The 144,179-nt window shown below is 45.5% G+C and overlaps 1 protein-coding gene across 1 annotated transcript; it reads right to left on the bottom strand.

Moving 5' to 3' along the window:
• Positions 1 to 53,455: 53,455 nt before the first annotated feature.
• PLEKHO1 (pleckstrin homology domain containing O1) lies at positions 53,456 to 135,875 on the bottom strand. The gene is made up of 6 exons (XM_040333824.1): positions 135,562 to 135,875; positions 120,886 to 121,032; positions 64,906 to 65,046; positions 64,594 to 64,698; positions 63,674 to 63,775; positions 53,456 to 55,285 (listed from the first exon to the last, which is right to left on the bottom strand). The coding sequence occupies exons 1-6, from the start codon at positions 135,586 to 135,588 to the stop codon at positions 54,599 to 54,601; spliced, it is 1,209 nt and encodes a 402-aa protein (XP_040189758.1). The 5' UTR covers positions 135,589 to 135,875; the 3' UTR covers positions 53,456 to 54,598.
• Between the last annotated feature and the right edge of the window lie 8,304 nt (positions 135,876 to 144,179).

Below are 144,179 nucleotides of genomic sequence, written 5' to 3'. Positions count from 1 at the left end.
TACTAGGATTGATACAGCCACCACCTGTCGGTAAAGGCTCCATTCACACCTAGGCGTTTTAACGCCTGAAGCGCGACGCTACAATACGCCGGAGGGTCGAAATTACATTATTCTCTATGGAGACTGTTCACATCTCAACGCCGATCGCGTGAAGCTTAAACAAGTCCCGGACCCTTTTTTGTCACGTGAATCGCGCGATTTCGGCGTATTTAAGCGTTTTTTTTTCCATAGAAAGTAATGGAAAACGCCCGATTTGAGCGTATAGCGCGACAACAAGCGTTTTTTTCGCCTATTCTGCTCAATTGAAATACAGGAAATGACATAAAAATGACATTATTTACAGGAAGTTCAAAAATCACCATTCATACATGATAAAAGTGCAGGAACATGGAGGCTGAACTGGATAAAACAGTGACTCTATTGGACCAGGAGAAGTTTATAAGGATGGTGAAGCAGCACCCCTGTCTTTATGACACGAGGGATCCGGGGTATAAGCTGCGAACCAACCGGAGGAGGGCATAGAATCAAATTGGGAGTGAAGTCTACACCAACTGGGCAGACATACAGGACAAGGATAGCAATGGTAAACTCCAGCAAACATAACTAAACTGCAAAATGACCATAGGGAAATAATAGGATGATTGTTTTTTTATTACATTAACCACTTAAGGACCGGACCAATATGCTGCTAAATGACCCAAGGGGTTTTTAGAATTCGGCACTGCGTCGCTCTAACAGACAATTGCTTGGTCGTGCGATGTGGCTCCCAAACAAAATTTGCATCCTCATCTTCCCACAAATAGAGCTTTCTTTTGGTGGTATTTGATCGCCTCTGCGATTTTTATTTTTTGCGCTATAAACAAAAATAGAGCGACATTTTTGAAAAAAAAAAAAAATTTTTTACTTTTTGTTATAGGGAAAATCAAATAAACTAAATTTTAGTCAAAGATTTAGGCCAAAATATATTCAGCCACATGTCTTTATTAAAAAAAATCGCAATAAAAAAAAAATAGCTACCTAGCGGGAACAGCGACACTAATACAGCGATCAGAAAAATGATCACTTATTAGTGACACTGGCAATAGGGAGTGAAAGGGTTAACTAGGGCAGTGATCAAGGGGTTAAAACTTTATTAGGGGGGGGCGGGGGCTACCCTGGACCTAACACTTACTGCCTGTCACACTGACACTAAATGCAGTGATCAGTACATATATGATCACTGCATTCAGTGACACTGTGACAGGGGGGTGGGGGGGGGGGATCGCAAGGGGTTAAATGTGCCTGCGTGTACTGGTGTCAGTGTAGTGTTGTGCAGACTTACTGTGTGATGTGATCTCTCCTCAGCGGCGGTTGAAAATACTGCAGAGAGGAGAGATCACATCACTTCCCTCTTCCTGTGTTTACACAGGAGGAGGAAGTGACACGCAGGGGGAGCGCGCGGATTGGCTGAGAGCGATCCGGAGGAGGCGGACAAAAACGAACAGCCGCCCCCTCATCCCGGATCGCTCGGACAGCCACGGGAACCGCCGCATTTACCGGGGGGGGGGGGTCCCGATCGGACCCACGTCTAGGCAGGCACGTACAGGTACGTTGATGTGCCTGTCCGTGCCATTCTGCCGACGTATATGTACATGCGGCGGTCCGGAAGTGGTTAAGGTTGTAAACCCACTTTTTTGACTATTGCCTACAGGTAAGCCTGTAATAAGGCTTACTTGTAGGTATAAAGAATATCTCCTAAACCTGTACCTGTAGGAGATATTCCCCTCATGCGACTTGTACACACAAATTGCATGTGTGTAGGAATGTGAACATGATTAAATAACGTATCTATTGCCACCACCTTTTGTAAGCACCTAATGCTGCGGCCCGAGGGCCAGATTTGGCCCTTTGCTAGCCTTTATCCGGCCCTTGGGCACAATACCTTCCAATGTCATGAGACACAATTCCCCCCATTTTTACAAACAATGGGGCACTATACTGTATTACCAATGATGGGATAGTATTCCTCCTACTAATAGGGGGAATACTCCTCTTCCTAGTAACCACCAACCCTGATGTTCCCACTGATGCAGGGCCCGTGAGATTTTCATTCCCTTGCTGGCCCCAATCCGTCCCTGAAGGGCAATAAAGTGGCCCTTTATTTGTTACATTTGTAGACCCCTGAAAAAATGCATAAAATAAGTATACAATTGTCAGCGTGTCACTAATACATAATGGCACACTCTGACCCCTATTTGATATCGTAGGGATACTGAGCCCAAAGATAAAAACGTATCTAAATAAAATAAACATGAGACTTCTTAATACATCAATCTTATTGTTTTATTTTCTCGATACAGCATAGGAAATGGTATAGTTGGCCAAAAAAGCATAGCATACAGTATAGTTGTTAAAAAAAAAAAAAAAGTAAAAAACATTAAATTGAATCAAGCTGCCATGGGACTGTCCTGCAGGAGACATGAAGTATGCCGCATATTGATCACGGACATGTGTACCCTGTCTGTTCCCACGTACACCAGTCCAATGCGCTCTTTCCAGATTCTCATGCTCTGGCTCCTCAAAATCAAATCCATCACGCTGCCTTACAAAGTTGTGCAAGGCACACGCAGCTTTAACAGACTGCATTCTGCATATTCAGTACAATTGGAGTGTGTAGGACCCGCCACTTATTAGCCAAAATACCGAAAGCACATTCAACTACTCGACGTGCTCTGGTTAGGCGATAGTTGAACACACTCTTCTCCTCAGTCAGATTATGCCCCGAATAAGGCCGTAGAAGATGTGTACTTAGAGCAAAGGCCTCATCACCCACAAAAACACTGGGTAGGGGAGGGCCATTTGTGTCCGGGAGTGGACTGCTTTCCGGAAGGTCCAGACCATCTGTACGTAGCATGTGTCCAAAAGATGAGTTCCCAGATATAGCGGAGTCCGCGCTGCTGCCATACGACCCAATGTCAATGTACCGGAAACAATAATTGGCATCAGCCACAGCCATTAACACAAACGAAAAGTATTTTTTTGCAATTAAAGTACTGGCTTCCACTAGCCATGGGCTTTACAATACGAATGTGTTTCCCATCAATCGCTCCAACACAATTGGGGAAGTTGCAGCGTACTTCAGAAATCTGTGCCCATTCCTCTGCTGTAGTTTTTTTAAACACAATTTCCTTTAGGACTTCCCAAATTGCAGAGCAGGTGTCACGGATAATGTAGCTGGCAGTCGACTTTCCTATACGGAAGGCATAATGTAAGCTTGCTATGGATTGTCCGGTTGATAGATACCTACAAAGAAAATAATATATATTATTTTATTTTATTTTATTTTATTTTTGACAGTAAAAATGCTAAAGTCAAATTCGTCGCAGTCCACATCGGTTACACTGGTTGGAGACGACGAGTCGGCGACAAGGGTGTTTCCACGTGGACCTGCAAGAGGGACCAGAAGAAAGGCTCCAGCTCCTGATCCAGCACTTCACCGAATGTTGGACATCATGTCCAATTTGTTCGAAAGAATGAACAGCAACCAATCATATGGCCAAATGTCGGCTGAATGTGTGGGGGAGTTGATGGACAGGGTACCCCAAAATCTGCAGGCACTTATGTTGGCCGGTACCATAAGGTACATAGCTACATTCATACCAGCAACCGAACCCCATCAAATCTCTGAACCTCCACCACCCTATGGTCCCTACGCTACCCACCCCACGCAGCATCTCTCAGCACCACCCCTTCCTCTTTTGACAGCACCACATATTCCCACCCACCTACCTCGACCAACACCACCTCATACTTACCCTCCTCTGACGACAACTCTTTCTCCTTTCCCTCATCTGCCAACACCACCTTCCACTTACACTCCTCTGACGACAACAACACTTTCAGCTTACCCTCATCTTCAGACACCACCTTCTACTTACCCTCCTCTGACGACGACAACAACTTCTTCTACTTACCCCCATCTCCCGATACAACCAACTTACAATCCTCCACCAACACCAACACCACCACCACCTTCTTGTTGGCCAACAGATAACACCCCCACCTACAGCTGGTCACATTTTGGCCAAGCCATGCATGTGGTGATGTCTCAAACATATCATCAAATGTAAATAAAATTTTTATATGAGCAACGTTAATTTCTTGGGATATGTAAATAATGAATAAAAGAACCTAAAAACGTTGATCTACCAAATGTTTGCAATTGTTTAAAAAAAATTAAAAAAATTTTGATCTTCAAAAACGTGTGTTTGGTTTTTATTTGATGCATATATGAAAATATTAATATTGTGTAATACATGAAATAGTCTATAAGCAGACCAAGACCTAGTCAGCTGAAGGACCCCGGCCTGTTTTGTTGCAATTAATTGCGTGGTTATGCGACGTGGCTAAACATAATTGGCGTCCTTTTTGTCAATAAAATATAGCTTTCTTTCGGTTTTTCATCACCTGTGTTTTTTTTTTCTTTTGGGCGGTATTAGCAAGAATATAGCATCAGTTTTGAACAATTAAAAATAGACGTATATTAGCATTATATTTTTCAAAAATATAAATTACCTCAGTGTGATGATTAGTCGCTCCACAGGGGGTATACTATTGCGGAAGTAGGTGTCCATCTTCTGCAATCTACTGCTGAGTATTTCAAGCAACTCATCAAAGCTGTAAAGATAAATGGGATTTTTAATTGAAAACGAAAAGGTACAATGTCAAAAAGCATGAATCCAGATAATTTTAACTAACCTTTTTATGGACATCCTGGTGTAGTCCAGAAATTTCTCCTCATGGTCACGTAGGTCATTGTACATGACCCAAAATTGGCCTCTCTCTTCCCGACCAGCAATGACAGGGTGTATCCAATATCTGCGTGCCCTCTTCCTTCTCCTCTCTCTCTTGTGTAGCAGATATGTGGTATCAGTGGCTGCTGCCAGCAACAACGCCATCTCATCATCACTCATTTTCACTTCTGAGTAATGTAGTCGGAAGCACAAGGATGACCCGGAAGAGGAATATTCACCCAGGAAGAGGGGAAAAAAAATCCTAACATAGCAACAAATGATGACAGAGGTGATCATTTTTCCTATTGGGCAAAATAAAAAGCGACGAAGTACAAAAAACGTCGGACGCCGCTGTATGCAAACGCGCGCAAACGCGACAAAACGCCTAGGTGTGAATGCAGCCTAAGAGTACCCATTTATTTATTTGATGTTTTGGATGATGACCTCAGACAACTACATGAGATAACTATCTACTCACTTTCATTGATTTGAACTGTGCACTACTCACCAGCTGGAGCAATCCATCAAGTTGTTTGGAGATTCAATGTTTGGACTTCAATTGTTTCATTATTTCACACCATTGGTCACGATCATTGTCATTGACCATTGTATTCTAGCGCTGCACTTTTGTTACATATTTTGCTTTTTACTTTGTTTGTTTGTGTGCTAGCTGCCTATTGTTCACTCACTTATTATTCGTTTAGCGCAGTTGTTTTTCTTTTTCTCCACTTTTCGCAACCCAGCAGCAGACATGCAAAGGTCTGCACCAGGGAACACAAGGCGGCGTATTTTACGTTGGACGTGTGTCTGGCCGGGCCGTAGGTTACGTTCACGCCGTACACAGTGATCCGGCGTATCACGACGTGGTTGTGCGCAGGGGGATGCATCCCAGTCACAGCGCATGCGCAGTTCATGATACATATCTGTCTGGCGCTCGGCCCATCATTTGCATGGGGTCACGCCTCATTTGCATGGGTCACGCTCACTTCCACCTACGCCGGCGTACGCCTTCGAATCCCACGCCACGCTGGTGCAGCGGAATTCAATGCTTGCCTCTCTGCGCTACGCCGGTGTGGCCTACGACGGCGTAATGTGCGCCCACACTCTGTGAATCTGGGCCTATGTCTTTTAGATCAGGAGAGCTTTATCAGAATGGTAAAGCAGCACCCCTGTCTGTATGATTCCAGAGATCCATGCTACAAACTTCGAGCGAGCAAGAGGAGGGCATGGAACCAGATTGCCAGCCAAGTTTTCACAAATTGAGCAGAGCTAACTGGCCGTGTGAAGGATAATAAAGGTAAACCCCTGCAAACATAACTAACCACCAAAATGACCATAGGGAGATAATAGGATGATTGTTATTTAGTACATTAACCACTTAAGACCCAGACCAATATGTAGGTTAAGGACCTTGCCCCTCTTTTGCGATTCGGCACTGCATCGCTTTAACAATTGCGCGGTCGTGCGACGTGGCTCCCAAACATAATTGGCGGCCTTTTTTTCCCACACATAGAGCTTTCTGTGGGTGGTATTTGATCATCTCTGTGGTTTTTAGTGACAATTTGGAAAAAAAAATATTATTACATTTAATATTTTTTACTTTTTGCTATAATATCCCCAAAAAAGATATAAAAAAAACATTATTTTTCTCAGTTTAGGCCAATACGTATTCTTCTACATATTTTTGGTTCTAAAAATCGGAATAATCGTTTAACGATTGCTTTGCACAAAATTGATTGCGTTTAAAAAATAGGGGATAGTTTTTATGGCATTATTAGAAAAAAATTATACTACTAATGGCGCTGATCAGCGATTTTTTTCGTCACTGCGACATTATGGCGGACACATCAAACAATTTTGACACATTTTTGGGACCATTGTCATTTTTACAGAGAAAAGTGCTATAACAATTGATTACTGTGAAAATGACAATTGCAGTTCAATATGGTACACACAAATTGCATGTGTGTAGGAATGTGGCCAGGATGAACTGGAATGGCACATCTATTGCCTCCTTCTTGTGTAAGCACCTAATGCAGAGGTCTCCAAACTGCGGCCCAAGGGCCAGATGTGGCCCTTTGCTAGCCTTTATACAGCCCTTGGGGCACTGGGTAGGGGAGGGCCATTTGTCCCCGGGAGTGGACTGTTTTCCGGAAGGTCCAGACTATTGGTACGCAGCATGTGTCCAAAAGATGAATTAGCAAATATAGTAGAGTCATCGCTGCTGCCATACGACCCAATATCAATGTAACGGAAGCAATAATTAGCATCAGCCACAGCCATTAAAACAAAAGAAAAATATTTTTTGTAATTAAAATACTGGCTTCCGCTATCCATGGGCTTTACGATCTGAATATGTTTCCCATCGATCGCTCCAACGCAATTGGGGAAGTTGCAGCATTGCCAGAAAACCTCTGAGATCTGTGACCATTCCTCTGCTGTAGGTTTCTTAACCACTTGCTTACTGGGCACATATACCCCCTGACCAGAGGACTTTTTGCGATTCGGTACTGCGTCGCTTTAACTGACAATTGTGCGGTCGTGTGACGTGGCTCCCAAACAAAATTGACGTTCCCACAAATAGAGCTTTCTTTTGGTGGTATTTGATCACCTCTGCGGTTTTTATTTTTTGCGCTATTAAACAAAAATAGAGCGACAATTTAAAAAAATATATATTTTGTTGCTATAATAAATGGCCCATTTAAAAAAAAAAAAAAAAATTCTCAGTCTAGGCCGATACGTATTCTACATATTTTTGGTAAAAAAAAAAATCACAATAAGCGACTGGTTTGCGCAAAAGTTATAGCGCCTACAAAATAGGGGACAGAATTATTCTTTTTTATTTATTTTTTTACTAGTAATGGCGGCGATCTGCGATTTTTATTGGGACTGCGACATTATGGCGGACACATCGGACACTTTTGACACATTTTTGGCACCATTCACATTTATACTGCGATCAGTGCTATAAATATGCACTAATTACTGTATAAGTGTGACTGGCATTGAAGGGGTTAACACTAAGGAGTGAGGAAGGGGTTAAAGGTGTACCCTGCATAGTGTTACTAACTGTGGGGGAAGGGGACTGACTGGGGGAGGTGACTGATCTGTGTCCCTATGTACAAGGGACACAGATCGGTCTCCTCTCTCCCTGACAGGACGTGGATCTGTGTGTTTACACACACAGATCCACGTCCTTGTCTCTGTAACCGCCGATCGCGGGTGCGTGGTGGACATCGCGGCCGTCAGGCACGCGCATCGGCATCTCAGTGATGCGGCGGGTACGCGCTCGCGCGCCCCCCAGTGGCCAGGAGGAACGGAGGCCGTAAAAAGACGGCGGCTCAGAGATTCACAACCACCCTGCGGCCGTATAAAGTCGTACAACCGTCGGGAAGTGGTTAAAGACAATATCCTTCAACACTTCTCAAATAGCAGAGCAGGTGTCACGGACGATGTAACTTGCAGTCGATTTTCCAACGCAAAAGGCATAGTGTAGACTTGCTAACGATTGTCCAGTTCATAGATACCTACAAAGAAATAAATATATATATTTTTATTTGTTTTTTTTGACAGAACCTTATTTCAATTGTATGTTATACATCATGGCCTCTATGTCTGAATGAATGACCAGCAACAGGTCGCACGTTCAGGTTTCTGCGAGATGTTTGGAGGGGCTGATAGAGAGGGTACCAACAGAACTTCAGGCAGATATGTTGGCAGGTACCATACGTTACATCGCAACTTTCATTCCACCAACCACAACATATAAATCCTCTGAACCTCCACCATCCTATGGCCCCTATGCAACGCCCCCGCCCCATCTGCCAGCACAACCCCTTCCTCGGTTGTCATCACCACATATTGCCACCCACCTTCCTCAGCCAACACCACCACCTTCTACTTACCTTCCTCTGCCAAAACCACCACCTTCTACTTACCTTCCTCTGCCAACACCACCACCTTCTAATTGCCCTCCTCTGCCAACACCACCACCTTCTAGTTACCTTCCCCAGCCAACACCACCACCACCTTCTAATTGACAGCATAATAAGAATCCCTCAACCTCCAGCTGGTCACATTTTGGCGATGCTATGAATGTGGTGATGTCACCTGATGAGCGAGAGAACTCCTACCAAACATTCCATCAGCTTTAACCCCTTAACGCCCGCCGCACGACTATTTACGTCCGCACAATGGCACGGACAGGCAGAAGGGTCGGGGGTCCGATCGGGACCCCCCCCCCCCCCCCGCTGCGTGCGGCGGGCGGATTCCCTTGGGGAGCGATCCGGGACGACGGCGCGGCTATTCGTTTATAGCCGCTCCGTCGCGATCGCTCCCCGGAGCTGAAGAACGGGGAGAGCCGTATGTAAACAATGCTTCCCCGTGATTCACTGTGGCGGCGCATCGATCGTGTCATCCCCTTTATAGGGGAGACACAATCGATGACGTCAGACCTACAACCACACCCCCCTACAGTTGTAAACACACACTAGGTGAAGCCTAAAACATTCAGCGCCCCCCGTGGTTAACTCCCAAACTGCAACTGTCATTTTTACAATAAAGAATTCAATTCAAATGCATTTTTTGCTGTGAAAATGACAATGGTCCCAAAAATGTGTCAAAATTGTCCGAAGTGTTCGCCATAATGTCGCAGTCACGAAAAAAATCGCTGATCGCCGCCATTAGTAGTAAAACAAAAATAATTAATAAAAATATCCCCTATTTTGTAAACGCTATAAATTTTGCGCAAACCAATCGATAAACGCTTATTGCTCTTTTTTTAACCAAAAATAGGTAGAAGAATACGTATCGGCCTAAACTGAGGGAAAAAAAATGTTATATATGTTTTTGGGGGGATATTTATTACAGCAAAAAGTAAAAAATATTGAATTTTTTAAAAAATTGTCGCTCTATTTTTGTTTATAGCGCAAAAAATAAAAACCGCAGAGGTGATCAAATACCACCAAAAGAAAGCTCTATTTGTGGGGAAAAAAGGACGCCAATTTTGTTTGGGAGCCACGTCGCACGAGCGCGCAATTGTCTGTTAAAGCGACGCAGTGCCGAATTGTAAAAACGCCTTTGGGCATTTAGCAGCATATTGGTTCCGGGGCTTAAGTGGTTAAAAAAAAAATTGTTCTATGAGCAACGTTAGCTCTATTTCTTTTTTTATATTGTTGAGTTGTATATGTGAAGAACAAACAAAAGAACGTAAAAAGTTATATTTCAAAAATATTTTAAAAATAAAAAAAAAAGTAAAGTTTATTTTTGGCTTTAAAAACGTGTGTTTGGTGTTTATTTGATGCATATACAAAAATATTAATATTGGGTTCTACATGTAAAAGAGTCTTTAAAAAAATTAGACAAAAAAAAAAATACCTCATTATGATTAGTCGCTCCACAGGGGGTATACTGTTACGAAAATGTGTCCATTCGCTGCAACCGACTACTGAGTAAACCCAATAACTCATCAAAGCTGTTATTAAAAAAAAAGTGGGGTTTTTAGTGGACATGATAAGAAAGGAACAATGTCAAACATCATGAATCCAAGTAATTTTGACTAACCTTTTTATGGACATCCTAGTGTAGTCCAAAAATGTATCCTCGTTATCACTTAAGTCACTGTACATGACCCAAAATTAGTCTCTCTCTTCTCGATCAGCAATTATGGGGTGGATCCAGAATCTGCGTGCCCTCTTCTTTCTCCTCTCTCTTTCATATAGAAAATATGACGTAACAGTGGCTGCTGCCACAAAACACGCCATCTCATCATCACTCATCTTTGCAGATCTTAATACAAACAAATGGAGTAGGAAGCACAATGATGAACCCGGAAGAAGAATATTCACCCAGGGAGAAGATAAAAAAATCTAAAAACATAGCAACAAATGATGAAAGAGATGATAATTTTTCCTATTGGCCAAAATAAAACAACGAAGTTCAAAAACGTCGGAAAACGCTGTTTGCAAATGATTGACAAAACGCCGAAAAAAATACCGAAAACGCTACGCTCAGGTGTGAATGCTGCCTTAATGAGGAGTAGCACAAAGTTCTTCTCAATGAGGAGCAGCTCAAAAATATTTTTCCCTTAACGAGGAGCAATCTAAAGCTCTTCTAAATGAGCAGCTTAAAGTTCTTCTCTTAATGAGGAGCAGATCAAGGTTCTTCTTGAGGAGCAGCTCAAAGTTCTTCTTGAGGAGCAGCTCAAGGTTCTTCTTGAGGGGCAGCTCAAGGTTCTTCTTGAGGGGCAGCTCAAGGTTCTTCTTGAGGGGCAGCTCAAGGTTCTTCTTGAGGGGCAGCTCAAGGTTCTTCTTGAGGGGCAGCTCAAGGTTCTTCTTGAGGAGCAGCTCAAGGTTCTTCTTGAGGAGCAGCTCAAGGTTCTTCTTTTAATTAGGAGCAGCCCAAAGTTCTTCTCTTAATTAGGAGCAGCTTAAAGTTCTTCTTCTCTTAATTAGGAGCAGCTTAAAGTTCTTCTTCTCTTAATTAGGAGCAGCTTAAAGTTCTTCTTCTCTTAATTAGGAGGAGCTCAAAGTTCTATTTTGCTTAAAGGTGTATGGGTTTGTTTAAAAAAATAAAAATAAATAACAAACATGTTATACTTGCCCCCACTGTGCAGCTCGTTTTGCACAGAGTGGCCCCAATCCACGTCTTCTGGGGTCCCTCGGCAGCTGTCTCGCCTTTTCCTTGCATCAACTAACCCCCTGGGAAGCGCTTTCCTAAGGGGGTTACCCTGCGGGCATGCTCCCGAGTCCTGTATCTGGCGTCCATAGCCGTCGACCACAGGACTCGGCCCTCGCGTCATTGGTGTTGATTGATAGCAGTGCGAGCCAATGGCTGAGCTGCTATCAATCTATCCAATGAAGAGCAGGGCCGAGAAGAACCAAGAAGCAAGCGCGTTCTTGACGCGGGACTTTCAAGGGCTTGTGTAAGTAAACGGGAGCTTGGGGGGGCCAGTAAGTAGCAGATGATTTTTCACCTTAATGCATAGACATGAAGGTTTACAACCCCTTAAATGAGGAGCAGCTCTAAATTCTTCTTCTCTTCTAATAAGGAGGAGCTCAAAGTTCTTCTTCTCTTAATGAGGAGCAGCTCAAAGTTCTTCTTCTCTTAATGAGGAGCAGTTCAAAGTTCTTCGTCTGTTAATTAGGAGCAGCTTAAAATTGTTCTCTTAATGAGGAGGATCTCAAAGTTCTCCTAATGAGGACCATCTCATGTTCTTTGCTTAATGAGAAGCAGCTCAAAGTTCTCCTTGATGAGCAGCTCAAAATTATTCTTGAAGAGCAGCTCAAAATTCTTCTTCTCTTCTAATAAGGAGCAACTCAAAGTTCTTCTTCTCTTAACGAGGAGCAGCTCAAAGTTCTTCTTGAGGAGCAGCTCAAAATTATTCTTCTCTTAATGAGGAGCAGCTCAAAGTTCTTCTTCTCTTAATTAGGAGCAGCTTAAAGTTTCTTCTTCTCTTAATTAGGAGCAGCTTAAAGTTCATCTCCTAATGAGAAGCAGCTCAAAGTTCTTCTCCTTATGAGGAGCAGCTCAAAGTTCTTCTTTGCTTAATGAGAAGCAGCTCAAAGTTCTTCTCCTTATGAGGAGCAGCTCAAAGTTCTTCTTTGCTTAATGAGAAGTAGCTCAAAGTTCTTCTCTTCTAATGAAGAGCAACTTAAAGTTCTCCTTCTCTTAATGTGAAGCAGCTCAAAGTTCTGCTTCCCTTATAGGTTGGATTGACAATACTGATTGGACAAGGTTGTATACCTGATGACTTCCCTCATGAAGGGCCAGTCAGTGGGCTTCTGCTGGACATATAGGTTGCCCAATACAGCCAAAAATTGCTAGGTAACAATATCTGTGAAGGTTCTCGTGAATCCAGTTCATGGTAGGGAACCTCATCAATCCAGTTGTTGTGACATGGAGACATACATGACTGAGGCTTTGCAAGACTTTACCGACCACTGGCAGCGACTCTCGTAAGTAGGGTATGAAGGGATTTGTAGTCTTACTAATGCTAGAGTGCTGAGGTTGCCGAAGGAGTTGGGATCAGCGGTAGTGCTGGCGGGGAATTGGGATCAGCGGCAGTGCTGGCAGGGGAGTTTGGATCAGCGGCAGTGCTGGCAGGGGAGTTGGGATCAGCGGCTGTGCTGGCAGGGGAGTTGGGCTTAGCGGCAGTGCTGGCGGGCAGTTGGGATCAGCGGCTGTGCTGGCGGGCAGTTGGGATCAGCGGCAGTGCTGGCGGGGAGTTGGAATCAGCGGCAGTGCTGGCGGGGAGTTGGAATCAGCGGCAGTGCTGGCGGGGGAGTTGGAATCAGCAGCAGTGCTGGCAGGGGAGTTGGGATCAGCGGCAGTGCTGGCAGGGAGTTGGGATCAATGTCAGTGCTGGCAGGGGAGTTGGAGTTTTGATCAGCCAACTTAGGCGATCTTGATCAAGGTCATCTGCTGATCTGAGAACTGTAGTGGGGACTTTTAATGGCAACTCTAATCACAGGTAGTGTTACTCACTGTCTCTCCGACTTTATGGTGTCTCGTAGCAGTGACACCTATGCCGAAATCAGGAGATAGGGTCTCCTCCACCCCCTCCCACTTCACATTCCTCACCTGTCAGCTGACCTCCAGTCTCTGCCCCCCCAGTAGGGTTGACACTTTTTCTTCAAGCCAAACCCGAACACTTTAGTGGTGCACAGCAATTAGATTTTTTTACCATACACTATAGGCATGTAACAGACCTAGGACACCTTTTGGGCACTCCAAAGAGAGAAGTAATGCAGTGTGCATAGTGCCCCCCCCCTCACCCTCCTGTCTGGCCCTGTTCTGAGCCACATTCCTGTCTGAATATTGTGTCCGGGTTTCAGGTGGACTAAACCCAGACATAATTCAAAACCCGAACTGTCCAGGTGAATCCTGAACTGTCTGGGTGAATCCCGGACAGGTGGCAACCCTAGCCCCCAGCCATGTCGTGAACAGAATGGGTGGCTGTGAAGAGGCTGAGTGGGCGGCCACGGGCTCCAGGGACAGCCCTGCTGCGTGGCCGTAAAGGACTGGGAGAGCGTTGCGGGCTTCAGGAACAGCCCAATAGTTGGTGACCCCTGGCAAATCCCTGACCCCCAGGTTGAGAACCATTGATCTAGACAAACAATTGGCCAAATACTGCAGTATAAATGATTTGTAGACTAGAGGGGTAGAATTTGACAAAAATTTTACCGCAAGCGCCTGTATGGACATGTTAGAATGTGAGGGCCCTTTTAGCTTTTGAATATCTTCTTCGTCCCATTAACATTACATTTCTCGTTGTGTCTCTCCTCTCTGATATGTGACATTTTTTATAATCCGTCCCTTATCTCCCCGCAGCAACAGCAGCTAGATTTTGGGCCGCTGGTCCGGCACTGCCTTTATTTTCTGCCGGGGTGGCATGCGAGGGGAATAAAGCTTTAACTTTACAATCAACCTTTCAGACAGATAAAAGCTTTGCTGTAGATTAGAGATACCCGGCTGAATTGAATTTTATCCGGGAGCGGAGTGGCGAGAGTCAGACTGATCTGTCTGCGGGGAATAAAGCTCCTTTAGTTACACACGGATCTGGAACGTCAGCAGATGGGTTTATACCATTAAAACGGCACAGCGCGGTCCCAGGCTATAATGTCCCGACCTCCGGATCATGATTATTGTTCTTACGTGGCCGTCTCTAGGTCAAATGTCTGCCTTCAAGATAAATCCTTTTCTTTCATAAAAAAAAAAAAATGGTGATTTTATTTTATCCTCATCATTGTTACAGCCCAACTTAACATTAGAAAAATATAAAGATGTTAACCCATTCTCTGAAAGCGTCATTAGTACGGTGACAGTGCATATTTTTAGCACTGATCACTGTATTGGTGTCGCCGATTCCCACATAGTGTCAGTTAGTGTCAAATTACACACCATACTCAGAGGGGTATTTAGGTTTTGTGCTGCCCTAGGCCTGACTAAACTCACGCGTCCCCTAATTTAAATATAACCCACCCTTTCCTGTTTAACCACTAGCCGACCGCGCACCGCCGTTCTACGTCGGCAGGTCGGCTCGGCTGGGCGAGAGCACGTAGTATAACATCCTATCTCTCAGCCGCCACTAGGGGCGCGCGCGCGCCGCCGCTCGCCCCCGACTCCCGTGCGTGTGCCCGGCGGGCGCGATCGCCGCCGGGCACACGCGATCGCTCGGTACAGAGCGGGGACCGGGAGCTGTGTGTGTAAACACACAGCTCTCGGTCCTGTCAGCAGGGGAAATGCTGATCTTCTGTTCATACAATGTATGAACAGAGGATCAGTGTTTCCCCTAGTGAGGCCACCCCCCCCCCCACAGTAAGAACACACCCAGGCATACTTAACCCCTTCCCCGCCCACTAGTGTTAACCCCTTCACTGCCAGTGGCATTTTTATAGTAATCCAATGCATTTTTATAGCACTGATCGCTATAAAAATGCCAATCGTCCCAAAAATGTGTCAAAAGTGTCCGAAGTGTCCGCCATAATGTCGCAATACCGAAAAAAAATCGCTGATCGCCGCCATTACTAGTAAAAAATATATATTAATAAAAATGACATAAAAATACCCCCTATTTTGTAAACGCTATAACTTTTGCGCAAACCAATCAATAAACGCTTATTGCGATTTTTTTTTTACAAAAAATATGTAGAAGAATACGTATCGGCCTAAACTGAGGGAAAAAAATGTTTTTTTATATATTTTTGGGGGATATTTATTACAACAAAAAGTAAAAAATATTCATTTTTTTCAAAATTGTCGCTCTATTTTTGTTTATAGCGCAAAAAATAAAAAACGCAGAGGTGATCAAATACCACCAAAAGAAAGCTCTATTTGTGGGAAAAAAAGGACGCCAATTTTGATTGGGAGCCACGTCGCACGACAGCGCAATTGTCTGTTAAAGCGACGCAGTCCCGAATCGCAAAAAGTACTCTGGTCTTTGGGCAGCAATATGGTCCGGGGGGGTAAGTGGTTAAGACACGCCCTATCATCTGTAAACCACACCCCTTCCACTTTAGGCTCCACCTTTTCCTGTTAGAGCTCCACCTCTTACTCTCTGTACATTAGCACACTCACGCACCATTCACTCCATACTTACATCAATCAATCCAGTTGGCTTCTGTCTAAATTGTTGCCCTTACCATGTGTATGTATGTATGAATGCTAGTTAGGGACTTTAGATTGTTAGCTCCTTGAGGGCAGGGACTGATGTCTGCCTCTGGTATGACATGCACCCAGTCTGGCCAATCACTGGGCGTTTAATGCGGGCGTCAGTCGCTCCCTCCCCCTGGCCAAGTATGCCCCATGTATGTTGCTAGCGCTACAGGTCGCCGCGAAAGGGGCTAAATTTATGAGGGAGCCAGAAGGCGGCCGCGGGAGCCGATTAAATAAAAGGAAGGATCAGGGGTCTTTTTTTCTCGTGCGGGTGGCGGCTTTGGTGCCCGTGCCGCCCCCCGCAAAGTGCCGCCCTAGGCCTTGTCATCCTAGGCCAAGATACATCCCTGACCATACTATCACATTCCCGCTATAAGACCCCTTTCACACTGAGGCAGATATCAGGCGTTTAACTGCTAAAAATAGCGTCTAATAAATGCCTCTCATGCCTCCCCAGTGTGAAAGCCAGAGTACTTTCACACTGGGGCGGTGCTCTTTGCGGGACGGAAAAAAAAGTCCTGCAAGCAGCATCTTGGGAGCGCTCCTACAGTGCCCCTGCCCATTGGAAAAGCGCTGCGGAAGTGCCACAACACGGGTGCTTTTAAACCATTCTTCAACCACCAGCAGGGGCTAAAAGCGCCCCACCAGCAGCCGGAAAGCAACGCTTAAACAGCGGTAAAGCGCCGTTAAAACTAGCGGCGCTCAGGGCTGTCTTTTCGCATGGGCACGCTGGGAAGTTGCCCGGGGGGCCCCACTTGCCCAGGGGCCCGAATCAGTAAGTCACTCTCTGGATACAATCACCGGCCGCTACATTGTCCAGACATCTGCATTACACGTAATCGACGATTCGCCGCTTTTACTTTCATTACCTTGCATTGCAGTCACCGATGCACAGCCTCTTGTGCCGCCAGCTAGCAGTGCAGCTCATCAGTCAGTGCCACCTATAAATGCCAGTGTCACCTATCAGTGCCCAGCAGTGCAGCTCATCAGTGCTGCCACCTATCAGTGCTGCCTATCAATCCAGCTCATCAGTGCCCATCAGTCCAGCTCACCAGTGCCAATCAGTGCAGTTCGTCAGTGCTGCCTAACTGATAAAAATTAGCTTCGTAGCACAATGGGGCAGCAGCTTTTGAACTGGCTTTAACTCATGAATATAGAAAATGACATCCTAAAAGCCAATTATAAAGGAATTCTCTACAAAGAAGTATCGTAAATGTAATAAATAATTAGTGCTTTTGTACTGTCCCATTTCAATCTGTAATTTCTTGTGTTTCAATTTCTTACTTTTCAAGCTTGTGTCATATTGTCCAAACGATGTGTTAATGTTTGAACACTGATTTTGTTTTTAAGTACCAATAAATATAGCCTTATTAATAATTTACATTTTTATTCTTGTGCGTGATTGTGTAGACAGGGCCCCAGTGCACTGTATTGCCCAGGAGCCTACAGTGCCTTGCGAAAGTATTCGGCCCCCTTGAACTTTGCGACCTTTTGCCACATTTCAGGCTTCAAACATAAGGATATAAAACTGTAATTTTTTTTTGAAGAATCTACAACAAGTGGGACACAATCATGAAGTGGAACGAAATTTATTGGATATTTCAAACTTTTTTAACAAATAAAAAACTGAAAAATTGGGCGTATGTCTCCTTGCAAAACCGCTCAAGCTCAGTGAGGTTGGATGGAGAGCGTTTGTGAACAGCAGTTTTCCGTTCTTTCCACAGATTCTCGATTGGATTCAGGTCTGGACTTTGACTTGGCAATTCTAACACCTGGATATGTTTATTTGTGAACCATTCCATTGTAGATTTTGCTTTATGTTTTGGATCGTTGTCTTGTTGGAAGACAAATCTCCGCACCAGTCTCAGGTCTTTTGCAGACTCCATCAGGTTTTCTTCCAGAATGGTCCTGTATTTGGCTCCATCCATCTTCCCATCAATTTTAACCATCTTCCCTGTCCCTGCTGAAGAAAAGCAGGCCCAAACCATGATGCTGCCACCACCATGTTTCACAGTGGGGATGGTGTGTTCAGGGTGATGAGCTGTGTTGCTTTTACGCCAAACATAATGTTTTGCATTGTTGCCAAAAAGTTTGATTTTGGTTTCATCTGACCAGAGCACCTTCTTCCACATGTTTGGTGTGTCTCCCAGGTGGCTTGTGGCAAACTTTAAACGACACTTTTTATGGATATCTTTAAGAAATGGCTTTCTTCTTGCCACTCTTCCATAAAGGCCATATTTGTGCATTATACAGGGACTGATTGTTGTCCTATGGACAGAGTCTCCCACCTCAGCAGTAGATCTCTGCAGTTCATCCAGAGTGATCATGGGCCTCTTGGCTGCATCTCTGATCAGTCTTCTCCTTGTATGAGCTGAAAGTTTAGAGGGACGGCCAGGTCTTCGTAGATTTGCAGTGGTCTGATACTCCTTGCATTTCAATATTATCGCTTGCACAGTGCTCCTTGGGATGTTTAAAACTTGGGAAATCTTTTTGTATCCAAATCCGGCTTTAATCTTCTCCACAACAGTATCTCGGACCTGCCTGGTGTGTTCCTTGTTCTTCATGATGCTCTCTGCGCTTTAAACCGACCTCTGAGACTATCACAGTGCAGGTGCATTTATACGGAGACTTGATTACACACAGGTGGATTCTATAATTTAGGTCAACATTGGATCATTCAGAGATCCTCACTGAACTTCTGGAGAGAGTTTGCTGCACTGAAAGTAAAGGGGCTGAATAATTTTGCACGCCCAATTTTTCAGTTTTTTATTTGTTAAAAAAGTTTGAAATATCCAATAAATTTCGTTCCACTTCATGATTGTGTCCCACTTGTTGTTGATTCTTCAAAAAAAATTAGTTTTATATCTTTATGTTTGAAGCCTGAAATGTGGCAAAAGGTCGCAAAGTTCAAGGGGGCCGAATACTTTCGCAAGGCACTGTATAATGCTCTTTTTTTATTATCAAAATTTTTTTTATTAGTTGCTCTTAAGATGGCACTGGCGGCGCTTTACTGCAAACGGACCCACCGCCCCAGTGTGAAAGCACTTTTATGCCCCATACACACGATTGGAAATTCCGGCAGCAAAAGTCCAATGTGAGCTTTTGAACGGAAATTCCCGACAGTTTGTATGCTCCACCCCATCGGAAAATCCGATCGTCTGTAGCAATTTCCGAAGCGCAAAATTCCGACGCGTGCTCTGAAACAATTTGACGCATGCTCGGAAGCATTGAACTTCATTTTCTCGGCTCGTCGTAGTGTTGTACATCACCGCGTTCTTGACGGTCGAAAGTTCAGAGAACTTTTGTGTGACCGTGTGTATGCAAAGCTAGCTTGAGCGGAATTCCGTCGGAAAAACCTTGGAATTTCCAATCTTGTGTACGGGGCATTAGTCACTGATCACCGCCATTAGTTGTATAAAAAAATAATTCCAATATGCCTGAAAGTTTGTAGACGCTATAACTTTTGCGCAAACCAATCAATATACGCTCATTGGAATTTTTTTCACCAAAAATATGTAGCAGAATACGTATTGGCCTAAATTTAAGAAGAAATCAGATTTTTTTTTTGGATATGTTTTATAGCAGCTAATAAAAAATATTGTTTTTTTTCTCAATGTCAGTCTTTTTTTGTATAGTGCAAAAAAAAAAAAAAAACCAGAGTGATCAAATACCACCAAAAGAAAGCTCTATTTGTGGGAAAATAATTATATATACTTTTATTTGTGTACAGCATTGCATGACAACTCTCGCAGTGCCAAAAAGCAAAACATTAAGGGGGGGTGGGTAAATCTTCCAGTGGTTAACCACTTAAGGACCCCTTCACGCCGATATACGTCAGCAGAATGGCACGGCTGGGCACAAGCACGTACCTGTACGTGTCTCTTTAAGGCCCAGCCATGGGGTTGTGAGCACGCCGGCGCGCTCGCGACCCTGTTCGAAGCTCCGTGACCGCGCCCGCAGACCTGATTGCCGCCAGTGTCCCGCGATTGGTCACCGGAGCTGAAGAACGGGGAGAGGTGTGTGTGTGTGTGTGTGTGTGTGTGTGTAAACACACCTTCCTTGTTCTTCATTGTGGCAGTGGCAGTGATCGTCTGTTCCCTGATATAGGGAAAGACGATCAGTGACATCACACGTCCAGCCCCGCCCCCCTACAGTTAGAAACACATATGAGGTCACACTTAACCCCTTCAGCGCCCCCTAGTGGTTAACTCCTAAACTGCAATTTTCACAGTAACAGTGCATTTTTATAGCACTTTTCGCTGTGAAAATGACAATGGTCACAAAAATGTGTCAAAAGTGTCCGATGTGTCCGCCATAATGTCACAGTCATGAAAAAAAATCGCCGCCATTAGTGGTAAAAAAAAAATTATTAATAAAAATGCCATAAAACTATCTCCTATTTTGTAAACGCTTTAAATTTTGCACAACCCAATCGATAAACGCTTATTGTGATTTTCTTTACCAAAAATAGGTACAAGAATGCGTATCGGCCTAAACTGAGGAAAAAATAGTTTTTTTATATCTTTTTTTGGGGATATTTATTATAGCAAAAAGTAAAAAATATTGACTTTTTTTCAAAATTGTCGCTCTATTTCTGTTTATAGCGCAAAAAATTAAAACCGCAGAGGTGATCAAATACCACCAAAAGAAAGCTCTATTTGTGGGGAAAAAAGGACGCCAATTTTGTTTGGGAGCCACGTCGCACGACCGCGCAATTTTCAGTTAAAGCGACGCAGTGCCGAATCGCAAAAAGGGGCGAGGTCCTTAACCTGCATAATGGTCCGGGTCTTAAGTGGTTAAGCGTTGACAAAAAAAACCTGGAAGCTGCACCAGATTTTTCACTCTCCGGTTTTGGTAAATCAACCTTAATGTCTTGTCTGGCGCATCCTGTCAATGTCGCCATCACAGTACTTACCGAGCAGCCTTTATGAAAGGTGGATGGGGCGATAAAGACGTCGCCTTCTGTCTGCGGTAACATCCACATGATAGAATGCGCTCCCTCTTTTTTTATTTTTTCTAACCTCGCTTTCTATACAGCAAATCATTCCTGGCATTGCCCCGCAGGCCCCTGTGCGAGTGGTAGGAGTTCAGCAGACCATGTAGAGGGTGGTAATAAATTGCCGGATCGATATTTCATGGGAAGATCGGGGGCTGGGATGAGGTAGGCGCGAGTCAAAGGTTAGTAATTGCACACTTGCATGGGAGTTCTAACGCCAGATGGGGACTCTGCGAGGGGTCAGGCGCTACGGCGCGAAGACGTCAGCGTACACCGGGGTGGATAATTCTTCCTGCCTCTTCCATTATTCATATCATTTCGTTTTTTTATTTCTGGCAATATTTTATGTTTTAGTCGGGAAACTGTAATTGTGGATTTCAATGTTCATTATAAAGATAACCATAGAGGTCACATTTTCTGTATTATCTGATTTTAATAGCTGACTCTTTTTTAAATTTAAGAAATTGGTCAAAAAGCATTTTTAATCTAAAACTTCAGTCTTGGATTGCTATAATACTGCAGCCTCTCTGGGATGAACTTATTTTTTGTCTACTTGTACTCTCTTACCGTCATAACCTGAAGGCAACCAGGACCCTATAAGGGCTATCCTATGGCCTGTCTAAACTCCCCACCCCAACCAATCGCCTTCTAGACGCAGGGCTGATGCTACGACCAGGCAAACTAGGCAGCCACCTAGGGCGCCCTGCTGCCTAGGGCGCCCGGCCACTGGTGTTCCTACTCTCTTTTTTCTGTAGCATGCAACTTAGTCTCAGCATCAGCAGGCAGCCGCCACTCAGTTCGCACATATAGGTAGATTCACAAACGTTGCCCTAACTTTAGGACGGCCTAGCCTAGCCTGTTTAGGCTACACCGCCGTAAATTAGTTAGGCTAGTAGTGATTCACAAACCACTTACCTGCTAATCTACGGCGGTGTAGCCTAAAACGAGCGGGCGCAAGGGCGCCTAATTCAAATTGCTTGGAGGGGGGCGTGTTGTATGGTAATGAGGCTTGACCTCACGTTTTTTGACACTGCGCATGCGCCGGGCAACTACATTTCCCAGTGCGCATTGCGGCTAAGTACGCCGTACGGGCCTATTGATTTCGATGTGTACGTAAACGACGTAAATCCCGATTCGCGGACGACTTGCGCAAACGACGTAAAAAATTCGAACCTCGCGGCGGGAACGGCGGCCATACTTAACATTGTTATTCCACCTCATAGGTGGAATAACTTTAGGCGGCCTATCCCTTACGGAAACGACGTAATGCGACGGTGTAGGCCTGGCGTTTATTCGTGAATCGGCGTATACCCTCATTTACATAATCTACGCCGGCCGCAATGGAAGCGCCATCTAGCAGCCAACAGAAACATTGCAAGCTAAGATAGAACGGCGCAAGCCGCCCTATCTTAGCTTTGTTTAAGCGTATCTCTGTTTGAGCATACACTTAAACAAAACGCCGGCGTAGATTCAGAGTTAGGTCGGCTTATCTACTGATAAGCCGGCCTAACTCTGTGAATCTACCTAATAGTCTCCGAGGCGCAGCGGCGGTGGAGGACTGCGTCTGTGTCCCGACTCCTGAATGAATGGAAGCAAGCAAACATTCATTGATGGGCGCTGGTAGGCTGCATTGATGGGCGCTGGTGAGGATGCGTTTGATGGGCGCTGGTGAGGCTGCGTTTGATGGGTGCTGGTGAGGCTGCATTTGATGGGCGCTGGTGAGGCTGCATTTGATGGGCACTGGTGAGACTGCATTGATGGGCGCTGGTGAGGCTGCGTTTGATGGGCGCTGGTGAGGCTGCGTTTGATGGGCGCTGGTGAGGCTGCGTTTGATGGGCGCTGGTGAGGCTGCATTTGATGGGCGCTGGTGAGGCTGCATTTGATGGGCGCTGGTGAGGCTGCATTTGATGGGCGCTGGTGAGGCTGCATTTGATGGGCGCTGGTGAGGCTGCATTGATGGGGGCTGGTGAGGCTGCATTTGATGGGCGCTGGTGAGGCTGCATTGATGGGGGCTGGTGAGGCTGCATTGATGGGCGCTGCTAAGGCTGCATTTGATGGGCGCTGGTGAGGTTGCATTTGATGGGCGCTGGTGAGGCTGCATTTGATGGGTGCTGGTGAGGCTGCATTTGATGGGCACGTCATTAAAAAGGTGGGGTATACATGGGCAGGGCAAAGGGGATGGGGTCAGGGGTGGAGCTAGGGGGAGGCAAAATGAGGTTTTACCTAGGGTGTCAAAAATCTTGCATCAGCCCTGACTAGACGTGTGATTCTTTCACACAGCCTATTGCATGGCCAACAAGGCACTCATCCCCTCTATTTTCTTCCCTGTGTGGTTTCGTCCCTCAGCCATATCTATCCAACTTGAACACTCACCAAGATTAGAGAACTCGGAAATAGGAAGAACCTAAGCAGGTGAGTGCTTTGGAGCCACGTTGGCCATGCAATAGGCTGTGTACAAGAATCATATGTCTAGGACAGCCTCTATGGACTCCTGTTTGCCAGACACTCTGACACGTCAGGTTCTGACAAGGAGAGAATACAAGTGAATAAAAAAAATAGCTCAGTTGCAGTATTATAGCAATCCAAGTGTGAAGTTTTAGATTAAAAATGCTTTATTGTTGACCAGTTTCAAAAAAAATGTGACTCTGATAATTATTCTTAATATTTTAATAGCCATTCTCAACTAGGGTTCCTCCAGAGGTTGCCAGGGATGCCTTGAGCTGTGGCTGCTAGACCTCCCATTTTAAGGTGCCTGTATAGATCCGGGTCCAATGCCACTTGGCATAGCCAGCTGCATGAAACCAATGACCATTTCAGCAGTCTTTAACAGTGGCATTCTGACCACCGCTGTAAGGGGGTATATTTTTTCCACTGGCCACCAAAGTAAGTGGCAATTTTCCCATTGACCCCCCCCCCCCCACTAAAGGGGCACTGTGTGGTGTAACGGGGTGTAAAGGGGCACTGTGTGGTGTAATGGGGAACTGCGTGGTGTAAAGGGACACTGCGTGGTGTAAAGGGGTACTGTGTGGTGTAACAGGGTGTAAAGGGGCACTGTGTGGTGTAACAGGGTGTAAAGGGGCACTGCGTGGTGTAACAGGGTGTAAAGAGGCACTGTGTGGTGTAAAGGGACACTACTTGGTGTAATGGAACACTGAGTGGTGTAACAAGGTGTAAAGGGGCACTGTGTAGTGTAAAGGGGCACTGTGTGGCGTAACAGGGTGTAAAGGGGCACTGTGTGGCGTAACAGGGTGTAAAGGGGCACTGTGTGGTGTAACAGGGTGTAAAGGGCCCTGTGTGGTGTAATAGGGCATAAAGGGGCACTGCGTGGTGTAACAGGGTGTAAAGGGGCATTGCATGGTGTAAAGGGACACTGTGTGGTGTAACAGGGCATAAAGGGGCACTGCGTGGTGTAAAGGGACACTGTGTGGTGTAAAGGGACACTGTGTGGTGTAACAGGGTGTAAAGGGGCACTGCGTGGTGTAACAAGGTGTAAAGGGGTCCTGTGGTGTAAAGGGGCCCTGTGTGGTGTAACAGGGTGTAAAGTGGCCCTGTTTGGTATAAAAGGGCGTAAAGGGGCATTGCGTGGTGTAAAGGGACACTGTGTGGTGTAACAGGGCATAAAGAGGCACTGCGTGGTGTAAAGGGACACTGTGTGGTGTAAAGGGACACTGTGTGGTGTAAAGGGACACTGTGTGGTGTAACAGGGTGTAAAGGGGCACTGTGTGGTGTAACAGGGTGTAAAGGGGCCCTGTGTGGTGTAACAGGGTGTAAAGGGGCCCTGTGTGGTGTAACAGGGTGTAAAGGGGCCCTGTTTGGTGTAAAAGGGCGTAAAGAGGCATTGCGTGGTGTAAAGGGACACTGTGTGGTGTAACAGGGCATAAAGGGGCACTGCGTGGTGTAAAGGGACACTGTGTGGTGTAAAGGGACACTGTGTGGTGTAACAGGGTGTAAAGGGGCACTGTGTGGTGTAACAGGGTGTAAAGGGGCCCTGTGTGGTGTAACAGGGTGTAAAGGGGCCCTGTGTGGTGTAACAGGGTGTAAAGGGGCCCTGTTTGGTGTAACAGGGCGTAAAGGGGCATTGCGTGGTGTAAAGGGGCACTGCGTGGTGTAAAGGGGCACTGTGGTGTAACAGCGTAAAGGGGCATTGCGTGATGTAAAGGGATACTGTGTGGTGTAAAGGGGCACTGCATGGTGTAACAGGTGTAAAGGGGCGTTGCGTGGTATAAAGGGGGGGAGCCGTTTGGTGTAAAGGGGCACTGCATTTTGTAACACGGTGTATAGGGGGGCTGCGTGGTGTAAAAGGGCACTACAATGTAAACAGGGGCAGTGTTATGAAGGGGAACTGAGGACACTGTGGGACTTCTGTAAAGAGACTGTGACATAAAGAGAACTACGATATGAAAGTTACGCTGAAGACAATGATGTACGGGGGGGGGGGGGGTCGCAATGTGTTATAGCGATAACGAGATTCAGACCTCTGCTGGAAGGAAATTTTGCTGACTGGACTTCCGTAAATTTTAATACAAGACCCCTGTTTTATACTCTTCCGGAGTCACTTTTTAAGTTAATTGACATAAATCTGATCGGCCTTCGCATGGATATCTTTAAGAAGTTGAAGACTTGACTGTAGTTCCCCTTTAAGACACACACTGGCTTTGTAGTAGAAGCCACAATGGGCCACAATAAATCCATGCCGAATCCTTTGTATATAAAGTGCATTCAATGCTCGGAAGCCTCGGCTCCTTTTCACGGCTTCGCCGGGCTCGGTAGGGCGTAGGCGTGACATAATGGGATGAAATGCCATAATTAAGGGCTTCCAGAATATCTGAGCAGCAGCTGAACACAAGCAGTGAAAAAATAAATAAATCGAAATGCGGCTTCCTGCACGCCTCCAGTTCGTGACCGCCAGATGTGGACGCTTATTGAGGAATTTTGCACTCAGCGGGGCACGCGGTGACACAGACAGACAGCAGACCGATGAAATGGACACAGAAATAAGAAGAAGGCAGGAAATCCTTTTTTCCCTGAAACTCTTAGCCGATACGCTGGGCTATTTAACACTTCGCGGGGAAGCTGCGCGGACCAAGCGGCAAAGTGATTACAAGAATATTCATTTGCGATGTTTATTTTCCAAGCGCCAACACGTGTAAACGTTTCCCCGCTGAGCCTGTCCAAGATAAATATTAAGACGCGAGGACGGGCGATAGCTGTTTGCAGAAATGTTTCCGATTCGAGTATTAAAAGGAAGCTGGAGAGCATTTTGAGAACGGACGCTTTGCCAGTTGTTGTAAAACGCCTGAACACCTGCTGAGGCTAAAATCAATTACAGGATACGTCACATGTAGACTGCATTGAAAAGACCTGCGGACTGGGTTAAAAGGTGCTATAAAGCACAACCACTACCAATAAACAGGAAACCAAACATGAAAGGCATATGTATTGAGCAATATGGCCGCCCATACAAATTATATATATATAGATATATATATATACAGTATTTATCGCGGTATAACGCGCTCCCGCGTATACCGCGCACCCCTAAAGATGCCCCGAATCCTGTGGAAAAAGTTTGTTTTGTACTTACAGTTTTGGTGTCTTGCGCGGCGTCCATCGGCGGCCTTGTCGGGTCCGGCGTCCTTCTGCGGCTTCGGGTGTCCTCTTCGGCGGGTCCGGCGTCCTTCTGCGGCTTCGGGTGTCCTTCTGTGGGTTCTGCGGCTTCGGGGGTCCTTCTGCGGCTTCGGGTGTCCTTCTTCTGTGGCGGGTCCGGTGTCCTCTTCGGCGGGTCCGGCGTCCTTCTGCGGCGTCCTCGCGTCCTCCCCGCTTGTTTCCCGCGCTGAGTTTGAATACTGAGCCGACATATACAGAACGCAGTACACTCGTGTATTGTCGGCAATGCTCGGCTACCCGCGCTGACGTCCTGAGCGCGGAAGGAGCCGAGACTGCCCGACTATACCCGAGTGTACTGCGCTCGGTATATGTCGGCGCAGTATTCAAAACTCTGCGCGGGTATCGGCGTATACCGCGCACCCACGATTTTGCCCTGATTTTCAGGGCAAAAAAGTGCGCGGTATATGCCGATAAATACGGTATATATATATATATATATATATATATCACAAATTATACATAAACTTTGCTGCCCAGGTAATGCATAGGCAAGGCTGCTGTTCAAAACCATGGGGTCCCTCTACAGCCAACCTCACAGCCCCCCCCCCCCCCCAAGTAAGCACAATTTACTTTGCTTCAGTTATGAATGAACAGAGTGATTGATCGGTACCGATCATTCATTGTTTTCATTGAGGAAATGAAGGGGGTACCATAACCTTCCCCCACTCTCCCATAGCACCTAACTGTCCCTGATTTCGAAGGACTGTCCCTGATTTGGAGCGATGTCCCTCATTCCCCCTCATTTTGGTCTGATCTATAGCATATAAAATGCACTTTTTATCCATCAAAAAGTGTTTTCCACCCCTAAACCTTTTATCTGATTGCTGCATTTATAAATTCCAAAAGCCAATATAAAGGAATAGTAGTGGTAAAAAAAAAAGCACTTGTGGGTTTAACCAATCTTGTTTTTTTTTTGTACAATTCTCCTTTAAGGGGGCGTGGCAAGGGGTGTGTCCTATGCCTGCATACTTTTGCTGATAGGTGTCCCTCCTTCCCAAAAAGTTGGGAGGTATGCTGTCCATCCCGAATGACCCTATTGTGTGCCTGCCGCTGCTGGCGGGAAGTAGAGGAGTGAAACCGGAAAGCACTGCGGGGGTAGGGGGAGCACGATGGGGGGCTGGGTAACAGGAGGAAAGGTATGGTGCACAGGGAGGGTGATCTGTGCAGCAGGCGGGGGCAATTGCTGGAACCGATCCCCTGTATGGCTCTCTGCAGCAGCTGAAAGCTGTCAGTAGGGAGAGGAGAAGAAGCCAGCTTTCAGCTGCTGCAGAGAGAGCCATACAGGGGATCGGTTCCAGTAAATGCCCCGCCTGCTGCACAAATCCCCCTTCCTGTCCCCCATACCTTTTCCCCTGTTACCCTGCCCCCCCCCCCCCCATCATGCTCCCCTTCATACTCCCTCCATCGTGCTCCCCCCTACTCCTGCAGCGCTTTCGGTCCCCTGAACCGATCCCCTGTAGGGCTCTCTGCAGCAGCTGAAAGCTGGCAGGAGGGAGAGGAGAAGCCAGCTTTGGCCCAGATTATCAAAGTAGATACGCCGTCGTATCTCTGAGTCTGGCCGGTCGTATCTATGCGCCTGATTCTTAGAATCAGTTACGCATAGATTTCTATTAGATCCGACCGGCGTAAGTCTCTTACGCCGTTGGATCTTAACTGCATATTTACGCTGGCCGCTAGGGGCGTGTACGCTGATTTACGCCTAGAAATATATAAATCAGCTAGATACGCGAATTCACGAACGTACGCCCGGCCGACGCAGTACAGATACGCCGTTTACGTTAGGCTTTTCCCGGCGTAAAGTTACCCCTGCTATATGGTGGCGTACCAATGTTAAGTATGGCCGTCGTTCCCGCGTCGAATTTTGAAAAATTTACGTCGTTTGCGTAAGTCGTCCGTGAATAGGGCTGGACGTCATTTACGTTCACGTCTAAACCAATACGTCCCTGCGGCGTACTTTGGAGCAATGCACACTGGGATATGTCCACAGACGGCGCATGCGCCGTTTGTGAAAAACGTCAATCACGTCGGGTCATGGTTAATTTACATAACACACGCCCCACCTCTTCAAAATTTGAATTAGGCGGGCTTACGCCGGCCTATTTACGCTACGCCGCCGCAACTTTCTTTTGAGAATACGGCACTTGCCTGTAAAAGTTGCGGAGGCGTAACGTAAATAGGATACGTTACGCCCGCACAAAGTTACGCGCATCTACGTGAATCCGGGCCTTTATCTATTATCTGTGTGCCCAGCATTGAAAGTATGGAAAAAGCTGATTTTCTTCCCATAAAAAAATGTGGGTTTTGTAGTAATATTTCGGTTGTTTTACGTGGACATTTGAGATACAAATAGACCTTTGATCAGCTGATAACATTTTAAACTCTTTTTTTTGTTTTTTTGTCCTGTGTATCGAAGGGGATAAAGCCAAGCTCTTTGTCTAGTGATCTATTACCCAGCTATTTATCGATCACCTCTTAATTACTGAAGGCCTACAACATCAAATGGATTGTGTCCCCTGAGGCCTACTGTGGAAAAATCGGAATAATGTGGAACCTGTATTAGCCCAGCTGAACATTTTTCTAGCGATGCCCTAAAGCAGGTTAGGTCAACTTTAAAATTATAGGCCTAGATTCAGGTACGGCCGATCTACGTTGCGGCGGCGTAGCGTACCGTATTTACGGTACGCCGCCGCAACTTAGAGAGGCAAGTGCTGTATTCACAAAGCACTTGCCTCCTAAGTTACGGTGGCGTAGCGTAAATGGGTCGGCGTAAGCGCGTGTAATTCAAAGTAGGCTGTAGGGGGCGTGTTGTATTTAAATGAGGCTTGACCCCATGTAGATGTCGGTCTGGGCTTGCTGACCTGCCAGCCATTCCTCAGCATCAAACAGAGTGCAGTGCAGAGGGATTACTTGTAAAGTTGGAGATGTAGTAGGGAGCAACAGCCATATAAGCCAATGCCTCCTCTTATCCCGGATAGTAGTCTCGAGAGCGGTGCCAGCAGCAGGAAAGAAGAGATCTTCAGGTCAGTGTGAAGCAATACACTGGGCATAATGGTATAGGGCTGCTTTCACACTGATGTGCTGCGGTTTACCCACACCGCGGGCGCAGTGCTGTGTCAAGCATGACCCATTCAAGTGAATGAGGCCACTCTGCAAGTGTCCTGCAATCTCGTGCAGTACAGAAAACAAGCGGTTAAAGCAGGCAGCATTGTGGTGATTTTTTAAGCCCCTTGGACCCAGCAGAAGCAGTTAGTTGTGGGGCCCTTGCAAAGTGGCCCCATTTACTTGAATGGGTCGCGATTGGCAGGTGGTAGCCCCACCAAAAGCAACATGGGGCTTAACCACTTCCCCACCGCGCCATAGACAAAAGACGTCTACAGCGCGGTGGAGTTATTCTGGGAGGACGTCCCTGGGACGTCCTCCAAGAATCCTTCATTCGCGTGCATCACAGATCACGGTAAATCGCCGCTGATAGCGGCCGTTTACCACGTGATCGCTCCGTCAAATGACGGAGCGATCACTTGTAAACAAACCGGCGTCATGTGATGACGCCGGTTCCTCCCTCTCCTCTCTGTACCGATCGGTACAGTGTGAGAGGAGAGGGGGGAGAACGGAAGCAGCAGCAGCTGCTGTGGGCTGGATCTGTGACAAATGCAGTCACAGATCCAGCCATCCATCCATCCCTGCGCAATACTCTGCAATAACACCAATACTCTGCAATATTACCCCCCATACTCTGCAATACCCCCCATACTCTGCAATACCCCAATACTCTGCATAACCCCCCATACTCTGCAATACCCCCAATACTCTGCAATACCCCCAATACTCTGCAATACCCCCAATACTCCGCAATACCCCCAATACTCTGCAATACCTGCTAATATGACAGAAACAAGATTTTTTTTTTTTTTTACAGAATTTTCAGTGTTTTTTCTTTTATAGCGCAAAAAAAAAAAAAAAAAAACCCAGAGGTGATCAAATACCACCAAAAGAAAGCTCTATTTGTGGGGAAAAAATGACAAAAATTTCAGATGGGCACAATGTTGTATGACTGAGTAATTGTCATTTAAATTGTGAGAGCACCGAAAGCTGAAAATTGGTCTGGTTAGGAAGGGGGTTTAAGTGCCCAGTGGTCAAGTGGTTAAGGTTGCCTACCCCTGCCATAGACCTTCCCCTAGATGTCTCAACCTGTGGTGTCTACGGGAGCCCACATACACGCCAAAATTGTTTAACCACTTAACGACCGCCGCATGTACATATACGTCGGCAGAATGGCACGGACAGGCAGAACGACGTGCCCGTACGTCCCTGCCTAGACGTGGGTCGGGGGTCTGATCGACCCCCCCCGGTACATACGGCGGGCGTTAATCGCGTGGGAGCGATCCGGGATGAGGGGGCGGCTGTTTGTTTCTAGCCACCCCCTTGCGATCGCTCCCCGGAGCTGAAGAACGGGGAGAGCCGTATGTAAACACGGCTTCCCCGTGCTTCACTGTGGCGGCTGCATCGATTGTGTGATCCCTTTTCTAGGGAGACACAATCGATGACATCAGACCTACAGCCACACCCCCCTACAGTTGTAAACACACAGTAGGTGAAACATAACTCCTTCAGCGCCCCCCTGTGGTTAACTCCCAAACTGCAACTGTCATTTTCACAATAAACAATGCAATTTAAATGCATTTTTTGCTGTGAAAATGACAATGGTCCCAAAAATGTGTCAAAATTGTCCGAAGTGTCCGCCATAATGTCGCAGTCACGAAAAAAAATCGCTGATCGCCGCCATTAGTAGTAAAAAAAAAATAATTAATAAAAATGCAATAAAACTATCCCCTATTTTGTAAACGCTATAAATTTTGCGCAAACCAACCGATAAACACTTATTGCGATTTTTTTTTTTACCAAAAATATGTAGAAGAATACGTATCGGCCTAAACTGAGGAAAAAAAATGTTTTTTTTTATATTTTTGGGGGGGATATTTATTATAGAAAAAAGTAAAAAATATAGATTTTTTTTCAAAATTGTCGCTCTATTTTTGTTTATAGCACAAAAAATAAAAACAGCAGAGGTGATCAAATACCACCAAAAGAAAGCTCTATTTGTGGGGAAAAAAGGACGCCAATTTCGTTTCGGTACAACATTGCATGACCGCGCAATTACCAGTTAAAGCAGCGCAGTGCCAAATTGTAAAAACACCTCTGGGCTAAATGCTAAATACTTTTTTCTATAATAAATATCCCCCCAAAAAATATAAAAAAAAACATTTTTTTTCCCTCAGTTTAGGCCGATACGTATTCTGCATATTGGTCCGGGGCTTAAGTGGTTAAGGTCAGTGACTACAACGTGAGCGATTTTAACCTTCCACTACTGAGCGATCCAACCACTTGATGGCCATGCGTTCTTTTATAGCCCATTGAACGTGGGGATCGTCAACCAAAGGGTTAAGATGGCCTCATGCAAAACTTTACTGTGTGGTTTAACGCCGAAGACGCCGGCGCGTTATAATCTAATTAAACGCACAGATGTACATATTGAGCAGAAATACGTTATTGGCTTTGGCGCTGCAAGGGTAAAATAGTAGCCCAAAGGAAGCCTGGAGAGCAGGCAGACGGCATGATAACCAGGCAACTGGATAGAGCTGGGTAATGCAATGCCTGACATCAGCTCCCAGTCTGTGTAATGCTGGGACTCCCTTGCTTCTTCATAGCCTTATATGGATAGAAGCAGATGGATGCCGTTGATTGGCTGCGCTGGAGGATGGTGTGGAGAGGAGAAGGGAAGGAGGGGGGTGCTGATGCTGAATGGCTGTGGGATGGAGGAGGGGGGGGGGGACATTGGATTGCCTGGGCTGTCTGGGGATGTGAACGGGCTGCTGAAATTCCAGCTCTCCTGCTGAGTTCCCTTTAAGTCGATGTGAATTAACCACTTCTCTACTTTGGGTGTTTTTCGGATTTGGTGTTTACAAGACTAAAACTTTTTTTTTTTTGCTAAAAAATTACTTAAAACCCCCAAACATTATATATTTTTTTTCTAACACCCTAGAGAATAAAATGGCGATCGTTGCCATACTTTTTATCGCACCATATTTGCGCAGCGGTCTTACAAGCGCACCTTTTTTGAAAAAAAAAAACACTTTTTTGAATTAAAAAATAAGACAGCAATAAATTTGGCCCAATTTTTTTATATATTGTGAAAGATAATGTTACGCCGAGTAAAATGATACCCAACATGTCACGCTTAAAAATTGCGCCCACTCGTGGCATGGCGTCAAACTTTTACCCTTAAAAATCTCGATAGGCGACGTTTAAAAAATTCTATAGGTTGCATTTTTTGAGCTACAGAGTAGGTCTAGGGCTAGAATTATTGCTCTCGCTCTAACGATCGCGGCGATAGCTCACTTGTGTGGTTTTTGAATACCGTTTTCATATGCGGGCGCTACTCACGTATGCGTTCGCTTCTGCGCGCGAGCTCGTCGGGACAGGGCGCTTTAAAACTTTTTTTTTTTTCTTATTTATTTTTATTTATGTTATTATTTTTTTACACTGGAAAAAAATAAAATTGATCACTTTTATTCCTATTACAAGGAATGTAAACATCCCTTGTAATAGAAAAAAGCATGACAGGTCCTCTTAAATATGAGATCTGGGGTCAAAAAGAACTCAGATCTCATATTTAGACTTAAAAGCAAAAAAAAAAAAAAAAAAAAATTACATTTTGTCATTTAAAAAAATGACAACAAAAAAATTGTCTCTTTAAGACGCAGGGCGGGACTGACGTTTTGACGTCACTTCCGCCCAGCAATGCTATGGGGACGGGTGGGGGCCATCTTGCCCTCACTCGTATTCCCACAGAGCAGGCTGAAGCACCTGATCGCCTCCGCCGCTACCGACGGCTCCGGTAAGCGGCGGAGGGCGCGGGAGGGGGGGGCCCCCTCCCGCCGCCGATAACGGTGATCTCGCGGCGAATCCGCCGCGGAGACCACCGTTATCTTTTACAGGATCGCTCACACTAAAGATGGATACCTCGGTTGTGGCAGCAGCTGCTGCCGTTACCGAGATATCCATCTTTAAAATGCCGCCGTAAAAAGACGTAAGGCGGTCGGCAAGTGGCTAAAGAGAACCTGTCAAAAAAAAAAAAAAGAACCTGTCACAAAGGAGTAATTTTTTTAGGAGCAAGTACCATCCTCCAGCTTGCTCAAGTACCTGCCTTTTAAATTTTGGTCGTAGCCCAAAATCGTCCCAAACCTGGCCACGGCTCAAGAAAGGCTCCACATCCTGCAGAGCAATGGAGATGCCTCAACAGTTCACTGCATCGGTGATTGAGGCTGGCAAGGGTGCCCAGAGCTGCAGCGAGACTTTCCTGCTAAATTTGGGATCAGAGATTTAAAAACTATCCAAATAAAAAAAGTGCAAATGTCTTATTTTGGTCGTAGCCCAAGATTGGCCCTAGTATATGTCTGAATGTGTGTTAGGGACCTTAGGTCGTAAGCTCATTGAGGGTAGGGACTAATGTAAATGTACAATGTATATGTAAAGCGCTGCGTAAATTGATGGTGCTATACAAGTACCCGAAATAATAATAATCATCCCAAACCTGACTGTGGCTCAAGAAAGAGTCCATCCACATCCAGCATTGGTGTCAGTGGCCACAATAATATCCCCCAGCATTGGTATCAATCAGGGGCGGACTGACAACTCATGGGGCCCCCGGGCAATAGAAGATTATGGGGCCCCCTGGGCTTACAGATGGCCACCACGCCAGGAGGCAGTGCAGAGGCGGGGCAGCTAAAATCTCGGGATTTTCACATCTAAAGCATGTCGGTTTTGGACATATCAGGGACAGATGTAAAAAAAAAACATATAGCTGGATTCAGGTAGCCGTGCCTAACGTTAGGCAGGCGTAGCGTATCTCATATACACTACGCCGCCGTAAGTTAGAGAGGCAAGTGCTGTATTCACAAAGCACTTACGTCCTACGTTACGGCGGCGTAGCGTAAATGTGCCGGCGTAAGTGCGCCTAATTCAAATTGTGAAGAGGTGGGCGTGTTTTATGTAAATAAAGCATGACCCCACGTAAATTACGTTTTGACCGAACGGCGCATGCGCCATCCGTGGACGTATCCCAGTGCGCATGCTCCAAATTACGCCGCAAAGACTCATTGGTTTCAACGTGAACGTAAATTACGCCCAGCCCCATTCACGGACGACTTACGCAAACAACGTAAAAATGTAAAAATTTGACACAGGTCCGACGTCCATACTTAACATTGGCTGCTCCATCTTTTTAGTGGAATATCTTTATGCCTGAAAACGCCTCACGTAAACGGCGTATCTTTACTGCGACGGGCAAGCGTACGTTCGTGAATAGGCGTATCTTGCTGATTTATGCATTCTAGTCGTAAATCAACGTACATGCCCCTAGCGGCCAGCGTAAATAGACAGCTAAGATACGCCGGCGGTCGTATCTTAGCTTCATTTAAGTGTATCTCAATTTGAGAATACACTTAAATATACGACGGCGCAGATTCAGAGTTACGACGGCGTATCTACTGATACGCCGGCGTAACTCTAACTGAATCTGGCTAATAGATTTTTTTATCAAGTAACTTTTTTTATTGAAGATAAGAGAAAGAAGGAGTACATATCTTACGAAACACAGAGCCACATGTCGCAGCATGAAGAGGCACATGTAGACAAGGCACATTTCAACTTTCCATTGGTGTCATACTGCTTCAGTGCATACAATAACAAAACATGAACCGTCTACCCGGGTCTATATAATACACAGGCACATAACTTAAAGTAAGGGTGTCGCCGTACATCGACCAATGCTTTCATGGTGCGAAGCTGCGTACACAAAAGAACAGAGATAGTTAAAGAGAGCGAGAGAGGAAGAGAAAGAGAAAAAACAAAGAGAACAGGTAGAAGATAGGAAGGGGGGGGGGGGGGGGGGAAGAGGGGAAAATGATCAGGCTAATAGATTTTTACATACTGTCCCTGGTTATTCTGAGCCTGGCAACCCTGATGGGTGCCCCCTAGTGGCATGGGGCCCTCGGGCAGTGCCCGAGTGACACAATGGTCAGTCCGCCCCTGGTATCAATGGCCACACTATTGGTCCCCAGCATTGGTGTCAGTAGCCTCAATAATGACCCCCAGTCAGTAGCCATAATTATAACCCCCAGCATTGGTGTCAGTGGTCACAACAATAACCCCCAACATTGGTGTCAGTGGTCACAACAATAACCCCCAGCATTGGTGTCAGTGGTCACAATAATAACCCCCAGCATTGGTGTCAGTGGCCACAATAACAAGGCCACATTCATACTTGAAAATTGACCTGACAGTGGTTACATGCAATTTTTCCAGCAGAGGATCCCGGATGGGGTTCTCTCATGTAAGTGCTGTCAGGCCAATTTTCAGGGGTCTAGAAAACAAAGTGCACCGCCTACATATAAGTAAATCCTTACTGACAACATAAACCATGTGTGAATGTGGCCTAACCCCCAGCATTGTTGTCAGTGTCACTAATAGCACCAGTTAGCAGTGAGTAGCACTTTCGCCTAGCAGCAAAAGGTTCGCTGGTTCGAATACCAACCACGACACCATCTGCCTGGAGTTTGCATGTTCTCCCTGTGTCTGCGTGGGTTTCCTCCGGGTACTCCGGTTTCCTCCCACACTCCAAAGACATGCTGGTAGGTAAATTGGATCTCATCCAAATTGGCCCAGTATATATGTATATATGTGTGTATGACTGTTAGTCCCTAGCGTGTCATGATCCTACGGGGTAAAAATGACCGCACCAACCAAGCAGATACTGGCTGGAAAAAGCGCCCAGAGGCGATTCAGTTCGCATGCGTTGCGCTATACAAGTCATTCATTCATTCATTCATTCATTCATTCATTCAGTTCCAGTGGCAGTAAGGCTAGGTTCCAACCAGCCCGTGCTCTGAAAAATGATCTGCGGTGGATCGCTTTTTAGAGTGTGACTAAGTAGCAGCTGTCAGTTGAGAGATAGGAACAGGGCCTTGTCACCCTCTAACAGGAAGTAAGTGCCTGAATGAGGTCTTTCAAGGCAGGATCACCAGCTAGAGAAAGCAGGAAGGAAGCTCTGCATACCAAAGAAACAGCCCAATTGTGCTGAAGAATTAAAACGGCTTCAGCCTGACTTCTCCCAGACCACCCCCAATATTTTTCACCCTGCCCACAGGGCTTGAACATGGGGGCCATGACTGTAATTGGGATGAAATGCGTTGGTGGCACGGCCTGGAAGCCGTTTTAGGCTCTTTGGTATGCAGAGCTTCCTTCCTGCTTTCTCTAGCTGGTGATCCTGCCTTGAACGACCTCATTCAGGCACTTCCTGTTGGAGGGCGACAAGGCTCTGTTCGTGTCTCTCAATTGTGCTTTTGCATTGCCACCCCAATGTGTATACTGAGCCGAAACGGGCTCTTTTCGGCACAGCCATCCACCTTTATTGTAAATCACTGGAGCCATGTTGGAATGATTACCTTGAGTAACACCCACAAGCTTTCCCACAATCTCTGGTCACAGGGTCACCTAGTTTATTAAAAGTAATAATATAAAAAAAAAAAATTCATTGGATGAGATTTTAGTGGTTGGGTTTCCCTGTGGCCAATGAAAGACTCTGAAGCTGGTAATATCATTTCCCCCACCTTCCCATGAGCCCCAGGAACCCTAGAAATTTAGAAAGTCATAATTTAGCCCCACCCCTGCCTATGCATCCAGCAAAATGATAGGAGCCCTCAGTGACCAATGGGTAGACGGGGAAGGTGTGGCCAAGCTAGAACTTCATAGATGAAAATGTTCCCAACTCTAGATATGCTTGTTCTGCATCTATGTGGACAGCCAAGCAACTAGCAATTTCAGAAGGAGGCCAGAAAAAGCATTATATGCATTGTACATAGCACAGATCTCCGCAAACCTTATGGACAATGGAGTATAGCAGCCTCCCAGTGTAGCGTAGGCTAGTAGGTATATTTAGTTGGCTTCTCTCTAATTGGTGGAGTGGATCAGTGGTCGATTATTTAGGGTTGCTCAGAGTCTCGCAGGCTGCTTCTCCGATTGCTTCCCCTTGTATTCTAGAGGATTCTGAAATGATAGTAGGGGGGGGGGGGGACAGAGTAAGCAGCCTATTTATGAAACTCCAGCCAATCCCTGTGAGGTGTGCCCAGTAGGTGGTGAGAGAGCTCATAAATAGTCTGAGGCCTCAGGAAGCAGCAGAGTTCCTGGGTCCAGTCCGGTGTAAAGATTTTGTGGGACATTTCTTTTTGCATAGTTCAGTAATATAGTTAGAGGGTCCTCAAGTTGTCCAATTTTTGGGGTATCCCATGCTCCCCTCATCCCCATCCAAGTTCTAAGTGCCAATAAAACAAAAAAATAAAAAAGATACCCCTTGACTGTTCCTTTGAGCCAGTGGGAGAGTGAAGATAATTCTATGTGCCTGGCTGTGAGCACTCTAATTGGGGAAATAGGACTAAGTTCATCAGCAGCTCTCTATAGGGGGCGCTACAGGAGTAGGAGGAGCCAGACTCTATAACAGAGGTTTGAGACTCCCATAAGACAGACATCAGTTTTGCGTGGACTGACCTTTGAAGCTCTTGTCCAATTCTTTCTGTGCTCCTCCTGTTAAATCTTCTCCGTATTCCTTTGTTTCTGGAATAGGCCCCCTGATTTCTTCTTACTCTACAATTGAAGCTGCTGCAATAGCGGTTTAATAAACAAGATAACCTTGAGCGTGTGTCGCCAATGGACCGAAAACTTGTCTGTTCGTGCTTTTTTTACTGTCTATTAATAGCGGGTAACTTATCTTTATTTGCGAAGACTTGACGGTCCCAGTTCCTGGCTCTGGATCATGTTTAATAGGAAGGGTTAGGAAGAGTTTCCAGTGGAAGGGACCATCAAACAACATTAAACGATGCATTAAAGTGGACCTGTCATGAGAGCATGGGAGCAGGTTGTAACTCTGCTCCATTCAGCAGGAAATGAAACAATGATGTAGTGTGTGTGGCGTCAATGATCGGCATAGTTGGATGTGAGTTTAACCACTTGACCTCTAGAAGTTTTGGCCAAAATGTATTCGGCTACATGTTTTTGGTATAAAAAAAATTAGGGCTGTGCAAATTAACTTTTAATTAATCGATTAATCCTAAATTTTTTTGATCGATCAAAATCTTTTTGATCGATTAAAATTCTTTTGATTGGTACTCACCTCTCCGCCGGCTTTTGGGCCTTCAGGGATTTCCGTTGGAGATCCGGTGACGTCACAGACACCGGCGGGGCTTGCCATGTCCATCTGAAGGGCTCCTTTGCTGTGCCTTCATATGTGCATGCCGTCGGGACCTTACTATCTGCCACACGCAAGGGCTGTTACACTTCCCTCTATCAACCTGGGATTCTATAACCATCCACTGGGAGTTGTGATCGTTCCCTTCATGGGACATCTACATGCTGACGGACTGATGTTAACCTCTCCTCATCTGGATTCAGCAGTGGTATCGTTGTACACATTTTTATACCAGTATCATACTTAGCTACATGTTTTTATGACTGCTTTTGGTACCGTTTGGTATTACTCGCACATTTGTACAGTTTATGTAGCTACATCGATTTTATCTACAGTGCAATATTTATTTGGTTACCTACTTGAAGACTATAAAAGTTTTAATGCTATTCCCATTGAGCGCTGCCTTTGTGTGTTTTTGTATCCTTCTATCCATTTTTGCAGTTGTTGGAAGCTGCACTGGGAATCAGCCTGCAAGGAGATCAGCTAAAAGTAGTTGGATCTGTATGTGCATTATAATTAATCGAAATTAGTCGATTAATCGATTTAAAAAAAAAAACAATTAATCGAACAGAAAAATTTTGATCAGTAACAGCCCTAAAAAAAAAACAACATGTGTATATTATTTGGTTTGTGAGAAAGTTACCGTATATACTTGAGTACAAGCCGAGTTTTTCAGCACATTTTTTTGTGCTGAAAATGCCCCCCTCGGCTTATACTCGAGTCACCTTTTTGCGCCTGATCTCCCGGACTTTGGGGAACCGGTACCGGCCGGTCGTAGGTCCCCTGGACCTCACTCTTTCTCTACAAGTGTGCAAAGTTTGTTGTCCGGGCACCCCTTCCATAGACTCCCATGTTAAACTGTGATTTCTCCGGTGTCTTTGGGGACCCGGTACCGGCCAGTCGTAGGTCCCCTGGACCCGGAACTTGGCACACATGTAGTCCCATTTCTCCTCTACGAGTTTGCAAAATTAGATTTTTCAAAGCCGGCACCCCTTCTATAGACTCCCATGTTAAACGTCAGTCTAGTCATGGTCACAGTGAGGCATGGGCGCAGTGAGGCATGCAGATGGACACCCTAGGCTTATACTTGAGTCAATACGTTTTCCCAGTTTTTTTGTGGTAAAATTAGGTGCCTCGGCTTATACTCGAGTATATACGGTATAGAGTACAAACTATGGTATATGCACAGGTGCATCTCATAAAATTTGAACATCATCAAAAAGTTTTTTTATTTCGGTAATTCAATTCAAAATGTGAAACTCATATTTTATATAGATGTGTTACACACAGAGTAATATATTTCAAGCATTTCTTTCTTTTAATTTTGATGATTATGGCTTACAGCTAGTGAAAACCCCAGAAATGTTGGCTTACTGAAAAGTATGTCCATGTACAGTATAGTATAGTATATACTCAGTACTTGGTCGGTGCTCCTTTTGCATGAATTACTGCATCAATGTGGCGTGGCATGGAGGTGATTGGCCTGTGGCACTGCTGAGGTGTTATGAAAGCCTAGGTTGCTATGATAGCGGCCTTCAGCTCATCTGCATTGTTGGGTCCGTTTGTCTCTCATTTTCCTCTTGACAAAACCCACATATTCTCTATGGGATTTAGGTCAGGCGAATTTGGTGGTCAATCAAGCACAGGGATACCATGATCATTAAACCAGGTATTGGTACTTTTGGCAGTGTGGGCAGGTGCCAAGTTCTGATGGAAAATGAAATCAGCATCTCCATAAAGCATCAGCAGTGGGAAGCATTAAGTGCTCTCGTTTTTCCTGGTAGACGGCTGCGCTGACTTCAGACTGACTTCAAACACAGTGGACCAACACCAGCAGATTACATGGCTCCCCAAATCATCACTGACTGTGGAAACTTCACACCGGACCTCATGCAACTTGGATTCTGTGCCTCTCCACTCTTCCTCCAGACTCTGGGACAGATGAAATGAAAAATTTTCCAAAGTCAGTGATGATTTGGGGAGCCATGTCATCTACTGGTGGTGGTCCACTGTGTTCTATCAAGTCCAAAGTCATGGAATGCATTAAGGTAAAAAAAACTTGCGGCTTTAGAACCATTTTAAGGGGCTGGTCAAAATGTCAATGTACTAGAAGTTTGGTGACATCACACTGAACTTGTGATATATTTAGGTTTACGAGTCCTGCAGACTTTTCCTCCAGCCCCAGGTTTATACCCAGCCTCTTGCTGACTACTCCTCCAGCCCCAAGTCCACACAGAGGTACAGGCCTTCAGTTACAGGGCTGGAATTATTAATCACATACCACCAAAGATAAGCTTGATTTGTGTAAAAAATTATCTCAATTTAATTAAAGTGGTTGTAAAGATTTAATTTTTTTTTTTTAAATAACAAACAGGTCATACTTACCTCCGCTGTGCAGCTTGTTTTGCACAGAGTGACCCCGATCCTAGTCTTCTGGGGTCCCTCTGCGGCTGTCTCGGCTCCTCCCCGCTTCTGGTAACCCCCCTGGGAAACGCTCTCCCAAGGGGGTTACCTTGCGGGCGTCCATAGCCGCCAACTTTAGGACTCGACCCCTGCCCCCCGGCCCTCGCATCATTGGAGTTGATTGACAGCAGCGCGAGCCAATGGCTGCGCTGCTATCAATCTATCCAATGAAGAGCCGAGAACAGACGAGAAGACCGGGCCAAGATCAAGTGCTTTCTCGACGCAGGACTTTCGAGGGCTCAGGTAAGTAAACTGGGGGGGTGGAAAACATCAGATGTTTTTTCACCTTAATGCATAGAATGCATTAAGGTGAAAAAAACATGAACCTTTACAACCCCTTTAAGTTACAACAATATTGCATGACCGAGCAATTGTGAGTTAAAGTAGTGCAGTGCCGAGTAGCAAAAAATGGTCTGGTCACATAGAGCAGGTTGGCTGCCATGCATTCTGGACAAGGAAGTGAAAATAGACCGTCAGGTTAAGATTACAGAACAATATGAATCTTGCCCAACTGGAAATATGCTCCAGTTTCCCTTTTTAGCTTTTTAAAGGTGACCCCTGTGTGTGTGTATAAAAAAAAACACCACAACATTTTCTGTAAAATCTCCATCTTTTTTATTTAATAAATCACAGCTTTTCATCATTTGCAACATTTCTGCTATCGGCGGCTCGTTGGGGAAAGACCAAAAGCCCAAAACAGATCAGTGCAGATTATCTCCCCCAGCGGAAGAAGAGAAAGAAAAAGTCTGACAGCAGGGACAGACTTTGAAAAGAGAAGGGAAACAAAAGTCATCCTGTCCAGTTGCATTACAAATTAGCAATACCGTGAGAATCGAGGGTGCACCTGTCAGCGACACGCCGGCGGGCACTTTTGTGAGCGGGATTCCATGTTTAGGAGAATGCAGCCTAATCCAAGTGAGATTTCAGTAGGCCTCATTTATCAAAGTGTCTGAAGCCAGAACTGTCTGTTGGCCATAGCAGCAACTGTTTGGGGAGAATACATTTCATACACATTCATTTTATTTCAAAATTATTATTTTTTAACTCATCTTGCAATTGTAAATTTGATTCTTTGTTGATGGTACAATATTTCTTTGTTTTTTTAATGCTTAATTTATTTAAAAACGACAGTTTTAATATTTAATAGGGAACCCCAGCTAAGATTGGGCCATCAAGGTGGTCAATAGGAAGAATGTCATCCTTACAGTAGACTAAAGAGATCATTGATGTTATGCCGTTGGCTCTGCCAAGTGCTGTTGAACCTGGAACTATGTAGGCACCACAGTTCAAGTAGCCATAGCTCAAGGAACCCTTGGCAACCTCTCGAAGAACCCTGGGGTTCCACAGAACCCTAATTGAGAATGCCCGGTGTAGATTGTGCAACTGCATAAGAGAACTTTGGGACTTGGGGGCCCTTTTATATTAGATGTGGTTCAACTGGTCCTCAGGTTGAACAGTATGGGCTGATGTCTTTGTTCGACCTCACCAACTATGTAGCTACGTAATTATGTAGCTATGTGGGTCATATGGGTATTGGGACCCTGCCACTGTAAGTCTGGGTTCACACTATTGCAAATTGGATGCAGGTTTCAATACGCATGTCAAGAGATTGTGACTGGCTCTCAATGGAGTCGGTTCACACAGCTCCGGTGCGGGTCTATTTCAGGTCCGAATTCAGCCCAAAATTCGGACTGAAATTGGACCGGAAACAAAGAGTAGGGACGCATTGGACCCCTGCTCTGGGCCGCTCCGTACGGCAGTGTAAAACCCAGCCTTAATGTGGACACAGCTCATTTTTATAGCAGCAAATCAATACACAGTAAATAAATGTTTTTACTTGGCTAGTAGTTGTGGACGGGGCGGTCCAACAATTTGGTGACCGTTCTAGCCAATGGATAAAGTTACATGCCCCTTGTCCCCCTCCCAATACCACAAAGTGCTGGGTAATTTTACTTTGCTCTGTTGGGTGAACAAATGGGGTATGGGGAAAAGGGGTTGGCAAGTAAGCTAATTAGATTTTTTTCATCTTGTCTGGGCACCAGTTCAAAACAGTTACAAAATACTCAAATAGCTTAATTTTTGGATTGAACAATCGGATTGAAAGATGTAACATGGAAGATCCAATCAGTTGCCATTGTAGAAGTTCTCCTTTTAAACATTTTGATTAACAAGGCCCAGATATTGTTACTGAAAGATTAATAAAACATGGATTGGATCCGCAAACTGGCCATCATGTCTTCTAGCAAGCGCGAGTTTAAAGCACCATAAAGCAGTCGCGAAAATCAAGTGTCAGAGGTCGATACAGCGTCAAAAGCATAGTCACAGAGGCGCATTCAAATACAGGATAAAGCAAAGTATTGCCTCCAGTTGTGTCAGGAAACAAAGGATGGGGGTTTTTTTTATGCAATTTCGAGCAGTTTAATTTTTTTTTTTAAATAAAGTGGTTTCAAGCATGCCATTTGTACTACCAAAATAAAACAAGGCATTGGAAAAAAAAAAAGCTTTATAAACGAGGACTTTTCCAGTGTCTTAGGGGAGGCCGGTGCAAGATAAGGGGCTCCCCACTCGTTTCTGAAAATTTCACGTAGGTGCAATACAAAAACTCTCCCTCTGGGAATTCCAGTACAAAAATAAGGTAGGACGCCACAGAGCGCTTATTACATATTCAGAACTGCATTGGCATCCCTCTCCATGTGCACAATAATTAACAGAAACAATTAGAAAGGTACAAAAATGTTTTTGAATTTTTTTTTTCCAGTTATGCTTTGTGAATGGGAACACATAACAAACATATAGCAGGGGTTTCTCAAATTTGACTGCAAAAGTTTTGTAAAGAGCAGAGAAGGATTACACCACCTGTCATTATTTTTTTTTTTTTTACTTGCTTTCTCTGTTCCCTGTTACGGAGATTCCGCCAATCTTTTCTAGGTAACCGTCATTGTCAAGAGTAAAAGTTAAAGAAAATCCCCAATATTCGAGTTGCCACCAAAAAAAAAAAAAAAGAGGACCATTAGTTGTTTCGGAGACAACTAGTCATGAGCTAAGGTTTGGGCCCAACTGTGTTGGCCATATTTGGACAATGTCATTGACCAAATGTGGTCATCATCAAGTTATTTTTAGGTCAATGTTGTCAGCAGGATTCCCTGGCCACAGTTGATTGGGCCAGTGGACTGTTTTCACGTGACAGTTTCCTGTTGGTTTGGCCCAAACCTTAACTCATCACCAAAAAAGAAGTAGAGGCAAAAGTTTCCATGGAGGACCATCGGTCCTGGAGACGGCCAGTGATAAGCTAAGGTTTGAGCCCAACTGGGTTGGCCATTGTCGTAGACAAAAAGTGGTCATCTGGCAATTTTAGGTCAATGATGTCAGCAGGATTCCCCCCAGGAATTCCCTGGCCACAGTTGATTGGGCCAGTGGACTTCTTTCATGTGACAATTTCCTGTGGGTTTGGCCCAAACCTTAATCCATCTCTAGTGAAAAACCAGGCATTTACCTCATTTTTGAGGGATTTCTACTCACTTTCTGTTGATAAGACAGAATATTTTTCCAATGGTCGCAGGTGGAAAAAAACAGACAAGGGTTATAACCTTCCCATACTCTGTCGAAAACATTTTGGCTTTAGTTCTACTTTAACCGAGGACTTTTGACCAGGTTATAATTCTCTGGGGCTGGGAAGGATGATGGGAACCTCTCATAGGGCACAGAGATCTCACCAATGGAGATTTAAAAATGGCGGGGAGCCTCAACGCTCCAGCATCCACCAAATTCTGAAATATTAACTTTAGACAGGCTGACCCATCAACTCTTCAGGATTTTCCAAATACCAACTTTAATTTAGGCTGGTCTGACCCTTTAGGAGATGTAAGCTGAGGTTATGTCATAATAATCGCATGGAGCAAAGTCTACTGTGCACATGCCTGCCAAGATAACCCCCCTTCTGACACCTCTTGCATTAGCACAGTTAATCAGGTACTTCTTGAAGATCTGCTCGGTGGCAGCTGACAAGGAGAAGGGTGTTTTATTACAGTTATACTGACAACTGTGGCCAAAAAGAAAAAAAAATTGTCTGCTTCCCAACAGCCCACACAGTTGGCAAAGTGTCTGCATATATCAACATTTTTTCTTTAAATGAAAAGATGTGGAGAAAAAAAACTAGTACGAGAAAATATCTGCGGCATGGAAAACAGATCCTGAAAAGCAGAGAAAAAAGTCAATAATACATCATACCACTGCCACTTTATCCGTATGAGTCCTGCAGAGCTACAATTGCAGCTTTTATGATGAGAATACAATGACCCTCTTTCTGAATCGGTGAACTGCATAGAAAGGTCTCATATGGTGGCGTAACTATAGCCATAGCAGCCTACACAGCTGCTATGGCACTCAGGGGTAGCATGGGACCCCACTAGGGAGGTCTGTGTAAATGTGACTAACACAGATCTAGAGCTATTGTATCATTAAAGTGGACCTTCACTTTAATGTAAAAAGCCTTTTTTTGGGAAGCACAGCTCTCAAAGTGTTTTCTCTCTTAGGCAAGAAGGCTCTTGGGATACTTCTGTCATGTATCTCAGGAGTCTTCAGGACAACCTGAAAACCTAAGTAAAAAAAGATGGCGGGGGACCTGGCATGTGGCAGCCTTTGGTAGATTACAGATGGACAGGGCAAGCTGATGACCTAAGTAAAAAAAGATGGCGGGGGACCTGGCATGTGGTGTAGATTGTGAAACTGCATAAGAGAGCTTTGGGACCCTTTTATATTAGATGTGGTTCAACTGGTCCACAGGTTGAACAGGATGGACTGATGTTTTTGTTTAACCTCCCCAACTATGTAACTATGTAGCTATGTGGATCATATGGGTGTTGGGACCCTGCCACTGTAAGGCTTGGTTCACACTATTGCAAATTAGATACGGGTTTCAATTTGCATGTCAGGATATTGTGACTGGGGGACCTGGCATGTGGCAGCCTTTGGTAGATTACAGGTGGACAGGGCAACCTGATAACCTAGGTAAAAAAAGATGGTGGGGGACCTGGCATGCGGCAGCCTTTGGTGGATTACAGATGGACAACGCTGGACATACGAATATGTGTTATTGGGCTATCACAGGAATCCAGGGGATAAAATTCCTCCTTAAGTTATGGAGAGGTTGCAGTTGATGACAACCTTGATCCTTTGAGGTCTCAATGTAGAGATCTGTCACGCACAGGAGGAGTCTTTGGGATCATGGTGTTTGTTGCCAATACCAAACCTGCCTTGTTTCCCTCATCAATGAGTAGATTTAGGCCACGTTCACATGGGGCATTTTAATTCATGCCCATGCAAAGCAATGTTTACTGGCACAGGGATGCATTGGTGTTGTGTACATCCCAGTGTCGGCAGTCCCATAGCTGTCATTTGGGATGCAGCGGGTTGCACAGACCCAGCCGCTGCTACCAATGTGACAAACGTGTGGGTGCAGTTCGTTCTCACTATGTCTAGGAATTCACTCTTGATGATGGGCGTGTTGGATCGCTCCATGTAACCCTGCTGCTTACATAGAGGATGTGTCTATGACTCCCAGGCTGTTGAGGAGGGGACTGGATGACACTGAGTGTCAGGCAGCCTGTAAGGTACTCAGTGGTCTTAAGCTAGACATCAATGAAGCAAATTTCAGCTGGATCCTGATGAACCAACCAATATTTGAGCCTTGTTGGCACTATTTCACTCTATATCCTTGGATCTGAAATTGGAAGGTGCCAGGCTTAAAATTGTCAGTCGAACAGTGACGGAAGGCAATCAGCTGCAGGTTTGGTGTTCTGACATCTGGCGGGGGGATTCTTCTATCTACACCGTCAAGCATTGATGTGAAAATCTATAGATTTTGCATGTTGGACGAGAAGGCCTGGATTGGCGTCTCTGCTTTAATTCATCCCAAAGGTGTTCTATCGGGTTGAGGTCAGGACTATGCAGACAAGTCAAGTTCCTTCAACCCAAACTCACTCATGCAGATCTTTATGGACCTTGATTTGTGCACTGGTCCAAATCATTTGGTGGAGGGGGGATCGTAGTGTGGGTTTGTTCTTCAAGGGTTGGGCTTGGCCCCTTAGTTCCAGTGAAGGGAACTCTACTAAAGGCGTCAGCATAACAAGACATTTTGGACAATTTCATGCTCCCAACTTTGTGGGAACAGTTTGGGGATGACCCCTTCCTGTTGTAACATGAATGCCACCAGTGTACAAAGCAAGTGAGTTTGGGGTGGAGGAACTTGACTGACAACCTGATAGAACACCTTTGGGGTTGTAAACTTGCGATTTCCGGAAAATAACGCCATGTGTATTTAAAATAACGCCATGTGTATTTATACACAAGTACAGGCTTTTACACGCAGATACCAGTATACTGTGTACGGCCGTATACCTGCAAATACATCCATCTGCATGAGCCCTAAAAAGTATATGGCCAGACTTAGGCTGCACAAAGGGAGCAGAGGCAAATAACAGGCTGCATAGGAAAAGTAGGTAAATACCCAACTATGCAAACATTTTTATTGTGAAGTTAAAGTGTACATGAAGTTTTAGTGATCTGGTTTACATCCACTTAAAGATATTCTAAACTAAAAAGTACTGAAAATTCCAGAAGAAATTAAGAGCCCTAATTAAAAATGTAAATGACTGCCGGGTTTTGCGTACGTTTGATCGGTAAGCCTCTGTCCTATAGACACTTCAATAAAAAGATCAGAAATGAAGAGGTGATACGGAGCACTATTCTTTCTTCTAAGGAATGAAGAAAAAAAAAAATCATAAAGGTATTTCCGTAATGTAGGACAATGGTGACTAAAGTAGAGGAGCATGAAAAAAAAATCCTAGACCAAAAATACTTTTCTAGCACAGGAAGCCAATGACATCTTTTTTGGTTTACGTTCTATGGGTTATGCAGATGTTAGGGCGAGAAGCCAGCGGAAACGCCTAAAGTGGATTGTTGAGGCTCCTAATATGAAAGCTGCCATTGCAAGCTTGTTTTTTTTTTTTTTTGAAGGTTGCAGGAACCACTCCCGTCATCCTGTTCTGACTTCACTACCTAGTCAATGGAAGATTAGCAACAGGTGGAGGTGAAGATCTAAGCCTCTATCCTTCATCGCTAGGTAACAAAATTCTGAATAAAAAAAATTAGCAGTTAGTTTCCATATTTTCTATACTCATAGGTTCCCATTAAAGCAAAACACCAGGCAGAATTGGTGACCAGACTTTACTGCAGTTAAGCAATATAATTTGATCAATGCCCCTGTGTCCCCATGCCTGTGATTAGATAATATATACAATATTGGCCTCATCCTTCAACCTAAAGCATAGAGGGCTGCAGGGAAAGCAACAGGCTTTTTTTTCAGCAGCACATACTCTCCTTCTGTTTGCTTTTCTGCGGAGGTTCTGATACTGGTACCTCTAGGTATGGGGGGGGGGGGGATGTGACCTACTCTCTGTGGTAGTGCTGGTGCAGGTGGCCCAGCGTTGTCACATGGGGCCGGGAAGCCCTCATCTCAGTGTAAATGCATACTAGAGCAACCGATAGGCTACACAGGGCTCTCTTTACTTCTAGCAGTTAAGCAAAGAAAGAGCAAAATGGGCAAGTATGTGCCGCTGGTAAGGATTCAAAGTACAGCCAACAAAAATAATACAGCAAAGGGTAATGGCGCAAGAGCGTAGTTAGACCTATATACCACAGGGAACTCAGCAACAAGACCATATAAGTTCTTAATAGTATTCCAGGGGTGGACTCTCACTGGTTCAGGAAGAGTACTCCGAAGCAATAGATAATAATATCTACAGACAAAGGGAATGAATGGACTTACAAGACAGCAAAATCGGCAATTGTGAGCAGACCCTTGAAGGCCAATTCCATGTAATCTAAAATTTTAGTCTGGCACATTCATTGATTCACATGTTGTCCCCACCCGAATACTCAGCTCTGCACAACGAACCACCGCTATCACAAAGCCAAATGGCGGTGTCATGTCACCCTGGTGGGTTCTCCATAATGCAGATACTCTGAGAATCTAGCTACGAGAGAGCACCATTGCTATGTTCTAGCAGTGACGGAGATCTGGGAAGTGGGTATCTGAAAGCTAGAAGAAGTTGACTGGTGACTGGTCTTGTAGTGAATCATTTTATTTGGGCAGATTTGGTCTTTAATTACAGCAAACACACAAAGACATGGACCTCAAAAGTATGAGCTGCCCCTGGCAACTAGTCACCCCCTTTGTTTCTCCGTTGGAGCAGGAAGACCTAACCTAGGGTAAAGCTCCATGTTGAATGGTATCAGAGCTTGCCCGGGTTAAATTGCTCCTTCTCATGTGACAGGCCTAGAGATTAGCCACTAAGGGGTGATCATTGAGGTCCAGATCACATGCTATTGAAAACTTGGAGTGCTCTAGCAAGTAGGTAGTTCAAATAACCAATTCAGGTTCTCTAAGCCACCCTTGGTAGAGGAGTAATTGAGTCTCCAAGTACAAACACCCAGAGATCCAAGGTAGGTCTCTGTGTGACAGAGTCTTCGGGCCAGATCCACATAGAAATAGATGGGCGCAGCGCATGTGAGATACGCTACACCGCTGTAAATTACTTCTGCCTGCTTTGAATCCTCAAAGAATTTGTGCCGTAAGCTACGGCGGCGTAGTGTATCTCTGGTGGCGGAATTCAAATCGGCGATTAGGGGGCAGGTTTAATTTAAATGAAGCGCGTCCCTGCGCCAAATGAACTGCGCCGTCCCGAAATTTCCTGGTGTGCATTGCGCTAAATGACATCGCTAGGACGTCATTTTTTTTAACTTAGACGGGACTTACGTACATTCCGATTCATGGACGACTTACGCAAAAAAAAAATAAAAATCTAATTTCGACGCGGGAACGACGGCCATACTTAACATGGCAAGTCTAAGTATACGCCGCAAAATAGCAGCTTTAACTATGCACTGGAAAAAGCAGACTAGAGACGACGTAAGAGAATGCGACGGCCGCGCGTATGTTCGTGGATCATCGGAAATAGCTAATTTGCATACCCAACGCGGAAAACGACGTGAACGCCACCCAGCGGACGCCGAAGTATTGCATCTTAGATCCGAAGGCGTACGAGGACGTACACCTGTCGGATCTAACCCAGATGCCGTCGTATCTTGGTTTGAGGATTCAAACTAAAGATACAACGCGGGTAATTTGAAAGTACGCCGGCGTATCAGTAGATACGCCGGCGTACTCGCTCTGTGGATCTGGCCCTTCGAGTCCAAACATCCCTACTACTCTGTATCAGGTAGGACAAAGTAAGATCATCCTTGCAGCATATCGCTCACATCTCATGTATCCCTGATGTCACGTCAGACTCTGCAGCTGCTCTGTACCCTCCCAGAATACATTGCCCTGCTTCTTCCTGGGAATTACGGGGCATAAAGTTTCATATTTTCTGCATTGTTCCTGTCAGCCAACGCTCCTGCAATGCAGATGCTGATATTAACTGTTCGCCAGCTTCTTGGCTGTTGTACTGCGCAACGTCCTTGAGCGGACATCATATTGACGATACAATACATTGCACCCTTTATTCAGTGTCTGATTCAGACTCCACCATCATTTAAGGCCAAAAAGAGCTAGGTAGCCCCGAACTGACTTCTCAAAGCTGCATTTATTTTAATTATAGGGGGTCCTTAACAGGAATGTGCCAAATGGAACATTAAACAATTAATAAAAGAAGGCTAAAATTTAAAGTGAAATTTCCAATACAAAAAACGGATGGGGTTAATGAATTGGAAGACAAATTTACCACAATTAAAAGAGGGCCGTGCAAGACTGCTTAAAGGGGTTGTAAAGGTTTGTTTTTTATTTTCTAAATAGGTTCCTTTAAGCTAGTGCATTGTTGGTTCAATTACCGTTTCCTTTGATTTCCCCTCTAAACGATTTTTTTCTTTGTCTGAATTTCTCACTTCCTGTTCCTCCTCAGTAAGCTTGTCCCCATCATCCAATTTGTACTGGCTGGGGGTTAGTCAGCTTACTCACCCCCTCCCTTGGGGATACATCCCTGTGGGGAACACAGCGTCTCCCCGCAGGGATGTAGTCCTAAGGAAGGGGGCGAGCATGCTGACTAACCCCCAGCCAGAACGCCTCGAATGATGGGGGCAAACTTACTGAGGAGAAACAGAAAGTGAGAAATTCAGACAAAAGAAAAAAACATTTAGAAGGGAAATCGAAGGAAAAGGTAAGTGAACCAACAATGCACTAGCTTAAAGTGGAGGTTCACCCTAAAACAATTATATACCATTACATCCAGCATACTTCCGACATGTACAGTATGCTGGTATTTTTTTTTTTTCGCTGTACATATCGTCTTCGGCCCGTACACACGGACGGACAATCCGCTGAAAACGGTCCGCCGGACCGTTTTCAGCGGACATGTCCGCCCGGTGATTTCTGTCTGATGGTTGTACACACCATCAGACAGAAATCCGCGCGTAAACAATACGCGGGGCGTGGCCGCGCCGTCCCCGCGGCGACGTGGGCGGCCTTGAAGTTCAAAGCTTCCATGCATGCGTCGAATCAGTACAACGCATGCGAGGGATGGCGGTCGGTCGGACGTGTCCGGTGAGTCTGTACAGACGACCGAACACGTCCGACGGACAGGTTTCCAGCGGACAGATTTCTTAGCATGCTAAGAAATTTTGATCCGCTGGAAACTGTCCGATCCGCCGGACAATTGTCCGGTCGGGCCTACACACGACCGGATCTGTCCGCTGAAACTGTTCGTCGGACAAATATCAGCGGACAGATGCGGTCGTGTGTACGGGGCCTTATAGTTCTTTTTCACCTGGCTTCCGGGTTCTCACTACCGCCGGGAGTAGGCGTTCCTATGAAGAGTCGTAGATGATTGACGCACGGATAAGGCGCGTCACGCGCTCCGAAAATAGCCGAACTGGGACTCGGCTCTATGCTGCGCCTGCGCAGTCAGCTCTACGCGGCTCCTAGTCTGTGCGCAGGCGACGTATAGAGCCGAGTCCCAGTTCGGCTATTTTCGGAACGCGTGACGTGTCTTATCTGCATGTCAATCATCTACGCCTCTTCATAGGAACGCCTATTCCCCGCTGGAGTGAGAACCTGGATGAAAAAAATATATAAGACGGTATGTACAGCGGAAAAAAAAATACCAGCATACTGTACATGTCGGAAGTATGCTGGATGTAAATGGTATATAGATGTTTTTTAGGGTGAACCTCCGCTTTAAAGGAACCTATTTAGAAAATAAAAAACAAACCTTTACAACCCCTTTAAAGAATACAACATTTTATATCGTAAAGAAGGATGTTGAAGTAGTCAGAGAACAAAAAGGCAAGCTTACCACAAATAATTGGTCAAGTACATTAAATTACCAAGCATAGATTATTCACCTTGTAGGGTGCTGTTGCTGTAACCATAAAGCATAGTTGAAGGTCAGCCTTGTATATTGTAGTACCTCTTTGTTCAATTCTGTCTGTAAAACCTGAACCCTCATCTAAAGATATCTGCATATATACTGTTAAAGTGTCCCTGTATGTCAGGCTTCTCTACCTCAATCCCTAAAAATTCCCATACACAGTGCTAAGCAAGCTCCCCACTGCCCTTATGTGACATGGGTCAGACTTGGTAATGCCCAATGAGGCACCAAGCAGTGCATAGCAGAAGTCAAGAAGGCTGTACACATACCGTATGCCCCATCTCAGAGTACCGAATATTTGCTCCGGGCACTGGGTGAGAGGGGTGAAGGTTTGCGTAGGCAGCTGATTTAAACTGAACGTTTTCTTGGGCTTTAATTTCATTTAAATAATCATTTGCAACCTGATCCCGGGGAACTCTACACACAAGGGTCTTCAGAATGAAGCAAAGAGCTAATGTAGACATGGATTTCTATGTGTCTACATGGCAACAATTATACTTTCAATAGAAGCCTACAGCCTGTACATGTTCACAAGAGCACCACATGGGTAACAAATGCCATTTAGAAAGGTGGCAATTGGCTGTCCTGTCCTTCAATAGCAAATTTCCTAAAAAAAGGTAAAAGAAGGCTTGAAGGGCTGGGGAACAGATAAACTGTCTGTATGCCTCCATCTCTTTTTTTTTTATTCATTACTGCTCACCAAGCAAACCCTTTGTATCATGCATTAAGCCAGAGTATATGCATTTAAAGTGCACCCCCATATCTACAGTTCACAAAGCAGAGAGCCATTATATGACTGCTCCTAGCGAATGGCATTATTGTTTTCTAGTAAAAAGCTAGAGGATGCATTCTCCGATTCCCCAAAAATGGCTTCTTCTACATTGTGAATGTGGCAGATTCACATAAACATTCCCATATTTAAAGGGCTACACCACCCACCCGGCTCTCCTGTGATCCCTGCCATGCTGCACTGCGCTGTTTTGGCTATAGAAAGGGGGTTGCACTCTTTCCCGTTAGCTTGTATGTTATATTTTACAATTCTAGCACTGTAGCAAGAGAGGATGAATCAGGCAAGCAACATGGCCAAATTGGGACCTCCAGCAGGAGCATAAAGCTGCTGAAATATGGAATCAAAGATTTTCTTTTAATAAGAAAAACGCTCATCAACTGTGACTAGCACTACCTTGTTTTGTTAATGGAACCCCAGTATATAAAGGAAATGGAAAGATGAATGAATCTGTACATAGTGCATAGTCATACCCAGAACTGCTTTATACTACAGCTTGAGTAAGAAGAATAAGGTCAGACATTGATTTCTCGACTGGTATTGTGCCAGTGGTGCAGGAAGGTATAAAAGCGCTGAAAACTATGCGGATGTAAACAGAAAAGTAAAAAAAAAAAAGGGCAAGTTTGTATTGGATAGGACATTCTACAAGACTAGACAGTTTCGCCACATGCCTTGCCCAGATGCCCACAGCCTTCCTGGCATCGGTCAACATCAACACCACAGGGCCTATGGATTCAGAATGTGCAGGCTGCAAGCAAATAGGGTTTAAGCTCCCAAGGTCCTCCATGGGGCTCCCTGCACATATGCAAAGCCTGCTGCATTCTATATCAAGTTCAACCCCCCCCAAGGAGGGTTAAGAAAAGTGCAAAGCCAAGGGAGCTTGCCAAAAGAAAGCCCGTCTCCTCTCCTCTAGGCTCCTCGGCTTGCCATGGTCCTTGAGCTTTGCATGGTGAAGCCAGAAGCAGGAAATACTCCTTTTTTGTTTTACTTTTTGTTTTTTTGTTTTTTAAATGAGGATGTGGTAGACACTGTGCCTCCTCACATTAGGCTTTTTCTGTAATGACTGCTCAGTTTCTGCTTAGGATCTATGGGCTGCAGGTCCGCTTGTTTGTATAGGTCCCTCAGTTCCTTAATTTCCTGCAGGACTTTCCTGGCCTGCCTCCAGTTGGAAGAAGCCTCTCCTAAAAGCCTCTCAGCCTCTTCCAAGTCCTCCTTCCCAGAGTGATCCTTTCCCTTTTTTTTCCCTTCCCCACATTCTTTCACCTCGGTGAGAAGTTCCTGAGTTTTCTCTATCTTGTGAGTAATCAGTTCCTGTATCCGCAACAGTTTTTCTGACTCAGGTGCTTTTTTCGGGATGGGTCGCTGCCCAGAAGAGTCTGAACGGGACAGGATCTCCTCCATGGAGGCACATTTGTTTTTCTCAGAATAAGACAACTTTTTAGGGACCTGAGGTGTATAGGTTGTGCCCTTTCCAAATGAGTCACGATGCATACCCCATTTCTCCCAAGGAATTTGTTCTTTCGCTTGTAGGTTTTCCGACTTTCCTTTCTCTGAAGATTTGAAGTTCTCTGAGTCAGATCTGCGGCGGGTGGAAGCTAGCTGGGCCACCGATTTGTCCAGGTCAACTCTGAAGCTTTGCTCACAACTGCTTTGCTCCTCTGGAGAGGCGTCTTCTTCCTGGATAAGGTCTAGAGTCAGCATACCATCGGACGTTGAGGTAGATGCCTACAAAAAGAAAGCATAACCCTTTAAGTAATGGTTCGGTTTCCAAAATGTAAACTAGGTAAGACTTTAAGCAAGAGCAAACAAACACAGATTTTTTACTTATCCGATGGGCTGGCAGCATCGACAACTGTCAGACATTTTGGGTTAATGAACACCTACGTTACAAAAGTGTTACCCTATCCCCGTTTGAATCCCCTGAGTGGAATTGCCAGTGCCAGACTCTCAACACCTCCTTTGTCTTATGTATAAACTTATACTGGGAACCCAACTGACTTTGACTCTTTACAATCTTAAGGAATGGGAGTGGATTCCCCCCCCCCCCCTGCAGATTAAGAAAATCACCAGATTGCCCCATGTGCCCTCCATCAGTACCAGTTTCCAAGAATCCTCTTATAAATTCCTGACCAGGTGGTATAGGACGCCCGCTTGCTTGGCTCAGATGTTTCCCAGAACTGATTTCATTTCCTGGAGATGGTGTAATCAGGACACCTTTTCTCCATCTTTGGTCCTGCCCCCAAAATAAAAGGTTTCTGGGACACAATTGCGCCTTGGATACAGAAAACGACTCTACGGCCCAAATGTACTCCTTACAGTTTTTATTTGTGTAACTCCCCATCTGCTAAATGCGGCATAAGGCCCAATTCTGAGGTAATGGAAGCAGGCAGTTTGCCCAGCGGTGGAAGAGGGAGGCCAATTCTGTTAAAGAAGCAGAATGCTGGATTCAAAATGCCAAGGATAAAAATCATAAGTTTCATGATACATGGTCGGGATGGATGTACAATTCTCACAAAATAGCCGATACCCAAGGCCCAATTATTTCAGTAGTCTGCCTGTCTATGATACTTTGTCCCCTACAATGTTTTTAGTATTGGCCTTATGTTTTCCAGAAATGCATTAATGCCCAGTACCCCTCTTATATTTCCTATCGTCAGTCGCCTCATGACATTTTCTAGGTCACAACTTAACTGTACCCTGTGCTCCTTTGCCCACATCCCGTTTTTTTTTTTTTGGTAAATGTAATGTGTAAGCTTCTTCGACTGTTATTCTGAAGAAAAGGGCTACTGTATATGGAAAGGGCTATATGTTAATTATACTGGATTTAATGCCTTTGTTGTACACTATACCAACCATTCAAGTGGTTTCCATGTATTGCTGCATGCATTCGTTCATTGGTGTTCACTTGGGGTCACTCTAATCATTTTATTTTTCTGTTGTTGATTGTCATGTAAACTTTAATAAAAATTGATTATAAAAAAAATTAAAATAAATTTGGTGATGTCCCTAGTTAAGGGATGAACAAATACACAAGCTACTATTCGGAAACCTTGCTGTTAGAGTAGAAAATAGGTAATAATTTACATGTGAACCAGACCGCTCCTTGCTCTGGGCACACCACCTAAACTAACTTTGCTGCAGGGCATCCCCACCTACCCCTCACCACCACCCTTTTTTTATTTCACAGAGACCTCAAACACAGTCCCCACAAAACTCTAGAACAGTGGCCTCCAAACTGGGTCTTGGAGGGCCAGATGAGCCTTTATCTGGTCCATGGGACATTATTTCACCAACTGACACTAATGATGGAGCACCGTTTTCCCTACTGACACCATCAATGGGGCACTATTCTTTTCATTGATATCAACAATGGGGCACTATTTCTCCCCTTAAAACCGGGGCATTTTCTACTCCCACTGGCCACAGTCCGGCTGCCCCTAAAACCTGAAGGACAGTAAACTGACCCTTTGCTTAGAAAGTTGGGAGGCCGGCAACATATGTCCCAGGCACTTCCCCTCTATGCTTTAGGGGATGCGGCATAGAAGGCACAGTATACCATATATGGTGGACACGCCCTAAAGTCAGGAGATTTTGGATTCACATTTATAATTTAATCTTCTCACCCTGGTGAACCTAATCAAATCACCACAGCAGGCGCTACTGGGAAACCCAGTGAAGGGAGTACCAGGACAGGATAGCGGTAGCTAGATCTTGGAGGGCGCCCATGATCCCCTTCCCCCCCTGGTGAAAACTAATTTGTCGTGGATCATGATCAATGACCTTTTTTCTTTTGTTTTTTTGTCTGTTATTTTTATTTGTTGCAAGTTTCTAATGTAATTCATTAAATTGAAGTATAAAGAGATAAGGGATACAACGAGCACCCATGATAGGGTATAACATTATGCTCATACCTCCATTACTTTAAGACGTTAATTTGTATATGAAAATTGCCTTGAAAATTTGATTTGTATCATTTTCAATAAACATTATTGGAAAAGAAAGTTGGGAGACCTCTGCTCTAGAAGGATGATGTACTCACAGTGTTACCCCTTTAGTTATTTAGTCCCCGACAACTTTTCTAATCGCTTCTTATTTTTTGAATGTTTTGGGGTTTTTATTCTGTACACAGCACTTGCTCCGATGTATCCTTATTGTGATATCTTTTATGTAAAATGGTCCAAAAAATTTGGGTTAAAAAAAAAAATTCAACCTGTGATTCCAAGATGGGCAAAAAATTTTTTTCCTGGAATTATTTGTTATTTTCATCATAAAGGCACTAGGATACTACTCTTGAAGTCTTGAGGAAAAAAAAAAAAAAAGGCTACAGCATTTTGTTCTTTCTAGTCCCATAGGCCAGGGCTCGACAAATCCCGGGCGCCAGGTCGCCATGGCGACTAGAAATAGGGTCCTGGCGACTTGGCTTGGAAGGGGGGCAAAAAAAAAAAAAAGCTGTGAGCTGGGGCCATCTGGTGGTGAGCCGTTGGTATTACAAGTTATCACCACGAGATGTGAGCTGGCGCCATCTGGTGGTGGCCGTTGGTATTACAAGTTAAGCATTACAAGTTAAACAGCAATTCTAATGTTGTTTTTCACTATTTTCACCGCCATCTTCTTCCCTCTAATTAGAACCCCCAAACATTATATATATTTTTTATCCTAACACCCTAGAGAATAAAATGTCACGCCGTATTTGCGCAGCGGTCTTACAAGTGCACTTTTTTTGTGAAAAAATTACACTTTTTTTAATTAAAAAAATAAGACAACAGTAAAGTTATCCCCATTTTTTTTTTTATATTATGAAAGATAATGTTACGCCGAGTAAATTCATACCCAACATGTCACGCTTCAAAATTGCGTCCGCTCGTGGAATGCCGACAAACTTTTATCCTTTAAAATCTTCATAGGCGACGTTTAAAAAAAATCTACAGGTTGCATGTTTTGAGTTACAGAGGAGATCTAGGGCTAGAATTATTGCTCTCGCTCTACCAATCGCGGCGATACCTCACATGTGTGGTTTGAACACCGTTTACATATGCGGGCGCTGCTCACGTATGTGTTCGCTTCTGCGCGCAAGCTCGTCGGGACGGGGCGCGTTTTCTGGCTCCTAACTTTTTTACCTGGCTCCTAGATTCCAAGCAAATTTGTCAACCCCTGCCTTACGCTGCATTCACACCTGAGCGTTTTGTCGCCTGAAGCGCGAGGGGAAAAAATACATTATTCCCTATGGAGATGATAAATTTAACCTCCAACATTAGAAAAATAAAAATAAATTGAAAATGTACCATCATCCTAATATTCATAGAATAGTCTAAGGGTTAAGGGAACCCCCGTAGACCCTGAAACATCAGGGTCTACGGGGGTTCCCTGAACCCTTCGACTATTCTCCCTATGGAGATGGTTCACATCTCCACTCCAAAACGCCTGACGCCGAACGCCTGAAGCTCAAACAAGTTCCGGACCCTTTTTTTGTCACGCGAATCGGGCGGTTTGGGCGTTTTTGAGCGTTTTTTATTTCCCATAGAAAGTAATGGAAACGCTCGATTCAAGCGACAACGAGCGTTTGCTACGGGCGTTTTGTCGCTTTAATCAATAGAACATTTCACCCAGGCAGAAGATAAAAAAAAATCTACCAACATAGCAACAAGTGATGAAAAGATGATAATTTTTCCTATTGGCTAAAATAAAAAATGTCGAGGTACAAAAACGTCGGACGACGCTGTATGCAAACGCGCAAATAAGCATGAATACGCGCGACAAAACCCCGGAAAAAACGACCTACGCTAAGGTGTGAATGCAGCCTTAGTATAGGAGAAGGAAGGACCATATGTGAGGGGTTTACCGCCTTTACAGTGAGCCAAGGTTAATTTAAGGAACTGTGACCAAGACGTGGGAACTTTGACAAATGACGCCCCCATTGATACTACACGTGGGCAGAGATCGCTGCTCTTTGGAACGGGCAGAAAAGACATGTTGTTCATGACACAAGGCTCTGTGTTTGCAGCCTATCTGCCAGGTGGGTCAGGGGCCATCCTGGAGATCAAGGGTCAACACCGGCCCATATGACCACCGGTTGCACCTGTTGTTGTAGCAGTGGTGACTATTTTAAATGTTTTGCTATGGGGTTAAACTCCACTTAACCTCCTTAACTGTCAATCATAATAAATGTCACTAGCCTAAAAAAGCCTCTACTTCTTTTTGACAAAATCATGACCTAAATTGTAGGAAATGCCAGGATTAATTTGTAGAACTACTACCCGATGTTAGAAAACAAGTACCGTAAATTGATTTTCAAATTTCATGGGTTTTGGATTAAAATGAAACCGTTAATGCATTCATTTTATAATGTCTATATAATAAAATATATATACTTTATAAATACATTAATGACTAATGTAAAATCTATTATTATCCATTATAAATTATATATATATATATATATATATATATATATATATATATATATATATATATATATATATATATATATATATATATATATATATATATATATATATATATATATATAGTGAAAATGTAGTCAGTGTGGTTTTAAATATCACATATTTTAGGGCTAAAGTTACATCATTTATTTTATTTAGATGTTTGTATTCAAATGTACGAATATTCTCTATGTTTGATCTGCGGATACTGGCTTCATACAAATGTAAGCATTTACCATGCTTATTTATCGTGTAACAAATAATAATAAATATACATAAAAAAAAAAAATACATAAAAAAATATAAACAATCTCTAAAATAACAAATAATAAAAATATACCTAAAAAAAAAAAAAATTACATTAACCACTTGAGATGAAAGACGTCCACAGCGCGGCTCTCAAGTGCCGGATGGACGTCCTTTTATGTGCATTACCAGCGCGCCCGGCGCATCGCTGAGAAGCCGATGTGTGTACCTGGCGGCCGTGATGTCCGCCAGGTACCCGCGATCGGCGGTGACAGCAGGGACGTGGAGCTCTGTGTGTAAACACAGAGCTCCATGTCCTGTCAGGGAGAGAGGAGACCGATCTGTGTCCCTTGTACATAGGGACACAGAATCAGTCACCTCCCCCAGTCAGTCCCCTCCCCTCACACAGTTAGAACACACCCAGGGAATGCATTTAACCCCTTCCTCACCCCCTAGTGTTAACCCCTTTACTGCCAGTCACATTTATACAGTAATTAGTGCATTTTTATAGCACTGATCACTGTATAAATGTGAATGGTCCCAAAATTGTGTCAAAAGTGTCCGATACGTCCGTCGCAATATCGCAGGCCTGACAAAAAAAAAAAAAAAAAATCGCAGATGGTTGCCATTACTAGTAAAAAAAAAAAAAATCATAAATCTATCCCCTATTTTGTAGGCGCTATAACTTTTGCGCAAACCAATCAATATACGCTTATTGCGATTTTTTTTAACAAAAATATGTAGAAGAATATGTATCGGCCTAAACCGAGGAAAAAATATATTTTTTAAAAAAAAAATTGGGATATTATTATAACAAAAAGTAAAAAATATTGTGTTTTTTTTCAAAATTTTCTGTCTTTTTTTGTTTATAGCGCAAAAAAATAAAAATCGCAGAGATGATCAAATACCACCAAAAGAAAGCTCTATTTTAAGTGGGAAGAAAATGATAAAAATATAATTTGGGTACAGTGTTGTATGACCGCGCAATTCTCATTCAAAATGCGTCAGCGCTGAAAGCTGAAAATTGGTCTGGGCACGAAGGGGGTTTAAGTGCCCAGTAATGAAGTGGTTACAGAATATAATACATTATATACAAATGTAAACAATGTCTAAAAAAAAATTACGCTCCTTACAATAAAATTGCAATTATACTCACCTCTCCACCTCCATTCTAGCTGCAGCCTCCATGGTATCCATGGAGGCCTCCATGGTATTGCACACTTCTGGGAGGGTTGCCTGTGCCCCCTGCCATGTGCCATGGTTTTCTCCTCTTTTGACCCCTACTTCACTGATGTGCTTTTTACTATCTTTGTTGCGGTTACAAAGCTTTCCTCACTTCCTGTCTAGTAAAATGTCAGCAGGACAGGAAGCGTGAGTAAATTAATCTAACATAGTCCCGGATAGCCCTTCCCCACTCTATCCAAAACGAAGAAAAATAAAAGATTTTGGCTTTACAAACACCTTAAAGCAACCCTATTACTGATGTAAAAATTGCATGTAAAAGCACAAAATAATCGAATATTTTAAATGCTTACTTGAAGCCTTTTCATTTCCCTAAATCATCTTTTATTGGCTTGAAATTTCCCTCATCACAGCTTCCTCCCTCTTTGCACATAGTCCTGTCCTCTTGTGGAAGTGTCTAATTACTTTCTGCGTTGGTCCAGCTCCTGTGTCCTTTTCCTCCATATATATAACCGTTTATGTAGCTCCCAGAGAAAAAGCAAAGGGGTACACTATAGACCAGCCTTCTCAACCAGGCTCCAGGGTCATGTAGAACTCTAGGATTCCTCCAGAGATTACTAGGGGTTCCTAGAGTTGTGACTGATTGTTCTCCCATCTAATGGTGCCCGCATAGTTCCGGGGCCAACACCACTTGGCAGAGCCAGCAACATGGCACCGATGATCTTTTTAGTTGTCTTTTTTAGACTTCTTCTCAGTCACCACCAATGTATGGAACATTCTTCCCTCTGACCACTAATGTAAGAAGCATTCTTCCCACTGACCACCAATGTAAGGAACATTCTTCCCACTAACCATCAATGTAAGGGACATTCTTCCCACTGATCACCAATGTAAGGAACATTCTTCCCACTAACCATCAATGTAAGGGACACTCTTCCCACTGATCACCAATGTAATGGACATTCTTCCCACTGATCACCAATGTAAGGGACATTCTTCCCTTTGACCACCAATATAAGGCGCATTTTTTCCAGTGATCACCAATGTAAGGAATATTTTTGCCACTGATCACCAATGTAAGGCCCATTCTTTCCACTGATCACCAATGTAAGGAGCATTCTTCCCACTGATCACCAATGTAAGGAACATTCTTTCCACTGATCACCAATATAAGAAGTATTTTTTCCCATTGATCACCGATGTAAGGAGTGTTGTTTCCTTTGACCCCCAATGTAAGAAGCATTCTTCCTACTGATCATCGATGCAAGGGCATTCTTCCCACTGACCACCAATGTTAGAAGCATTCTTCTCACCGATCACCAATGTAAGGGCATTCTTCCCACTGATCACCAATGTAAGGGACATTCTTCCCTCTCATCCCCCCAATTTAAGGAGCCTTCTTCCCACTGACCACCAATTTAAGGGGCATTCTTCCCCTAACCCTCGATGTAATCAGCATTCTTCTTACGGACCACTATTGTAAGGACAAGGAGATGTTCTTCCCACTAATCACCAATGTGAAGGTGTCTTTGGGCTTTTGGATGTCTACACAAGGGAGTATTTTACAGGTAAATAACTAAAATATAATATATAAAAATACACCTTATTTATCGGCGTATAACGTGCACTTTTTTCCCCTTAAAATCAGGGGAAAATCGTGGGTGCGCGTTATACGCCGATCCTCGCTTTCTGAGCGCCGCCGCCAACATATACCGAGTGCTGTACACTCAGCTGGGTTCGGCCACGCTCGGCTCCGCGAGCCGAGTGTGGCCAAGCCCAGCCGAGTGTACTGCACTCGGTATGTGTTGGCGGCGGCGTTCAAAAACAGTGCAGGAGAAGCGGGAAGGACACCACGAATGCCGCAGACGAACGCCGGACCGGACAAGGCCGCCGATGGACGCCGGGCAACTGTAAATAACTATCTGTAAATTGTCAGTATTTTTTTTTTTCCCTAGGATTCTCCTCTAGGTTTGGGGTGCGTGCTATACGCCGGTGCGCGCTATAGGGCGATAAATACGGTAACTAAAATATAATATATAAAAATATAACTAAAATAGAATGGTTTGGTGACGGGATCTTATTAACCAAATTAAAAGGATTGAATACAAATGTCCTAAGTAAACAAACAAAATGAAAACCAGATATCTGCTATTAAAAGTTATGTCCAGTCCAAATCTGAGCAGCTGCTCATCATAGTAAATGCAACATCTTGACAATGTCCACCTCCCAGGCCCGCCATACTCACCACAGCCATGAGATGACCTCTTGTCGGTGGTCGCCTCGAGTGCTGAATTTTTGCTCTATCCCTGGTTGGATGGGCCAGAAAGCTTTCCTCTTCCACCGTTACCTAGAAGACGACACAGAGACTTGGGTTTCACACTCTGGCAGCCATTGAAAAAAAAGATGGTGGACATTTGAGATAAAGATATAAATCCCAAACAACTTGTGAAACTCTCAATAGATTTTAGTTTCCCGATGAGGCCAATCAGTTCGTAATGTTCCAATAGAATTTGTGTTGAGCCTCCTTCACACGTGTGGCCAAGAGGAATTAAAAACAAGTGGTTGATCCACATTTTTATCACCACCCCACCCCCAGGCTTCAAGATAACTTAGTACACATTGGGCACAGGTGCGATAACATTTTGGCATGTTGGCAGTAGCTGTTTTTCCTACCAGGCGTGACCCACTCAAGTGAAAGGGACCATGCTGAAACCACGTACAAAGCAAACGGTTAGGGAGTGCTTTTGGTTAATAAAACAGGGGTTCAGAAGGCCGCATATCACTTTCGAGCCACCTGCCTCTAAAAAGTGCAAATCAGAGGGGTGGTAAACTCTATTGAACAAGTAAATGAGGCCTTAAAGTGTATAGGCCCGTTCAGGCATTGGCATCTTGGTGCCTTGTTTTAGGGCTTGTTCACACCAGGTGTGATTGGACTGTGTTGGGATTGTGGAGGTACTCCAGCACAGTCCCAATGCACGACAAGGCAAAATGTTAGGTCTCTTGTGTGGCCGGTTCCCACCACCAACTCAATAGTGAACCCTACGGACTAAGACTGGGATGATATTAAAGGCAGGTGTCCAAATACTTTTGGTAATATAGTGTATGTTGAGGGTCTTCAGATAAGACAACAGTTTAACATAGGACACCTGATTGGGTATGGCTTACCTCATCCAAGATGCGGTTCTTGGCTCGTGTGATTGCAGAGTTCAAGGCGTTGATCCAAGATTCCTTCTCTTCGGGGCTGACGGCAAGGAAGATCAGGTTCGGAGCCTGAGGAGAAGAATGACTCTGTTATACTTTATACCCGTGCTCTGGTATTATGGATAAAATCTCTACATAAAAAACATTAAATAAAGAACTACAGACAAACATCTAAACACATCAATGAAGTTCATACATGGGAGTTGTTTTACCTGCTCTGTAGCAAAATGACAAGCAGGTAACCAACATATTGAGGACTCAGTAAGACTGACTTACTGTATTTCCCGGCTGCTTTGACCGCACAAGTGAGAAGCGGCTGTGATTCTTCTTGGACCGGCTCCTAGATTTCCGGAGCTCTTCACACTTCTCGTAGTCACTGAGGTCGAAAACCTCTTGTCCGTTCTTCTCGTCTTTCACCTGTAAGACATTGTAACCCATGTTACAGAAAGGAGCATAAAATACAAAAAAACACAACGTAAAGAGAACCTGTTGTCAGGCTGTTTAATTCAACACTAGTAGTTCCGGTGGGGTATTGTAGAAGGATGTGGTCTAGCCAGGTATCATCCCAATAATATCATAGACAAAGAGCAAAGTGTAGTGGGACTCTAATTATACCTTAGACAACCATCAGACATCCAAAAAATATATAAAATATAACACATTTTATTGATAATCAGTTAAAAGACATTAAAAAAACATTGTGATACAGTGGTTCGTTGCACATTCGATTTACTCCCTTGTGTACGCGTTTCGTGGCCAAGCCACTTCCTTGGGACCCAGAAAGATCAATACAAATCAAAGGTCTCACTACATGTTTCTTTTAGACTGTTCATTTCACATTAATCTTCCTATAATATTGTATGTACATTTACTGTATTTTTGGCATGTTTATTTACCAGTAATAGCCTCCCTTGTATAGATATCCAGAAGCTCTGAGACTGCTGCTGGGTGCCACCATTTTGGATGTGATGTCAGCAGCCCCAGCAGACTCAGGGCTGTCACTTAAAGGGCCCGACTAGAATATTTCCCTTTGCTCCTTCTCCCCACAGCCACGTAAAAGTTAATGTGGGGAGGGGAGGGGTGACAGAGCTGGGCAAGCCCAGACTGTAATTAGACTTCCCTAGAAGAGGAGGTGGCTACAATGGGCAAGCAAGAAAGGGGCAGAAGCCACTAGCGTCCTAGCAACTAATGACACCATGTGGCCCAGCCACCAGGGTCCTAGCAACCAATGATGCTGTGTGGCCCCAAGAACACATAGTCCTTTGTTGCTAGGATGCAGATGGCCCATGTGGCCATCTGCCAGCACAGACTGTAATTAGACATCAACAGAAGAGGAGATGACTATGATGTGCAAGCAGGGAAGGGGCAGGGGCCACCTGCATCCTAGCTACCAGTGACACTGTGTAGCCTGGCCGTCAGCATCCTAGCAACTAATGATGCTATGCGGCCGCAAGAGCACATTGTCCTTTGTTTCTAGGATGCAGATGGCCCACATGGCCATCTGCCAGCATAGATTGTAATTGGACATGGACAGAAGAGGAGATGACTATGATGTGCAAGCAGGGAAGGGGCAGGGGCCGTCTGCATCCTAGCAACCAGCGATACAGTGTGGCCTGGCTGCCAGTGTCCTAGCAACCTATGATGCTGTGTGGCACCAATAGCACTTTGTTGCTAAGATGCAGATGGCAAAAATGTCTGTTTTAGGCAGCACCCACCCCCCGGTATGGTCCTGAACAAGGGAAACAACAAGAAAGTAAAGGGGGCAAATATTGAGCCTTTTACTCTCTTTTGCATAGGTAAAGCACATATTCACATGCAGACATACTGTATGTAGGGGTTCCCATATACAATACCCCCTATACAAATAATAAAGTACGGTATCTAAAGGCTACATTTTTTTTAGGTTTTAGTACAATAGGGAAGTGTAGGAACTGTCAGGTTTTATTTGCCATATGTGCCCCACTGGGGAGATTTTCCCTCAGTTCCTGTTCTAAAGACAACAATAAATCAACAGGAATTGAGTGGAAGTCTCACCAGTGAGGGCAAAAACTCTCCTATATCACCAGGCCAGGTTCCCCCAGTTCCCTTCTACCGGATCCGTTACCAACTGTAATCTGGACTTCCCTTCACTGGTCATCAGAACAAATAAAAAAATAGAGTAAAATGTCTTTAGATATAGTTTTATCATTTTCCATCTATTAATGTAATGCTAAGAGTAGTGTTTTCTTCAACGTAGGCTGAAGCTTACCAGAGGACAACCACAGCTTCCCTTAACGGGACTCCTAACAGGAAGTCAAATACTTGCAAAAAAAAATTAAACATACATCCCGCCAGACTAAAAACGTTGTTTTTTCAGATGGTGTCAGAAATGTGTTATTCATTTTGTCTCAACTGCTCAAATCTGCCTTTCTCAACATTTTGAATGTGGAAGAACACTTGAAATAACTTGATGGTCTCAAGGAAGACTCTCTAATAATTACTAAGGGCCAGATTCTTGAAGGAGATACGACGGCGTATCTCCAGATACGCCGTCGTATCTCTGCGTCCGGCCGGTCGTATCTATGTGCCTGATTCTTAGAATCAGTTACGCATAGATATCTGTTAGATCCGACAGGCGTAAGTCTCTTACGCCGTCGGATCGTAACTGCATTTTTAAGCTGACCGCTAGGGGCGTGTATGATTTACGCGTCGAAATATGTAAATCAGCAAGATATGCGAATTCCCGAACGTACGCCCCCCGGCCGACGCAGTAAATTTACGCCGTTTACGTTAGGCTTTTCCCCAGGGCTGTGGAGTCGGTAGATAAATGTTCCGACTCCGACTCCTCAGTTTTATGTACTTCTGACTCCGACTCCCCGACTTCGACTCCTCTGTATTAATATGCAAATGTATTTTATACATTCCTTGAGGGAAAGAAACGCAACCTACCACAGGACTACTGGCTGGGAAGCCAACAGTCTACTGTATTGCACAGTTTAAGCAAAAGACAAACACAATGAAAACAAAGTTTTTTATTCTAAAACATGATTTTCCTAGGAGAATCCCATAGTCATGTTTAAAGTTTAAGCTAACAATCAGAGTTTACAAGTTTTTATAGCCTTAGCTAAATGACAGCAGTTTTTCCAATGGTTTACAGCTTCAGTCTTGAACTATTGGCCCTCCATTCTCTTCACTTATACAAGTGTCTCACTCTCTAGTCCTGCAAAAAACATATTTATTTAATCCCTTCTCAGTGAGAGGCTAGGTTACACATGGACGCTGCGTTCCCTGTAAAAGCAGAACACAACACTATGGAAAGTATAAGTATTGCAGCTCCTAATTGTGCGTTGCGTGCCATATAGTGAAGCACATGAAAAGCATGCTTCTTCACGGTCACTTAACGTGTTCGTTTTGCGGTTACGTGAGGCACTGCATGCATTGGTCTTTATTCTTACAGTAGAGAAGTCATTAATTATAACTTTTTGTGAATTGGGACATTTAAACTTGCTTTTTTTTTTTTTTATTCCAATCTAAATTTAGTAGGAGTCGGAGTCGGAGTCGGTGCATTGTTTGCCGACTCCGACTCCAGGTACCCCAAATTTCCCCCGACTCCTCGACTCCGACTCCACAGCCCTGCTTTTCCCGGCGTATAGTTGCCCCTGCTATATGGTGGCATAAGTGCGGCATATCAATGTTAAAGTATGGCCGTCGTTCCCACGACGGAATTTGAAAATTTTGCGTCGTTTGCTAACTCATCCGTGAATGGGGCTGGACGTAATTTACCTCCACGTCAAAACCAATACGTCCTTGCGGTGTATTAGGAGCAATGCACACTGGGAGATTTCCACGGACTGCGCATGCGCCGTTCGTGAAAAACTTCAATCACGGCGGGTCACAGAAGATTGACATAAAACACGCCCCCCTGTCCCACATTTGAATTAGGCGGGCTTACGCCGGCTGATTTACGCTACACCGTCACAACTTACGGAGCAAGTGCTTTGAGAATACAGCACTTGCCCGTCTAAGTTGCTGCGGCGTAACGTAAATTGGATACGTTACGCCGCCGCAAAGATATGCGCTCCTACGAGAATCTGGCCCCGATATCTACAGATCACTGTACATTAGTGCAGGGGTCTCCAAACTTTTTAAACAAAGGGCCAGTTTATTGTTCTTGAGACGTTGGGGGGGGGGCAGAATGTGACCAGTGGGAGTAGGAAAAAGTCCTGGTGTCAGTGGGAGTAAACAATATACCCTCTTTGGTGTCAATGGGAGTAAAAAATGCTCCATCTTTGGTGTCAATGGGAGGAATCGTGCCCTATTGTTGGTGTCAGTAGGAGTAACAGTGTCCCATCATTGATGTCAGTGGGAGGAATAGTGCCTCATCATTGGTGTCAGTGGGAGGAACAGTGCCCCAGTGCTGGTGTCAGAGGGAGGAACAGTGCCCCAGTGTTGGTGTCAGTGGGAGGAACAGTGCCCCAGTGTTGGTGTCAGTGGGAGGAACAGTGCCCCAGTGTTGGTGTCAGTGGGAGATAGTGCCCCAGTGTTGGTGTCAGTGGGAGATAGTGCCCCAGTGTTGGTGTCAGTGGGCTGACTTGAGATATCTAATTTCACAGGACTAAAGTTCAATCAACCAGCCCTGCCTGTATCCTTTTGCTTTTATTTACCTTTTCCAAATGTCTGAGATACTTCTTCTCTGGCAGTGGACTGTCTTCAATGAGGAAGAGTGAAGTGCTGAGGAGATGACGCAGCACTGTTCTTTGCATCACTGTGTGCAAGGCACTGTAGTGACACCTGCTGGGGGGGGCATGAAGCCCTGCACTCACAGGATGTCCTCAGTCTTCCAGGTTGACTCTTAGCATCATTCAATCCAGAAGACTGAGGACATCTGGGGGCAGAAAATAATTACTGCTGGGAAAATCCAATATTTTGGCTTTCTCCCAATGGGGAAACCCATTCCAATGACAACTGCCTAAACAGTGATGTTTCTTGTTCATTTAATTTCCTGTTGTCTTTTGGATAAGAAGCAAAGAAAAATCCCTACCCAACAAGAAACACACACAAAAAAAAACGTGTTTGGCTTTGCGTACACTTTAACGGTAGCATAGTCTGTACCCTAGGTCCAGGGCCGTGTTGGCCGGATCAGAAGACTGTGGAAGAGAATTGCTAAAATAAGTTCCTATATATGCGTGTTCCACATGTGTATTTAGCCCTTGGCCTGGCATTCTGCTGCAAGTATTATTGGGTTATTATATACCATAGCTCTCTGCAAACACCTGCCAAACATCTGAACGCTTCTGGAAATTACATTAAATTGGCACAATTATTGTAAACTTGGCTCTACCTCTCCTAGGATCTCTGCTGTATGCAAACCACAGGAATTCTCATTACAGGGTTGCGTGTGGCCCAGCTGTGTGACGCCCATACTACCCCGCTTTTGTGTGGCCTGGCAAAGATGAGATCTTTGAAAATGCACTTAAATCCCTGCAAATATACGGCAATCTTTTCACAGAACATCAGATGGGTCGTACTTTACATTTTCGCAATGCAAAACATGTTCGATGACAACAAATGCTGCAAATACATGTAAATGTACGGTATACATGGGAAGTTTAAAGTAGACCCAAACCCAATCATTATATCGCTTATCATCTTAAACTTGTTAAAGTGGAGTTCCACCCATTTTTTAATGTTTGGCTGTGCTGCATGCCCTTAGTGCCTAGTTTTCATAATGGACAATCTCTTTTCTTTTTTTGGATAGTAAATACCTTTTTTGCCGTTTTAATCCTCAGCTTCCTGTCTTAATCGCCTAGGCGATTAAGGCATAAGGCGATTTGCAAGGGTTCCTGGGATATCAGCGCCTACAGCAGCCCCTCCCTGTAGGCGATCACCTAGGACACAGGTCCTAGGCAATCTCCTGTCCAATCAGACGGCGCAGTGCTGCTCTCGCATGCGCAGTGGGTGCCCGGCCGTGAAGCCGAAAGCGGTCACGGCCGGGTGCCCACAGTTGAAATGAAGACGCCGGCCGGGGAGGGGGGGAGAGGAGCGGAGCCCCGGCCGGCGTGTCGCTGGAGCAGGTAAGTGTATGTTTATTAAAAGCCAGCAGCTACACTTTTTGTAGCTGCTGACTTTTAATAAACATAAAAATTGTCTGGAACACCCCTTTAATGTCATTTTAGGCCGCGTACACACGGTCGGTCCAAACCAATGAAAACGGACTGAAGTTCAGTTTCATCGGTCCAAACCGACCGTGTGTACGCCCCATCGGTCTGTTGTCCTTCGGTTCCAAAACAGAGAACTTGCTTTAAAATCGAACCGATGGACGCCTGACCGATAGGTCAAAACCGATGGTTAGTACACAAAAGCATCGGTTCCAAACCCACGCATGCTCAGAATCAAGTCGACACATGATTGGAAGCATTGAACTTCATTTTTTTCAGCACGTCGTTATGTTTTACGTCACTGCGTTGGACTCGATCGGTTTTTGAACTGATGGTGTGTACGCACATCAGACCATCAGTCTGCTTCAGCGGTGAACCGATGAAAATGGTCCGTCGGACCATTCTCATCGGATGGATCGACCATGTGTACGCGGCCTTAAACGTCATCAATGATTTTACATCTTCAGTTTTCATTGAAATTAAACTTGGTGGTCCTGCGATGAAGGTCTTTGCTCAGTCACTTGTTGTTATAGGCCGACAGCACTCTGTCCCCCAATTATTCCACTGCATTTTCACATGGTTCTCAATGAAGATTAAAAAGAGTATTAGATGAATGAGAGCATCACAACAATTGGACAAGTCCAATAAGAAAGAAGGATTGCCACTCTAAGCCCCAGTCCTCTAAAGCACACGCCCTTTGAGGAACTTACAGGTGCTGGCTCTGCAACGAACTAGGAAGGAAGAGAAAATCCTGGACAGCCACACCACACCATTGAGCCTAGGTTCACACTGCTGCGAATTCAAAATCGCGGTAAAATGCGTGATTTTACCACGATTTTGCCACGATTTCGGCCGCAATTTAATGTAAATCGCGGCCCGAAATCGCAAAAAGTAGTACAGGAACTACTTTTTGAAATCGCAGTTGCGGCGTCGCACTGATTAGGACAGTGCCATTGCCGACAATTGCCGCCGATTTGAGATGCGATTTGACATGTCAAATCGCATCTCAAATCGTTCCAAATCGTACCCAGTGTGAACCAGGGCTGAAGGCATCTTTTTTTTTTTTTGGAAAATTATTTTTATTCAATTTTTGCAACACAGATACAATACTAGGCCGCAACATGCGACCAACAATTACCGGTCAGAACACAGAAACCGGCTGGGAAGGAAAAAACAAAAAAAAATAAAAGATATATAAATAAATAAATAAATAAATAAATAAATAGGGGGGGGACAGCACTGGTACACATTAAATGTTTACAAACCTAATCAAAATCAGTGAAATCAGATTAAATCAAATCAAAAATAGATCGTAACGCGTAACCCCCCCCCCCCCCCCTCCCATGACAAGTACAACCTTTTGCGCAATCTTGATCTCAATGCTGATAGAGTATAACATGTAAATCTCTGCCTAGGAAAGAAAAGAGATGGGATACATTTCCCTTACAGAATACACCGTTGCTCTAAAATAAATGGGTCCACACTCCACCCCCACCTGAATGAAGGCATCTTTATTGATATTTTCTGTAGCAGATCCAATACAGTCACTTTTACAGGAAAAGCTGCGGACGCATTTCACACAGTATGAAGGTACTTAATCATGATTAAGCACCTTCATACAGTGTGAAACGCGTCAGTGTTTTTACCTTCACATCATGTTAAATGAAAAACCCTGGACTTACCCAATGGTTGTGGCACGCTCATTTCTCAAATACTGTGCAGACGTTTCTGGGTACTCAATAGGATACCCCCATCAATGGAGAGCTGCCTCTGAAAAGTTCTTATTTCAGACTACCAGTCTTCATCCTCTGAAGGGGTCCATCATGCCTACAATATACATCTAATTCTGATCCAACCAAGACTACAAGCAGTCACCTAAACCCACAAGCTGAAGGGTGGACATCACTGCTTAGAGTGGTCTTCTGATTGTGAAAACAATGGAGCATGAATGCTCCATTGTTTTCACAATCAGAAGACCACTCTAAGCAGTGATGTCCAACCTTCAGCAGTGACTGGCTGCCACAGGGGTGATGGAAAATGCCTGGTGACCACACCAAAGTCATCAATGTGGCAAATTAATCGCATCCAAAGTCCAACATTTTTTGATGAGTCCAAGTTTAGAGTATGATTGGTGCTTCAAACATATATATATATTATTTTTTTCAAAATGGTTTTCATTTTGCATTTTAGATGTTCTAAGCAATGAGCATCACCAAGTCATTTAAGCTCTGAGATTTTAGCAGTGCATCCTGGGAAATAAACCTCCCCTTGTTCACAAAGTGATATACTGCCCTGTGGGACATCTGAGTGACTGGTCAATAGGCCATCAATAAAGCATTTGTTTGAAAATAGAGTTTCCCAGAAAGCACATGGGTGGTTTAACTGCTTCCATTCCGACCACAGCCAGCACCGTGTGGAATTGATTAGCCATGCTGCAGCTTAAGGCAAAGCATTGTGCTAGCATTAAAACCTTCATGGAAGGGGGTCAGTAGCTGCTGCAATACAAGCCTGCCATACATTCCAGTTCTGATCATTTTGAACATAGAAAACAAAAATAATACATTATATGGCCACCGTAGGGGTTGGGTGTGCCCCCTGTTATGTTGGGAACAAGGTGATTGAATCCATTGGTCTCCGGCTTTGTATACACTCTGGCCCTTGTTGTGGATCAGGCTTTTTGCAAAACCCTACACCATCCTCCTAAAGTAAGAGGCTATAATTGAATGATCTATCCATAGTGTAGCGCCTGGCAACTTTCATAGCAGGTGCTGCTGTAAATTTAGTAGGGGGTCAGAGAGTTAGTTGCTTTTGACCATGTTTAATTGGCTAAATGTAAGGCCTCTGTTCCAGCTCTGGCTGTACTGTGTGCCAATGCTTACTGTCTGGGGGACTTTCAAGCACCCCCAGACAGCAGGTGGCAGCAGTGGAGTCAGGGTCGTGTGGATACTTCTCCTCGGCAGCCAATCAGGAGGGTTGATCGCCTCGCTGTGCATGCTGGGGAGAGGTATTTAGGGGGCAGAAGCCATTGGTTGGGCGTTGTCGCCTTGCCGCCATCCACCTGGGCAGTCGTCCCACCACCCCCGTGTGTGGCCCTCCTGGCCGGGGTGTGTGTGTAGTGTTCCTGGCTCCAGGACCACGTTGGTCCGGAGCATTAATCTACCTCGTAGACTCAGTAGGTAGACTGAGTCTGCAATTTGCAAGTGGTCCTGGGCTGTCCATCTTGAGGGAGGAAGCCGATCGATGGAGAACCTGTCTGGGGGACACCGAGCACGAGGCTGGTGTCTCAGGAGAGGCCTACTTGCTCATCGAAGGACACTTTGTATCTGAAAGGCTGGACGATGGTCGCCTATCAGTTCCCGACATAACTAAAGCTGTTTGAAGGAGATCCGGGCGCTGAATCCAGTTGAGAAGGATTTTGGATCAAAACTATCTCCACCTTTAGGAGGGTCTGTGGCAGAGACTTCATCCTTAAGTTTCCGAGTGACACTCTGGCTGCTAGGCTGGTGAGAGAGGCCTATCCAGATGCACTATACCCACTCTAGAGTGGCGAAGAAAAGTTGTCGTTGGAAGCAAGACTGTTTCCAGTAACCAGTTATACCTGAATCTGTCACCTTCCCTTTCTTCTATCCCTTCTCCTTTCTACTATTTATCATTTTTACCCTGTTGGGTAATAAAGGCGCAGAAAAGACACCTGTCATGTGGACATTGACTTTATTACAGTTCTCATCCAGTACCCTAGACGGCAGGAGGATAGAGATAACGTGCCATCCAAATCAAACCAGCAGCTCCTTCGGGGGTAGTGCTACAATAGAGTCCTTGGCGTGTAAAACACACCCAAAAACTCCACCCGATGCCAAAAAAAGTGCACACACAAAGAGTGACACAAAACGTGCATTGGGTGTTACACTGTCCTCCACTAGGAAGGACCTCACCCTGATCCCCCGGGGCGTTAGGCTCCTGACAAGGACTGAGGTACTCTCTAGGTCAGGGGTCTCAAACTGGCGGCCCTCCAGCTGTTGCAAAACTACAAGTCCCATGGGGCATTGCAAGGCTGACAGTTACAAGCATGACTCCCACAGGCGGAGGCATGATGGGACTTGTAGTTTCGCAACATCTGGAGGGCCGCCAGTTTGAGACCCCTGCTCTAGGTCTATCTGGTTGAAACCAGACAGACCCCGTTCTCTGGAGGTTCTGCCGAAACAGGCCCACCCAAATACACAAGGGAGACCCCTAGAGAGAGGGCGAACTAAGCCAGAAGGCCATGTCCACTCCCTCCCAAGACGTTCAGGGTAGGCCCGAGGACCCACACCCTACTAATCACACAGTGTCAAAACGTGTAATACATTCAACAAAAAAAATACATAAAAGTGACAAACACGGGGTAAAATAATTAGAAAGTGGGGAGAAGGAAGGTGGGAGAAGCGAAAGTGGCCATTGTGCAATACATATCCATAGAGTGCTACTCTACTTTCTAAACTGAGGTCCAACAATTACATAATGGCTGAAGATCTTGTAAATGAGCATGGGTTTTAAAGATCATGCAGGCATGGTCATGGCGGTTTATGTAGGTATAGTATTTTTCAGAGACCGGAAAGTTATTTCAAAGGGTCCCTCTGTGTTGAAAAGGTTGAGAAAGGCTGCATTAGACATTACAAGCCGGATATGAATCCTCCGTGTGCGAGGCATGCCGGGAGCTGTACATCATAACAGCTGAAGGGGCTCAGATTGCTTATTCCAGTAAATGTACTTAGTGCCTTCAAGGGCAAATCACAACATGATCGAGGGCCCGTCCTGCCACTACGCCGCAGACGAATACCATCTGAATTGAATAATATTAGATGCGCCACCTGCATAATTGAAACGTGTTGCATAGTGACGGACAGCAAATGCACCTATAAGCTTGTGTCAGCTGCTATCAGCATCTTCAGAGGCCTACTCTAAATTTAGCCGAGGGATTAACGGCTGCTATTTTCGGAAACTTTAGAAGGGGAGGAAGTGGACTGTGAAGTGAAAAGAAGTACAAAAATGACACCAGAGAGATATGGAATAATGGGCCTCATGATAACGTTTCACAAGTCAAGCCTGGACGCCAGACCGTCAATTCAGCAAGGCCTATATATGGTACAAAGGACACGTTTATGAGGTGACCCCTAGTAACCAATCAGAGATTTCATTAGTCTGACTACTCTACAATTATAAAAAGAATTCTCACTGTCTGATAGGGTCAGAAGTGGAACTGTACATTACACAATGTAGCTTTGCCTTATGACAAATTCGATATTGGGAAATAGGGGTAGTATATGTCCTAGTGGGGAGAGCAAGGGAAGTCAGGCCAGGAGGAGTGCAGGCTAAGGCCCAGTGCAGATTTATTTCTGCAACCCCGCCGAGAGAAGACAGTGGGGTAGATTCACGTACCTTTTACGGCGGCGTATCTCCAGATACGCCGCCGTAATTTGAAATGCGCGCCCGCGTATCGTTATGCCGATTCTCAAAGGCAGATACGCTAAAAAATAGGCTTCCTCCGCCAACGTAACTTGAATGCGGCGGCGTAGAATTTTGTGCAATATTACGTTGGCCGCTAGGGGTGCTTCTGTTGTTTTCGGCGTAGAATATGCAAATTATCTAGATATGCCGATTCACAAACGTAGGTGCGCCGGGCGGTAGTTTTTTACGTTGTTTGCGTAAAGGCTTTTTCTGCGTAAGGTTGCTCCTGCTATTAGGAGGCGCAGCCAATGTTAAGTATGGCCGTCGTTCCCGCGCCGAGTTTTGAATTTTTACGTCGTTTGCGTAAGTCGGTCGCGAATACGGATGGACGTAATTTACGTTCACGCCGAAACCAATGACGTCCTAGCGACGTCATTGGGAGCAATGCACGCCGGGAAAATTCACGGACGGCGCATGCGCATTTAAATCGGCGCGGGGACGCGCCTGATTTAAATACTACACTCCCCCTAGCCGCGGAATTTGAATTTCGCCGGGGGAGTTACGATCCGCCGGCGCAAGTTTCGAGGTAAGTGCTTTCTGAATACTGCACTAGCCTCTCAAATTTGCGCCGGCGGATCGTAAATCAGATAGATTAGCGGATCTTTAGATACGCGTAATCTATCTGAATCTAGCCCAGTGACTATTGCAATAGCGATAATCGCAAGAGAATTCAGCGGGCTGGTCGATTTATCAACTTGGTACATTCAGCTTGCCCATTAACGGTTCGAATCTCGGCCGGTTCCTGCTCAACCGCCCGAGATTCAAACCGTGTATGGCCGGCCTAAGTCCACCTTTTGCGACAAAACAAATAACAGATGCACCCATATTTTCAGGATTTTTTTTTTCCATAGGGTCCTGCAAAGCATTGCAACTGCGATCAGTAGATCATGGGAGCAAGACTACTTGCTCCCATGAGCAAGCCAATGGTCCTTAACCGCTTTCCGATTGCCTCACGCAGTTATACGTCGGCAGAATGGCACGGGCAGGCAAAGCAACGTATATATATATGTATACGTTGCTTTGAATCTGCCGCCTTGCGGGCGCACGCCCGCCGCGGTCTCCGTGACTGTGCCTGCGGACTCGATGTCAGTCGGTGTCCCTTGATCGGGTCACGGAAAGTCAGAACGGGGGGATGCCTTTGTAAACAAGTCATCTCCCTGTTCTGCCTTGTGACAGGACACTGGTCGTCTGCTCCCTCTCATCGGGAGCACTGATCAGTGTCGTGTCACAGTAAGCCCTCGCCCCCCACACAGTTAGAATAACTCCCTAGGACACATTTAACCCCTTCCTAGCCCCCCAGTGGTTAACCCCTTCCCTCCCAGTCACATTTACACAGTAATCAGTGCATTTGTATAGCACTGATCGCTGTATAAATGTGAATGGTCACAAAATAGCGTCAAAAGTGTCTGATGTGTCCGCCATGTCGCAGTCGCAATAAAAATTGCTCATCGCCGCCATTACTAGTAGAAAAAAAAAAAATTCATAAAAATGCCATAAACGCTCATTGCGATTTTTTACCAAAAATATGCAGAAGAATACAGAATATCGGCCTAAACTGAGAATTTTTTTTTTTTTATATATATTTTTTTGGGGATATTTATTATAGCAAAACGTTAAAAATATTGCTTTTTTTTTTTCAAAATTGTCGCTCTATTTTTGTATATAGCGCAAAAAATAAAAACCTCAGGAGGTGATCAGTTACCACCAAAAGAAAGCTCTATTTGTGGGAAAAAAAAGGACGTCAATTTTGTTTGGGAGCCACGTTGCAATTGTCAGTTAAAGTGACGCAGTGCCGAATCGCAAAAAGGGATGAAGTGGTTAAAGTGGAGGTTCACCCGAAAAGTAAATTTTTAACCTTAGATTGAGGCTCATTTTGTCAAGGGGAATCGGGTGTTTTTTTTTAAATTCGAAGCAGTACTTACCGTTTTAGAGAGCGATCTTCTCCGCCGCTTCCAGGTATGGTCTTCGGGACTGGGCGTTCCTATTTGATTGACAGGCTTCCGACGGTCGCATCTATCGTGTCACGATTTTCCGAAAGTAGCCCAACGTCGGTGCGCAGGCGCCGTATAGAGCCGCACCGACGTTCGACTTCTTTCGGCTACTCGTGACGCGATGGATGCGACCGTCGGAAGCCTGTCAATCAAATAGGAACGCCCAGTCCCGAAGACCATACCCGGAAGCGGCGGAGAAGATCGCTCTCTAAAACGGTAAGTACTGCTTCGATTTTAAAAAAAAACTACCCGATTCCCCTAGACAAAATGAGCCTCAATCTAAGGTTAAATTTTTTTTTTCGGGTGAACTCCCGCTTTAACAAGGTATGAACCTTCAAGGGGCTGCAAAAGTGTCAAGCTAGTGGTAGCACCGGCCCTGTCTCTACATACGCTGTCACTCGAGGCTATAAGCCCCTCTGTTCACATTGCTGTAACCGTGAGTGCACCTGGTTGGCCAGTCTTACCACCGGGGGTGGTTGTGAACTGTTGCTGCATTGCTTCAATACAAGTTAATCATTACACCTGACCATGTGAATTATTGTCGCCGCACCCCCCACCTACAAGCACCCACTCTAGTTCCAGCTTGCCCCTTGAACCCTGCTTCCCTAGACATTGGCCCATTATGGTGAGGACTGAGAGAATGAAGAGCGGCTTGGCTGCTTCATCCAAGAAAAATCAGTTCTCCATTCAGACACGTTGGCCAGCATCACCATATATATGGAGCTGAAGAAGAAGAAGAAGGAAACGGCTCTTCAGGCAGAGCGCTGGGGGGAGGTTTATTTCTGCCAGTAGTTTATTTCTAGAAATCGCTGTGACTTGTGGGCGACTCTGCGTAACAGCTTGCTTCCTCGTTTACACATTCTCTGAGTAAAAAAGAAGAAAATGAAAGAAGGAAACAGTTTTTCTGTGTCCCAAATGCACACACCGGAGAACCTCGTGGTTGTGAGTCACCTCCGACACAGCTCCAGGCCTTCAGCATTGAAACTGAACTCAAGACACATATAAGAAAACACCAATTTGGGGCCAGATTCTCATAGAATCGGCGTTGGCGTAGTGTAAGCCATTTACACTACGCCGCCGCAAATTACCGGAGCAAAGGCCGTATTCTCCAAGCACTTGCTCCGTAATTTGCGGCGGCGTAGTGTAAATGGCACGGCGTAATTCAAAGGGGGCGGCTTGTATTTAAATTAAGCACGCCCCCGCGCCGATCGAATTGCGCATGCGCCGGGCGGAAAAATAGCCCAGTGCGCATGCTCCAGCTCACGACGGAAAACGTCAATGACGCCGACGTGAGCGTCATTGACGTAAAGTCGTATTCGCGGACGACTTAGGAAAAAGACGTAAACGATGGAAAAAGACGACGCTGACCAGACGCCATACTTAACATGGCATACGACGGACCTACGTAAACTTACCTCTCACATAGCAGGGGCAAGTTTACGCTTACGTAAACATCGTAAATTCACTGCGTCGTCCGCGCGTACGTTCGGGAATCTCGCGTAAATAGCCAATTTGCATAGACGACGGGGAAAACGACAAGGCGACACCTAGTGGCGAGAAAAAAAATTGCATTTAAGATCTGACAGCGTAAGAGCCTTACGCTTGTCAGATCTAAGGGATATCTACGCGTAACTGATTCTAAAAATCAGTCGCATAGATACGACGGCCCAGATTAGGACTTACGACAGCGCAAATGGCGTTGCGCCATCGTAAGCCCTTTGAGAATCTGGGCCTATGTTTTTACTTAAAAAAATATTAATATGATAATAAACCCAAAACCAAAAATTAAATATATTGCAGTTTACCAACCATTAGATGTGGTGGTTGCATTTGTTTTTATTTTTTATTTGCCCTCTATTTTCACCTGGTGTTCTGGCCAGTAACACACCTCCTGTATTGGACTCCACTCACACAAGCGTAGCAGGAACGCGCATTACCGCTCAATTTTTTTTTGCATGTTAACGCACATTGCGCCTAGGGCATTCACTTCAATGGGCTGCCCTGTGTGCGACAAACGCCCTAAAGTAGCTCAGGAACTTTTGCAGTCGCAGTGTCAGGCGTTGTTTCGGTGCAGGTTTTGGCGCGTTTGTAGCACAATTTGTCACATGGCAAAACGCAAGTCTGCTACCCGTTCTAATGGTGGCATTAACATATAATGGCAGGAAAAGCGCGACCTGCGACTGCAGCGTTTTTCTGAAATGTTCGTCAAAATGCAAAATTTGGTATGTTTTCTCAAATGCCCCCGCTCTGGAGCACAGAGGGCAATTTTAGACAGCGGTATTGTCTGTCTAAGGCAGTGGTGTTCAAGCTGTGGCCATTTGCTTAATTGTATCTGGCCCTTGGGGCACTATTTTACCCACTGATAACAAGAATGGGGCATAATTACCCCCCCCCCCCCACTGATACCAATGAAGGAGGCACAATTCCTCCTAATGACATTAATGATGGTGCCATTGGGAGGAGTTGTACCCTATTTTTGATGTCATTGGGCCCCATCATTGGGAGGAATTGCACCCTATCATTAATGTCATTGGGCCCCATTGTTGGTGTCATTGGGAGGAATTGTATCCCAACAATAGAGCCCAATGACATCAATGATAGTGTGCAATTCCTCCCAATGACACCAATAGTGGGGCCCAATGACATCAAGAATACGGTACCATTCCCCCCAATGACACCAACAATGGGGTCCAAGGATATCAATGATGGTGTCATTGGGAGGAATTGCACCCTAATGATGGAGCCCAATGGCATCAATAATAGGGTACAATTCCTCCTAATGACACCAATGATGGGGCCCAATGACATCAATGATAGGGTGCGATTCCTCCCAATGTCACCAACAATGGGGCCTTATTAGATCAATGATAGGGTGCAATTCCTCCCAATGACACCAATAATGGGACGCAATTACTTCCACCAAAACAAACTATGGGGCATTATCTATACCGAACTGGAAGGGTCAGGGTTTTTTTTTTTGCAGGTCAATTTTTTTTTTTTTTTTTTACATTCAGCTGAACCCCGCTGACAGCTGATGACTCATTGGTTGTTAAGGGCATGACGGCCGGCTTCCCGGCCCGTTCCTTAGCAACCAGCTATATACAGTGTGTTTAACCACTTATCTATCAGCCGCCATCAATTGACGGCGGCATAGTAGCTCAGTTGTTCTGGCAGGACGTCATATGACGTTTTCGTCTTTTAAAGCCGCTAGGGGGACTGGGAACACAATGCGCGTGCCCGGCGACCACGATGGCCGCCGGGCACCCGCGATTGTCCAGTAACTGAGCAGGACCGTGGATCTCTGTGTGTAAACACACAGATCCACATCCTGTCAGGGAGAGGAGACAGATGCTGTGTCCCTTGTACATAGGGGCACAGTGTCAGTCACCCCCCTCCCCCTACAGTTACAATCACTCACTAGGCTACACATTTAACCCCTTCCTCACCCCCTAGTGTTAACCCCTTCCCTGCCAGTCACATTTATACAGTAATCAGTGCATATTTATAGCACTGTTCACTGTATAAATGTGAATGGTCCCAAAAATGTGTCAAAAGTGTCCGATGAGTCCGCCATAATGTCGCAGTCCCAATAAAAAAAAACGCAGATCGCCGCCATTACTAGTAAAAAAAAATAATAAAAATCATAATTATGTCCCCTATTTTTTAGGCGCTATAACTTTTGCGCAAACCAGTCACTATACGGTTATTGCAATTTTTTTTTTACCAAAAATATGTAGAAGAAAATGTATCGGCCTAAACTGAGATTTTTTAAATGGGATATTTATTATAGCAAAAAGTAAAAAATTTAGTTTTTTTTTATAAATTTAAGCTCTTTTTTTGTTTATAGCACAAAAAATTAAAACCGCACAGGTGATCAAATACCACCAAAAGAAAGCTCTATTTAAAAAGGACGTCAATTTTGTTTGGGAGCCACGTCGCACGACCGCGCAATTGTCAGTTAAAGCGACGCAGTGCCGGAAGCTGAAATTTTGCCTGGGCAGGAAGGGGGTATATGTGCCCAGTAAGCAAGTGGTTAAAGAGAAAAAAGAAAAAAAAGTGCACGAAAACTGCATGCAAAAATGCATAAAAAACAAGGGTTTAAAAATGCAAAACACAGAAAAACAAGCACAAAAAACGCATCAAGTGCAGCCTGCATAGATTTGAACCTAGACTAAGTATATCATTTACAGTAGGTTATGTAGTGCCAGGAGCCTACTCTAGATTGCCAAGCCCAGAACTGGCACCACGTTGCCTGGGTCAGATTGCCCTTCGAAGCTGCTGCCACTCATTCGATTAAAAAAAAACAGAGTTGAAAAATTAAACCAGAGAAAAATTTAGCACTGCTACAGCAGTTATGGCGAGAGCGTGTTTCCATGGAAATTTGCAGATTAACCGTTATCACTGCTTAGTGGAAAGTACCCGATGTCTCCCCTCGGTGCGGGAGGAACACAGGGGACGCACGCAAGTTGCCTCGTCTGCAGGTTCCCTTTCCCCCCTTGGAAAGTGGAGCGATTATAGAGAGTTAAGTGAGCTGTTCCCTGGTAAAAGTAGGGCAGCCAGGCTGTAATCGTCTTGAAGCACAAATCGCTAAAGATCCCTCTGATTAAAATGCGGAACGCCAAGATCTCTCAGTGGTGTGAACTTCAGAACAAAGCTTCCCCTGCCACAGACAATCAAAGTGGCCTGAACACTACTACCATCAAGAGGCAGATGTACACAGACGTGGCTCCCTCGAGAAACCTGCCTTCCTCTGATGGAGGTCTTTTAATGGGCCTGGACAACATTTCTCATGTAGTATCGAGCCGGGCCTGACACCGAGGAAGATGGGAGGATGAACCCTTTGAGTTTTATGTGTAACAATGGATGTCACTGCACCGTTTCAATAGCCGTGTGCCTAAAACAGGGGTCTCCAAACTATGGCCCCGGGTAACACATGGCCAGCTACAAGATTGTATCTGGTTCAAAGCAGATGTGCACAGTCTCTGCTCTGAGGGCAACCCTGATGTAAGGGGGACTCTAACGTGGCCGGGATCACAGCATGCAGTCTAGTGCGTTTTAACGTCCACCTGTTCAGGTGTGATTCAGGTCCGAAATTTTGCCTGAATTTGCACCTGAACTGGACCCAAAAATGCACAGGACCCTTTTGCAATCCGGACCTGTGTGAACCGGCTCCACTGAGAAAACCCACATTGTAACCCACATCCTATTCGCACATATGTAAACACAGCCTAAAGTAAGGAGGACCCTGATATAAGAGGGACTTTGATGTCTGTTGTGGACTCTGATGGGAACCCTGATATAAGGAGAGACTCAGATGGGGACCCTGATGTAAGGTGGGAGTCTGTTGTGGGTTCTGATGAACCATGGGTGTCTTTTGAGGGCTCTGATGTACTGTGGGCTTCTGTGTTGGGCTCTGATGTACCGTGGGCATCTGTTGTGGGCTCTGATGTACTTGCTGAATGGGAATACTAATGAGCTGGGGATCTGCTGAATGAGGGTACTAATAAGATGGACATATTATGAATGAGGGTACTAATAAGCTCGGATAGACAGGGATACTAATGAGCTGGGGATCTGCTGAACGAGGGTACTAATGAGCTGGGGATCTGCTGAACGAGGGTACTAATGAGCTGGGGATCTGCTGAACGAGGGTACTAATGAGCTGGGGATCTGCTGAATGAGGGTACTAATGAGCTGGGGATCTGCTGAACAAGGGTGCTAATGAGCTGGGGATCTGCTGAACAAGGGTGCTAATGAGCTGGGGATCTGCTGAACAAGGGTGCTAATGAGCTGGAGATCTGTCGAACGAGGGTACTAATGAGCTGGGGATCTGCTGAACGAGGGTACTAATGAGCTGGGGATCTGCTGAACGAGGGTATTAATGAGCTGGGGATCTGCTGAACGAGGATACTAATGAGCTGGGGATCTGCTGAACGAGGGTATTAATGAGCTGGGGATCTGCTGAACAAGGGTATTAATGAGCTAGGGATATGCTGAACGAGGGTACTAATGAGCTGGAGATCTGTCGAACAAGGGTACTAATAAGCTGGGGATCTGCTGAACGAGGGTACTAATGAGCTGGGGATCTGCTGAACGAGGGTATTAATGAGCTGGGGATCTGCTGAACTAGGGTACTAATGAGCTAGGGATCTGCTGAACGAGGGTACTAATGAGCTGGGGGATCTGCTGAACGAGGATACTAATGAGCTGGGGATCTGCTGAACGAGGATACTAATGAGCTGGGGATCTGCTGAACAAGGGTATTAATGAGCTAGGGATATGCTGAACGAGGGTACTAATGAGCTGGGGATCTGCTGAACGAGGATACTAATGAGCTGGGGATCTGCTGAACGAGGGTACTAACGAGCTGGGGATCTGCTGAATGGGGGTACCAACGAGCTGGGGATCTGCTGAACGGGGGTACTAATGAGCTGGGGGATCTGCTGAACGAGGATACTAATGAGCTGGGGATCTGCTGAACGAGGATACTAATGAGCTGGGGATCTGCTGAACGAGGGTACTAACGAGCTGGGGATCTGCTGAATGGGGGTACCAACGAGCTGGGGATCTGCTGAACGGGGGTACTAATGAGCTGGGGTTCTACTGGGCCCCTTTAAAACAAACAACAAATCAACACACGCACACAGGGCATTTGCCTAGCTTCAATAAAGCTTCAAAAAATCACCACCAAAGCATCAAAAACACATCAAAAAAGCATGTTAAAGCGCTGGGTGCTTTAATGTGTAAATGAGATCCCAACCGAGCATGCTGCTAGTAATGATATGAATATGTTGTTTTTGTGTATTTCTATGCTTTTCAGCCGTCGTACCAATGCTATACAGGTAGATTATAAAAGCATTCTTCCATGTCCACCATTGTGCCTGCTGGTGGCTCCATGCAAAGTAGCTTCCTGCACTTAAAGCTCTTGCCTCCAAGGTTAAGCTTCTACTGCCGGAACAAAATGAAGTCACTTAAGTTCAACCTTTAAAACTCTAAAGTAGGTACAAAGCCCTATAGCAGCACTCTGTCACTAATGACATACAATACGATAATTGTGACCACAGCTGCTGAAAGAAGAAGAAAAAAAAGCCTCCATGATAACTCCACACAGGGGAAAGGAATAGGAACCCTTGATCTGTCCCCTGGGAGCTCAGACGCTCCAACAGTCTGCGACAGTCAGACAGTCCTCAGGGCCCGTTTCAGATTCAAGTTCCCCAATGCAAAGGAGGAGAAAAAAAAAGCCTTAACCCTTTAAGTGTTGAAGTGTTATCTCCTCTTATCGCATCTAACTGAAGTTTACAGAGCGGTGAGCCTCCGAATCTAGTCTATTTTTACACATGTATCTGTTTGCAAAGTGTATACATTACATATGTAAACCTAGAAGGTAGAGTAGTAATGGGATGTAAGCAGCGTAGCCTCCTCTTTTTACAGCAAATGAAAGATCTAGTGCCATGAAGGGCCTCACTACGACCTTGGCGTTGGCTGACGCAAAAGAACTACAAGCCACGGCACGACCTGTCTGAACAAGAACGTTAAAAGCCAAACTCAACGTTTTCACGGCAGTAGAAATATGACAAATGTTTCACACGTGATCAAAAAACATTTAAAAACATGATCTTACAATTTGACACAATTTTCCAAAACTGGCCCCAACTCTTCCTGCGTCCTCAAATTCCCTTTTTTGGTGATTAGAAGTGGCTCCGGCAGAATCTTTACCATCCAATAATTCCGGGAGCGTTGGATGCTTGTGAACCCCAACACGATATGTGGTTGGTCCTGCCAGCCAGATCCACAGGGCTCAGCATGGTACTGGGTATCGGACACACCTAAAAAGTGTTGGATTTTGAGGATTTAAGCAGAGGCCATAACTCTTGAAGACAAGGATAGAAAGGACTCACTGGACGATAGAAGGCAACATTTAACAGTCTTCATTTTACAGGAAACCTTTTTTTACAATTTTTTTTCAAGCACCAGAGTCACTTTCACATGATGGGTGGGCCTCACAGGCTTGTGGAAAGAGCCAAGCTTAACTCCCAATCCAAATTTACCGGGAGAACTAGGTGCAATGTTGTGTGTCGGGCAGTGAACACACGGAGTCCAAGTTTGGCAGTAACAGTTATATTGTAGAAAAGGTCCACAAATATCTCAGGACCAACAGGGAGCACACCTAACCAGAGACACTTACAACAGGGACAGCAGTGAACCAGCAATATGCAGAATGGAAGATTTCGACCCAGTCTGCCATGAGGATCAGAATGCAGCCTAGCTGGTCCACACCCAAAGGGAAAGGCTTCCAGAGGGGTAAACATAGACCCTGCACTGTCCATACTCCTCCTGAACCTTTCCCCATCTCTACTCTCCCTGTCAGATAGGGACCTTTCACGCATAAAACGGACCAAACCCGGGGGCAGGAGTAAGAAATGGACTCTGCCTGACTCAAGATGGCCTCCAGAGTAACATGGGGCATCACCTTCCAATTAAATAGTTGCCTCCCTGAGACCAAGGAAATCATAGGAGGAACCAGGTTCCTCTCAACTTCCTTCCCCCATTGCCCCTCCACCTACCTACAGCCACAATTTCTTTCTTAGAAGTACTGTAAGCTTCTTGGCCTTCGCAAGGTCTTTCTTCTTTCTACTATTCCTCTGCTTTTTTAGAAACTTTAAAGTTGGTCACTAGGTAAGCACAGAGTCCCCAAAGACTTTTGTTTTCAGTAACTCTTAGGTGTGCAGTATACAGTAGCAGTACGTGGCCATATGGCTTGCAGACCTCGTTAAAAAACAGCAACAGCGTTAGACATTTCTGAAGATGATACAAAATCTACAGACACAATGCCAACCAACAACGGTGCAAGAAAGGGCAAAAGAAGAAATTAAAAGTACTTGAAGAAGGTATTGAATATTTACAGTACATGTATCCCCAGGGCAGGACTTACGGTGGTGGGGGCCCCTGGGCTTGAGTGTTGAAGGGGCCCCCTGGAGCCGAGAATTGGGGAGGGGGTCGAAGATGTTGAGCGAGGGGGGTGATCAAAGTTGTTGAGCGGGGGGGGGGGCGCATTAAAGGATTAAAGTTGTTGACCGGGGGGGGCGCATTAAAGTTGTTAAGCGGGGGGGGCGCATTAAAGTTGTTGAGCGGGGGGGGGGGCCTCTCACCTGTGCACGGAATGTGTCTCTTCCCTTAAGCTGACATCCACACACCGCTCCGGTTCCTCCTGGGGGGGTTTTGCAGTTGTTGAGCAGGGGGGGAGTGCCTCTCACCTGTGCCGACAGCCGGGCCACACAGACTGTCATTAGCCCGGCTTTCGGCATTTTTCCCTTTAGTTTGCCGCTGTCTGGGGGCAGGTTTGGCATCACTGAGGGGGAGCCATGATGTCAGCAAGAGCAGTTTGGCCACACCCACTGTTTGCCGCAGCGCGCTGCATTACCACTCTCATTGAGGCACCCAAAGGTGCCCCAGGTCTTTTATAATTCTATTGTGTATACTACGAAAAAAATGTGCCCTGTGCCGCTAAAGTGTTCGGGTTTGGCTTGAAGAAAAGGTGGCAACTCTACCCCTTACACAGCTTAAGGCATAGGCCCCCTGGAGCAGAGAACCGGGGGGGGGGGGGAGTGATTGAGAAGCGGGGGGGCTTCCGCAAATTGAGAAAAACAAGAAATAAAGAAAAATATATATACAGTACAGACCAAAAGTTTGGACACCCCTTATCATTCAAAGAGTTTTCTTTATTTTCATGACTATGAAAATTGTAGAGTCACACTGAAGGCATCAAAACTATGAATGAACACATGCGGAATTATACATAATGACAACCACTGCTAAAGAAAGGCAACAAGCAGAAGAGACTTGTTTGGGCTAAAGAACACAAGGGATGGACATTAGACCAGTGGAAATCTGTGCTTTGGTCTGATGAGTCCAAACTTGAGATCTTTGGTTCCAACCCCCGTGTCTTTGTGCGACACAGAAAAGGTGAAGGGATGGACTCTACATGCCTGGTTCCCACCGTGAAGCATGAAGGAGGAGGTGTGATGGTGTGGGGGTGCTTTGCTGGTGACACTGCAATGTTGGGGATTTATTCAAAATTGAAGGCATACTGAACCAGCATGGCTACCACAGCATCTTGCAGCGGCATGCTATTCCATCCGGTTTGCGTTTAGTTGGACCATCATTTATTTTTCAACAGGACAATGACCCCAAACACACCTCCAGGCTGTGTAAGGGCTATTTGACCAAGAAGGAGAGTGATGGGGTGCTGTGCCAGGTGACTACCTCTTGAAGCTCATCAAGAGAATGCCAAGAGTGTGCCAAGCAGTAATCAAAGCAAAAAGGTGGCTACTTTGAAGAACCTAGAATATGAAATATATTTTCAGTTGTTTCACACTTTTTTGTTATGTATAATTCCACATGTGTTACTTCATAGTTTTGATGCCTTCAGTGTGAATCTACAATTTTCATAGTCATGAAAATAAAGAAAACTCTTTGAATGAGAAGGTGTGTCCAAACTTTTGGTCTGTACTGTATATATATAAAAAAAGGGGGGTAGCCATCCGGGGCCCTGGGTACCTCTGGGCCCTTTAATAAAAAGAAAAAAATAAACCTCTGGGCCCTTTAATAAAAAAAAATAAAAAATAAAAAAACATTTATAAAAAATACATAAAAAAATGGAGGTTGCCATCTGGGGCCTCCTAATAAAATAAAAAAAATATATAAACAAAAAAAAAAAGGGGGGGTTGCCATCCAGGGGCCCTGGAGACCTCTGGGCCCTTTAATAATAATAAAATATATATATATATATATATAAAAATATATATATATATATATATATATATATATATATATATATATATTAAAAAAAATTAGGACAATATATATTAAAAAAAAAAACATCTTTTTTAAATAAAAAATAAATAAAAAAAAGGGGTTGCCATCCAGGGGCCCTGGAGACCTCTTATATATAAAAAACATTTTTTTTTTAATAAAAAAGAAATAAAAAAAGGGGGGTTGCCGTCCGGGGCACGGGGGGCCCCTGGGGACCTCTGGACCCCTAAAAAAAAAAAGGGGGGTTGCCAGGAGACCTCTGGGCCCTTTAATAATTATATATATATATATATATATATATATATATATATATATATATATATATATAAAAAAACATTTTTTTTTTTTTCCCTCCACTTCAGACTCCACCAAAGATAAAAATGATCTATTAGGTGAGGAGGGAACCACGCTCTTGGCCCATACTTCACTTGCCGATATCATCTCCTCTATGGTTTCGCATCATGAGTGGATTATAATCTTTTTTATTGATTATAGTATTTTAAGATATATATATATATTTTTTCTTTTTTCTCCTCTTATTAAAGGACCTCTGGGCCCTTTAATAATAATAAATATATATATATATATATATATATATATATATATATATATATAAAAACATTTTTTTTAATAAAAAAAGAAGGGGGGTTGCCGTCTGGGGCCCGGGGGGCCTCCGGACCCCTAAAAAAAAAGGGGGCCCCCTATTGGGTGGGGCCCATGGGCTTGAGCTCAGTCAAGCCCAATGGTAAGTCCGGCCCTGTGTATCCCTATAGGTGTACTATACCCATAATTGGTCTTGAGCTCACCATACCCATAAAAAATTTGTAGCAATTTCAGATGATGTTCATCAGACTTTGAAAAACATAATTACATGGTCCTGGAGAACCCACAACAAGCCGCTTACTCTGGTTTTGACTGCTCCTGCTCTGTTTGACCAAACAAACAAAATTGTGGAGGAAATAATTGAAAAAGTCTATGAACTGGAATTATGGTGGTTTCAACCATGACTGGATGCGCAAAACTGGGAAGAGAATTAAAGCTTGGGCAGCAGGTTGCTGTGGAACATTCAGTTCCCTGAGATTGTTTGCTCCGCTTAAAGAAGATGGAAAACTTCCAGAACTGCCAATGAGAAAGCTAGGGTTGCGAATCAGGGCAACTATAGCTGAGAAGCCATATTGAAAGCCAAGAGTTCTGCAGATGTTCCACTGCTCTTTCTGGTCTACTAGAGCAGGGATAGTCAACCTTGGGATTCCAACTGTGGTGAAACCAAAACTCCCAGGAGGCATTGCAAGACTTAAGCATGGCTCCCAAAGATAGAGGTATGATGGGATTTATGGTTTCACCACAGCTGGAGTGCTAAGATTGCCTTATACCCCATACTGGAAAACTGCGGGAAAGCTTTTGGCCCGGGAATCTCAGCCGTGTGTATGATTCCTCGCAGTTTTTCCGATGGGAAAACTGACAAACCCGCCGTACAAAAAAAAGAGAATCAGCTCTCTTTTCCCGTCGGGATTCCCAACTGACTTTTTCCCCGTCAGAAAACCCGGCCATGTGTAGCAGAAACTGGCCATTTTTGGCAGTTTTCCTGTGGGGGAAAAACTCTGATGGAGCATAAACACGGTCGCGATTCCCGAAGAAAAGCTCTCATCCGAGTTTACCCGACGGGAAAACCGATTGTACGGGGAAAAGTAGAGAGCAGCTTCTCGGTTTTCCCCTCGGGATTTTTGACGGACCCTTTGGTCGTGTGTACTAGGCATAATTCTTTCCTAGAGAACATGACTACCTAAATGCCTCCCCCTTCATCCCATCAGATGTTACAGAAGGCATGCTCTTTGCACTCCTGATTTTGAAGTAGAATTCCAGATAGTTTTTACTAGAGCGAGGAAGGCTTAGAATCCATAGGTGTGCAAGAAGGAAAGTGCCAAAAGCAGAACATATACATCCCAGATTCAATTTTATCCCTGAACAGGCAGAATCTGGAACATCCCACATCCCTGCACAGGCGGAATCTGGAACATCCCACATCCCTGCACAGGCGGAATCTGGGACCTCTTCTGTGTCTGGAACATCCCACATCCCTGCACAGGCGGAATCTGGAACATCCCACATCCCTGCACAGGCGGAATCTGGAACATCCCACATCCCTGCACAGGCAGAATCTGGAACATCCCACATCCCTGCACAGGCAGAATCTGGAACATCCCACATCCCTGCACAGGCAGAATCTGGAACACCCCACATCCCTGCACAGGCGGAATCTGGAACATCCCACATCCCTGCACAGGCGGAATCTGGAACATCCCACATCCCTGCACAGGCAGAATCTGGAACATCCCACATCCCTGCACAGGCGGAATCTGGAACATCCCACATCCCTGCACAGGCGGAATCTGGAACATCCCACATCCCTGCACAGGCGGAATCTGGAACATCCCACATCCCTGCACAGGCGGAATCTGGAACATCCCACATCCCTGCACAGGCGGAATCTGGAACATCCCACATCCCTGCACAGGCGGAACCTGGGACCTCTTCTGTGTCTGGAACATCCCACATCCCTGCACAGGCGGAATCTGGAACATCCCACATCCCTGCACAGGCGGAATCTGGAACATCCCACATCCCTGCACAGGCGGAACCTGGGACCTCTTCTGTGTCTGGAACATCCCACATCCCTGCACAGGCGGAATCTGGAACATCCCACATCCCTGCACAGGCGGAATCTGGTACATCCCACATCCCTGCACAGGCGGAATCTGGAACATCCCACATCCCTGCACAGGCGGAATCTGGAACATCCCACATCCCTGCACAGGCGGAATCTGGAACATCCCACATCCCTGCACAGGCGGAATCTGGAACATCCCACATCCCTGCACAGGCGGAATCTGGAACATCCCACATCCCTGCACAGGCGGAATCCGGAACATCCCACATCCCTGCACAGGCGGAATCCGGTACATCCCACATCCCTGCACAGGCGGAATACGGAACATCCCACATCCCTGCACAGGCGGAATCTGGAACATCCCACATCCCTGCACAGGCGGAATCCGGAACATCCCACATCCCTGCACAGGCGGAATCCGGTACATCCCACATCCCTGCACAGGCGGAATCTGGAACATCCCACATCCCTGCACAGGCGGAATACGGTACATCCCACATCCCTGCACAGGCGGAATCTGGAACATCCCACATCCCTGCACAGGCGGAATCTGGAACATCCCACATCCCTGCACAGGCGGAATCTGGAACATCCCACATCCCTGCACAGGCGGAATCTGGAACATCCCACATCCCTGCACAGGCGGAATCTGGAACATCCCACATCCCTGCACAGGCGGAATCTGGAACATCCCACATCCCTGCACAGGTGGAAGTTACACTTACAAGTGTTTTGACTTACGAACAGATTTCACTTACGAACAAACCTACAGATCTGAACGTGTTCGTAACCCGGGGACTGCCTGTAGTTTGTTTGGCTGTCAGGAAAAGAAACATTGCGAACCGATGTTGGTGGGTGTGAAGGCTGGGAATTGGACAGTGAAGCAGAGCATATCTAGCTTCTTTGGGAATAATCAAACAAAATAATGTATGGAGGAGGCCACAGACTCTGGACACAAAGGAAAGTAATTTAGGGCATGACCACCATGTATGCAAGACAAATTGTATGGCTTTTAAAGAAAACAGAAGTAAACGTCAGACTGAAGCTGTTTTTCATTAACTAAATCAAAGACAAAATAATCAAGAGAGACAATTCCAAAGGGCTTTATCTAGCCATCTATATGCAAAAAAAAAAAAAAGTATGTTTCTTATTAGCTGGGATAGGGAGAGAAGATTCCTTCACCTCAGGGGGTGGTGAGAAGGTTTCGGAGACATGAAACAGTGTCAGGATTGTAACCCGGCCAGCAGTTAGCGGCTTCCATCCGCTTGCTTCTGTTACTCAGCATGTGGATTGGAAATTGTCAGCAAATGTTATCTAACAAGTACAAGTCCTCCTGGAATGTGTGCCTGTTACTTATCGTTGGTGAGAACGGAAGATGACTTCCAATCAGGTCACGCACATAATCAGGAATTCGAGCGTGCCAAAAACTTGTGTAATTCATGGCGGTCTCTGCTGCACTTCAAAAATTCAGAGAAATTCAGGTAGAGGTCACAGTCATCGTCAATTTTATCAATGGGGCTTTCTATTTTCAAGGCATATGCTCTTGTAAGCACACAGCCCTGTACATTAAAGTTGATGAGTATAAGATTTCCTCTCATCTGTGCCCAGTCTTACCACAAAGAGTTAATCCAGCTCTGAGCAATCCTCTTATCTTTTTTCAGTTAGATAAAACAGACAAACTGAGAAACCTTGTCTGTTCTTCCCCCCTGCTGTGAGTGACAGGCTATTTACATATACCGTATTTATCGGCGTATATCGCGCACTTTTTTCCCCCTTAAAATAAGGGGAAAATCGTGGGTGCACGATATACGCCGATAGCCGCTTCCCGCACTCAGTTTGAATTCCTGCGCCGACATATACCGAGTGCAGTACACTCGGGTACATTCGGCTAGGCTCGGCTTCGCTCGTGCTCACGCATTAACATCACAGAGCGTGAGCACAAGCGAAGCCGAGCCTTGCTGAATGTACCCGAGTGTACTGCACTCGGTATATGTCGACGGAGGCGTTCGAACTGAGAGCGGGGACTGGACTTGAGGCGCGTGCTGGAGAAGCCGGGAGGACACCACCGAGGCCGCAGACGGACGCCGGACCGGACGATGGACGCTGGGCAAGACACCAAAACTGTAAGTAATAAAATCATATAACATTTTTTTTTACAGGAATTTCGGGGCATTTTTAGGGGTGCGCGCTATACCCCAATAAATACGGTATCATGCACGAGCCTAAGACAGGCATTATTTTCTAATTCCCACCCACACTCATTTTCTGAAGTCATGTGGTGACTTTTCTGGGTTTTGACTGGATGTTGGTGATAAATGGACACTTACCTGTCCAGGGCGCCCGCAATGTCGGCAGCCGAAGCCGATCAATCGCCCGTCTCTCTGCTGCCCCCGCTGCCATCATCGGTAAGGGAATCAGGAAGTGAAGCGTTGCTGCGCGTCGTCACTGGTCCCCGCTGTCTTCTGGGACCTGTGTGTTTCCCAGAAGACAAGGGGGGAGGGCCGTGACTCCCACGGGAGTCTATGCCCGGAAGTGAGTGCAAATACCTGTATTACACAGGTATATGCACCCCCTCCTCCCCCCAAAAGGTGCCAAATGTGACACCGGAGGGTTGGAGGGTTCTGAAAGGCTTTTTTTGTTAGAAAATTACTTAGAACCCCCAAACATTATACTTTTTTTTCTAACACCCAAGAAAATAAAATGGTGGTCATTGCAATACTTTATGTCACACCGTATTTGCGCAGCGGTCTTACAAGCCCACTTTAAAAAAAAAAAAATAACTTTACTGTTATTTTTTAATTAAAAAAGTATCCAATTTTTTTTAAAAATTTTGAAAGATAATGTTACGCCAAGTAAATTGATACCCAACATGTCACGCTTCAAAATTGCGCCCGCTCCTGGAATGGCGACAAACTTTTACCCTTAAAATTCTCCATAGGCGACGTTTTAAAAAAAATCTACAGGTTGCATGTTTTGAGTTAAAGAGGAGGTCTAGGGCTAGAATTATTGCTCTCGCTCTAACGATCGCGGCGATACCTCACATGTGTGGTTTGGACACCGTTTTCGATTGCGGGCGCTGCTCGCGTATGCTTTCGCTTCTGCGCGCAAGCTCGTCAGGACGGGGGTTCTTTAAAAAAAAATTCTTATTTATTTTACTTTATTTAATTTATTTTGACACCGTTTAAAAAAAAAAAAAAAATTGGGTCACTTTTATTCCTATTACAAGGGATGTAAACAGAAAAAAGCATGACAGGTCCTCTTAAATATGAGATCGGAGGTCAAAAAGACCTCATATTTGGACTAAAATGCAATAAAAAAAATGTCCCTTTAAGAGCTATGGGCGGAAGTGACATTTTGATGTCGCTTCCGCCCTGCTATGGTATGGAGATGGGGGGGGGGGGGCATCTTTCACTCACTCATACCCAGCATGGGAGAGGACCCGATCGCCTCCCCCCCGCTACCGACAGCTCCGGTAAGCGGTGGAGGGCGCATGAGAGAAGCGGGAGGGGGGGCCCTCTCCCACCGCCGATAACGGTGATCTTGCAGCGAATCCGCCGCAGAGGCCACCATTTTCGTAAACCGGTCCACTCACTCAAGAGATGGATATCTGGGTTATGGCAGCTAGCTGCTGCCATAACCCAGATATCCATCTTTAACGTGCTGACGTATATATACAGTGGGCGGTCCAGAAGTGGTTAATATCTGCTTGCAGTTCAGCTTTAGTACCATGGCCTGTATATTTTCAGCAAAACAAGACTGAAGGCCCAAACCCCACTAAAACCCAGAATGCCTTGCATGAGTCACCATCAGGGGGCTGCGGAGTTTGCACAACAGTCAGTGTGAACGGAGAAGATATTGTCATTACAGTTCCCACTCATCTGATTCAGCCATCAGGCACAACGGGCAGCACAGCTACATAATTAAAGGGATAATATATTCATAAGTACAGATTATTTACAGTTCGTTTTCCTCACAACGGTTCATTTAAAAAAAAAAGTAAAAAAATGATTTCACGCAGAGCTACGTGAACATACCTATGGCGTATGTCGGAATCAGAGGGCGGAGGTGGCTTTTTCTATACGAGACAGAAGTCCTCCTACATACAATATGTATTACCATAGGCGTGCGCACAGGGTGTGCCAGGTGTGCCTGGGCACACCCTAATCACCCTGTGTGGTGCACATTGTACCGAAAGATACTGCATTAAACTGACACTAACGCACAGAAAAATACAGCATTAAATGGCACATAACACACCAAAATATATTACTTTAAACGTGCACTAATGCTCAGAAATATACCCCCAATATTTCACCAAAGCTCCCTAATGGGGCTCCTAAAAAAAAAAAAAAAAAAATTCACATAACTACTGCCTCCTGCAATAGATGGAGGTCAGAGGGAGGAACCAGTGAGAGCTGTGGGGGGGGGGGGGGGGGAGTTGTCTTTAATCCTGTGGTTCTTCTTTAACCACTTAACCCCCGGACCATTTTGCTGGTCAAAGACCAGAGCACTTTTTGTGATTCGGCACTGCGTCGCTTTAACTGACAATTGCGCACAATCGTGCGACGTGGCTCCCAAACAAAATTGGCGTCCTATTTCCCCCACAAATAGAGCTTTCTTTTGGTGGTATTTGATCACCTCTGTGGTTTTTAGTTTTTGCGCTATAAACAAAAATAGAGCGACAATTTTGAAAAAAAAATGAATATTTTTTACTTTTTGCTATAAAAAAATATCCCCCAAAAATATATAAAAAAAAATTTGTTTCCTCAGTTTAGGCCGATACGTATTTGTTTACATATTTTTCGTAAAAAAAAAAAGAACTCGCAAAAAATGTTTATTGATTGGTTTGCACAAAAGTTATAGCGTTTAAAAAATAGGGGGTAGTTTTATGGCATTTTTATTAATATATTTTTTTTTACTAGTAATGGCGGTGATCAGCAATTTTTTTTCGGTACTGCGACATTATGGCGGACACTTTTGACACATTTTTGGGACCATTGGCATTTTTATAGCGATCAGTGCTATAAAAATGCATTGGATTGCTATAAAAATGCCACTGGCAGGGAAGGGGTTAACACTAGGGGGCGGGGAAGGGGTTAGGTATGTTCCCTGGGTGTGTTCTAACTGTAGGGGGGATGGCCTCACTAGGGGAAAGGACTGATCGCTGTTCATACATTGTATGAACAGACGGTCAGGCATTTCTCCCCTGACAGGACCGGGAGCTGTGTGTTTACACACACAGCTCCCGGTCCTCGCTCTGTAACGAGCGATCGCGGGTGCCCGGTGGCGCGCACACGCCCCTAGTGGCCGCTTCGAGAGCCGACGTATTGCTACGGGCTCTCGCGCAGGGGAGCCGACCTGCCTCCGTATAACTGCGGCGGCTGGTCGGCAAGTAGTTAAACTTTACAATAGATAGGTACATTTTTGTCTGAGGAGGATATTGCTATACACTATAAGGCCCAAAATTGTAGACATCTGACCATTACACCTATGGGAGCTTGGGGAACATCCCATTCTAAAACCAATGGCCTTCCCCTTTGAAGTTACAACAGCCTCTACTCTTTTGGGAAGGTTTTCTACAAGATTTTGTAGACCTGGACTTGGCTCACAATTAGAATTCAGTACGGTTGAGGTCAGGGCTCTGTGCAGGCCACTCGGGTTCCTCAACACCAAACTGGTCAAACTATGTCTTCATGAAGCTGGCCTTCGCCAGACTGTTACTACATCGTTGGAAGCACACAATTGTCTAAAACAGCCTCTATAAACCTTTTCAACATGGAGGAACCCTTGAAATACATTCCTTGTCTTAGGAAACCACTGCTAAAACTTACTATATCTACAACTCATGAAACATTCGTGTGGTGGTCAGTGGGAAGAATGTTCCTTACAATTGTGATCAGGGGCGTTGCTAGGTCTACAAAAGATCTGGGGCTAGAGCCCATAGCATCAAAGTAAAGAAAGTAATGGGCATACGTCGGGGCAATGATTAAATTGTCGGAACCGCTGATTATAGATAAGAACATGTGCCTGACTAGTCATGTTCCTCCCCTGGCCACCAGATGAGCAGATGGAGCCCAAAGCCAACCCTAGGTAAGAGACTCGGGGCTATAGCCCCAGTAGCCACCCCCTAGCGACGCCACTGCTTGTGATCATTGGGAAGAGTTATTAGAGAGCTAAAAAGATCAATGGTGTCATTGGGAACTTATCTAAGAGGAAGAAATTGCCCCCTAACAACCTCCATGGAACCCTGGTCTGAAAAGGTCTTTGTATGCCGTTGAAGCAATAGTACCCTTCACTGGAAACATCTGAACGCAATGATTTGGTGGGCCGCCCGCATATGTTTGGCTATATAATGGTGTGGGAGCCAGCTGCCCTTAAGTAACTTAGGGATTATCTAAGTACTGCATTACATAAATGCTTGTGTTTTTTTCAATTGCCTATCCCTATGTTTTTAGATTTTTTGTACACAGCAACTTACGCCTACAGTAGAGGGAAGCGATTACATTTGCTGGTAAAAAAAAAAACTGAAATAACTCCTCTGCAGAGATGCTTTTCTAGCAAGATGGAAAATTATTTTGCCTAATATGTTCTTTTCAAATGCAATAGACAATAGTGTTCCCTACATTTTTGTTATCAGTATCTTTGGAGTCTGTCTGCGACCATCCTAACCACTCGGGGCCCATGGCACTCAGAAGTATACTTTCCGGTAGTGCCAACATCCAGGAATTGGACTGACATCCATTAGTAAGTAGGTCACATGAAAGAAGATGCAAAGTGTAACTATCTATAGCCTGGTTGACAGGTGATGTCATCCAAGCGCAAAGAGGCTTTCACATATGGATTAAGTAAGATACACGTGGGAATGTTTCAGCCCAGGAGCGTCATACTCAGAGATCAGCCATGGATGACAGAACTGAGAGCCTGCACGAATTCTTCATAGAGCAATAGATGTCCTTCAATGGTCAATAAAAATCCAATTTAGCAACATGAAGGGCAAAGGTCAAAAGTCGTAACCCATACCAAATTATCACAGCCATATCTGATTGGCTTTTTTGGGTTGCCACACTTTGCATATCATCAAACTCTCACTGTAACTTGGTGAAATTCATAGGCTGTACAAGAGACAAGATGGGAAGGCAGAGGTGGGCGTCTGGGGTCGTAAATTACAGTGGTGGTGAAGTGTGGTGCCATTGCGATGCATTGAGTGCTGAATGGCAGTTGTGATGGTGTTTGATGTTACAGTGATGTTCTGAGGTGCTGAATGACATTTGTGGTGGGATTTGGTATCTCAGCAATGTTTTGAGGTGCTCAATGACAGTTGTGTTGCAGCCTGGCATTAGAGAGATGTTCTGATGTACTAAATGAGAATTATGGTAAACTTTGGTGTCTCAGTGATGTTCCGAGGTGTTCTGAGGTGCTGAATGACATTTGCGGTGGGATTTGGTATCTTATTAATGTTTAGAGGTTCTAAATGATGACTGTAGTGGACTTGGATGTCTCAGCCATGTTCGGAGGTGTTAAATGATGGCTGATGGCTGTGGTGGACCTTGGTGTCTCAGTGATGTTCTGAGGTGCAGAATGACAGTTGTGATGGAGTTTGATGTTAGAGTGATGTTCTGAGGTACTAAATGACAGTTGTGTGGAGTTTGATGTAACAGTGATATTCTGAGGTGTTAAATGATGACTGTGGTGGACCTTGGTGTCTCAGCAATGTTCTGAGCTGCTGAATGACAGCAACCTTGGTGTCTCAGCAATGTTCTGAGCTGCTGAATGACAGTTGTGATGGAGTTTGATGTTAGAGTGATGTTCTGAGGTACTAAATGACAGTTGTGATGGAGTTTGATGTTAGAGTGATGTTCTGAGGTACTAAATGACAGTTGTGTGGAGTTTGATATTACAGTGATGTTCTGAGGTGTTAAATGTTGGCTGTGGTGGACCTTGGTGTCTCAGCGTTGTTCTGAGGTGCCAAATGACAGCAATGATTAACCTTGGTGTCTCAGCAATGTTCTGAGGTGCTAAATGATGGCTGTGGTGGACCTCTGTGTTTCAGCGATGTTCTGAGGTGCTGAATGACAGTTGCGATAGAGTTTGATGTTACAATGATGCCCTGAGGGTGCTTAATGACAGCAATGGTACACCTTGGTGTCTCAGCAATGTTCTAAGGAACTAAATGACAGTTGTGTGGAGATTGATGTTACAGTGATGTTCTGAGGTGTTAAATGACAGTTGTGATGGAGTTTGATATCACAGCAATGTTTTGAGGTGCTCAATAACAGTTGTGTTGCAGCCGGGAATTTAGAGAGATGTCCTGATGTGCCGAATGAGAATTATGGTAGACTTTGGTGTCTCAGTAATGTTCTCAAGTGTTGAATGACAGTTGTGACAGAGTTGGGGTCTCTACGATACACCAAGGTGCTAAATGACAGTTCTGGTGAACTCTGGTATCTCAGCAATGTTCTCAAGTGTCCAAAGATCAGCCCCGGAGCAGAAGGAACTTTGGTGGAGGGGCTGCATTACTGGGGGGGGGGGGGGGGGGGGGAGTTGTTTAGGTGCACCAGGAAGTAGTGGGGCAGGAAGTGGAATGTATAGCTGGTGCGACTCTGGGCGGTGCCGGGAGTCTTTTAGTGTATGAGGCAAGGGCGGGGGCGGCGCTTATCATTCAGACGCAAAACGTGGAAGAGGTAACACACAAGCTTAGTGTTTTCCCTCCCTATAGACAGCTGTATGAATGTGTGTGTTTTTTTTATGTTTTTGTTGTTTTAGGTGCTGGTGGCAGGGGTCTCTGGTCCCTGAAGGTCGAAATGGTGATGGAATATATGGACATATAATATATGGTGTGGTACGGGTTGGGACCTATCTTGGTATGAGTACCTTCCAAATCTGGTAATATGGACTATCGGTCATCGAGCTGAAGGTGCAAGAAGGTGGTAAGCATTTGTCCCTGTGCTGGATGGATCGTGGCTAGGGGCCAGGATGCCGTGGTGGTGGTGGTCAGCCAATGAGATACCTCATTGAACCTCAGACATAGCAGTAAAATGTTTTTGGTTATAAATATATATATATTACAATAAGAAATACATTTTTATACAATTTTGTTGTTTGGAATTAATAAAGGGGCCATTGTTGGCCATTTAATCCAGACAGTGTTATGTGTTTCATTAGTCAATTAGGATTAAGTAGAGGGGTTTTAAATGGGGTAGTGGTCAGGGCAGCTAACATATCAGCCTTACACCAGTCATGACAATTGTGAGGGGGGTCATTGGTGTCACTGGAATATCCTAAAGGTGCTGAATCCCAGTTAGGGTGGTCTCTGATGTCTCAACGATGTTCTGGGGGTGCTAAATGACAGTTGTAGCAGATAGTGGTGACACTGATAATCTGGAGGTGCCGAATGACAGTTGTGGTGGAGTTTGATGTCACAGAGATATTCTGAGGTGCTAAATGACAGCTGCGGAGGAGTTTGGTCCCTCAGTGATGTTCTGAAGAGCTTATTCACCTCCTTGACATCATTTGTTAGCACTATACTGGTGAAAGGTAACAGCGTCATAAAACCTTTAAATTAGTGAAGCAGAACATTAGCAATAGTCATAATCTCAAGATCTCATCTACTATATATATCCCATTAATGTCCCAATTTCCTTACAGCTTTGAACATCTTACATGAGCACAGTTCACAGCCCCCTGCCCTACCGCCATATTCATATTAATGTATTCAGCTCTAAAGAGGAAGTAAACCCTCAGGGACAACATAAACCTACAGGTAAGCCTAGATTAAGGCTTACCTGTAGGTGCTTGCAATATACCAGAGCAATGCCTTCAACGGCACATGCGCCGTTTTGAAAGGGCACGCAGTGCCGTTTCAAGCTGGGGTCATGTCATTAAAGGCAGCTCCCACACGCAAAAAAATAAGTACAATAGATGCCAATCAGTGCTCACAAATGGGCACTGACTGGCAGCATTATGAACAATAAAAAAAATGTGATGCCCTGCAATGCCACCCATCAGTGTCATCAGTGCCACCTTTCAGTTCCCTTCCATGCCCATCTGTGCCACCTATCAGTGTCACCCATAAGTAACCATCAGTGCCATCCATGAGTGCTCATCAGTGCCACCTATAAGTACCCACCAGTGTCAGTACTCAGTGCCGCCCTATCAGGGCAGCCATATCAGTGCCCGTCATTGAAAAAGAAAACTTATAGTTACCAAAAAAAAATATACAGAAACAAAGAAAAAAAAAATGTGTTTTTCAAAATTTACGGTCTTTTTTATTTGCGCAAAAAATAAAAATCGCAGAGGTGATCAAATACCACCAAAAGAAAGCTCCATTTGTGGGAACAAAATAAGAGTTTTCTTTATTTTCATGACTATGAAAATTGTAGATTCACACTGAAGGCATGAAAACTATGAAGTAACACATGTGGAATTATACATAACAAAAAAGTGTGAAACAACTGAAAATATATTTCATATTCTAGGTTCTTCCACCTTTTGCAGCAGACACATCTCTAGAACTGATAAGAGGAGACTGTGTGAATCAGGCCTTCATGGTAGAATATCTGCTAGGAAACCACTGCTAAAGAAAGGCAACAAGCAGAAGAGACTTGTTTGGGATAAAGAACACAAGGGATGGACATTAGACCAGTGGAAATCTGTGCTTTGGTCTGATCAGTCCAAACTTGAGATCTTTGGTTCCAACCCCCGTGTCTTTGTGCGACGCAGAAAAGGTGAACGGATGGACTCTACATGCCTGGTTCCCACTGTGAAGCATGGAGGAGATGGTGTGGGGGTGCTTTGCTGGTGACACTGTTGGGGATTTCTTCAAAATTGAAGGCATACTGACCCAGCATGGCTACCACAGCATCTTGCAGCGGCATGCTATTCCATCCGGTTTGCGTTTAGTTGGACCATCATTTATTTTTCAACAGGACAATGACCCCAAACACACCTCCAGGCGGGGGAAGGGCTATTTGACCAAGAAGGAGAGTGATGGGGTGCTGCGCCAGGTGACTACCTCTTGAAGCTCATCAAGAGAATGCCAAGAGTGTGCCAAGCAGTAATCAAAGCAAAAGGTGGCTACTTTGAAGAACCTAGAATATGAAATATATTTTCAGTTGTTTCACACGTTTTTGTTATGTATAATTCCACATGTGTTCATTCATAGTTTTCATGCCTTCAGTGTGAATCTACAATTTTCATAGTCATAAACATAAAGAAAACTCTTTGAATGAGAAGGTGTGTCCAAACTTTTGGTCTGTACTGTATATATTAGTAGAGACCCTAGAGAATAAATTGGTGGTTGTTGCAATATTTTATATCGCGCTGTATTTGCACAGCAGTCTTTCAAATGGGGAAAAAAATAACCAGTAAAGTTAGCCCAAATTCTTTTGTATAATGTGAAAGATTTTACGCCGCGAGAATCGTGATCTTTATTCCAAGCAAAAAAATTGTGATTCTCATTTTGGCCAGAATCGTGCAGCTCTACTGGGGGGTGAGCCTGTCTACCAGATATTGTAGGCTACAGAGGAAGGGTCTGGGAACTTATTTGTATTGTATTGTATTCTGAGATATAATAGCAGCTGATGCATTATGAAAGAAATCATTTTTTTGGGGTAAATTTAGTCTCCAAATAGGCTTGTAATCCCTCCATATAACATGATAAATCTAATAATTTCAAGTCTAGCGATTAAATTAAATCACAGAGCATCTGTATACAGAGCATTTAAAACCTAAATCGGATAAAAGCTCAGAGAGAGAACGCCTGGATTTGCTGGTATTTCGGAGACTTGCTTATCGGAAATAAGAAAATAGCGGTAACGCAATTTACGAGGCATAGCATAGATATTTTGTTTCCTTTGTGGGACGTAAACTGAATAAAGAAACCAAAGCACATATATCCTTTAATCCATTAGCTGAAGGCTAATCTGTACATTTCCGAATATCGCTCACGCAAACAGAGGGTCTGCTCTGTTCAAATGTCACGATGGTCAATTAACCACTTAAGCCCCAGACCATTATGCAGGTAAAAGGACCTTGCCCCTTTTTGTGATTCGTCACTGCGTCGCTTTAAATGACAATTGCGCGGTCATGCGACGTGGTTACCAAACAAAATTGGCGTCCTTGTTTTCCCACAAATAGAGCTTTCTTTTGGTGGTATTTGATCACCTGTGTGGTTTTTATTTTTTGCGCTACACACAAAAATAGAACGACAATTAAAAAAAAAAAATGCAATATTTTTACTTTTTGCTATAATAAATATCCCCCAAAAATACCGTATTTTCCGGTGTATAAAAGACGACCTTTTACACCAGAATTACACAGCCAAAAACCGGGGGTCGTCTTATACGCTGGGTGAAGCAGCTGCTCGATCAATATCAGCTGCTGGGTTCTCTGTACGGCTGCATGTAGTCTGTATATGCGCCGCTCAGCCAATCCCGATGCACTCTGTTGATGACAGAGCATGCTGAACCTGCTCGGATTGGAGTAATGACCTCTGCCAATCCGAGCAGGCTACATAATGTAACCTGCTCAGATTGGCAGAGGTTGTTACTCCAATCCCAGCAGGCTTAGCATGCTCTGTCATCAACACAGTGCATCGGGATTGGCTGAGCGGCGCATATACAGACTACATACAGCCTTACAGAGCACCCGGCGGGCTGCGGCTTCTTCATTTAATTAAAACACATTACTACCGCACAAGGGGTGCGTCTAATACGGTGAGTAGACCCTAAAACCACAGTTTTCAGCAGATTATTAGGGGGTCGTCTTATATGCTGAGTTGTCTCATACGCCGGCAAATACGATATATATAAAAAAAAAAATTTCCTCAGTTTAGGCCGATACGTATTCTTCTACTAATGGCGGCGATCAGTGATTTTTTTTTTGTGACTGCGACATTATGGCGGACACATCGGACACTTTTGACACATTTTTGGGACCAGTGTCATTTTTACAGCGAAAAGTGCTATACAAATGCACCGATTACTGTGAAAATGTCACTGGCAGTGAAGGTGTTAACCAGGAGGGGGCGCTGTAGGGGTTAAATGTGCTCTAAGGGAGTGTTCTTACTGTGGGGGGGCGTGGCTGTGCGTGTGACGTCACTGATCGTTGTTCCCTAACACAGGGAACAGACGATCAGTGACAGCCACACTAGGAAGCACGGGGAGGGGTTTGTTTACACTTACCTCTCCCCGTTCTTCCACTCTGTGACCCGATCGCAGGACACCGGCGGCGATCAGGTCCACGGGCGCAGTCACAAAAGATTTGTGCTGGGATGAGAGAATTTAAGCTGGAAGGGGGGATACGGGGGCATGAGCTGTGGGGCAATTGGAGGGGGGGGGGGATTTGTGCTGGGAGGCAATTTGGGAATGGAAGATTTGTGCTAGAAGCGGATGAAGATTTGCACTAGAGGGTCAACATTTAGGTCTGTAAGTTTTAGGGATTGGGGCGAATGCAAGGACTTTGGGGAAGGGCAGTGTAACAAAGATTTGTGCTGGGGTGAGAAAATTTAGGCTGGGAGGGAGCATTTGGGGGGAGGATACAAAAATGTGTTTGTGCTGGAGGCAATTTTGGGATGGAAGATTTGTGCTGAGAGGGGCACCTATGCTAGAAGTGAGGATCTGCACTAGGAGGTCAACATTGAGGTCTGTAAGTTTTAGGGACTGTGGCGAACACAAGAACTTGGGGAAAGGGGGTATAACAAAGATTTGTGCTGGGGTGAGAGAATGTATGCTGGGAGGGGGGAAGGGGGGAACACGAGGATTTGTGCTGGAGGCAATTTCGGGATGGAAGATTTGTGCTAGGAGTGGGACGGACTTGTGTTAGAAGTGAGGATTTGTACTAGGAGGTCAACATTGAGGTCTGTAAATTTTAGGGACTGGGATAAACACAAGGACTTGGGGGAAGAGGAAGTGTAATACCGCGTAACCTTGGATGGTTTTTCTGACGAAATTCCGCTCAAGCTTGGCTTGCATACACACGGTCACACAAAAGTTCTTTGAACTTTCGACCGTCAAGAACCCGTTGACGTACAACACTACAACGAGCCGAGAAAATTAAGTTCAATTTTTCCAAGCATGCGTCGAATTGTTTCCGAGCATGCGTCGGGATTTTGCGCGTTGGAATTGATACAATCAGAATTTCTAATCAGAATCTTTTCCGTCTGAAAATTTGAGAACCTGCTCTCAAATTTTTGTTGGCGGAAATCCCGACAGGAAAAGTCCAATGGAGCATACACACGGTCGGAATTTCTGACCAAAAGCTCGCATCGGACTTTTCTTGTCGGAAAATCCGATCGTGTGTACGCAGCAAAGATTTATGCTGGGGTGAGAGAACTTATGCTGGAAGGGGGGATTTGGGGGTGCATATGGGAATTTGTGCTGGGGGGGCAATTTGGTAATGGAGGATTTGTGCTAGAAGTGGGTGAGGATTTGCACTAGGGGGTCAACATTGAGGACTGGGGGGGGTAGATTCACATAGGAGATACAACGGCGTATCTCCAGATACGCTATCGTATCTCCGAGTCTGGCCGGTCGTATCTATGCGCCTGATTCATAGAATCAGTTACGCATAGATTTCTATTCGATCCGACCGGCGTAAGTCTCTTACGCCGTTGGATCTTAACTGCATATTTACGCTGGCCGCTAGGGGCGTGTACGCTGATTTACGCCTAGAATATGTAAATCAGCTAGATACGCAAATTCACGAACGTACGCCCGGCCGACGCAGTACATTTACGCCGTTTGCGTTAGGCTTTTCCCGGCATAAAGTTACCCCTGCTATTTACGCTACGCTGCCGCAACTTTCTTTTAAGAATACGGCACTCGCCTGTAAAAGTTGCGGAGGCGTAAGGTAAATAGGATACGTTACGCCCGCACAAAGAAACGCCATTCTACATGAATCTACCCCTAAGTTTTTTTCCTTCACGTGCATTTTGGAAAAAATGCAAGGACTTGGGGAAGAGGAAGTATAACTAGATTTATGCTGGGGTAAGAGAATTTATGCTGGGAGGGGGGATTTGGGGGGGGGGGGTAATATGAGGATTTGTGCTGGAGACAATTTCTGGATGGAGGAATTGTGCTGGGAGAGGGTGATTTGAACTAGAAGAGGGTGAGGATTAGAGCTATGCAGGGCTTTTTTTCTAAAAAAAAATTGGTGCAGGAACTCCCCCCTTCTAAGTTACCCTTCGTTTCTGTTCCCTACCCACCTCTGAGTATTGTTCCACCTCCTAGTACCAACCCTTTTTAGAGAACCAAGTATCATTTTGTGCTACTAAGTGATTTGCACTGAATTTGTAAATAACAGAGAAGACAGTAAAATAGATCCCCTCTAGTAAGCAACAATAGACCCCACCCCAGCAACAGTAGATCCCCCAGCAACAATAGATCCCCCCAGCAATAATGGGCCCCCCGCAACAAAATACCAACCCAGCAGCCAGCATCAATAAATGCTCCAGAAGCCAACAACAATAGACCTCTCCCTCAACAGTAGATCCCTCCCAGCAACAATTGACCCCCCCCCCAGTAAAATAACACCCCAATCAGCAACAATAAACCTACCCAGCAACAATAGACCTCCATACAAAAATAGATTCCCCACCAGCCAGCATCAATAGACCCTCCAGCACTCCTTGCTATTACATACATTAATTGCTGGAGGTGCCAAAACTGTGTTCCCCCTGAAAAAAAAAAAGCCCTGGCGGTATGACGTCAACACTTCCCAAAGTGTGGGAGGTTGCGCAAGCACGGTTCATTGTTGTCACCATACAAAAGTATTTATGGTACACACAGTGAAGGGTCTACATCTATTTTTAACGTAACCCTAATAGTTCTCAGAATTGCTTGTTGTATATAATGCATTGTTTTCAATGAAATAGTGAAAGATCATACACATTATATATATATATATATATATTTATTTATTTTTATATTACACTGTATATGTTTTTGTATATTTTTTTTTTAACCAGTTTGATGGTCTCACAGCTAAGCCTCTCTGTTTTCGCAGCTGCTTCATACACAGTCTCCGAGCTGAAAGGAAATCTTTCTCATAGACCCTGGAGAGTTAACTTCCCCCCCGCCTGAGGTTTCTGCTTTCCCATAATCCTCCCTGAATTGCGCGGCGTGACTCTCCACCTACATGTTCCTCGAGATCTTTGGAGAATATATACAGAAAGGCAAAGCCAAGCTCCACAGATTGTGAGAGCTATAATCAAGCAGCCAGATCTCCATTATAGGAACATGGATGAGGCCTACACGGGATTAGCCAGGCCTTGCTTTCACCTTGTAACCAACACCCCCATCAGCCGGCTCGCCAACACGTCTCAAGGGTGAAGGAATTTCACAGACACACAATAAAGAAAAATAATTCATTATTTATATATATATATATATATATATATATATATATATATATATATATATATATATATATATATATACACATACATACACACATACATATACACACATATACACACACTATATATTATACACACAGTGGCCCGGATTCAGATAGCAGATACGACGGCGTATCTCCGCATACGCCGTCGTAACTCTGAGTTCCGACGGTTGTATCTATGCGACTGATTCATAGAATCAGTTACGCATAGATTTCCCTAAGATCCGACCAGCGTAAGTCTCTTACACCGTCGTATCTTAGGCTGCATATTTACGCTGGCCGCTAGGTGGCGCGTCCATAGATTTACGCAAGGAATATGCAAATGAGGTAGATACGCCGATTCAGAAACGTACGCCCGGTGCATTTTTTTATGTCGTTTACGTTAGGCTTTTTCCGGCGTAAAGTTACCCCTGCTATATGAGGCGTATCCTATGTTAAGTATGGACGTCGTTCCCGCGTAGAATTTTGAAAATTATATGTCGTTTGCGTAAGTCGTTCGCGAATAGGGCTGTACGCAAGTTACGTTCACGTCTAAAGCATTGGCTTTTTGCGGGTTAATTTGGAGCATGCGCACTGGGATTCTTTCACGAACGACGCATGCGCCGTTCGTAAAAAACGTGAAATACGTGGGGTCACAATTAATTTAAATAAAACACGCCCACATCATCCACATTTGAATTCCGCGGGCTTAGGCCGGACCACATACGTTACGCCGCCTTAACTCAGGGCGCAAGTTCTTTCTGAATACGGAACTTGCGCCCTAATTTACGGCGGCGTAACGTTTCTGAGATACGTTACGCCCACCGATAGATACACTATTGTATCTGAATCTGGGCCAGTATATATACTTAATTATGACACATGTTTTACAATACAATGGATAAAAGTATATAAGTATATCCACTCATCAAATGGAAATTCACTTAAAGGGGTTGTAAAGGTAAAAAAAAAAATCCCTAAATAGCTTCCTTTACCTTAGTGCAGTCCTCCTTCACTTACCTCATCCTTCCATTTTGCTTTTAAATGTCCTTATTTCTTCTGAGAAATCCTCACTTCCTGTTCTTCTGTCTGTAACTCCACACAGTAATGCAAGGCTTTCTCCCTGGTGTGGAGTGTTGTGCTCGCCCCCTGCCTTGGACTACGGGAGAGTCAGGGCGAGGAGGCATTGTATGATCTACATCGCATGTTGATGTGGGGCCCTTGCAGGCAGTATAATTCCTGCTTCCCTTGGGTTACATTTGTCTGCAGCTTAAGGGGAAGCAATTGGTGGGCAGTAAAAAACGAGGCTTCCCCATGGGGTTTTACCACCACTCAAGCGCTAGTGTGAATAAGCCCTTATAGCTTCCTTTAGAACCCAAATACAGTGGAACCTCGGTTTACGTGCAACGCGGTTAACAAATGTTTTGAAAGACGAGCAACTTTTTTTTTTAAATCCTGACTCGGTTTGCGAGTGTTGTCTCGCAAAACAAACCGAATTCAAGCTATTGGGGTGAGCAGTATAGCATTTGGCCAGATGTGTGGGGGTGCCGGCGGCACTCGGAAATACTCGGAAACATCAGAGTGTTTCCGAGATCAGCTAAGCTGTCCCGAGTATTTCTGAGGCTCTCCGGCGCCCCCCCCCTCTGGCCACAAACTCGCCAAGCTCGGACAAACCATCGCGCCAAGCAACAAAGTCAAAAGTCTCGGAGTCATCTTTGACTTAGACATGACGATGGATGCACAAATAGGATCAGTCGTCAGCGGTTCTCATCATCTGCTCCGCATTCTACGTAGACTCATCCCCTTCATCCCGGAAGAGGACACAGCAGTAGTGGTTGGAACTATCATCAACTCACGACTCGACTACGCAAACTCCCTCTACTTAGGACTACCAGATTTCACGTCTACAAGTCGTCCAGAACACGGCAGCCAGACTGGTAACAGGTAAAAAGCCGTGGGAACCAATCTCCCCGGTCTTGAGGTCCCTCCACTGGCTGACCGTACAGGACCGGGTGACATTCAAGACTCTCTGCCTCACCCACAAATGTACACAGGGGAACGCTCCTCAATACTTAAGCGAGAAAATAAAACCCTACGTCACCAAGCGCGTGCTCCGGTCAACTGACCAAAACCTTCTCCAAATCCCTAAATCAAAATTGCAGTCCAAGGACCACGGCTCTGGAATGCTCTACCCACTACCATCCGCTTGGAAGAAAACCATCGGGCTTTTAGGAAAAAACTAAAGACCCACCTCTTCTAAAGGACCAGGACGACACTGGATGCAAAGCGCCTTGAGGCGATTAAGTTTGCATTTGTTGCACTATACAGGTTACTCACTCACTCACATGGGGTATTGCATGCCATAGAATGAGGAACAAATTATCTTTGTTTCCATTGACTTCTATGGGAAAACTTGCTTTGATATGCGAGTGCTTTGGATTACAAGCATTCTCCTGGAACGGATTATGCTCGTAATCCAAGGTTCCACGGTACAGACAAAACTTCTGTTATTTTGGATAGGTTGGGAAAGGGTTAGAACCTTCATCAGGCTTATATTGCCATGTTGCTGCCTATGTCCCTGTTGGGACAGGAAGTGATGAGAAATCTTTCCAACAGGAGACACAGGTTTTAAGTAGATCGATGAACCGTTAGAATCTGTAACAATGTTTTTATACTGTCTGCGCCTTCCTGTCCTGTGACAACCAATACCCCCATTGGGGTCCTGACACCAGGCGTCCCTGGTGTCAGGAATGAGGGAAAACCTTCCCAGTGGTGTCATGAACAGCAATAGAATCCTGAAGTAAGGAAGGTGGAGCCCTGGATACAACCAACACTTTGATAAGTGTCCAAAATGGTTCTGTGGATGCCTAAAATGCGTTGGCAGCTCTCTGGTGTACCATGATGACCGTAAAAAATGCGGGCGTGAAAAACGCAAACAGTAGTAAGTCGTCTAGCTTAACCCTTAACAGTTTTTTTTTTAAATTAGAAAACCTCCATAAACAGCATCCTATACCCACAGTTGGTCCAGAGGAGTGAAAGAAAAGGTCACAACTGCATAACCATTAAGACCCGGACCTTTAGGCAGCTAAAGGACCCGGCCACTTTTTGCGATTCGGCACTGCGTCGCTTTAACTGACAATTGCGCGGTCGTGCGACGTGGCTCCCAAACAAAATTGGCGTCCTTTTTCCCCCACAAATAGAGCTTTCTTTTGGTGGTATTTGATCACCTCTGCGGTTTTTATTTTTTGCGCTATAAACAAAAATAGAGCGACAATTTTGAAAAAAATTCAATATTTTTTACCTTTTGCTATAATAAATATCCCCCAAAAATATATATAAAAAAATGTTTTCCTCAGTTTAGTCCGATGCGTATTCTTCGACCTATTTTTGGTAAAAAAAACGCAATAAGCGTTTATCGGTTGGTTTGCGCAAAATTTATAGCGTTTACAAAATAGGGGATAGTTTTATTGCATTTTTATTATTTTTTTACTACTAATGGCGGCGATCAGCGATTTTTTTCGTGACTGCGACATTATGGCGGACAATTCGGACAATTGACACATTTTTGGGACCATTGTCATTTTCACAGCAAAAAATGCATTAAAAATGCACTGATTACTGTGAAAATGACAATTGCAGTTTGGGAGTTAACCACAAGGGGGCGCTGAAGGGGTTAAGTGTGACCTCATTTGTGTTTCTAACTGTAGGGGGGTGTGGCTGTAGGTGTGGCATCATTGATTGTGTTTCCCTATAAAAGGGATCACACGATCGATGACGGCGCCACAGTGAAGAACGGGGAAGCCGTGTTTACACACACCTCTCCCCATTCTTCAGCTCCGGGGACCGAACGCGGGACACCAGCGGCGATCAGGTCCGCGGGTCGCGCGGTCCCGGAGCTTTGGACCGGGTCGCGCACGGGACATACCTGTATGTGCTTGTGCCCAGCCGTGCCATTCTGCCGACGTATATGTGCAGGAGGCAGTCCTTAAGCGGTTAAAGTGAATGTAAACCCGATTTTTTTATTTTTTTATGTCACAATGTAGAGTATAAGATTTCCTATCATCTGTGCCCAGTCTTGCCACAACAAGTTAATCCAGCTCTGAGCAATCCTCTTTTATTGATCAGTTAAATAAAACGGACTTACAAAGAAAAACCTTAGTCCGTTCCGCCCCCTTGCTGTGAGTGACAGGTTATTTACATATCTCATGCACTAGCCTGGAGACAGGCATTATTTTTTAATTCCCACCCCCACTCCTTTTCTGAAGTCATGTGGTTACTTTTCTGGATTTTGACTGGATGTTGGTGATCATAGCAGAATTCAGTGGAATACATAGGAAAAAATGCATGTTGACAAGGGGAGTGTAGAGGAGGGTGGGGAGTCTACTGACATCACGACTCACCGAGCTCCAGACAACAGACCCACCCACAGAATCTGCAGTTTTTCAGGTCTTATAACAGACAGAGGGGAGACATGTGACAGGTAAGGATACATGCAGGAGGCGTCTATATCCTTATAGATCAGCACTATGGCAGCAGTTTAGAAAGGATGAGAGTGGGTTACATCCACTTTAAGGCCCATAAGACCCTTTATCCTGACATGTCATACAGAAGAGGCGCTCCGGGTCGGCGCTCATGGTGGCATGTATTAATACACGCACACCTGGACTCAGGTTGGCTGCCATCCAAGGACTTGAAATACAACACAGCTTACTCTGCAAAGCCACAGGCCTTTCACGCTAACAATACAAGCTGGGAAAGGATGCTAGATTCCATTACCGGAGGAATAAGGTACGCTGGTGGGCGTTCCCGCAAAGAAAACTGGATAGAGCAAAAAAAACAAGAAGACGGGATCCATACTTCTACAACTACAATATATAGTGCCTTGCGAAAGTATTCGGCCCCCTTGAACTTTGCGACCTTTTGCCACATTTCAGGCTTCAAACATAAAGATATAAAACTGTATTTTTTTTTGAAGAATCAACAATAAGTGGGAAACAATCATGAAGTGGAACGAAATTTATTGGATATTTCAAACTTTTTTAAACAAATAAAAAACTGAAAAATTGGGCGTGCAAAATTATTCAGCCCCTTTACTTTCAGTGCAGCAAACTCTCTCCAGAAGTTCAGTGAGGATCTCTGAATGATCCAATGTTGACCTAAATGACTAATGATGATAAATAGAATCCACCTGTGTGTAATCAAGTCTCCGTATAAATGCACCTGCACTGTGATAGTCTCAGAGGTCCGTTTAAAGCGCAGAGAGCATCATGAAGAACAAGGAACACACCAGGCAGGACAGAGATACTGTTGTGGAGAAGTTTAAAGCCGGATTTGGATAAAAAAAGATTTCCCAAGCTTTAAACATCCCAAGGAGCACTGTGCAAGCGATAATATTGAAATGGAAGGAGTATCAGACCACTGCAAATCTACGAAGACCTGGCCGCCCCTCTAAACTTTCAGCTCATACAAGGAGAAGACTGATCAGAGATGCAGCCAAGAGGCCCATGATCACTCTGGATGAACTGCAGAGATCTACAGCTGAGGTGGGAGACTCTGTCCATAGGACAACAATCAGTCCCTGTATACTGCACAAATCTGGCCTTTATGGAAGAGTGGCAAGAAGAAAGCCATTTCTTAAAGATATCCATAAAAAGTGTCATTTAAAGTTTGCCACAAGCCACCTGGGAGACACACCAAACATGTGGAAGAAGGTGCTCTGGTCAGATGAAACCAAAATCGAACTTAGCAACTTAGTAACAATGCAAAACGTTATGTTTGGCATAAAAGCAACACAACTCATCACCCTGAACACACCATCCCCACTGTGAAACATGGTGGTGGCAGCATCATGGTTTGGGCCTGCTTTTCTTCAGCAGGGACAGGGAAGATGGTTAAAATTGATGGGAAGATGGATGGAGCCAAATACAGGACCATTCTGGAAGAAAACCTGATGGAGTCTGCAAAAGACCTGAGACTGGGAAGGAGATTTGTCTTCCAACAAGACAACGATCCAAAACATAAAGCAAAATCTACAATGGAATGGTTCACAAATAAACATATCCAGGTGTTAGAATGGCCAAGTCAAAGTCCAGACCTGAATCCAATCGAGAATCTGTGGAAAGAACTGAAAACTGCTGTTCACAAACGCTCTCCATCCAACCTCACTGAGCTTCGAGCTGTTTTGCAAGGAGACATACCCCAAGCGACTTACAGCTGTAATCGCAGCAAGAGGTGGCGCTACAAAGTATTAACTTAAGGGGGCTGAATAATTTTGCACGCCCAATTTTTCAGTTTTTTATTTGTTAAAAAAAGTTTGAAATATCCAATAAATTTCGTTCCACTTCATGATTGTGTCCCACTTGTTGTTGATTCTTCAAAAAAAATTAAAGTTTTTTATATCTTTATGTTTGAAGCCTGAAATGTGGCAAAAGGTCGCAAAGTTCAAGGCACTGTACCAGTTAGATGCGTTTAATGTGAACCTGTCACCTATACAGCAAAGTCTAGGGTATGCTTTTCACATGTGCTATTAATTACCATTAAAGTGGATGTAAAGCCACTCTTATGCTTTCTAAACTACTGCCATAGTACTGATCTATAAGGATATAGACGCCTCCTGCATGTATCCTTACCTGTCAAATGTCTCCCCTCTGTCTGTTATAAGAACTGAAAACCTGCAGATTCTGTGGGTGGGTCTGTTGTCTGGAGCACTGTGGAGTCGTGATGTCAGTAGACTCCCCGCCCTCCTCTACACTCCCCTTGTCAACATGCATTTTCTCCTGTTTATTTCTTACACTGAATTCTGCTATGATAACCAACATCCAGTCAAAACCCAGAAAAGTCACCACATGACTTCAGAAAAGGAGTGGGGGTGGGAATTTAAAAATAATGCCTGTGTCCAGGATAGTGCATGAGATATGTAAATAACCTGTCACTCACAGCAAGGGGGCGGAACAGACTAAGGTTTTTCTCTGTAAGTCTGTTTTATTTCACTGAACAATAAAAGAGGATTGCTCAGAGCTGGATTAACTCTGTGTGGCAAGACTGGGCACAGATGATAGGAAATCATATACTGTACATTGTGACATCAACACATTTTTAAAATTCGGGTTTACATCCACTTTAAATATATTATTTTTATGTAAACAGTGTAAGTACCTATGTTTGACCAGGTTTCAGCCTCTTACAGACTACTTTACAGCAGAGCTTAGACTAGAATCAGCACATCAATAAGTTGTGCTTCAGTGCAAGAAGTATGCCGATAGGAGAGAAGAGCCGAAAGACAGTGGGATGAGCTCATCAGTCTGCAGCTCCTTTTTTGATCAGTGCAGCTCTGTAACAATGAATACACCAACAAAAATATATGGAAAAATGTTTTTTTTTTTATCGTGGACACACCAACTTCATTTTAGCACCACATCTCTGTGTTGAATAGAGGAACGGGGAAGATATTTGGGATTTTTTAGGTGAAAACAATATAAAATTATCAAAAACCATGAATTCTTTATTTTGAGAAACAAAAAAATGTATTAAAATAAACAGTTGGCAAGTACAGTATATCACAGTATTAACAGGACAGCACTGTAAGATGGATTTCCCAACATGTTTCGCCCATATGTCATGCTTCTTCAGGGGATGCTGTCCAGTTTTGAAGTACAAGCCTTCTGTCTCTCCTAAAATAGATCCAATTGTTGCCACACTTTCTAGACGGCTAACTGCGCCAAAGGGACCGTATGTGACCGGCGGCCACAAGGGGGAATAGTAGGACCAGAAAAAAAAAAATCTGCAGTGGGCTTAATTACAAGGGATTTTAAAATGCTGTCAGTGACCTCTAGTGTTGATCTCCAAGACTGATGTTAAATGACAGCATGTACGTAACCCAGGGGCCTACTATTCCCCCTGTGACCGCCGGTCACATATGGTCCCTTTGGTGCAGCTAGCCGTCTAGAAAGTGTGGCGACAATTCGATATATTTTAGGAAAGACAGAAGGCTTGTACTTCAAAACCGGACAGCCTCCCCTGAAGAAGCCAGACATATGGGGCGAAACATGTTGGGAAATGCATCTTACAGTGCTGTTCTGCTTATACTGTGATATACTGTACATGCCAACTGTTTTACTTTTAATACATTTTTTATTTTGTTTCTTAAAATAAAAAAAAATTATGATTTTTAAATAATATATTTGCTATTATTTTTTGCACCTAAAAAATCCCAAATATCTTCCCCGTTCATCTAACAAAAATATATATATTTTTTTAATGTAAGCATTGTAAGTACCAAGATCTGGCATCAGTCTCTTGAGCAGATCCCATATGGTGTACGTAGTTCATCTATTTAGCTGTTGGCCTACAGTTTAGCTTTAACGGCAGACACAGCTGAATGCTGTCCCGTAGACGCCGAGACCGACATATGATAGTGGCTTTGCCTGAGTTTGGTTTGGCTCCTTCAATGTTGATTTTTTTTTTTTTGAGAAATGAGACGGATGTTTCCTGAAAAAAATCAATCCGCAGCTCTAACCGGAAAACCTATCAAGGAAAACCGACTCCATTCTGCGGTACTTTCAGAGCACTTTAATACAGCTAGGGTTTCAATACGTATGACCTTAGTCTATCATTGAAGGCCTATTCCAATTATTCATAAAATGGTCCGGTCAGAGAAAATATTTTGGGGGGACGGCTACTGGAACGCACTCAGCCGACCTATAAAAAGGTACAAAGATATAGGCCCAGATTCACAAAGCACTTACGCCGACGTATATCAAGTTACGCCGACGTAAGTGCAAATGTGCGCTGTCGTATCTGTGCGCCAGACCCACAAACAAAGATGCGCCTAAAACCAGGCTACACCCCGCCAACGTAGCTTGCTTACGCCAGCGTAGTGTGGGTGCACATTTAGGCTGGGTGCATGGTGCCGCTCCCATTGATTAGCCATTCAAACATGCAAATGAGGGAAATACGGCGATTCACGAACCTGCGCGTGCCCGACGCAGGCTACACGAGGTGCGGGTAAGTTGTACGTCCGGCGTAAAGTTATTCCCCATAAAGGAGGTGTAACCTAGCAGCAGACATGCAAAGGTCTGCACCAGGGAACACAAGCCGGCGTATTTTATGCTGGACGTGCGTCTGGCTGGGCGTAGGTTATGTTCACGCCGTACGCAGTGATCCGGCGTAGTTTAGGCAGTTGTTCCGACGTGGTTGTGAGCAGGCGGATGCGTCCACGTCACGGCGCATGCGCATTTCGTGATACATATCTGTCTGGCGCACGGCCCATCATTTGCATGGGGTCACGCCTCATTTGCATGGGTCACGCCCACTTCCACCTACGCCGGCCTACGCCTTTGACTCCCACGCCACGCTGGCGCAGCGTTGGGAGCACTGGCTTGCTGAATTCATTGCTTGCCTCTCTGCGCTGCGTTGGCGTAGCGTACATTGGTTACTCTACGGTGGCATAATGTGCGCCCACACTCTGTGAATCTGGGCCATAGATTCCACCAGTTAAGGATGAGCACCTTATGCCTCGTACAAACGATCGGAATTTCCGTAGGAAAAAAGTCCGACTGACTTTTTCCATCAGAAAATCCGACCGTGTGTATGCCCCATCGGAGTAATTCCATAGAAAATTCTGATGAATTCCATGTTCTCTTTTCCTCCAATGGAAATCCAGTAGGAATTCGATGTGAATTTTGTCGGACAAAGGTCCGATCGTGTGTACAGGGCATTACAGTATCAGAAAAGCACTTTGTACTAAGGCACTGCGTTGGGTCCATTTCCCTAGTATCTCATGTTGGTCAGTAGTAGGAGCACAATTCTGGGGCCCTAGATAGTCAAATACAATATTAATTCCCACATAAGGGTTGGTGCCAACCTGGTCATCAAGTTTCTGGTGGCCTCTAGTATTTTGGGGGGAACCCTTGCTATCATAAGTACAGACTATAGACTGGCTCCCTCAGTAGTGTGGAAGGTCCATTTCCCTAGTATCTCATGTTGGTCGACAGTATGAGAGTAATTCTGGGGTCTTAGATAGGCGATTAGTAGTTTCTGTATTAGGGCTGGTACCAATCTAGTCATCATGCGGCTTATGGATTTCAGTGGCCCGGATTCAGAAAGAATTGCGCTCTATTTGCGGAGGCGCAGGGCAACGATTTTGCCCTGCGCCCCCGCAAATATTTTGCGCTGCCCTCGATTCACGGAGCAGTAGCTCCGTAAATTGCGAGGGCGCGCCGGCAAAATTGCCCGGGGTAAGCGCGCGCAATGTAAATGATCCCGCCGGGGGCGGGAATCATTTAAATTAGGCGCGCTCCCGCGCCGAGCGTAGAGCGCATGCTCCGTCGGGAAACTTTCCCGACGTGCATTGCGGCAAATGACGTCGCAAGGACGTCATTTGCTTCAAAGTGAACGTGAATGGCGTCCAGCGCAAGAATGCAGCCTAAAATCTGCGTGGCATAAGAGCATAACAATTGCGCTGCGTAAATATGGTTACGAAGGCGCAATTGCTTACTGAATCTGGGCCAGTGTTATTAGGAGAACCATGACCATCAACGGCACTGACTATAGACTAGCTCCCTCGGTAGTGTGGGAGGTCCATTTCCTTGGTATCTTGTGTTGGTCGATAGTATGAGAATAATTCTAGGGTCCTGGATATGCAAATACATTAGTAGTTCCCACATTAGGGTTGGTGCCAACCTGGTCATCAAGTTGCTGGTGGCTTTCAGTGTTATTAGAGGAACCAGGGCTATTGTAGGGACAGACTATGGATCGGATCCCTCAATAGTGTGGTAGGTCTATTACCCTAGTACAGTGATGGCGAACCTTGGCACCCCAGATGTTTTGGAACTACATTTCCCATGATGTTCATGCAGTGTGGGTGAGGATCATGGGAAAGGTAGTTCCAAAACATATGGGGTGCCAAGGTTCGCCATCACTGCCCTAGTATCTCATGTTGGTCGATGGGAGAATAACTCTGGAGTTCTAGCTAGGCAATTACATTAGTAGTTCTTGTATTAGGTAGGGCTGGTACCAACCTGGTCATCAAGTGGCTGATGGCTTTCAGTGTTATCAGGGGAAACGTGGTTATCAATGGGACAGACTATAGCCCGTCTCCCTTGGTAGTGTGATAGGTCAATTTTCCTAGTATCTCACGTTGGTCGGTACTAGGAGCACAATTCTGGTGCCCTAGATAGGCAAATCCATCAGTAGTTTCCACATTTCCATACTAAAGAACGTAACAATCTCATAAGAAAACTATCCCACATGTGCAAGTCTTAATACTGCAATATTAATAAAATAAAAAAACAACATTGTCAACAGCTGAACACAAATGTACAAAGAAAAATTGCCTCTTTTTGTAGGTTCTATCATCGCCAGAAAAGACCAGTAAATAGGAAATTGTATAATAATATTCAACATACAATTTTATTCCAGTATAGAGTCAGAGAGAAAAATCAAAAAGAGGAATCCAGAAAAATCCCCTTCATCAGGGCTTTCCATAAGAAACAATGGCCCAGATTCTCAAAGGGCTTACGACGGTGCAACGCAATGTACGCCGTCGTAAGTCCTAATCTGGGCCGTCGTATCTATGCGACTGATTCTTAGAATCAGTTACGCATAGATATCCATTAGATCCGATAGGCGTAAGGCTCTTACGCTGTCGGATCTTAAATTCAATTTTTTTTGTTTGCCGCTAGGTGTCGCCTCCGTCGTTTTCCCAGTCGATTATGCAAATTAGCAAAATACGCGAGTTCCCGAACGTACGCGCGGTCGACGCAGTGAAGTTACGACGTTTACGTTAGATTTGCGACGCGTAAAGTTGCCCCTGCTATATGAAGGGCAACCAATGTTAAGTATGGCCGTCGTTCCCGCGTCGAAATTTTAAAATTTACGTAATTTGCGCAAGTCGTCCGTGAATGGGGCTGGACGCCATATACGTTCACGTCGAAACCAATGACGTCCTTGCGACATCATTTGGAGCAATGCACCCTGGGATATTTTCAGGACGGCGCATGCGCAGTACGTTCGGCGCGGGAACGCGCCTAATTTAAATGCTACACGCCCCCTACCCGGTTAATTTGAATTAGGCGGGCTTGCGCCGGGTGATTTACGCTACGCCGCCGCAACTTTACAGGCAAGTTCTTTGTGAATAAAGCACTTGCCTGCAAAACTTGCGGCGGCGTAACGTAAACCAGATACGTTACGCCCGCACAGTTTTACGCCCATATACGAAAATCTGGGCCAATGTCTATGGACTGAATTATTGTGTAATTTATGGTGTAAAAACAAAGTAAAATTCCAAAAATGCAAATTCATATGTTCTATTAACTAGCATGAAAAAGCCTTTCCAAAAGAGCTAGCAATCTAAAAGCCCAGTTTTTATCGTGCATGGCCTCTTATCATCATGCATGAGTTGGGTGAAGATATCTGAACCAGCCTGATCTTGTGGTCAAGTGCGTAGGGCTCATTCACACATGTAAGTTTTGCAAACGCTTGTTGCCACAAGGTAATATACCTGCTCTATGTACATTGTGGTGCAATTCATTGTGAGTGGCCCTCCTAACGCAATCCAACACACCACAGTGCCCCACAATACATATACCATGGCGCAGTGCACTGCATTTTTTTGTAATCCTCTAAGGTGCGTTGGCAGCCCATTTATAAGAACTGGGCTTCCTTAACCCAACACAACGGGTTTTAATCCGCCATGATGGAGTGCTTGAGTGTGAATGGGCCCCTTGTCCAATCATCATTATCATGTAAACACTGGCTGGGCGTTCTTCCTTAGACAACCAATGGGACCTACCTCTTTTTCAGACATGTACAGTTGGTCTCCCCTGATAACCACATAGCGGTTTTTCCAGATCTCCCGGAAAATCCCTTTGCCGCAGAACTTCCGAATCCAGCCCACTTTTTCCGGCTGGCTGGGCGGTTGGTTGCCATCCAGGGGGCCCTAGAGAGAAAAGCAGACAGGTAAGCTACGCCTGGGCGAATTTTTCTAGACGATGGTTCATACTACAATCACACACCTTGCTGTAACACCCGTGCAGATACAGGAAAATGTATTGTAAAGCAAGAGAACATGTTTACCGTATATACTCGAGTATAAGCCGAGTTTTTCAGCACATTTTTTTGTGCTGAAAATGCCCCCCTCGGCTTATACTCGAGTCACCTTTTTGTGCCTGATCTCCCTGACTTTGGGGACCCGGTACTGGCCGGCCGTAGGTCCCCTGGACCTCAAACTTTTTCTAAGCCTCCCATGTCCCATGTAGACTCCCATGTTAAATGGTAATTTCTGCTGTCATTTTGGGGACCCGGTACCGGCCGGTCGTAGGTTCCCTGGACCCGAAACATGGCACACATGTAGCCCCAGTTCTCCTCTACAAGTGTGCCAAGTTTGTCTGGGGGAACTACGGCCAGGGAGCACCGATTTTTCAAAGCAGGGCACCCCTTTCATATACTCCCATGTTAAATGTAAGTCTATGCATGGGCACAGGGAGGCATGGGCACAGTGAGGCATGCAGATGGACACCCTAGGCTTATACGCGCGTCAATAAGTTTTCCCATTTTTTTGTGGTAAAATTAGGTGCCTCGGCTTATATTCGTGTCGGAAAGTATATGCAAATATATTGCATTAAAGTGAACCTGTCATGCGGAAACGTGGAGGCCGTCTTTGCTGATCACCTAACGCTAGTCAAAGTTCACTGGAAGTATGACAACTGTCTGAGCATGCAAACTCATTCCCTGCAGAATAGTGTCCAATGAGAGCCTTGCAACTGTATACATCCTACAGGGCTCAGTTATTACAAGAACATACCCAAACCCCTGGCTCCACTCCAGATTTTCTCCCTCCATCCCACATGGACAACAGGAGTGCTGGCTTCCACAGGCCATCTCCACTTTAAGTCAAAAGTAAAAACAATATATATAAGCCGCACTCCAAAGAAGTTTAGCTCTTTCTTAGTGTCTCAAAAAAAAAAAAAAAAATTGATGTCTCCACCCAGAACCATCCATACTTGACGTGTTTCGTCACTGCGGTCTTGCTCACAAGGATACAGGACTTCCTGTATCCTTGTGAGTATCCAAGCCAGCAGTGGTCAAACAGGTTGAGAAGGGCTCAGTTATTGTCACACTGCAAAGCTGCCCTCACACAATTGTGATTGTAGTCTTTATGGTGAACTTCTAGAAACAAATCAAGTTGAACAATTTCCCTTAGGACAACCTGAGCATTGAGCTGCATTGATTATTACAGCTCAATGCAAGGACACTCGTAAAACAATTGTAGCTAGATTCACATTCAGTAGATACGCCGACCTAACTTGGAATCTGCGCCGACCTAAGTTTAAGTGTATTCTCAAACAGAGATACACTTAAACCTATCTAAGATACGTCGGCTTGCGCCGTCCTATCTTAGGGTGCAATATTTAGGCTGGCCGCAGGTGGCACTTCCATTGCGGTCGGCGTAGAATATGTAAATCACTAGATATGCCTATTCACGAACGTACGCCCGGCCGACGCAGTACAGATACGCCGTTTACGTAACGCATTATCAGGCCTAAAGATATTTCATCAAATAGTTGGAATAGTAATGTTAAAGTATGGCCGCCGCTCCCGCGTCGAAATTTTTACGTCGTTTGCGCAAGTCGTCCGTGAATAGGGATTTACGTCATTTACGTCCACGTCGAAATCAATAGGACCGTGCGGCGTACTTAGCCTGCAATGTACACTGGGATATGTAGGCGGATGGCGCATGCGCCGTTCGTAAAATCACGTCAATCACGTCAGGTCAAGCACCATTAACATAAAACACGCCCCCTCAGCCAAATTTGATTTAGCCGCCCTTACGCCCGCCCGATTTACGCTACGCCGCCGTAACTTAGCAGGCAAGTACTTTGAGAATCATGTACTTGCCTCGCTAAATTACGGCGGCGTAGTGTAAATGCCATACGCTACGCCGCCGCAACTATGCTTTTGCCATCCTGAATGTAGCTATTGTTCTCTATGGCCCGGATTCACAAAGCACTTATGCCGATGTATAACAAGTTACGCCGACGTAAGTGCAAATGTGCGCCGTCGTACCTGTGCGCAAACAGAGATGCGCCTAAAACCAGGCTACACCCCGCTGACGTAGCTTGCTTACGCCGGCGTAGAGTGGGCACACATTTAGGCTGGGCGCATGGTGCCGCTCCCATTGATTAGTCATTCAAACATGCAAATGAGGAAAAAACGGCGATTCACGAACCTGCGTGCGCCCGACGCAGGCTACGAGAGGTGCGCGTAAGTTGTACGTCTGGCGTAAAATTAAGCCCCATAAAGGAGGTGTAACCCAGCAGCAGACATGCAAAGGTCTGCACCAGGAAACACAGGCCGGCCAAGCCGGCGTATTTTACGTTGGACGTGTGTCTGGCTGGGCGTAGGTTACGTTCATGGCGTACGCAGTGATCCGGCGTATCTTAGGCAGTTGTTCCGACGTGGTTGTGAGCATGCACAGGGGGATGCGTCCACGGCGCATGCGCAGTTCGTTAAACGTACTTGTCTGGCGCTCGGACCATCATTTGCATGGGGTCACGCCTCATTTGCATGGGTCAAGCCCACTTCCACCTACGCCCTATGCCAGCCTGCGCCTTCGAAACCTACGCCACGCCGACGCAGCGTTGGGAGCACTGGCTTCCTGAATTCCATGCTTGCCTCTCTGCGCTGCGTCAGTGTGGCGTACGGAGTTTGCATTACGGCGGCGTAATGTGCGCCCAACTCTCTGTGAATCTGGGCCTATGTGCCCAGTTAACACTATACAAGTGAATTGCATAAATAGGCAGTACAATGCACATTAAACGCAACGTGCTTATCATGATACCAAAACAAAACAAAAAAAGTAGAATTTTGACCCTTGATGTGGGCTCTACCAGCAAAAATGCTTTAAAAAACACAGATCAATGCACAGTAAGAATGGAACTATTCGCCAACACACCAAGGATCTTTAATTATATTCAAATGGTTTTTGTTCAATAAAAAAAAAGGGCTATAGTTTGAAGACCCCTGAATTACAGCCTCAAGTCTTTTTGAGTATGATGCTACAAGCTTGGCACACCTATTTTTGGGCAGTTTCTCCCATTCTTCTTTGCAGGACCTCTCAAGCTCCATCAGGTTGGATGTGGAGCGTCGGTGCACAGACATTTTAAGATCTCTCCAGCGATGCTCAATCGGGTTCAAGTCTGGGCCACTCAATGACATTCACAGAGTTGTCCCGTAGCCACTCCTTTGTTATCTTGGCTGTGTGCTTGGGGTCATTGTTCGGTTGGAAGGTGAACCTTTGCCCCAGTCTGAGGTCCAGAGCGCTCTGGAGGAGGTTTTCATCAAGGATTTCTCTGTGCAATGCTGCATTCATCTTTCCCTCGATCCTGACTAGTCTCAAACGTTCCTGTTGCTAAAAAACATCCCCACAGCATGATACTGCCACCACCATGCTTCACTGTAGGGATGGTATTGGCCAGCTGATGAGCGGTACATGGTTTCTTCCAGACATGGTGCTTGCCATTCGAGCCAAAGAGTTCAATCTTTGTTTCATCAGACCAGAGAATTTTGTTTCTCATGGTCAGAGTCCTTCAGGTGCCTTTTGGCAAACTCCAGGCGGGCCGTCATGTGCCTTATACTGAGGAGTGGCTTCCGTCTGGCCACTCTACCATACAGGCCTGATTGGTTGAGTGCTGTAGAGATGGTTATTCTTCTAGAAGGTTCTATCCCCACAGAGAAACACTGGAGCTCTGTCAGAGTGACCATCGGGTTCTTGGTTACTTCCCTGACTAACCGATCGCTCAGTTTGGCCAGGCAGCCCACTCTGGGAAGAGTCCTGGTGGTTCCAAACTTCTTCCATTTACCGATGATGGAAGCCATTGTGCTCATTGGGACCTTTAATGCTGCAGAAACATTTCTGTACCCTTCCTCAGATTTGTGCCTCCATACAATCCTGTCTCAGAGGTCTACAGACAATTCCTTGGTTTGTGCTCTGACATGCACTGTTAACTGTGGGACCTTAAATAGACAGGTGTGTGCCTTTCATGTCCAATCAACTGAATTTACCCCAGGTGGACTCCAATTGTTGAAACATCTCAAGGATGATCAGTGATGACAGGATGCACTTGAGCTCAATTTTGAGTGTCATGTCAAAAGGCTGTGAATACTTCTGGGATTTTTTTCCTTTTTTATTTTTAATAAATTTGCAAAGGTTTCAAACAAGCTTTTTTTACCTTGTCATTATGGGGTAATGTTTGTAGAATCCATTTTGGAATAAGGCTGTAACATAACAAAATGTGGAAAAAGTTAGCATTTTTATCCTCATTATAGTTTGAAGGACGCCTTAGATCTACCGACAACTTGTGCCGGTGCCTTGGATAGAAGTTGTATGAATTCTTATAGTCTGGTCCTCATGTTTTGTTAAATCTAAATGGGATTGTATAATCAGAATATAATCAGAAAAACTGAGTGCTAAAAGATCCAGTTGTGTCAAGTGAAAACCTGGATTACCCAGAACCCCCTGCATGAACACACACCGCCAGTAGCAGAAGCACACCGTCTCTATACAGTGCATACGCCAGGGCCTGGCTCCAACATCCGCAGGGATCCCTTGTCCTAATTACAAATTATTAACTTCAATAAACCGCCGAGGACAGCTCCGACACGTCGTAAGTCATCCTTCATGGCCATCAAAGTGCATGCAAATACTCTACTGCAGCTTTTCCTATGTAAATGCCAGTGTGTAGAGTAATAAACGCAGACCAATTATGTCGTTGTCTCTGTACAAAGTGAGAACACGTTTCATCTGTATAATATTTTTTTTATGGATGCATCTGAATGACGGAAGTATTAACCTTTTTGTTCTTTAAAGGAAAAGGAAACAAGTGTGTCAATGAGAAATAAAATAGCCAATGCACTAACACTTCTCAAAAATACACAGAACCATCTGCCACAATTTAACCACTTGCCCACTTTCAACCCTTTTCCTGCCCAGGCCAAGTTTCAGCGTGCAAGGCGGTCTGTCGCCCATTGATTGACAATTGCGCGGTCATGCAACACTTTTTCTTTGTTTCCGACTTTCCGTTATAAAATGTTGCAAATAAGAAACCTTTCTTCTTCACTGATGTGCACTAATGAGGCTGCACTGATGGGCACTAACAGCGGCACTGATGGACATTGATGGGGCTGCACTGATCACCAGGGCACTGATGATCAGTGAGTAAATGTGTGCTGTCACAGGATAGCCAGTTATCGGCTTTTCTTTCCTCACACAGTGCCAGCGCTAAGGAAAGAAAATGAATGCCATTTGTTTATAAAGTGAAGAGCTGTGATTGGACACAGCTGATCACATGGTAAAGGGCCGCTGTGATTGACCCTTTATCTCGATCTGTGATCAGTTGTGTCTGAAGGACGTGCAAGGGGGGTGGGGGTTCTAGGTGGATGTCAATAGATGCCCTCCCAGAACTGGAGGACAATGCTGTAGCCGTCTTCCGGCTAAAGCGGGGTCAGCAAGTGGTTAATTCTTCCAAAAGGGACTCTTGTTAGGGGCAAAAGCCTGCAGGAACCGTAGTTGAGAAAGGCTGCTTTAGAGGAACCCTACTCGACAAAGGCCGCTCTAGAGGAACCCTACTCGAGAAAGGCCGCTCTAGAGGAACCCTACTCGAGAAAGGCCGCTCTAGAGGAACCCTACTCGAGAAAGGCCGCTCTAGAGGAACCCTACTCGAGAAAGGCCGCTCTAGAGGAACCCTACTCGAGAAAGGCCGCTCTAGAGGAACCCTACTCGAGAAAGGCCGCTCTAGAGGAACCCTACTCGAGAAAGGCCGCTCTAGAGGAACCCTACTCGAGAAAGGCCGCTCTAGAGGAACCCTACTCGAGAAAGGCCGCTCTAGAGGAACCCTACTCGAGAAAGGCCGCTCTAGAGGAACCCTACTCGAGAAAGGCCGCTCTAGAGGAACCCTACTCGAGAAAGGCCGCTCTAGAGGAACCCTACTCGAGAAAGGCCGCTCTAGAGGAACCCTACTCGAGAAAGGCCGCTCTAGAGGAACCCTACTCGAGAAAGGCCGCTCTAGAGGAACCCTACTCGAGAAAGGCCGCTCTAGAGGAACCCTACTCGAGAAAGGACGCTCTAGAGAAACCCTACTCGAGAAAGGACGCTCTAGAGAAACCCTACTCGAGAAAGGCCACTCTAGAGGAACCCTACTCGAGAAAGGCCGCTCTAGAGGAACCCTTAGTTGAGAAAGGCCGCTCTACACGAACCCTAGTTGAGAAAGGCTGCTCTAGATGAACCCCAGTTGAGAAAGGCTGCTCTAGATGAACCCTAGTTGGGAAAGGCTGCTCTAGATGAACCCTAGTTGAGAAAGGCTGCTCTAGAGGAACTCTAGTTGAGAAAGGCTGCTCTAGAGGAACCCTAGTTGAGAAAGGCTGCTCTAGAGGAACCCTAGTTGAGAAAGGCTGCTCTAGAGGAACCCTAGTTGAGAAAGGCTGCTCTAGAGGAACCCTAGTTGAGAAAGGCTGCTCTAGAGGTACCCTAGTTGAGAAAGGCTGCTCTAGAGGAACCCTAGTTGAGAAAGGCTGCTCTAGAGGAACCCTAGTTGAGAAAGGCTGCTCTAGAGGAACCCTAGTTGAGAAAGGCTGCTCTAGAGGTACCCTAGTTGAGAAAGGCTGCTCTAGAGGAACCCTAGTTGAGAAAGGTTGCTCTAGAGGAACCCTAGTTGAGAAAGGCTGCTCTAGAGGAACCCTAGTTGAGCAAGGTTGCTCTAGAGGAACCCTGGTTGAGAAAGGCTGCTCTAGAGGAACCCTAGTTGAGAAAGGCTGCTCTAGAGGAACCCTGGTTGAGAAAGGCTGCTTTAGAGGAACCCTAGTTAGGAAAGGCTGCTCTAGAGGAACCCTAGCATTCCACAGAACCTACTTGAGAAAGGCTGCTCTAGAGCAACCCTAAAGCTGACTATACATGGATCGAAATTCGCCTGTCTACCAATCCTGTCTGTCTGATTTTCCTAGCTCGATCAGCGCTGCTGAATTTAGTCTGTAGCACTGGTCAGTGTATTCTGATGGCAGGGAAGTCTCCCCACTGTCAGAATACAATTTCCCTATCCCCATCAAGTAATTTTTAAAAAATGTTGCATTCAACCTGCTTGTTGAATAAAAATAAATGACTAATGTATAGGCTACTTTTGCTTCCACAGAACCCTGGTCGATTAAGGCTACCCTAGAGGAACCTTAGGGTTCCGCAAACCCCGATTTAGAAAGCCTGACCTAGGTAATCACCTGTCTGCAGCTCTAAGACTTCTTTTTAACAGTACAAATTTTCTTTAAAAAGTCATTTTGTTGCCGTTTTAAATCTGCAGGCTTCTACCGGGCCTCCAATTAGGTTGGCGGCGGAGGGAGAATCTTGGATCTGATTGGTTGCTCCAGGCCTCTTTGAAACAATTCTTTCCCCAGGCACATTGATAAATGAAGCTCATTATCTCTTTATCAATATATTTAACTACAATTCAGGTACACAAAGCAAAGTACAAGATAGTCTATAAAAGCCAACGCTGCTCTCGATTTCCAGGCTTGCTAGCGGTAATGGTTGACACCTCTCCTACGGAGTGATAACAAGCACCTCGGTGGTTGGAGGCTTTAGTTATTGATGGGGAGCTTTTCAAGCTCTTTGGAAAATCTCCCTTCAAACAGGCCTCATGCTTGTATCCTCCATGACCTAATGCCGACCACAAACATGCAAATCTCTAATGGATCTCAACCAGCTTTCCATTGTAAAAATTACCAAAAGCCACCCAGCATGTTGTACTGTTCCAATACACACTGCTGGTGGTACATTGTTTTTACTCATTTGGTTGTTTTTGCGAACAAGGGCTAAATGAGAGTGGTGCAGGAATTTGGATACCCACAGACAATATACTAAGGGATTACTAAAGCTAAAATGTCCCACTTCATTTTGGATGGAGTGGGGGATGGTGAGAGCCCAGTCAAGTTTTTATTTTGTTTTACGCCCTATATTTGCATTCACTTCCTGATGTGGCTCCTTTCTAATAAAAAAAACAACTTTAAAGGGTTCTCTCACGCCACAATGCTAGGGCTAGCGCAAGCATCTTGCCATACAGCGGCAGGGCCGGGACAAGGGGTGGGCAGGAGGGACGGCTGCCCTGGGTGCAATGTTTTATTTCAGGGATGTGGGCACCCTGACCCTAAGGCAAAGGGGGGATGCAGTTTGGCATCTTTGCCCTGGGCACTGAGTGAGTGAGTGAGAAACTTGTAGAGTGCAACACATGCAAACTGTATCGCCTCTTGGCACTGCAGGGAAGCAAAGGGAAGGCAAAATTGAGCGGCTGATGGGCTTCCATTAACATTATCCTATTGCCCAGTACTATTGTTATAGCACTGGATTGCCTGCAGCCAACCACCAGCGCTGCCATGTGGAAGTAAAATTATTGAGTGCCATGATTCCCCATACCCAGACCTACTGGATATTACTTTTCTCTCCTTATGGCCAAATGTACTGTCATGTAAGCAAAGGGAAGGCAAAAATCAGCGGCTGGTGGGCTACCTTTAACATTATCCTATTGCCCAGTACTGATGTGATGGCATGGGATTGCCTGCAGCCAATAACCAACGCTGCCAGATAAGAGCAAGATCAATGAATGACATCTCTTCTTGTGGCCAAATGTAGTATTATGGAAGCAAAGGGAGGGCAAAAATGAGCGGCTGATGGCTTACCATTACCATCAGCCTATTGCCCAGTACTATTGTGATGGCACTGGATTGCCTGCAGCCAACCACCAGTGCTGCCAGGTGGGAGTAAAATTATTGAGTGGCACGATTCCCCACACACAGATGTACTGGATATTACTTTTCTCTCCTTGTGGCCAAATGTAGTGTCATGGAAGCAAAGGGAAGGCAAAAATGGAGCGGCTGGTAGGCTACCATTAACATTATCCTATTGCCCAGTACTGATGTGATGGCACTGGATTGCCTGCAGCCAACCACCAACGCTGCCAGCTAAGAGCAAAATTAATGAATGACCTCTTCTTGTGGCCAAATGTAGTGTCATGGAAGCAAAGGGAAGGCAAAACTGAGCGGCTGGTAGGCTACCATCAACATTATCCTATTGCCCAGTACTGATGTGATGGCACTGGATTGCCTGCAGCCAACCAACGCTGCCAGGTAAGAGAAAAATTAATGAATGACCTCTTCTTGTGGCCAAATGTAGTGTTATGTAAGCAAAGGGAGGGCAAAAATGAGTGGCTGGTGGGCTACCATTAACATTATCCTATTGCCCAGTACTGATGTGATGGCACTGGATTGCCTGCAGCCAACCACCAGCACTGCCAGATGGGAGTAAAATTATTGAGTAACATGATTCCCCATACACAGGCGTACTGGATATTACTTTTCTCTCCTTGTGGCCAAATGTACTGTCATGGAAGAAAAGGAAAGGCAAAAATTAGCGGCTGGTGGGCTACCAGTAATATTATCCTAATGCCCAGTACCATTGTGATGGTACTGGATTGCCTGCAGCCAATCACCAGCGCTGCCAGGTAAGAGCAAGATTAATGAATGACATCTTAAAGGGGTCCAGTTGATGGGAAATTTCCTTCCACTGTTTCTCGTTTTGGAGTCTTTCAAGGTCCCCTTTGGAGATTTAAGTTCCCGGCTCCTCCTCCTGCATTCTTCACAGTGTCAATGAAATCGCAAACAGTGGGGTTCCTCGTTATGGTCGGTGTGAGACACAAGCCCAGAGATCTCATGGCCTCAAGGAGTTTCAAGCAGAGATAGTCTTGTAAAAGCACCAGTAATAAGGGTAAGCCATGGGGAGGGGCTCTGAGTAGAAGAAGCTGACCAATCAAAAATCTCCATCTGGGGATCCGGTTCTGAGAAGCTAGCAATCTACCAATGACTTCAGACATATTTGTAAATATTTGCTGACTGTGCAATGATCCCATGTAATCCAGCTATGGTGTACTGGTGGATTGTCTGTGCTTCCAGAGCAACCAATCAGCTTCCAGCACAGGTTAGACAATGACGGGGGAGACACAACGCCAACTAAGATATTAGGCATGCTTATATCAAAAGACATTTAAAATATTGCCAATGGAAAACCCATTATTTAGAATATGGATAGATCTCTAGAGCCATCTACCAACAGAAAACGATGTGTAAAAAAAATCTTCCGGTTGGAAGATCACTATACACATTACAATCTCAGCCTACATTCTTTGTACAATCAATTTTAAATGTGGCAAAACTATGTAATATGAGGACCTACCTTACCTATCCAATACATCTGGATCTAATCAGTTGTTGGTAGATCTAAAGGTGATTGTACAGTATATTTAAGTCATGTGTGTTGAGGCCTAGGCATACAATCTGACCGTACAATCTTTGTATGATCAACTTTAGATTTACCAACACCAAAAAACATGAAGAGATAACTAGACTATTCAATCAATTTGTTTTCAACCAGAGAGAGAGAGAGAGAGAGAGAGAGAGAGAGAGAGAGAGAAAGGGGAGACAGAGGGGGGAGAGATAGTAAGAGGGGGAGGGAGAGAGGGGGGAGACCGAGAGAGAGAGGGGGGAGACCGAGACAGAGAAAAGGGAGATAGAGAGACGGGAGAGGAGAGAGAGAGAGAGAGAGGAGAGACAGGAGAGAGAGAGAGAGAGAAGAGAGAGAGAGAGAGAAAGAAAGAAGGTAGAGAGAGAGAGAAAGAAGGTAGAGAGAAAGAGAGAAAGAAGGTAGAGAGAAAGAGAAGAGAGAGAAGGGAGAGACGGGAGAGACGGGAGAGACAGAGAGACGGGAGAGACAGAGAGACGGGAGAGACAGAGAGACGGGAGAGACAGAGAGACGGGAGAGACAGAGAGAAGGGAGAGACAGAGAGAAGGGAGAGAGAGAGAAGGGAGAGAGAGAGATGGGAGAGAGAGAAGGGAGAGAGAGAAGGGAAAGAGAGAAGGGAAAGAGAAAGAAGGTAGAGACAGAGAGAGAGAAGGTAGAGACAGAGAGAGAGAAGGGAGAGACAGAGAGAGAGAAGGGAGAGACAGAGAGAGAGAAGGGAGAGACAGAGAGAGAGAAGGGAGAGAGAGAGAGAAGGGAGAGAGAGAGAAGGGAGAGACAGAGAGAGAGAGAAGGGAGAGACAGAGAGAGAGAGAAGGGAGAGACAGAGAGAAGGGAGAGACAGAGAGAGACAGAGAGAAGGGAGAGACAGAGAGAGAGAGAGAAGGGAGAGACAGAGAGAGAGAGAAGGGAGAGACAGAGAGAGAGACAGAGAGAGAGAAGGGAGAGGCAGAGAGGAGGGGAGAGAGAGAAGAAAAAGAGAGAGAGAGAGAGAAGGGAAAGAGAGAGAGAGAGAAGGGAAAGAGAGAGAGAGAGAGAGGGGAAATAGAGAGACGGGAGAGGAGAGAGGGGGGGAGAGAGAGAAGGGAGAGACAGAGAGAGAGAGAAGGGAGAGAGAGAGAGAAGGGAGAGACAGAGAGAGAGAGAAGGGAGAGACAGAGAGAGAGAGAAGGGAGAGACAGAGAGAGAGAGAAGGGAGAGACAGAGAGAGAGAGAGAAGGGAGAGACAGAGAGAGAGAAGGGAGAGACAGAGAGAGAGAAGGGAGAGGCAGAGAGGAGGGGAGAGAGAGAAGGGAGAGAGAGAGAAAGAGAGAGAAGGGAGAGAGAGAGAAAGAGAGAGAGAGAGAAGGGAAAGAGAGAGAGAGAGAGAGAAGGGAAAGAGAGAGAGAGAGAAGGGAAATAGAGAGACAGGAGAGGAGAGAGGGGGGGAGAGAGAGAAGGGAGAGAGAGAAGGGAGAGAGAGAGAGAAGGGAAAGAGAGAGAGAGAGAGAGAAAGAGAGAGAGAAGGTAGAGACAGAGAGAAGGGAGAGAGAGAGAAGGGAGAGGGAGAGAAGAGAGAGAGAGAGAGAGAGAGAGAGAGAAGGGAGAAACAGGGAGAGAGAGAGAAACAGAAACAGGGAGAGAGAGAGAGAGAAACAGGGAGAGAGAGAGAGAGAAACAGGGAGAGAGAGAGAGAGAAACAGGGAGAGAGAGAGAGAGAGAGAAACAGGGAGAGAGAGAGAGAAACAGGGAGAGAGACAGAGAGAAACAGGGAGAGAGAGAGAGAAGGGAGAGAGCGAGAGAAGGGAGAGAGCGAGAGAAGGTAGAGACAGAGAGAAGGGAGTAAGAGAGAGAAGGGAGAGAGAGATATGGGGAGAGGGTGTAGAGAGAGACAGAGAGAGAGAAGGGAGAGAGAGAGAGAGAAGGGAGAGACAGAGAGAGTAGGAAGAGAGAGGAGAGAGAGAGAAAAGAGGAGAGAGAGAGAAAAGGGGAGAGAGAGAGAAAAAGGGAGAGAGAGAGAAAAAGGGAGAGAGAGAGAGAGAAAAAGGGGAGAGAGGGAGAGAGAGAGAGAGAGAGAAAGAGAAAAGGGAGAGAGAGAGAGAGAGAAAAAGAAAAAAGGGAGAGAGAGAGAGAGAGACAGAAAGGGAGGGCAGAAGGAGAGAGAAGGGGAGACAGACACAGAGGGGGGGCAGAGAGAGAGAGAGACAGACTCAAATCCCCCCCCTCCCATACAAACTTAACTGCTTTGGCAATGCTAAAATGTATTTGGTCCTGCCAATAAAGCTTATTTGAATTTGAGATAAAAAGAGAAGATAGAGAAAGATATCTAAAGAGAAAGAATGCATGAAAGAAATGAAGGTGATAAAATTCCTGAACAAGAATGAAGAAAGTCTCTCCTTGTAAATCCATTTTATACTGATGGGGGGTAGATGTGTTTTCTATATATAAACGCACATCTCTCTGTATACACGGCGGTCACATACCTCTATGATGGACATATCACTCAGCACAGACCTCCAAACATCTACATGTCAGAGTCATGCAAACACAGCAAACCTTGCCCCGCTCTCCCTGCATTTCCATCTACAGACAGCAGCAGGCTGGGCAGGCAAACCTCCATCAGAAGCAATTGAGGGCAGCTGTATGCAATGCAGGGAAGGCAGCTAACATTACAGTGCACAGAAATCCCTGCTCAATATAGATGGCCCCCCCCTTCCTCCTCCTCACCATAGTGGTAGGTACCCCCTGTCTTACCCACCATGGAGGCACCCCCATGTCCTCTCCACTATGGGGGTAATACCATGGTGTTGAGGAGATAAGGACACCTCTATGCTGAGGTTGTCAGAATAGAGGTGTCCCCATCTCCTCAACACCATGCTGGTACCCCAATTATCATTGAGGTACCACCATCTACTCCCCACCATGGTGGTAGCTGCTCTCTTGCCTATTGTGGTGGTACACACCTCATCATAGTAGTGCCCCCATCTCCTCTCCAGCATGGTGGTACCCCCATCATCAGAGGTGCCACCATCGACTTCCCACCATGGTGGTACCCCCTTTCCGGCCTATCAAGGCCCCCACCTCTTCTCCCCACCGTGGTTATACACCCCTGAATCACAGGGGTTCCTCATCTCCTCTCCGCCATAGTGGTATCCCCCTCTCCTGCCCATCATGATGCCCCCATTTCCTCCCTATCATGATGATACCTCCTCTCCTACCCATCATGGTACCCCCATCTCCTCCCCACCATGGTTGTACCCCCTCATCATAATGGTGCCTCCATCTCCTGCCGATTTTGATGGTACCACCTCATTATAGTGGTGCCCCCATCTTCTCCCCACCATGACTGTACCCCCTCATCATAGCGGTGCCCCCATCCCCTCCCCACCATGGTTGTACCCCCTCATCATAGCGGTGCCCCCATCTCCTTCCCACCATGGTTGTACCCCTCATCATAGCGGTGCCCCCCATCTCCTCCCCACCATGGTTGTGCCCCCTCATCATAGCAGAGCCTTTATCTCCTGTCCACCATGGTGGTACCCCCTCATCATAGCAGTGCCTCCATCTCTTCTCCACCACAATGGTACCCCTTCTCATCATAGTGGTGCCTCCATCTCCTCCCCACCATGGTTGTACCCCCTCAAGATAACGGTGCCTCCGTCTCCTCCCCATCATTCTGGTGCCCCCATCTCCTCCCCATCATTCTGGCGCCCCTCATCTCCTCCCCACCATGATGGTACCCCCTCATCATAACGGTGCCCCCATCTCCTCCCCATCTTTGTGGTGCCCCCATCTCTTCCCCATTATTGTGGTGCCCCTCATCTCCTCCCCACCATGATGGTACCCCCTCTTCATAACGGTGCCCCCATCTCTTCCCCATCATTGTGGTGCCCCTCATCTCCTCCCGACCATGATGGTACCCCCTCATCATAACGGTGCCCCCATCTCCTCCCCATCATTCTGGTGCCCCCATCTCCTCCCCATCATTCTGGTGCCCCTCATCTCCTCCCCACCGTGATGGTACCCCCTCTTCATAACGGTGCCCCCATCTCTTCCCCACCATGATGGTACCCCCTCATCATAACGGTGCCCCCATCTCTTCCCCATCATTGTGGTGCCCCTCATCTCCTCCCCACCATGGTGGTGCCCTCTTCTTCTCACCCTCTTTGCAGAGACGTTCTTCTTCATTCTACAAGCCGAGCTCCAGGCTGATGGTGGTGTCCAGGCTTTGCACAGACAGAGCTGCTTCCCCTCTGTGTGTCCCCAGGCTCTGCTGCTACTGCTGCTGCTTGTCCGCCTCCTGCAGATCTAGTTTCACTAAGTCCAGCCAAGCCTCTTTAACACAGAGACATGTCCACATCCACTGACACACAGCCCCCTCTGCTTCCCTTCCCTGTTCAGTAGCTCCATCTATGGTGAGCTACTGTGATGTAAGATCACAGAATACAGAGCACATTACATTGTAACACGTGAGGAGGCTTCCTCCTTTGTTTCTGATTATTCACCCCCCCCCTGCCTCCTCCTCCCTGTCTCTGGAATAGGAGGGGGGGGTATAGACTGGAGGGGGGGGGGGGTGATTGTGAAATTCACTGAGGCCCCCTCATGCTTGTAGACACCTATTCAGTCATCCCCATCACTACTGACCCCCCCCCCCCCTTATCCAGTCCCACCGCCGCCGGCATACATTTATTTGTAACCCTTCTATAGCTGCAGAGGGCACACCATTGCCATAGCTGCCAGCCGAGCGTTTTTAAGGCCGAGCGTAGATTTCCGAGAGCCGAGCGTACGGTTTTATTACCATCCCTGGGGCCAGACGTGCTTTGAAGAAAATAATATCTATTTTCCTTGAAAAATAAATTTTAGGTAGATTTTTTCATTGAAATCAAGGGGGTGCAGAGGTATGGGGGCACCACTATGATGAAGGGGTACTCATGGCTTGGAGGAGATGGGGCACCACTATGAAGGGGTACTATCATGGTGGGGAAGAGGTGGAGGCACCCCTCTTATGAGGGGTTACTACCATGGTTGGGAGGAGATGAGGCACCACTATGATGAAGAGCCTCTTCATCATAGTGGTGCCTCATCTCCTCCCAACCATGGTTGTAACCCCTCATAATAGGGGTGCCTCCACCTCTTCCCCATCATGATAGTACCTCTTCATCATAGTGTTGCCTCATCTCCTCCAAGCCATGATAGTACCTCTTCAAGAGGTACTATCATGGCTTGGAGGAGATGAGGCAACACTATGATGAAGAGGTACTATCATGATGGGGAAGAGGTGGAGGCACCCCTATTATGAGGGGTTACCACCATGGTTGGGAGGAGATGAGGCACCACTATGATCAGGGGGTACTACCAGGGTGGGGAGGAGAAGGGGGCACCACTATGATCAGGGGGGTACTACCAAGATCGGGAAGAGATGGGGGCACCACTATGATCAGGGGGCCCCATCATAATGGGGAAGAAATGGAGGCGCCACTATGATGAGGGTGTGCTACCATAGTTGGGAAGAGATGGGGCACCACTATGATGAAGGGGTACCATCATGGTGGGGAAGAGGTGGAGGCACCCCTCTTATGAGGGGTTACTACCATGGTTGGGAGGAGATGAGGCACCACTATGATCAGGGGGTACTACCATGGTGGGGAAAAGATTGAGGCACCACTATGATCAGGGGGTACTACCAGGTTGGGTAGGAGGTGAGGCATCATGATGAGCAGGAGGGTTGGATACCACCATGGGGAGCAAATGGGGTACCAATGTGGATTAGGGGTGTATAACCATGGTGGGGAGAAGATGAGGGGACCATGATAGGATGGAGAGGGTACCAATCACTGATCAGGGGGTACTACCATGATGGGGAAGAGATGGAGGCACCAGTATGATGAAGGGGTACTACCATGGTGGGGAGGAAATAGAGGCACCACTATGATGAAGGGGAACTACCATGGTGGGGAGGAAATGGGGGCACCACTATGATGAGGAGGTACTACCATGGTGGGGAGGAAATGGGGGCACCACTATGATGAGGAGGTACTACCATGGTGGGGAGGAAATGGGGGCACCACTATGATGAGGAGGTACTACCATGGTGGGGAGGAAATGGGGGCACCACTATGATGAGGAGGTACTACCATGGTGGGGAGGAAATGGGGGCACCACTATGATGAGGGGGTACTACAATGATGGGGAAGAGATGGAGGCACCGTTAGTATGTGGGTGTGCTATCAGTGTGGGGAAGAGATGAAGGCACCACTATGATGAAGAGGTACTATCATGGTGTGGAAGAGGTGGAGGCACCACTATGATGAAGGGGTACTATCATGACGGGGAGGAGATGAGGCACCACTATGAGCAGGTACTACAATGATGGGGAAGAGATGGAGGCACCATTAGTATGTGGGGGTGCTATCAGTGTGGGGAAGAGATGGAGAAATCACTATAATCAGGGGGTTCTACCATGGTGGGGAGGTGATGTGGGCATCACTATGATGAGGGGGTACTACCACGGTTGGGAAGAGATGGGAAACCACTATGATGAGGGGGGTAGTACCATGGTGGGGAGGAGATGGGGTACTTCTATGATGAGGGTGTACAACCATAAAGGGTAGGATAATTTTTTAATTAAGAAAAGTGTAATTTTTCCCAAAAAAGTGCGCTTGTAAGACCGCTGCGCAAATACGGCCTGACAGAAAGTATTTCAACGATCGCCATTTTATTCTCTAGGGTGTTAGGATAAAAAATATATATAATGTTTGGGGGTTCTAATTAGAGGGAAGAAGATGGCAGTGAAAAATGACATTAGAATTGCTGTTTAACTTGTAATGCTTAACTTGTAATACCACCACCAGAAGGCGCCAGCTCACACAAGGAAGAGCTGGGGACTTCACAAAAAAATAAACCTTCCAAGCCAAGTCGCCAGGATGCTATTTCTAGTCCCCATGGCGACCGGGATTTGTCGAGCCCTGGAGAGATAGGGGCATCATGATGAGCAGGAGGGTTGGATACCACCATGGCGGGGAGGAGATGGGGCACCATTATGATGAGGAAGAGGTGGAGGCACCATTAGGATGAGGGGGAGCTACCAGTGTGGGGAAGAGATTGAGGCATCACTAGTATGATGGGGTATAACCATGATGGGAAAGAGATTGAGGCATCACTGTGATGAGGGGGGGTACTACCATGGTGGAAAAGAGATGGGGTACCTGCATGATGAGGGGGTACAACCATGATGGGAAGGAGAGGAGATACCAAGATACCACCGTGATGGGTAGGAGAGGGAGATACCACCATGGTGAGGAGGAGATGGAGGCATTCAGATGTGGGCATTGTGATGGGTAGGAGAGGGAGATACCACCATGGTGAGGAGGAGATGTGGGCATTGTGATGGGTAGGAGAGGGAGATACCACCATGGTGGGGAGGAGATGGGGGCATTGTGATGGGTAGGAGAGGGAGATACCACCATGGTGGGGAGGAGATGGGGGCATTGTGATGGGTAGGAGAGGGAGATACCACCATGGTGAGGAGGAGATGGGGGCATTGTGATGGGTAGGAGAGGGAGATACCACCATGGTGGGGAGGAGATGGGGGCATTGTGATGGGTAGGAGAGGGAGATACCACCATGGTGGGGAGGAGATGGGGGCATTGAGATGTGGGCATTGTGATGGGTAGAAGAGGGAGATACCACCATGGTGGGGAGGAGATGGGGGCATTGTGATGGGTAGGAGAGAGAGATACCACCATGGTGAGGAGGAGATGGGGGCATTGTGATGGGTAGGAGAGGGAGATACCACCATGGTGGGGAGGAGATGGGGGCATTGAGATGTGGGCATTGTGATGGGTAGGAGAGGGAGATACCACCATGGTGGGGAGGAGATGGGGGTTTGAGATGTGGGCATTGTGATGGGTAGAAGAGGGAGATACCACCATGGTGGGGAGGAGATGGGGGCATTGTGATGGGTAGGAGAGGAGATACCACCATGGTGAGGAGGAGATGGGGGCATTGTGATGGGTAGAAGAGGGAGATACCACCATGGTGGGGAGGAGATGGGGGCATTGTGATGGGTAGGAGAGGGAGATACCACCATGGTGGGGAGGAGATGGGGGCATTGTGATGGGTAGGAGAGGGAGATACCACCATGGTGGGGAGGAGATGGGGGCATTGAGATGTGGGCATTGTGATGGGTAGAAGAGGGAGATACCACCATGGTGGGGAGGAGATAGGGGCATTGTGATGGGTAGGAGAGGGAGATACCACCATGGTGAGGAGGAGATGGGGGCATTGTGATGGGTAGGAGAGGGAGATACCACCATGGTGGGGAGGAGATGGGGGCATTGAGATGTGGGCATTGTGATGGGTAGGAGAGGGAGATACCACCATGGTGGGGAGGAGATGGGGGTTTGAGATGTGGGCATTGTGATGGGTAGAAGAGGGAGATACCACCATGGTGGGGAGGAGATGGGGGCATTGTGATGGGTAGGAGAGGGAGATACCACCATGGTGGGGAGGAGATGGGGGCATTGTGATGGGTAGGAGAGGAGATACCACCATGGTGGGGAGGAGATGGGGGCATTGTGATGGGTAGGGGAGGAGATACCACCATGGTGAGGAGATGGGGGCATCATGATAGACAAATCGTTATTTTCTGGAGTCATTGGGTAACCTTGAAGGCCAGTAGAAGGGATGTCGGCCATTCAGGACCATCCTTTGTTACCAGCTGAGCATTTCCAATAATTGAATGTTTGGATGAGGACAAAGTTGACAACACACTATACAATCTGATTGTACAATCTCCTTTACATCTACCACCATCTATGCAGTACAAGGGGAGGAGCAGAGCAGACAACCATAGTGAAGAAACCTACATTCCAACCCCATAGACAGGAAATCTGATCTCACCCAATCCGGCATCTCGTGTCTATGGGTATTAGTCTCCTACTGACTACTATCAGAGATCTACATCAGAGTCCCCCCTTACATCAGAGTCCCCCCTTACATCAGAGTCCCCCCTTACATCAGAGTCCCCCCTTACATCAGAGTCCCCCCTTACATCAGAGTCCCCCCTTACATCGGAGTCCCCCCTTACATCGGAGTCACTCTTATATTAGAGTCAACAGCAGAGTCCCTCCTTAGGTTAGGATCCATAACAGACTCCCCTTAGATTAGGGTTCCCTTTACATCAAGATCACCATCTACTTCCTTCTGTGAGATGCGGTCTCTTAGATGACACAGACATGTAAATCCTAATGCCTGTTCAGTTCTTGGCTGTGTCCACAAATGTTTGACACAGATCAGCCTCTTGTCTTGTGACTTGCACTGTGGGCTGATTGATGACATCATCTAAGAATCTGCAAAGTCTGGCACAGATCAGCCCCTGCTGCAGCCTCTCACCTTGTGATTTGCTACAAAGTTACAATGTACAGCCTGACTGATCACTGAGGGGAGAGGAGACTGAGGAAATGCTTTGTCCTGCCCGCATCAGACTCATGACATCACATCAGCTTTTTAACCCCTTACTCAACGCTAAAAAGTTCCGTGCTAAGTGGTCACAGTGACCGAGCTGTCCACCGTGTGCGGGAGGGACTCCCGAGTATGTGACAGCCAATCAGAGCGATCACATGATTGCGAAGCGCACTTTCGCTTCCCGTCTTTCAGAACTCCTAAAAAGGGCCGGCGCAAAGGGGTTAAAAAAATACATGGCGCATTTCCAAAATCTGACAGTGTTACTGTGCCGTGTACATCAGAGTCCTGTGTCCCTTTCTCATGGACAAAGGAAGAAAAACAAATGTCCCCCCCCCCCCACCGGGATCCAGGAATAAGGTGGTCTTCTGGTGAGCGAGGCGTGGGAAAACTGTGCGGCAGGAAAGGTCAGACGTCAGCAGCATCAGTTCTAAAGAGAGATTCCCATCTGACCGTCCAATCAGAACGCAGGACTGTCTGGAGCATCACCACTGAACGTCACTGCAAATCCAGAGGGACGCAATACTTCCCCTTCTCCTTCCCCTATACATCATACATTCCCCCAAAATACTTCCCCTTCTCCTTCCCCTATACATCTACATCATACACCCCCCAATACTTCCCCTATACATCTACATCATACACCCCCCCAATACTTCCCCTATACATCTACATCATACACCCCCCAATACTTCCCCTATACATCTACATCATACACCCCCCAATACTTCCCCTATACATCTACATCATACATCCCCCCAATACTTCCCCTATACATCTACATCATACATCCCCCCAATACTTCCCCTATACATCTACATCATACACCCCCCAATACTTCCCCTATACATCTACATCATACACCCCCCAATACTTCCCCTATACATCTACATCATACACCCCCCAATACTTCCCCTATACATCTACATCATACACCCCCCAATACTTCCCCTATACATCTACATCATACACCCCCCAATACTTCCCCTATACATCTACATCATACACCCCCCTATACTTCCCCTATACATCTACATCATACACCCCCCAATACTTCCCCTATACATCTACATCATACACCCCCCAATACTTCCCCTATACATCTACATCATACACCCCCCAATACTTCCCCTATACATCTACATCATACACCCCCCAATACTTCCCCTTCTCCTTCCCCCATACGTCTACATCCCCCCAATACTTCCCCTTCTCCTTCCCCTATACATCATACACCCCCCAATACTTCCCCTATACATCTACATCATACACCCCCTATATATCTACATCATACATCCCCCCAAAATACTTCCCCTATACATCTACATCATACATCCCCCAATACTTCCCCTATACATCCCCCCAAATACTTCCCCTATACATCTACATCATACATCCCCTAATACTTCCCCTATACATCTACATCATACACCCCCAATACTTCCCCTATACATCTACATCATACACCCCCAATACTTCCCCTATACATCTACATCATACATCCCCTAATACTTCCCCTATACATCTACATCATACATCCCCCCAATACTTCCCCTATACATCCCCCCAATACTTCTCCTTCCCGTATACATCAAACGTCCCCCAAATACTTCGCCTATACATCTACATCATACATCCCCCAATACTTCCCCTATACATCCTCCCAAAATACTTCCCCTATACATCTACATCATACATCCCCCCAATACTTCCCCTATACATCTACATCATACACCCCCCCTATACATCTACATCATACATCCCCCCAATACTTCCCCTATACATCCCCCCAATACTTCCCATCTACATCATACATCCCCCCAATACTTCCCCTATACACCCCCCCAATACTTCCCATCTACATCATACACCCCCCCAATACTTCCCCTTCTCCTATACATCAAACATCCCCCCAAATACTTCCCCTATACATCTACATCATACATCCCCCAATACTTCCCCTATACATCTACATCATACATCCCCCCAATACTTCCCCTATACATCTACATCATACATCCCCTAATACTTCCCCTATACATCCCACCAAAATACTTCCCCTATACATCTACATCATACATCCCCCCAATACTTCCCCTATACATCCCCCCAATACTTCTCCTTCCCGTATACATCAAACGTCCCCCAAATACTTCGCCTATACATCTACATCATACATCCCCCAATACTTCCCCTATACATCCCCCCAAAATACTTCCCCTATACATCTACATTATACATCCCCCCAATACTTCCCCTATACATCCCCCCAATACTTCCCATCTACATCATACATCCCCCCAATACTTCCCCTATACATCCCCCCAATACTTCCCATCTACATCATACACCCCCCCAATACTTCCCCTTCTCCTATACATCAAACATCCCCCCAAATACTTCCCCTATACATCTACATCCCCCAATACTTCCCCTATACATCTACATCATACACCCTCCTATACATCCCCCCCAATACTTCCCCTATACATCTACATCAGGGATATTCAATTAGGGAACCTCCAGCTGTTGCAGAACTACAAGTCCCATGAGGCATTGCAAGACTCTGACAGCCACAAGCATGACACCTAGAGGAAGAGGCATGATGGGACTTGTAGTTTTGCAACAGCTGGAGGTCCGCTAATTGCATATCCCTGATCTACATCATACACTCCCCTATACATCTACATCATATACCCTCCTATACATCTCACAATACTTCCCCTATACACCCCCTATACATCTACATCATACACCCCCCTATACATCCCCCAATACTTCCCCTATACTTCTACATCATACACCCTCCTATACATCTTCCAATACTTCCCCTATACATCATACACCCCCCTATACATCCCCTATACTTCTACATCATACACCCCCAATACATCTACATCATAAACCCCCTATACATCCCCCAAATACTTCCCCTATACATCTACATGATACACCCCCCTATACATCTCCCAATACATCTACATCATGCACCCCTCTATACATCATACACCCCTTATACATCCCCCAATACATCTCCCTATACATCTACATCATACACCCCCCAATACTTCCCCTATACACCCCCCAATACTTCCCCTATACACCCCCCAAATACTTCCCCTATACATCTACATCATACATCCCCCTATATATCTCCCAATACTTCCCCTATACATCTACATCATACATCCCCCTATATATCTCCCAATACTTCCCCTATACATCTACATCATACATCCCCCTATACATCCCCCAATACTTCCCCTATACTTCCCCTATACTTCCCCTATACTTCTACATCATACACCCTCCTATAC

This window comes from Rana temporaria, chromosome 13 (genome assembly GCF_905171775.1).
Source record: "Rana temporaria chromosome 13, aRanTem1.1, whole genome shotgun sequence".
NCBI classification, from domain to species: domain Eukaryota; kingdom Metazoa; phylum Chordata; class Amphibia; order Anura; family Ranidae; genus Rana; species Rana temporaria.
Note: the sequence above shows the minus strand (reverse complement) of the source record. Positions and strands in the feature narration are given on the sequence as shown.

Excerpts from the sequence above, each read along its gene's own strand:
- PLEKHO1 (XM_040333824.1), bottom strand. The coding sequence starts at position 135,588 with ATGAAGAAGAACGTCTCTGCAAAGAGG. Across the intron at positions 121,033-135,561 it reads AGAACGTCTCTGCAAAGAGG|GGCCCCCTGGATGGCAACCA; the intron begins GTGAGAAGAAGA and ends TTTTCTCTCTAG. Across the intron at positions 64,699-64,905 it reads CAAAGCAGCCGGGAAATACA|GCTCCGAACCTGATCTTCCT; the intron begins GTAAGTCAGTCT and ends TCTTCTCCTCAG.